General features: G+C 44.1%; 1 protein-coding gene across 2 annotated transcripts; it reads right to left on the bottom strand.

Moving 5' to 3' along the window:
* Positions 1-584: 584 nt before the first annotated feature.
* stimate (STIM activating enhance) lies at positions 585-110,612 on the bottom strand. Of its 2 annotated transcripts, XM_048547516.2 has the most exons (8): positions 110,346-110,612; positions 78,761-78,809; positions 62,675-62,770; positions 57,887-58,008; positions 37,121-37,233; positions 25,874-25,951; positions 7,547-7,696; positions 585-5,922 (listed from the first exon to the last, which is right to left on the bottom strand). In XM_048547516.2, exons 1-8 carry the CDS (start codon positions 110,548-110,550, stop codon positions 5,806-5,808), a joined length of 930 nt encoding a protein of 309 aa, XP_048403473.1. In that variant the 5' UTR covers positions 110,551-110,612; the 3' UTR covers positions 585-5,805. The 2 variants fall into 2 exon arrangements, with proteins under 2 accessions (XP_048403473.1, XP_048403474.1); XM_048547517.2 differs by lacking the exon at positions 62,675-62,770.
* Positions 110,613-121,896: the final 11,284 nt, after the last annotated feature.

The following is a 121,896-nucleotide window of genomic DNA, read 5'->3' as shown; positions in this document are numbered from 1 at the left end:
TTACCAGAACAAGCAGGAAAGACATAGCTAAACTGGAAAGTGTGCAAAGAAGATTTACGAGGATGTTGCCAGGTCCTGTAGGTTATAGGGAGAGGTTGGCCAGGATAGGGCTTTATTCCTTGGAATGTAGGAGAAAAAAGGGCGACCTTATTGAGGTGTATAAAATCATGAGGACATAGGTATGATGAATGTTTATAGTCTTTTTCCCCAGAGTTGGGGAATTGAAATCTAGAGGGCATAGGTTTAAGGTGAGGTGGAAAAGATTTAAGACTTGAGGGGCAACTTCTTCACACAGAGAGTGGTGTGCATATGGAATGGGCTGCCAGAGAAAGCGGTTTAGGTTGCTACAATAGCAACATTTAAAAAAACATTTGGATAGGTATGTGGATGAAAGTTTAGAGGGATATGGACTAAATGTGGGCAAATTGGAGCTATCTGAGTGGGCACCATAGAACATAGAATAATACAGCGCAGAACAGGCCCTTTGGCCCTCGATGTTGCGCCGACCTGTGAACAAATCTAAGCCCCTCCCCCTACACTATCCCATCATTATCCATATGCTTATCCAAGGACTGTTTAAATCCCCCTAATGTGGCTGAGTTAGCTACATTGACAGGCAGGGCGTTCCACACCCTTACTACTCTCTGAGTAGAAAACCTGCCTCTGACATCTGTCTTAAATCTATCACCCCTCAATTTGTAGCTATACCTCTTTGTACAAGCTGAAGTCATCATCCTCGGAAAAAGACTCTCACTGTCCACCCTATCTAATCTTCTGAACATCTTGTATGTCTCTATTAATTCTCCTCTTAGCCTCCTTCTCTCCAATGAGAACAGACCCAAGTCCCTCAGCCTTTCTTTATAGGGCCTGCGCTCCAGACCAGGCAACATCCTGGTAAATCTCCTCTGCACCTTTTCCAATGCTTCCACACCCTTCCTGTAATGGGGCGACCAGAATTGCACGCAATATTCCAACTGAGGCCGCACTAGTGTTTTGTTCAGTTGCAGCATGACATCACGGCTCCAGAACTCAATCCCTCTACCAATAAAACCTAACACACCGTAAGCCTTCTTAACAGCACTATCAACCTGGGTGGCAACTTTCAGGGATTTATGTATATGGACACCAAGATCCCTTTACACATCCACACTGCCAAGAATCTTTCCATTGCCACTGTACTCTGCCTTCCTATTATTCCTCCCAAAGTCAATCACCTCACATTTATCCGTATTAAACTCCATTTGCCACTTTTTAGCCCAATTCTGCAGTTTATCCCAGTCTCCCTGCAACATTCTTCCACACTGTCCACCACTCCACCAACTTTAGTGTCATCTGCAAACTTACTAACCCATCCACCTATGCCTGCGTCCAAGTCATTTATAAAAATGACAAACAGCAGTGGTCCCAAAACAGATCCTTGAGGCACACCACTGGTAACTGGACTCCAGGCTGAATATTTTCCATCAACCACCACTCATTGCCTTCTTATAGAAAGCCAGTTTCTAATCCAAACTGCTAAGTCTCCCTCAATCCCGTGCCTCTGTATTTTCTCCAATAGCCTACCATGTGGAACCTTATCAAGGTTCAACCTTATCAGCATGGACCAGTTTGGGCCGAAAGGCCTGTTTTTATGCTGTATTACTCAATGGCTTGATGTTCCAGATCATCATTTGGATTACTGGGAGTTAAACAGAAAACTTATTTCAGAAAAATAATTTGGGGACACCAGGCTAGAGTATATTGACACCACATAACACTAACTCATATCAACCCAGACCTTTCCAGCCAAACATTCTAGCTCCCGCATGTTGTAAGTGAAGACTCTGCAATATGTTCAGTAATTCTCACTTCACATGCTGGCAGTCACTCTCTCAGAAAAACACCATTAACAAGGAGACCCAGCACCAGCTTAGATGCATCAGATCAGCCTTCACTAAGCTTTGGCACGGAGTGTCTTGACAAACACATCTGTAAGTCAACTGATGCCCAAATATACAAAGCAAGTTCCTGTGCTGTATTGTTCTATAATTTGTTATCACTGCATTCTAGATCTAGACTGTACCAGGCTTAAAGAGACTCTAGAGCAATGTCTCTGCTGAATTCTCCAGATTCAATCTCCAAATTCATCAAACAAAACTGCATGTCATTTTTGAAGCCAGGTCCATGGCTATTTAGGCAAATTCCTGCAAAATCAACCATGGAGTATCAGACATGATCCATAAATTGAAAAACATCGTCCCTGCCAGGTCCTGTTTTGTCTAGACTCATCTGGTCAGAAAAGATGAATGACAAGGGTCTTTTCTCTAGGATGGGGGAGTTCAAAACTAAAGAGCATACTTTTAAAGTGAGAGAAGAATTTAAAAAGGCCAAGAGGGGCAACATTTTTTAAAAACACAGAGTGGTTCATGTGTGGAATGAACCGCCAGAGGATGCAGGTACAGTTAAAACATTTAAAAGACATTTGGATAAGATCATGAATAAGAAAGGTTTGGAGAGATATGGGCCAAGTGCAGGTAGGTGGGTCTAGTTCAGTTTAGAAACGTGGTCGGCATGGACTGGCTGGACTGAAGGATCTGTTTCCACGCTGTACGACTCTATGACAATGACTCTATAAGGTTAGGGATCAAGTAAAAGCTTCAAAAATACCCTGGGCATCCTTGAACCATGGCAGTATTAACATCAATGACCAAGAGGAGCTCATTATCAATCATTCAAGCTGACAATGGCTTGTATATCAAGTTGCATCAGACTTTGAATCCCAGTGCCCTAATGGTGAGGCACAGCAGCTGCAGAGAAGAAAGCAAATCTTGCATTCTAGGTTCCTTACTTTGTATGACATCTTGTCACATGAACACAAAGATTTGCAGATTCAGAATCTGCCTCTTCAGTCAAATGAAATATTGCAGAAACCTGTGACCCTGAATAGACCTCATCCTGAATCAAGAGACAGCCATGCCTACTGACAACAATACCAGATCTATCCCAGTGCGCTGGACACGAGATACTGTTGCTGCACCAGTTTTATCCCAATATCCAAGACATAAGACACTGCTCTATTCGAGCTTCGAGGGCAAAAGCACCATATCATTAACTATTTTCCCATGCCTCTACTTGTATGTTCCGGAACACGTTTCACCCATTATTTCAGACTGGTAGTTTGAGAGTTAAATATAGCCATAAATAATCAGAACACAAACGTGCCATGAATGACACAGATGTAAAACTTCTCCCATTTTGCATTTTGTTTGATTATAAAAAATTGTCTTATGCCTTAAATTCACTTTAAAAAGAGTTCTGATCACAACTTTACTTTTTCAGAACGAGGCACTTTATCCAAAGCAGTGACTTACATTCGAATCAGAAAAAACATTACTGCAAGCTAAAATTTCAGTTAAGTTAGTTGCATTAACATTCTCTATAAATGTAGGCAAATATGCTACAAATTTTATATAAACACTTACATGAATGAACTATGAATAAGCATCTAAAAACTAGTGTATCAAATGTCTAGTTTTCCAAATGATTAAGTTTAGCAATAAAATGTTAGAAGAAACACCAGCCGTGGATAGATGTAAACTGAGTCCCTAATAAATGTATTAGGTGAAATTGCTGCTTAATTTAAACATCAGCAGTTTTATGCTAGCAAATCCAGCAAATTCATGATTAAGAATTAGCCTGTGAGACATGTTTAGTGGTTGCAGGATAAAACCTGATCTTCAGCTCCTTAAGCCAATTTTATACAGGGTGAATAGAGAGAAAAAAAATGACAATTCAGACAAATCAACTAAAAATTACCAAGCAAATCAGTAGCACTCATATCTGAGTGCTCACACCAGTTGCATTTCGCCAAGACTAGAACCAGAAAAAGTGTTGAAATGCAGCTGATGAAATAATTTTAAAATCACATTTTAATAGTACTGACCTTCCATGGCAGCAGTCCCTGTCTTAAGCATTGCTTAGGTTTAAATTAGTTTCCAAACACTTGATTCCACTCCAAAAACATCCGACTCTTAGCATTCAGTCTCTGAACCTATATTGACTTTGAAATCTTTAAAGTTAATGTGTTATGGATTAATTTTTTCATTTTAAATGATTAAAAATAGCTTCAGCAAATGAAGCATTAAATATTTCAAGCTGGTAACTGGTTTCAGAACCAAATACTATTTTCAATAATGAACTTCAGGATTATTCAAACGCAGAGAACGTTGGAGAAACTCAGCAGGCCTGGCAGCATCTGTGGGAACAGAATTAGACCAACCATTTAAGTCTGGAATGATTTCTTCAGAACCAGTTCAAAAAACTAGATTCAGAAATTTAACCATTTCTCTCTCCACACATGCTGTTAAATCCACTGAGTTTCTTCAGCATTCTCTGTGTTTATTACAGATTTCCAGCATTCGAGGCATTTTGCCTTTGTTCACAATTATTGATTCTGACACAATTCCTTTCTAAGTTATTGATGTAAATACAACGGCACATGCTAATTTTTACAGAAACAGGAAGTTGAGCATTAAGTTTATAAACAGATTAGTATTGCACTTTAGGTGGAAGCTTTGTTTACACTGTCTGCCATCAAACTCACCCAGGACAGGTATAGTACAGGGTTACATACAGAGTAAAGATCCCTCTACCCTGTCTCCATTAAACACTCCCAAGGCAGGCTCCAGACTGGGTGAGGATAATGCACGTTCTGTTCTAACAATATGCCTCAAGTCCAAATTCGAAAGATTTGCAGCAGCCACGTAATGTGTTTATTTTGCAGACGAACCATGCCACTATTTATAATGTTACAGTTGCCAAAGTGTTTTTAAATATGACAGGTACAGTAAAAATACATTAAAAGTGAAACCTCAATAAACATTAATGTCATCAATTAATTAATATTTGTCTGTCAGAGCAGATATGGGTTAGGAACATTATTACAAAATAGCTTTAAATGGTTGAATGCTTTTGATCAGAACACACAGGCAACATATATCTCCAATGCTCTATTAGTGAGCTTCGCAAAGCAAAGTCCCAAAAGAGATGATCTGGATTCGAAATTGAATACTTTGTTGCAGTTAAGAATCATAGCCCGTTAAGAAACTGTGCTGCACAGTAGCTCTCATTTTGTCCCACAGAAATTCCGATCTTGAATCAGTTAATAAAACCCAACTGATTCAGGTAAATATATAATAAATAAAGCAACACTCTTTGACTGTTATCATGGTTCGACTAGAAATGATGGAGATCAGGGAGAGAGGGCCACAGGGAGTAGGTTGGACAAGTCACAAAAGAATGGAACAGGCTGACAGCTACCTCACCCTTTCTCAATATGGATTTTTTTTTAGCTGTCACATTATTTTCAATTTAGTAATTGCTGAGAACTTTCATTCTGACTGGACCTCTAAGCTGTGACCATGCTGTGTCACAATTACTGGTCATTAACTTTGAAAGTTGAGGATTCACAGTTCTTGGGCATTGTATGAAACATGTAAACAGATTCAGTGACAGATTTAATAACTTAAAACAAGGTAACAAAAACCTGACTGGTGCTAAAAGAAAAATACTTTGCAGCATCCAACAGTCCTTTACATTTTGCAGCTGCAAACAATAGACAACTTTCATTCGGGAATGTTTGCTATCAGTGCAAAGAGGAGAGTTGAGATCATAAACTCACAATCACTGCAATCTCGTCTTTTTGTTCATCTTTCAGATCTTTGTGCCACTCCAACATTTTATGCAGCCCATTTTCATACTGAAGTTTGGAACAGGAAAAGATTCCACATGGTCCACTAACTCTGAAAGACAGAGCACTACCCTGTGTCATACCGGGAGGCCCCCAAATCGCAGCTTCTTTTTAACAGGCTTTAAATTCATCAGTCTCCTCAGGTCCTCATCACCTTCAGATTCATCCACCTCATCATCAGCTGAAATGAGAATCTGTAAACCAATTTAATGGCGAGAACTGGAAGTTACAAGCAATATCTGCAGAATGAACATATTATTAAAAATCAGCTTTATACATTTTCTACTTGTATTTCACTGAGTTTAATACGTACTAAAAAGCTTAAGAACATAAACTAGGATCAGGATTAGGTGTATGGCCCCTCAACTCTGATCCGCCTTCAATAAATATACAACTGATTTGATGTTGCAACCATTTTTCAAATCATCCTCAATATCCTGATGTCCTTGGGTCCAGAAATCTTCCCATTCTTAACCCAAAATCTACTAAAAGCCTGAGTGCTGACAGACCCCGGGATAGAAAATTTCAAAGATTCACAAGTGTCAGAGATCAGCTGTCTCATTACAGTCCAAAATGGACATCCTCCTATCCTGAGACTGTGTTCCAGAGCTTTGGATGGTCCAGCCATAGAGTCATACAGTACTGAAGAGACTTTTCGGCCCATGAAATCAGCATTGACACAAAAAAATCTATCAGCTATCTATACTAGTCTCGCTTTCCAACACCTGGCCTGTAGCCCTGAATGTTAATTCATTTCAAGTGCTCATCCACTTTTTTTTTCAATTATGAGGTTTCCTGCCTCAACTACCCTTCCAGGTCATGCATTCCATATTCCCACATCCTCTGGGTTAAAAATAATTTCCTCAAATACCTTTACCTCAAAATTATGCCTCTCATTACTAACCCCTCACCTAAGGGGAACAACTGCTTCCTGTCCAGCTGTCCTCAATTGGGCAGGACAAACAAGGCAAGGGAATACATGATGAGTGGTAGGATCCTGGGAAGCATCAAGGATCAGAGGGATCTTGATGCATGTATACACCACTCCTTTAAGGTATCAGGATAAGTAGATAAAGTGGTTAAGAAGGTATATGGTATTCTTGTCTTTATTAGCCAATGCATATAGTTAAGAACTGGAGCTGTACAAAACACTGGTTAGGCTACAGCTAGAGTATTATGTGCAGGGAGGGTGGATAGGAAGGAGCTTTCCCCCTTGTTGGGGGATCAATGACTGGGGGACACAGATTGAAGGTAAGGGAGAGGAGGTTTAGGAGATGTAAGAAAAATAGTTTCACCCAGAAAGAGGTGGGAATCTGGAACTCACTGCCTGTCAGGGTGGCAGAGGCAGAAACCTTCATAATGTTTAAGCATTTAGATTGCACTTTCCATGTCAAAGGCATACAACAATAATGGCTAAGTGCTAGAAAAGGAGCTTAGAATAGTTACGTATTCCCCCTCACTGGTGGAGATTCAATGGGCCAAAGGGCCACTTTCTCTGCTGTAGCTCTTCCTGACTCTATGACATGGGGAAAGCATCACAAGTTGGAGAGTGACACGCTCTGATATCTATGTGTAAAATTAGGCAGCAAATTTTTTCAGAGATTTACAAATCAGTGGTATTGTACAAAAATAAGTTTCTGATTTTCCTGTTAGGACCCTTTCCCTGGCCAGATGCCAATGTCCAACATGGGAAGAACTCCAATAGAATGTCCAATGAGCATCAGCTGCTCTCGATCAACTCCGGGTCTATTTGAGCCATAGAGTCACCTGAATTTTTAACTCTCTGACAATCCAGTGAGATTGGAGACCAGCACTTACCTCGGACTCAGACTCCTCATGTGATGCTGCTCTTCTATATCTGACCTTGTTACTGCTTCTAGATTCGTCTTCTCCAACTTCTCCTTCCAGTTTAGCTTTAGTTTTACCTTTTCTCATTAGAAAATTATCTACTACCCAAAACATTAATGCCTGTGAGAAACAAAAAAGCAGAACATGAAGCAGAGTTAAGGAATAACATATGAACAAGCCGGGACGTTGGATGCCTTCAAGGCAGAGATCGACAAATTCTTGATCTCAGAAGGAATCAAGGGCTAAGCGGAGAGTGCAGGGAAGTGGAGTTGAAATGCCCATCAGCCATGATTTAAATGGCGGAGTGGACTTGATGGGCCGAATGGCCTTACTTCCACTCCTATGTCTTATGGTCTTCTCAAGGGCAACTAGGGATGGGCAAGAAATGTTGGCTCAGCCAGCGACATCCACACTCCACAAATGAATTAAAAAAAATAGAAAATGCAGGATAAGCTGCTCACTGAAGCGACAGGTATGGCAGATGTACTAAATGAATATTTTGCTTCTGAGTTTGTCAGATTAAAAGATGGTGACAGTAGCCCAATTGAAAACATAGGTGTTGAGCAACTGAGCAGTATATTGATAGATAAAGAAGAGATGCTAAAAAGGCTGGCAGAAGTCACCAGGTCCAGATGGGATGCATCCTAGATCCCTGAGAGTGTTATGGCATCAATTCGCAAACCCATTAACAGAAATTTTTCAGGCCTCTCTGAACAAAGGATTAGTTCTAGGGGACTGGAGGATTGCAGACGTAACACTGCGTTTTAAGAAAGGGACAAAGGATAGCTCAGGAAATTATAGATTGGTCAGCTTGATATCAATAGTGGGAAAACTGATGAAGGCCATAATACGGGATAAGGCAAATATTCCCTGAGAGAAAAATAAGTTAACACTAGACAATAAAATGTGAGGCTGGATGAACACAGCAGGCCAAGCAGCATCTCAGGAGCACAAAAGCTGACGTTTCGGGCCTAGACCCTTCATCAGAGAGGGGGATGGGGGGAGGGAACTGGAATAAATAGGGAGAGAGGGGGAGGCGGACCGAAGATGGAGAGTAAAGAAGATAGGTGGAGAGAGTGTAGGTGGGGAGGTAGGGAGGGGATAGGTCAGTCCAGGGAAGACGGACAGGTCAAGGAGGTGGGATGAGGTTAGTAGGTAGCTGGGGGTGTGGCTTGGGGTGGGAGGAAGGGATGGGTGAGAGGAAGAACCGGTTAGGGAGGCAGAGACAGGTTGGACTGGTTTTGGGATGCAGTGGGTGGGGGGGAAGAGCTGGGCTGGTTGTGTGGTGCAGTAGGGGGAGGGGATGAACTGGGCTGGTTTAGGGATGCAGTGGGGGAAGGGGAGATTTTGAAACTGGTGAAGTCCACATTGATACCATATGGCTGCAGGGTTCCCAGGCGGAATATGAGTTGCTGTTCCTGCAACCTTCGGGTGGCATCACTGTGGCAGTGCAGGAGGCCCATGATGGACATGTCATCAAGAGAATGGGAGGGGGAGTGGAAATGGTTTGCGACTGGGAGGTGCAGTTGTTTGTTGCGAACTGAGCGGAGGTGTTCTGCACCACACAACCAGCCCAGCTCTTCCCCCCCACCCACTGCATCCCAAAACCAGTCCAACCTGTCTCTGCCTCCCTAACCGGTTCTTCCTCTCACCCATCCCTTCCTCCCACCCCAAGCCGCACCCCCATCTACCTACTAACCTCATCCCACCTCCTTGACCTGTCCGTCTTCCCTGGACTGACCTATCCCCTCCCTACCTCCCCACCTACACTCTCTCCACCTATCTTCTTTACTCTCCATCTTCGGTCCACCTCCCCCTCTCTCCCTATTTATTCCAGTTCCCTCCCCCCATCCCCCTCTCTGATGAAGGGTCTAGGCCCGAAACGTCAGCTTTTGTGCTCCTGAGATGCTGCTTGGCCTGCTGTGTTCATCCAGCCTCACATTTTATTATCTTGGAATCTCCAGCATCTGCAGTTCCCATTATCTCTTTAACACTAGACAGTCGACATGGCATTGCCAAGGGGGGTTATGTCTCACAAATCTGATTGAGTTATTTGACGAGGTGACACAGGCAGTAGATGATGGTAGTACTGTGGATGTTGGATATTTCAGAATGCATTTGATATGGTGCAAAATGGCAGATTGGGTCCTTAGCAGCACGGATTAGAAGTTGACTAAAATATAGTAAACAAAGGGTCGGCAGAGATGTCTATTCCTCACATTGGCGACGAGTTGAAAATGGTGCTCCCAGGAATCACTGTTGGGACCCTAGGTTTTTCTGATTCATATAAATGATTTGTAAGGTAAAATCTCCAAATCTGTAGATGATACTAAGCTGGGGAAAATATTGAATTGTGAGGATGATATTGAGCGACTTCAGAGGGACACTGACAAGTTGGCCAAAAGAGCAGACACCTTGCAGATGAGTATCAAAGCTGAGAAATGTGAGATATTGCATTTTGTTAGAAAAAAACAGAGACACAATGCAGGCTTAATGGTACAACTTTGAGGAGAGTACAGCAGCCTCAGGGCTCATGTGCATCATTCTCTCAAGGTGGCAAGTTGAAATAGTTGTTAAAAAGGCTTATAGGATCCTGTAGTTTATTAATAGAGACATAGAGAATAACACCAAGGAAGTGATACCACACTTCTACAAATCATTGGTCAGACCACATTTGGAGTATTGTGTTCAGTTCTCGGCACTTTTTTTCAGGAAGCATGTTAAAGCCCTGGAGAGAGTTTAAAGGTGATTTACTAGAATGATAGAAGGAATGAGGGATTGTATATACAAGGATAGATTAGAGAGATTGGGTTCATTCTCTTTAGCAGAAATGATTAAGAGGTAACCTTACTGAAGTGTTCAAAATTATGCATAATTTTGACATAGTAAAGAAGGATATTCTGTTTCCACTAGTTGTATCTCAGGTAACTAGAAGTCACAACTTCAAGACTGACTGCGAGAGGTGAGAAAAAATTTCTTTACTCTGACAGTTAAGATTTGGAATGTGTTACGTAGGAGAGTGGTGGAGGTGGATACCATAATAAGTTACAAAACAGAGCAGGATATATATTTGAAAGTAGTGAAGTTAGAGGGCTATGGAGATGGGACTGGAGAGTGGGATTATCAGGGTAGCTCTTTCTGGTGATGGTTCAGACACAATGTGTCAAATAGTGTCTTTCTGTCCGATAAAATTCAATGAAATCGGTCAAGATAGAGGGGAATGTAAAAGAGGTGGGAAGTAGTGATAAAGGGGAATATCACAGCTGTACTGAAGGAAGGCAGCTTGGAGGGCTCACGCAGCAAAGTCATATGGGTACAGCTCGGGAATAGGAAAGGTGCAATCACTTTGATGGGGTTGGACTACAGGTCTCACAGCAGCCAGCAGGAGATACTGAATCAAATACATAGACAAATAATAAAAAAATGTAAAAATAATACAGTTGCTAGGTGGTGATTTTAACTTCCCCTACATTGACTAAGACTCCCTTAGTGCCAGGGGCTTCGATGGGGGTTTGGGGAGGTGTGGGAAGGCAGGGTCTTAGATGTGTCCAGGAGGGATTCTTGAAATGATATGTAAATGGCCCAAACACAAAGTTGCTGGAAAAGCTCAGCAGGTCTGGCAGCATCTGTGAAGGAGAAAACAGAGTTAACGTTTCAGGTCCAGTGACCCTACCTCAGAAATGGTCCAACTGGGGAAGGGTCCGTACTAGACCTGGTATAGGGGAATAAGTCCGGTCAAGTGGTCAAAGTTTCATTGTGAAAGCATTTTGGGAACAGTGACCATAATTCTGTAAGTTTTAAGTTAATTGTGGATAAAGATAAAAGTAGTCAGGTAAATAGTTTATTTTTTATTCTTTATTTTTCAACAGTCTCTTTGGGAATTTAGAATAATGGGAATGGAGATCAGGGCAGTTGAATGTTCCTCCTGCAGAATGTGGGAGGTAAGGGTTACCACTAGTGTCCCTGCTGACTACATCCGCGGGAAATGCACCCAACTCCAGCTCCTCGAAAACCACGTTAGGGAACTGGAGCTGGAGCTGGATGAACTTCAGATCATTCGGGAGGCAAAGGGGATTATTGAGAGGAGTTACAGGGAGGTAGTCACTCCTCAGGCACAAGAAAAAGGCTTATGGGTTATGGTCAGGGGACGGAAAGGGAACCGGCAGGCAGTGCAGGGATCCGCTGTGGCCATTCCCCGCAACAATAAGTATACCGTTTTGGATACTGTTGGGGGGGACGACTTACCAGGGGAAAGCAGTGGGGCACAGGTCTCTGGCACAGAATCTGTCCCTGCTGCTCAGAAGGGAAGGGGGAAGAGGAGCAGAGCAGTAGACATTGGGGACTCCATGGTTAGGGGGACAGATAGGAGTTTCTGTGGGGATGAGAGAGACTCATGGTTGGTGTGTTGCCTCCCAGGTGCCATGGTGTGTGATGTCTCTGATCGTGTTTTTGGGATCCTTAAGGGGAAGGGGGAGCAGCCCCAAGTTGTGGTCCACATAGGCACCAAAAACACAGGTAGGAAGAGAGATGGGGATTTAAGGCAGAAATTCAGGGAGCTAGGATGGAAGGTTAGAGCTAGGACAAGCAGAGTTGTTGTCTCTGGTTTGTTGCCCATGCCACGTGCTAGTGAGGCGAGGAATAGGGAGAGAGAGGAGTTGAACACGTGGTTACAGGGATGGTGCAGGAGGGAGGGTTTTGGATTCTTCGATAATTGGGGCTCTTTCTGGGGTAGGTGGGACCTCTACAAGCAGGATGGTCTTCACCTGAACTAGAGGGGTACCGATATCCTGGGGGGGAAATTCACTAAGGCTATTCGGGTGGGTTTAAACTAATTCAGCAGGGGGACGGGAACCAAAATTGTAGTTTGAGTATAGAGAAGGTTGAGAGTAGGGAGGGCTGAAATAAAGTTTCAGGAATGCAAGATGGCACCGGCAAGCGAGAAGTTGGTTTGAAGTGTGTCTACTTCAATGCCAGGAGCATCCAGAATAAGGTGGGTGAACTTGCAGCATGGGTTGGTACCTGGGACTTTGATGTTGTGGCCATTTCGGAGACATGGATAGAGCAGGGACAGGAATCGTTGTTCTATGTAGTCCTTGGGTGAAAATAGTAAAATGGGGGAAGACTAACGACAACAGTATTAGGCAGGATCTAGGGAAGGTAAATTGGCTGTTTGAGGGTAGATCGATAATAGGTCATGCAGGAATCTTTAATGGCCAGCTGATTAGAGTTCAGGACCAACATGTTCCTGTGAAAATGAAAGATAAGGATGGCAAGATTTGAGAACTTTAGATGACAAAAGAAATTGTGAGCTTTATCAGAAAGAAAAAGGAGACACACCAAGTTTAGGAAACTGAAAACAGATACAAATATCAAAGAATATAAATAAAGCAGGAAAGAGCTTAAAGGAATTAGGATGGCTAAAAATGGGTCATGAAATTTCTTTAGCCAACTGAAATAAGGATAATCCCCAAGGCATTTTATATGTACATAAGGAACAAGAAGATTTGTAGGGAAAGGTTGGTCCACTCACAGACAAAACAGAATTTATGTAAGGAGCCGGAGGAACGGGGTGATGTCCTCAATGATGCTATGCATAGGTATACACAAAGGAGAAGGACATAGTGGATGGTGAGTCCAGGGAGGGGTATGTAGATATTCTACAGCAAGTTAGTATTAAAAAAGAGGTGGTATTGGGTGTTTTGAAAATCATTAAGGTAGACAGATCTCTAGGACTTGATGAGACATATCCCAGAATACTGAGGGAGATGAGAGATGAAACTGCTGGGGCCATGTACTAAATCTTGGTATCCTTTTTTAGTCACGGTAAAGGTCACAGAATGGAAGAATAGGCAAAGTTGTTCCTTTGTTTAAAAAAGGGCACAGGCATTATCCAGGAAATTACAGATCCTTAGCCGCCAGTGATAAGGGAAATTATTGGAGAAGATTCTTGGAGACAGGATTTACTCACTTTTGGTAAAATATAGATTTATTAGCAATAGGCAGCATGAATTTGTGCAGGGGAAATTGTGTCTCACAAATTTGATTGTACTTTTTGAGGAGGTGACAAAGGTGATTATGAGGGCAGCACAGTGGACATTGTCTGTATGTCAATTACTAAGGACTCAGGTTTAGGGTAAAAGGGGAAAGTTTAAAGGAGACATGTGAGGCAACTTTTTTTTATATAGTGGGTGGTAAGTGCCTGGAATGCGCTGCCAGAGAAATTGGTAGAAGCTGATACAAAAGCAATGTTTAAAAGGCATCTTGACACATATGAATACATGAATAGGTGATACATGAATAGGTGGGAATAGAGGTACATAGACAATGCAAAGGCAAAAGTTTTCTCACTTAGAAAGGCATCACATGTTGGCAGAGGCTTAGTGGGCTGAAGGACTTGCTCCTGTGCTGTACTGTTGATTGTTCTTTGACAGGTGGTCATCACCAATGCTATCAAATGACACTTGCAAAGGAATAACCTGCTCAATGATAGTCAGGTTGGTTTCCACCAGGGCTACTCAGTTCCTGACCTCATTACAGCTAATGTCCAAGCTTGACACCATCCAGGACAAAAGATCACATTCGACTACAACATTCACTGCCTTCATCACTGATGCAGATTGACAGCAGTTTAGAGCAGATAAAAGGTGCACACAACAACTCACTTGACCTCCTGCAAATGCTCTTTCTAAACCCAGCACTACACCACATAGATGAACTAGTTCCCCATAAATCTATATTCCATCCTGACTTGGAACTAGACTGTCGTCCACTCAATGTCTCTGGTTCAAAATTTCAGATCTCCCTTCCGAAAAGGATTGAGGGTGTCCTTACACCTCAACAGCTGCAGCAGCTCAACAAAATAGATCACAATAACTCATGACCTGGCCAGCTGTGCCCACATCCCATGAATAAATATAAAATCCAAAGTGATGACAGGAGCCATGAACTGGGGAAGTGGAAACCAGGGATTGGGACCAAGGGCAGCCCTTTTTTTGGGTTAGGAAAGGGGATCGGGAGTCTCTTGCTTGATGAGGCAGCTTTCTAATTGCACGATGCTGAGGAATAGGGGGCCACAAGGAGATTATGGGGAGATGGAGAGGCCGAAAGATATTGAAGAGGTACAATGGAGACTGTGGGGGATGGAGCTGGGAATAGAGGGAAGCTCTGAGATAGGAAGAAAGGCTGCAGGGGAAGTGAGCAAAGAGAGCGGCAACCTCAAAAACCAAATAGCAACCAAAAGGAGCCATCAAAAAAGAAAATATTTTGTCCCCTGTTGAGGAAAAAGTGTAACTTGACAATAGTGTCAGCAAACTGGATCTACCATGTGCTTTACGGTGAGGGCATATCTTGGCAATATTGCACATTCACAGTTAATACCAATGTTGCAGCTATACTTGAACAGGTTGATTAGACTTCAGTCAATTCTAGACCACAGTCTTCAGTACTGCAGTCAGAATACTGTGAGAGCTGATAGCCTTTGCAAGAAGGATTTCCAGTGCCTTCAGCATTTCTTGATAATTGAATTTGACTGAAGACTGGTACCTATAATGCTGGGGGCCTCCGGAGGAGGTTGAAATTGATCTTCCTCTCAGTATTTCTGCCTGATTATGGTTGAAAGTGCTTCAGCCTGGTCTTTTGCATTGATATGGTCAGCTCCACCATCATTAAGAATGGGTATATTGGTGGTGCCTCCTCCTCCAGTTAATAATTTAATTGACCACCAACTGGATGTGGCAGAACTACAGATCTTAAAACTGATCCAATGGTTGAGAGATTCACTGCTCCGTCTGTTGCATGCAAGTGCATTTTAACAGCAAAAGGATGAAATCCATCAGGAACCAGGGACTTGTTGGCCCTTCCTTCCATTTCTGTTCCTTAACTGTTTTTGATGTGTTACTTCTAGAACATAGGACATAGAACATAGAAAAGTACAGCATAGTACAGGCCCTTTGGCCCATGATGTTGTGCTGTGGAATAATCCTAATTCAAAAATAAAATAACCCAACCCACATTCCCCTCAATTCACTGCTGTCCATGTGCATGTCCAGCAGTCGCTTAAATGTCACTAATGACTCCACTTCCACGACTACCACTGGTAAACTATTCCATGCGCTCACAACTCTCTGAGTGAACAGCCTCCCTCTGGCGTCTCCTCTATACCTTCCTCCTAACACCTTAAAACTATGACCCCTCGTGGCAGTCAATCCTGTCCTGGGGAAAAGTCTCTGGCTATCGACTCTATCAATGCCTCTCATTACCTTGTACACCTCGATCAGGTCACCTCTCTTCCGCCTTCTCTCCAGAGAGAAAAGTTCTTTCCTCCATATGGAAGATTAACACAAACAGCCTGTTCATATCGTCTGCCACTATTGACTATTATTAATTCCCCAGACTCATTTTGCAATAGGTCTAACATTTACTTTGCTATCTCTTTTAAATATGTATCAAAGCTCTTACTATCTATTTTTGTATGTTTAAGTAGTTTTCTCTCATATTCCAAATTTTCACTCAATTGAAGTTGGTTGGCTTGCCGAGCTGGTTTGTTGTTCCACAGACATTTTGTTACCATGCTTGGTAACATCCTCAGTCTGTGGAACAACAAACCAGCTCGGCGAGCCAGCCAACCTCAACACCCACAACCCGAGCCTCAAATCTACTCCAAAACCTTTCCACTCAATTCTTTTTAGATTCTTTGCTGCTTTTTATATTCGGTCCCATTTTCCTACCTGCACCCATCTTTGTGTAATTTAATGTTCTTTTAACATAGTTGTTTGGTCTTACAGAACATGAACACTGCTGAAAATCTCTGGTTGTATGATTTCTCAGGGCAAAACCTGGCCTAATCACAGTCAATCTGCCTGGCTTAAAAAATTGAACAAAGCTTGGCGGTCGGCTGGTCGTCATTAACTGGTGTATTCTCTACCGCACTGTTTCAATCAATATCCACTTGCTAACCACTAGTACTCACTTCTTATAAAGTAATAATATTGCTTTTCACCTTGCAGGTCATCCTGATAAATGTAAGTCAAAAAGCTTTTGACAAAATATGTCTTGTTCCGCAATATAAGCTTTCTCTTTAAATTTGATACTAATTTTTGTCTAACTTTTTTGGTGAACATAAGATGGTGGGTTTTCTCTTTGGAATCTTTTTCTCTCATTGAAATGTATATATTGTGAATTCTGAAATATCCCTTTAAATAACCACTACAAGATAATAAAATGTGAGGCTGGATGAACACAGCAGGCCAAGCAGCATCTCAGGAGCACAAGAGCTGACGTTTCGGGCCTAGACCCTTCATCAGAGAGGGGGATGGGGGGAGGGAACTGGAATAAATAGGGAGAGAGGGGGAGGCGGACCGAAGATGGAGAGTAAAGAAGATAGGTGGAGAGAGTGTAGGTGGGGAGGTAGGGAGGGGATAGGTCAGTCCAGGGAAGACGGACAGGTCAAGGAGGTGGGATGAGGTTAGTAGGTAGCGGGGGGTGCGGCTTGGGGTGGGAGGAAGGGATGGGTGAGAGGAAGAACCGGTTAGGGAGGCAGAGACCAGTTGGACTGGTTTTGGGATGCAGTGGGTGGGGGGGAAGAGCTGGGCTGGTTGTGTGGTGCAGTGGGGGGAGGGAACGAACTGGGCTGGTTGAGGGATGCAGTAGGGGAAGGGGAGATTTTGAAACTGGTGAAGTCCACATTGATACCATATGGCTGCAGGGTTCCCAGGCGGAATATGAGTTGCTGTTCCTGCAACCTTCGGGTGGCATCATTGTGGCAGTGCAGGAGGCCCATGATGGACATGTCATCAAGAGAATGGGAGGGGGAGTGGAAATGGTTTGCGACTGGGAGGTGCAGTTGTTTTTTGCGAACTGAGCGGAGGTGTTCTGCAAAGCGGTCCCCAAGCCTCCGCTTGGTTTCCCCAATGTAGAGGAAGCCGCACCGGGTACAGTGGATGCAGTATACCACATTGGCAGATGTGCAGGTGAACCTCTGCTTGATGTGGAATGTCATCTTGGGGCCTGGGATGGGGGTGAGGGAGGAGGTGTGGGGACAAGTGTAGCATTTCCTGCGGTTGCAGGGGAAGGTGCCGGGTGTGGTGGGGTTGGAGGGCAGTGTGGAGCGAACAAGGGAGTCGCGGAGAGAGTGGTCTCTCCGGAAAGCAGACAGGGGAGGGGATGGAAAAATGTCTTGGGTGGTGGGGTCGGATTGTAAATGGCGGAAGTGTCGGAGGATAATGCGTTGTATCCGGAGGTTGGTAGGGTGGTGTGTGAGAACGAGGGGGATCCTCTTGGGGCGGTTGTGGCGGGGGCGGGGTGTGAGGGATGTGTCGCGGGAAATGCGGGAGACGCGGTCAAGGGCGTTCTCGATCACCGTGGGGGGAAAGTTGCGGTCCTTAAAGAACTTGGACATCTGGGATGTGCGGGAGTGGAATGTCTGGTCGTGGGAGCAGATGCGGCGGAGGCGGAGGAATTGGGAATAGGGGATGGAATTCCATCCCCTATTCCCAATTCCTCCGCCTCCGCCGCATCTGCTCCCACGACCAGACATTCCACTCCCGCACATCCCAGATGTCCAAGTTCTTTAAGGACCGCAACTTTCCCCCCACGGTGATCGAGAACGCCCTTGACCGCGTCTCCCGCATTTCCCGCGACACATCCCTCACACCCCGCCCCCGCCACAACCGCCCCAAGAGGATCCCCCTCGTTCTCACACACCACCCTACCAACCTCCGGATACAACGCATTATCCTCCGACACTTCCGCCATTTACAATCCGACCCCACCACCCAAGACATTTTTCCATCCCCTCCCCTGTCTGCTTTCCGGAGAGACCACTCTCTCCGCGACTCCCTTGTTCGCTCCACACTGCCCTCCAACCCCACCACACCCGGCACCTTCCCCTGCAACCGCAGGAAATGCTACACTTGTCCCCACACCTCCTCCCTCACCCCCATCCCAGGCCCCAAGATGACATTCCACATCAAGCAGAGGTTCACCTGCACATCTGCCAATGTGGTATACTGCATCCACTGTACCCGGTGCGGCTTCCTCTACATTGGGGAAACCAAGCGGAGGCTTGGGGACCGCTTTGCAGAACACCTCCGCTCAGTTCGCAAAAAACAACTGCACCTCCCAGTCGCAAACCATTTCCACTCCCCCTCCCATTCTCTTGATGACATGTCCATCATGGGCCTCCTGCACTGCCACAATGATGCCACCCGAAGGTTGCAGGAACAGCAACTCATATTCCGCCTGGGAACCCTGCAGCCATATGGTATCAATGTGGACTTCACCAGTTTCAAAATCTCCCCTTCCCCTACTGCATCCCTCAACCAGCCCAGTTCGTCCCCTCCCCCCACTGCACCACACAACCAGCCCAGCTCTTCCCCCCCACCCACTGCATCCCAAAACCAGTCCAACCGGTCTCTGCCTCCCTAACCGGTTCTTCCTCTCACCCATCCCTTCCTCCCACCCCAAGCCGCACCCCCCGCTACCTACTAACCTCATCCCACCTCCTTGACCTGTCCGTCTTCCCTGGACTGACCTATCCCCTCCCTACCTCCCCACCTACACTCTCTCCACCTATCTTCTTTACTCTCCATCTTCGGTCCGCCTCCCCCTCTCTCCCTATTTATTCCAGTTCCCTCCCCCCATCCCCCTCTCTGATGAAGGATCTAGGCCCGAAACGTCAGCTCTTGTGCTCCTGAGATGCTGCTTGGCCTGCTGTGTTCATCCAGCCTCACATTTTATTATCTTGGAATCTCCAGCATCTGCAGTCCCCATTATCTCAAATAACCACTACATCTTTATTGACCTAATATAATTGTTCACAGCAGCTATCTCTGCTGTCAGGCTCACATTATGGCCTTCATTTAAATTTAAAATCTTGAGCCCACACTTTCTCTCTCAAATTTAATTGAAATGAGGTCACTAATTCATTCCAATGTATTGCACAGTACTAAGTCTAATACAGCTTGTTCACCCAGTGGCTGCAGAACATGTGTTCTAAGAAACTAACCTGAAAGCATGTCAATGTGTCAACTTTTGGTGGGTTTGTTCTACCAGTGGGGCAAGGCATACCTAGGGTTAGTGATGATGGCGTTTTGGACATTGTTACAGTGATGGGGAGGTGCAGGGATATGGGGGAAAGGGGAGATTTGTATTAGAGCCAGCACAGGTGCAATGGTCCAAATGGCCTCCTTCTGCACCATAAAAAGCCCATGAAAAAGCTTATGATTCTGTGAGAGTGGTGCATCTGTATGTCTGCTTAATTTTTCTTCTAAATGATAAATATCTCAAGTTGGAAAGTACTATCAACGGAGCGTAGCTGGACTTGCTGCTTCTAATCTTATAGACAGCACTGCTGCTAGTGAGTGTTGGTCGTGAGAGAGGTGAATTTTGAAAGTGGTGAACCGAGTATCAGTAAAGCAGGTTGCTTTGTCCTGGACAGTATCTAGCTTCTTGGGTGTTGTTGGAGCTGCACCCATCCAGGCAAAAGGAGAGTATTCCATCACACGCCTGACTTGTGCCTTGTAGATAGTAGACAGACACTGGGGAGACAGGAGGTGAGTTACTTCCTGCAGAACTCCAAGCATCTGGCCTGTTAGACATTAAATCAAAATTTAAAAATGGGCTGTGGGCATTGTTGGTTAGATCAACTTTTAATACCCATCCTTGGGGTGTCTTTGAGAAAGTGATAGTGAGCTACTTTCTTGAACTACTGCAGTCCATTTGGTTCAGGTAGGTCCAAAATTTTGAGAGCTTGAACACTTTGACCCAATGGTGTTGAAGAAACAGAAATATATTTCCAGGTCAGGGTGGTGTAGCTTGATGGAAAACTTGGTTGTGGTGATGTTTTCATGTTTCTGTTTCCCTTGTCCTTCTAAATGGTAATGGTCGTGGAATTGGAAGGTGCTACCAGCATTGGTGAATTTGTACAGCGCTCTTCTAGATGGTACACACTGCTGTTACAAGGCAGCCTTCGAGTTAAACAACAATGCAGAATTGCCAACCGAAAACTGACAGCTGAGTTCATAGAACATAGAACATAGAAAAGTACAGCACAGTACAGGCCCTTCGGCCCACAATATTGTGCCGTGGAATAATCCTAATCCAAAAATAAAATAACCTAACCTACATTCCCCTCAATTCACTGCTGTCCATGTGCATGTCCAGCAGTCGCTTAAATGTCACTAATGACTCCGCTTCCATGACTACCATTGGCAAACTACTCCATGCGCTCACAACTCTCTGGGTGAAGAACCTCCCTCTGACGTCTCCTCTATACCTTCCTCCTAACACCTTAAAACTATGACCCCTCGTGGCAGTCAATCCTGCCCTGGGGAAAGTCTCTGGCTATCAACTCTATCCATGCCTCTCATTACCTTGTACACCTCGATCAGGTCACCTCTCTTCTTCCCACTCTCCAGAGAGAAAAGTCCGAGCTCAGTCAACCTCTCCTCGTAAGACAAGTCCTCCAGTACAGACAACATCCTGGTAAACCTCCTTTGCACCCTCTCCAAAGCCTCCACGTCTTTCCTATAATAGGGCGACCAGAACTGGACACAATATTCCAAGTGCGGTCTCACCTGGGTTTTGTAGAGCTGCAGCATTACCGCACGGCTCTTAAACTCAATCTCCCTGTTAATGAAAGCCAAAACACCATATGTTTCTTAACAACCTTATCCACTTGGGTGGCAACTTTGAGAGGGCTATGCACTTGAACACCAAGATCCCGCTGTTCCTCCACACTGCTGAGAATCCTGCCTTTAATCCTATAGTCAGCATTTAAGTTCGACATTCCAAAATGCATCACTTCGCATTTATCCAGGTTGAACTCCATCTGCCATTTCTCAGCCCAGCTCTGCATACTGTCAATGTCTCACTGAAGCCTGCAATAGCCCTCGATACTATCAATGGCACCTCCAACCTTTGTGTCATCAGCAAACATACTAACCCACCCCTCAACCTCCTCATCCAAGTCATTTATAAAAACTACAAAGAGCAGAGGCCCAAGAACAGAGCCCTGCGGGACACCACTCAGCACTGGCCTCCAGGCAGAATACTTACCATCTATAACCACTCTCTGCCTCTTGTAAGCCAAGCAATTCTGAATCCAGACAGCCAAATCACCCTGTATCCCATACCTCCTGACTTTATGAATGAGCCTGCTGTGGGGAACCTTACCAAATGCCTTGCTGAAGTCCACGTACACATCATCCACTGCTCGACCCTCGTCAACCTGTCTTGTGACCTCTTCAAAGAACTCAATAAGATTTGTGAGGCATGACCTGCCCCTCACAAAGCGATGCTGACTCCCTTTATCAAACTATGCTTTTCCAAACAGTCATAAATCCTATCCCTCAGAATTCTTTCCAAAACCTTGCTGACCACCAAAGTAAGACTGACTGGTGTGTAATTTCCAGGGATTTCCCTATTCCCTTTCTTGAAAAGAGGAACCACATTTGCCTCCCTCCAATCTTCCAGTACGACTCCTCTGGAGAGTGAGGAAGCAAAGATCTTCGCCAGTGGCTCAGCAACCTCCTTTCTTGCTTCCCGGAGCAACCTAGGATAAATCTGGTCTGGCCCTGGCGACTTATCAATCTTAATGTTTGCTAAAATTTCCAGCACATCAACTTCCTCAATCTCGATCTGTTCAAGCCTGTTTTTCTGCTCCTCAAAGTTCTCATTCACAACAAGGTCCCTTTCCTTAGTGATAACCGAAGCAAAAAACTCATTTAGTGCTTCCCCTATCTGCTCAGACTCCACACTATCCCTGATCGGCCCTACCTTCTCCCTGATCATTCTCTTATTCCTCACTTATGAGTAAAATGCCTTCGGGTTCTCCCTAATCCTTCCTGTCAAGCCTTTTTCGTGCCCCCTCCTGGCCCTCCTAATCCACTTTTGAGCTCCTTCCGAGCAAGCCTGTAATCCTCTAAAGCTGTGCTATACCCTTGCTTCCTCCACCTTCTTTTTGACAAGAAGAATCTCTGTACCCGTCATCCAAGGCTCCTTAATCTTACCCCTTCTTACCTGTCTCAGAGGAGCAAATTTATATATCACTCGCAACAACTGCTCCTTAAACAGCCTCCACATGTCTGCTGTGCCCTTTCTGTGGAACAATTGCTCCCAATCTGTACTTCCCAACTCCTGTCTGATAGCGTCATCGTTTTCTTTACCCCAGTTAAATATCTTCCTCTGGTAAGTGGTCCTTTCCCTTTCTATGGTTGTGGTAAATGTGAGGCTGTTGTGGTCACTGTCGCCAAAGTGTTCTCCCACCACGAGATCTGACACCTGTCCTGGCTCATTGCCGAGCACCAAATCCAAAATGGCCTCCCCCCTCGTCGGCCTGTCCACATACTGAGTAAGGAAACCCTCCTGAACACACCTGACAAAAACGGCCCCATCCAAACCATTTGCACTAAGGAGGTTCCAATCTATATTGGGAAAGTTGAAGTCACCCATAACAGCCCTGCTAAGTTTGCACTTTTCAACAATCTGCCGGCCGATGAGCTCTTCGATCTCCCTACTGCTATTTGGGGGTCTGTAGAAAACTTCCAATGAGGTAACTGCTCCCTTGCTGTTCCTAACTTCCACCCATACTGACTCAGTCAACAAACCTTCCTTGGCAACCTCAGTAGACGAGTCCTCATCAAAAGTTCCTTCAGCCAACGTTATACTGTCCTTGACTAACAAAGCCACACCTCCCCCTCTTTAACCACTTTCCCTGATGTTAATGAAAGATCTAAACCCTGGAACCTGCAACATCCATTCCTGACCCTGCTCTATCCATGTCTCTGAGATGGCCACAACATCGAAGTCCCAGGTACCTATCCAAGCTGCAAGCTCACCTACATTATTCTGGATACTCCTTGCGTGAAAGTAGAGACACTTCAACCCAGCTTGCTGTCTGCCAGCACACTCCTGTGACAGTGAGGTCCTGTCCATGTCCTTTCTACGCTCATCCTCCTGTGTACTAGAACTATACCTCAGTTTCCCATCCCCCATCTGAGCTAGTTTAAATCCACCCGAATAGCACTAACAAATTTCCCACTCAGGATATTAGGATCCCTCTGGTTCAAGTGGAGACAGTCCTGTTCGTAGAGGTCCCACCTTCCCAAGAATGAGCCCCAATTGTCCACGTACCTGAAGCCCTCCCTCCTGCACCATCCCTGCAGCCATGTGTTCAGCTGAAATCTCTCCCTGTTCTTTGCCTCGCTATCATGCGGCACGGGTAACAAACCACAGATAACCACTCTGTTTGTTCTAGCTCTCAGCTTCCACCCTAGCTCCCTGAAATCCTGCCTGACATCCCTATCCCTCTTTCTACCTATGTCGTTGGTGCCTATGTGGACCAAGACTTGGGGCTCGTCACCCTCTCCCTTCAGAACCCCAGAGACACGATCCGAGACATCACGGACCCTGGCACCTGGGAGGCAACATACCAACCGTGAGTCTCTTTCGTTCCTGGCAAACCTTCCATCAGTCTTTCTAACTATTGAGTCCCCAATGACTATCACTTTCTTCCTATCCCCCCTTCCCTTCTGTGCAAGAGGGAAATACTCTGTGTCAGAGACTTGCACCCTACTGCATGCCCCTGGCAAGTCCCCCCATCCCCAAAAGTATCCAAAACGGTATCCTTGTTTTTCAGGGGAACGACCACAGGGGATCCCTGCACTGACTGCTTTCTCCCCCTTCTAACAGTTACCCAGCTTTCTTCACGCTTAGGAGTAACTACTTCCCTGAAACTCTTGTCTATCACTGACTCTGCCTCCCAAATGATCCCAAGTTCATCCAGCTCCCGCTCCAGTTCCCTACCCATGAAGACAGCCTCAACCGTGATCTTGGGTTCATGTTGCAAAAGGCCAGGTGATGGTCTAGTGATATTATCACTAGGCTATTAATCCAGAAACCCAGCTAATGTTCTGGGGACCCACCATGGCAGATGGTGGAATTTGATTTCAATTTTAAGAAATGTCTGGAATTAAGAATCTATTGATCACCATGAAATCATTTCCAATTGTCGGAAGCCTATTTGGTTCACTAATGTCCTTCAAGGAAGGGAATGTGCCATCCTCACCTGGTCTGGTCTACGACTCCAGACCCACAGCAATGTGGTTGACCCTCAACTGCCTTCTGAAATGGTCCAGCAAGCCATTCAAGTTGTACAAATCACTGCAAAGTCTCAAAGATATTAAACAGGACAGATCACCATCGATCTAGGCACCGGAAAAAACAACGGCAGAAACAATCCTGTCAACCCTGCAAGTCCTCCTCACTAACATCTGGGGGTTAGTGCCAAAATTGGGACAGCTGTCTCACAGTCTAGCCAAGACTGCCTGACATAGTTAAACTCACAGAATCATACCTTACAGACAATGTCCTAGACACCAGCATCATCATCCCTGGATATGCCCTGTCCCACCGGCAGGTCAGAGGCTCCAGAGGTGGTGGCTCAAGAGGGAGTTGCTCTGAGTGTTCTCAGCATTGACTCTGGACCCCATGAATTCTCATGGCTTCAGGTTAAACATGGGCAAGGAAACCTCCAGCTGATGACCAGATATTGTCCTCCCTCAGCTGATGAATCAGTACTCCTCCATGTTGAACAGCACTTGGAGAAAGCACTGAAGATGGTAAGGGCACAAAATGTACTCTGGGTGGGGCATTTCAAAATCTACTACCACCAACAGTGGATCAGTAGCAGTACTACAGATCGGGCTGATTGGTTCCTAAAGGACATAGCTGCTAGACTGGGTCTGTGGCAGGCAGTGAGGGAACCAACAAGAGGGAAAAACATACTTGACCTCATCCTTACCAATCTGCCAGCTACAGTTGCATCTGTCCATGACAATATTGGTAAGAGTGACTATTGCACAGGCCTTGTGGAGACGAAGTCCCACCTCAAACTGAGAATAACTTCCATTGTGTCATGTGGCATCATCACGGTGCTAAATGGGACAGACTTCGCACAGACTTAGCAACCCAAAACTGGGCATCCATGAAGCGCTGTGGGCCATCAACAGCAGCAGAACTGTACTCTAGCGCAATCTGTAACCTCATGGCCCTGCGTATCCCCTCACTCAACCATTACCATCAAGCTGGGGTCAACCCTGGTTCAATGGAGAGTGCAGGAGAGTGCCCAGGAGCAGCACCAGGCATATCAGGTCACCGGACCCAAAACGTTAACTCTGTTTTCTTCTTCATAGATGCTGCCAGACCTGCTGAGCTTTTCCAACAACTTTGTTTCTGAACTCATTTAAGTGGCTCAGTTCAGGTACCTTCAGTAAAGGTCAATCTGAATGGGCTACTTACATTGACAAAAAAAGGAACTATGAGCATCACAATCGCCAGCTCCAACTGTGGGTTCTGGATTGGATTCAGTAAAGCTATCTGCGAAGAAAATCAGAAAAGCAATGCATAAATGATGAAAGGTTATTTTACTAAGCAGGTTTAAACCCATAATCTCTTCCCATGGACCACATCACCAACCACCCCATCTATAATTCCCTTGCATACCAGAAAGATAATTGAATGCAATTGAAAAAACTGGCATACCCACCACAGAAAAACAGAAGTATTTACAGCACTGGAGATGACCATTTAGCCCACTGTGCCTGCATTGGTGCATAAAATATGCATCATAACCTAATGCCAATCTCCTGCTTCTTTCCCCCCTCTACCCTAGTATATAATTTTTATCTAAATAATTTACCAAATGCTTCTTGAATACTGTATTTGAACCTGCCTCCACCACCTTTCCAGGCAATGCATTCCACACTCAAACTACTTGCGTAGTGAAACTTTAATGGTCGGGAACAATTTCTCCCAGTAAACTCTATCCAGCCTGCTCATGATTTCGAAAAACTTTATCAGGTTTCCTCTAGCTTTTCTCTCTCCGAGGAGAACAGTCTCAACTTCTTCAATATGTCCTCATAATTGCAGTTCCTCATACTTAGAACCATTGTTATAAAACACTTCTGTATTAACTCCAATGAATTCACATCCTTGGCAGCTATAACTGTACACAATATTCCAGGTAGGTCAACAAGTGTCTTATACAAGTTCAGCATCACCTCCTTGCTTTTGTACTCTATGCTCCTATAATAAAACCAAGAACACTGTATCCTTTCTTAAAGCTCTCTTCACCTGTCCTGACTCTTTCAATAATCTGTGCACAGATACACCCAGGTCCCTGTGCTTTCGCACCCGCTGCTAGGAATTATACACCCTATTTTGTATTAACTTTCAATGTGAATTTTACCAAAATACATCTACTCACATGTCTCTGCATTGAAACTCATCTGCCACTGATCTGGCCACTCCAAGGAACAGGTGTAGGCCATTCAGTCTCTTGAGTCTGTCCTGCCAGTCAATGCTGTGAGGCAACAGTGCTAACCACTGAATAACCATGCTGATACATCTTAATGATGGATGGCAGGAACAGGATACTGATTGTGGATGATCAGCCATGATCATAATGAATGGTGGTGCTGGCTCGAAGGGCCGAATGGCCTACTCCAGCACCTACTGTCTATTGAGATTGTGGCTGCTCTGTGGCCTAACTCCATACATCTGCCTTTGGCCCATATCCCTTAATACATTTGCTCAATAAAAACTTCTCTCCTTCAAATTTAAAATGAACAACTGAAGCACCATCAACTGTCATCTGTGGAAATAATTTATCTTTACCTATCCGGTCTTTTCCTGTTTATACGCTGAAGACTTAGTTCAGGTGATCCTCAACCATCTAAATTCTAGTGAAAACAGGCCTAATTTGCGTAATCTCTCCTCATAACTTAACCCTGAAGTCCAAGTACCATTTTCGTAAACTAACATTGTACACCATCCAGGGTCAAAAATCCCTCCAAGAATGTGGTGGCCCATATCTGTCCACTGTATTCCAAGTGGAGTCTAACCCCAACCATAACTCCACCAACCTGTCTCTACCCTGTTGTACACTGTCCTCCTCACAATTTACAACTTTCCAAGTTGCATCCCCTACAAATTTTAAAATTGTCTGTTGCACACCAAACTCAAGATCATTAAGATGTATCAGAATGGTTATTCAGTGGTTAGCACTGTCGCCTCACAGTGCTAGGGACCCAAGTTAGATTCCAGCCTCGGACGACTGCCTGTGTGGAGTTTGCACATTCTCTCTGTATCTGTGTGGGTTTCCTCTGGATTCTTAGTTTCCTCCCACAGTCCAAAGATGCGCAAGTTAGATGGATTGGCCATTCTAAATTGCCCATAGTGTCTAGGGTTGTGCAGGTTGGGTGGGTTAGCCACGAAGAATGCAGGATTACAGAGATACGGCAGAGAGGTGGGTCTGGGTAGGAGGCTCTTTGGAGGGTTTGTGTGACTTGATGGGCCAAATTGCCTGCTTCCATGCTATAGGGATTCTATGATATCAAGAAAACCAAAGGTCCCAGTGGCCGCAGAACATTCTTAAGGTGGGGGTGGGGGGAGTGAGCAGCCATAAGTTATTGTGCACTTTGGAACAAATGACATAGGTAGAAATAGGGATGAGATCTTGTGGAGTGATTATAGAAAGCTAGGAAAAGTTAAAAACAAGGATCTTGACAGTGTTAATCGACTTCCCCACATACCAGTGACAGTAAGAACAGGAGGCCATGACAGATGAATGAGTGGCTAAAGAATTGGTACAGCAAGCAGGGATTCAGATTCTTTGATTATTGGGATCTTTTCTGGGGCAGAGGTGACCTGTTCAAGAGAGACAGGTTGCACCTGAACTGGAGGGGACCAATATTATGACGGCAGATTTGCTCGTGCTACAAGGGAGGGTTTAACCTAGATTGGCAGGTGGATGGGATCCTCAACAGCTGGGAGGCAAATGTGAAGCTGGAAGGAGATACAGTAATCAGAAATAACAAGTTGAAGAGACAGGTCGGAATATGACAGGGAGCGAGGAATGCCTATTGGATTAAATTGCATCTATTTCAATGCAAGAGGGCTGACAAAGTAAGGCTGGGTGTGGATAGGTACATTCGGTTAGGATATTAAAGTCATTATAGGAACATGGCTAAGGGAGGGACAGGACTGGAAGCTTAATGTGCTAGGCTGTAGGTGCTTTAGGTGGGACAGGGGTGGAGGTAAGAAGGGAGGGGGAAGTTGTATTTTTGATTAAGGGGGATATCACAACAGTATTCAGAGATGAAACAACTGAGGCATCATCCAGTGAGGCTTTGTGGGTGGAGATAAGAAATAAGAAGGGGATGATTTTGTTACTGGGTTGCACTATAGGCCCCCAAATAGTCAACGGCAATTAGAGGAACAAATTTGCAGGGGCAATAGAGTCGTCATAGTGGATGATTTTAATTTTCCTAACATTGACTGGGACTGCCATAGTGTGAAGGGCTTAGATGGAGTGGAATTTGTTAAATGTGTTCAAGAAAATTTCTTCAAACAGTATACAGAGGGTCCTACTTGGGAAGGGGCAAAACTCAACCTACTCTTCGGAAATAGGGCAGGCCTAGTGACTGAAGTGACAGTTGGGGAGCACTTTGGGGCCAGTGGCCATAGTTCTATTAATTTTAAAAAAGTTATGGAGAGGGAAAAAACTTGTCCACAGGTTCAATTCTAAACTGGGGCAAGGCAAATTTTGATGGAATTATGCAGGAGCTTGCAGGGATTGACTGGAGTAGTTTGTTTGCAGACAAAGGGTCCTCTGGCAAGTGGGAATCCTTTAGAAGTAATTTAGCTAGAGTTCAAGATCTATACTTTCCTGTGAGGGTGAAGGGTAAAGTTGGCCTGCATAGAGAACATGGATGGCAACAGATATTGAAGCTTTGATCAGAAAAAGGGAGGCATGGCTCAAGTACAGGCAGCTGGGATCATGGAAATCCTTGAAAGTATATAGGGTATACAGAAGTTTACTGAAGAAGGAAATCAGCAGCATCAAAAGGGGGCACGAGATAGGTTTGACTGAGAAGATTACAGGGAACCCAAAGAGGTTCTTTAAGTATATTGAAGGAAAAAGAATAACTAGACAGAGAATAGGACCCCTCAAAAGTGGACATGTATGTGTGGAACTGCAGGAGACGGGCAAGGTCCTCAATGAATATTTCTCCTTTGTGTTTACAGTGGAGAAACACATGAACACTTGGGAAACTAGTGGTGATAACTTGGGGACAGTCCACAGTAGAGGTGGTGTTGGTCGTATTAGAATGTATGAAGGTGGATAAATCTCCTGATCCTAACCAGATATATCCAAGAACACTACAACAGGCAAGGGAAAAAATTGCGGGGACCCTGGCTGATGTATTTGCATCATCGTTAGCCATGGGTGAGGTCCTGGAAGACTGGAGGGTAACAAATACTGTGCCCTTATTTAAGAAGGGCTGCAAAGCAAACCCTGGGAACTACAGACCAGTAAGCTTAACATCTGTGGTAGTAAGTTACTTGAGAAGATTCTGAGGGATAAGACACACATGCATTTGGAAAGACAGGGTTTGTTTAGGAGTAGAAGGATAACAGGAACTGCAGATGCCGAAGAATCTGAGATAACAAGGTGATGAAGGGTCTAGGCCCGAAACATCAGCCTTTCTGCTCCTATGATGCTGCTTGGCCTGCTGTGTTCATCCAGCTCTACGCCTTGTTATCTTTGATTAGGAGTAGTCAGCTTGGCTTCATGCGTGGGAGATCATGCCTCACAAATTGGTTAGAGTTCTTTGATGAAGTCATCAGGAAGGTTGATGAGGGCAAGGCAGCAAAAGTAGTCTGTATGGATTTCAGTAAGCCTTTGAAAAGGCTCCACACAGTAGGTTGCTCTGGAAGTTTAGATCACATGGAATCCAGGGAGAGTTGACCAGTTGGGTTAATGGTAGCAATTGGCTTAATGGTAGGAAGCAGAGGGTAATAATGGAAGGATGCTTGTCAGGCTGGAGGCTGTGACTAGTGGTTGCCTCAGGATTTGGTGCTGGGCCCATTGCTGTTTGTTATCCATATCAATGATGTGGATGATAATGTACAAGGCATGATTAGTAAGTTTGCAGATAACACTAAAACAGGCAGTATCATGGACAGTGAGGAAGGTTATCAGAAATTGCAGCAGGATCTTGGTCAGCTGGGGAAGTGGGCTAAGAAATGGCAAATGGAATTTAATGTAGTTAAGTGTGAGATGTTGCAGTTTGGAAAGTCAAATCAAGGTAGGGGGTTTTCCAGCGAGTGGTGGGGCCTTAAAGTGTGTAGTGAAACAGAGGAATTTGGAATTCAGGTGCACGGTTCTCTGAAAGTGGAGTCACGGATAGACAGGGCAGTGAAGAAGGCTTTTGGCCTTTATCAGACAGGGCATTGAGTACAGAAGTTGGGAAGTTATGTTGCAGTTGTACACGACCTTGGTGAGGCCACACTTGGAGTACTGTGTTCAGTTTTGGATACCTTGCTATAGGAAGGATGTTATTAAACTGGAAAGAGTGCAGAAGAAATTTACAAGGATGTTGCTAGGACTCAAAAGACTGAGTTATAGGAGGAGGGTTGACCATCCAGGAATTTGTTCTGTACAGTGTAGGGGAATGAGGGAGGATCTTATCGAAGTGTGTACGATCATGAGAGGCATGCGTAGGATGAATGCACTCAGTCTTTTTCCAAGTGATGGGCAACCAAGGTCTACAGGGCATCAGTTTAAGCTAAGAGGGGAAAGAATAAATGGGAGCCTGGGGGACAACTTTTTTTACACAGAAGGTGGTATGCATATGGAATGAGCTGCCAGCAGAAATGGTTGAGATAGGTACATTAACAACACTTAAAAGGTATCTGGACAAATAATTGGTTTGGAAAGATTTAAAAGGATATACGCCAAATGCAGGGAAATGGGGTTTAGCATGGATGGACTTTTTGGTCCGTATGGACCAGATGGGGCCAAAGGGCCTGTCTCTGTGCCGTACGGCTCTATTGACCTTTGGGGAACTCCACTAGAAACTTTTCTACAGCCTGAAAAATTTACATTGACTGTTACTCCCTGATTTCTATGACTCAGTCAATTTAGTGTCTGTGTTGCTCTTGTCCCTTTTTCCACCATGACCTATAGCTTTCGTCAGAGCTCTGTTTATGGTACTACATCAAACATCCTCTGAAAGCACATGTATATCATATCAACAGTATGATGATCATCGGCCCTTTGTACCTTTCAAAAACTTCCAGCAATTACAGATGATTTTCTTTTTAGAAATCTGTGCTGTCTCCTAATCAATCCACCTTTCTCCATGCAACTCCTAATTCCATTCTGAATAATTGTCTCTAGAAGCTGTCCTACCACTGAAGTTAAAATGACTGGTTTGTGTCAATTGGCTTATCCTTACAGCCTTTAGTTATAGAGGTCTACAGCATGGAAAAAGACCCTTTGGTCCATCAAATCTGCACTAGTCAAAAAACAATCACCTGACTATTCAAATCCCATTTTCAGAGCACTTGGCCCACATCCTTGCATGCCTCGGCATCGCAAGTGTACATCAAAATACTTAAATGTTTTGAGAGTTAATGCTCTACCACCCCTTACAGGAAATGAGTTCCAGATTCCCACTACATTCTGGGTGAAAAGAATATTCCTCATTTCCTCTCAGCCTCCAGCCCCTTACCTTAAATTTATGAATCCTTGGTCATTGATCCCGCTACCAAGTGGAGTGTTCCTTTCTGTCCACTCTATCTATGCCCCTCAATTTCAAGGAGGCTCCAGGAAAGTGTGGATGTCACGCATGGCTCAAAGATTTACATCATAATTACCCAGTTGCCATCCAGTAGGCTAGCAAAATAGAGTCAGCTTTTCCTGTCAGATTAATGTCACTAATGAGACATATTGCAGCAGTGTTCGGATGCATTTATCTCTTTACTGACTACGGTCCTCACCCAAACACAACACAAAATAGGCCCGAAACGTCAGCCTTCCTGCTCCTCTGATGCTGCTTGGCCTGCTGTGTTCATCCAGCTCTACACCTTGTTATCTCAGATTCTCCAGCATCTGCAGTTCCTACTATCTCTGAAACAAAAGTCAATGTTATTTGTTGCCGCGAAGCCATATGTTGGTGGGTAATGTTGGCAAAATTCACTGGACTCTAAACTATAAAACTGGAATTTCTAAATCCTAGATTCAAATGAATGCTTGTACTTTTCTATAAATACATATGTGAAAGTTTGTGGCCAGTAGGAAGATGACTTAAGTTGATGTGCAAAGATCCACATGCCTCTGCCAGTCTTCTTAACCTCAGCAAAAATCCCAACAAGGATTCCCCTGGGTCTCATACGCTATCGGTTTTACTTGGCAGTTTGAGAATTAGAGAGGCTTAGGGTTGTAATATTCCTTAGCCAACTCTGTCAACTCTTGAAAGGTTTTAGTATCTGGTGTCTCTGGGAAAGTCAGACTTCTGATAACCGAAAATGCTTGTGGACCCACAGGGGTCATAAGAATTACTTGTTGCTTTTCATCTGCCCCAAAGTCATTTACCTGGAAAAAATATGTATTCTTTCCACATACTAGGCCCAGTCTTTGACGGCAAGATCAAGCGAATCAAGCTTCCCAAATAGTGGCAAGATGCCAGAAACGCTTACCCCAAGTCAAAGACCACTCTCGCAAGTTAATCTCTTTAGGGGTGTGTTTTTCTCTCATCATCACTGAAATAATACTTCAAAGGCTAGTACCCTCTTACCAAGTCACCATTTATTTACATGTGCATTAAACCTGACACTCAACCAGCTAGCTCCGTGTCAGCTCCTAGACCGTGAAGAAAAATCAGAGTAACTTTGATTTTTTTTCTTCACAGATGCTGCCAGACCTGCTGAGCTTTTCCAGCAACTTCTGTTTTTGTTCGGACTATTTCTTCCTTGATTGTAGATTTAAGCATTTTACCCACTACAGAAGTGAAGCCAATGGGCCTATAGTTACCAGAACAGCCTTTGAGCCCAGCAAATTTTGGTAAATTACCACAAGTGCATTTGTTTTTTACCTACTGCCCTCTCTTTTAGTACCCTGGGATGCATTCCAACAGCATCAGGAGACTGGTCCAATTTTAACAGCATTAACTTGTCCAACAATACCTCTTTAGTGATAATGATTTTTTTCTGTTGATTCTCACCTGCCATTGCCTCCTTGCAATCAATTATTGGCATGTTACTTGTGTCTTCCACTGTGAAGACTGACACAAAATACCTGTTCAACACCTTGGCTATTTCCTCATTTTGCATTATTAAATCCTTCTCATCCTCCAGAAGATTATAAAGTCATGGGGGGCATAGACAGGGTGAATAACCAAGGCCTTTTCCCCAGGTTAGGGGAGTCCAAAACTGAAGGAGATAGGTTTAAGGTGAGAGGGGCAAGATTCAACAGGAACTTGGGGAGCAACCTTTGCACGCAGATGCTGGTGCGTGTATGGAACGAGCTGCCAGATGAAGTGGTGGATGCGGGTAGAATTATAACATTTAAAAGGCATCTAGATAGGAATATGAATAGGAAGGGTTTCGATGGATATGGGCCAAATGCTGGCAAGTGGAACTGGATGAGTTTAGGATACCTCATCGGCATGGACAAGTTGGACCGAAGAATCTGAGTCTGACTCTATCTCTGTTTTAAGTAATTGCCCCTGATTTTCAAACAGCTGAGTTGTAGATCATCTCAGCAGATACAACATCTGTTCCGTCTCTACCTGTTCAGGTCTCATTAGGATATTATATAACCTCTTGCTCTTTTAAACTCCAGCAGATACAAGACTAGCTTGTTCAACCTTTCCTGAAAAGACAAATCATCCACTCTAGGTACTAGTCCAATACATTTTCTCTCAACTATCTCCAATGTATTTACTTAAATGAAGTGATCAAAAACTGTGCACAGTACTTCAGGTGTTATCTCACTAATGTCCTGGATAACTGAACTATAACTTCTTTTCTGTATTCTAGTCATCTTGTAATAAGTGATATCATTTCATTAGCTTTCCTACTTACTTGCTGTACCTGCAAACCAACCTTTTACAATTCTTGGATAAGGACACTCAGATCCCTCTGGGATTAGAATAGATAGGTGCTTGTTTTTGACTGTGCAAACTTAATGGACCAAAGCATCTTTTTCTGTGCTATAGACATTATTACTCTATCTCAGAGCTCCTCATTTTCTCACCAATTCGATCAAATGCTTTTTGCTCTTCCTGCCAAAATGGACACTTTCACATTTTTCCACATGATATTGCATTTGCTACATTTTCACCACTTACTTAAACTATCTGTATCCTTTTGTATGTTCTGACGAAGAGTCACCTGACTCTTTTCAGGTTGGCAATTTGCACCCAATGGCATTCCACAGGACTTGGAAGAAGGAATTGAATGTACTGTAGCCAAATTTACAGACAACACAAAAAGAGATGGAAAGGCAAATTGTGAAAGGGATACAAACAATTTACAGAGACGTGCAGATACTGATGTTGAGCTGAAGTGGACAAAGTCAGATATCAGATGACAAAGGTTTATTTGAAATCAATAGCTTTCAGAATGTAGCCCTCTCGTCAGGTGTTAAGTGGTTAAAACGTTGGCAAATGGAGTATAATATAGGAAAATGTGAATTATTCTCTTTGAAAGGAAGAACAAAAGAATGATCTTATTTGAATGGAGAAAACTGCAGAATACTGCAACACAAAGGGACCTGGGAGTATTCCAGGAAGAAATACAGAAAGCTAGCACACAAGTGCAGAAGATAATCAGGAAGGTTGTTGGAATGATGACCCTTATTTCAAGGGGATTGAAGTATAAGAATAGGAAAGTCTTACTGCAGCTGTACAAGGTGTTAGTGAGACCACATCTGGAGTACTGTGAGCAGTTTTTATCCCCTTATCTAAGAAAAGGTATTATTTCACCGGAGGCAGTTCAGTAAAGGTTCACTAGGAGGGACTGTCTTATGAGCAAAGGTTAAACAAGTTGAGACTCTGCTCATTGGAATTTAAAAGAATGAGAGGTGATTGCATTGAAACACGTACAATTTTTATGGGACTTGACAGAATAAATACTGAGGATGTTTCCCTCATGGGAGAGTCTAGGACTAGATGGCACTGGCTCAGAATAAAGGTGCACCAGCATGACACTATCTGTAAGGTATGATTCGGTTGCTCAAACACCATCGTGGTCAGTGTTCCCTTGAAGCTGTGTGGCACTCAGCGGGTCCGTGCACGCTGATCAACTTGTGAACACATTAACTTTGAGTTCTGTAAACCATTGCTGCGGAAAGGACCTTTAAAATTGCAGGGAATGTAGATCATGATCCCCTGTCCTAACGAGGGAGTTACTCAAGGGATCCTCAATACTGATTCCAGACCCCGTGAAGTCACACAGCATCAAATCAAACATAGCCAAGGAAAGCTCCTGCTGATAAGGGGAGGTGATGGCTTAGTGATATTATCAGCAGATCTATTAACACAGAGATCTGGGTCATGTTCTGAGGACCTCGGTTTGAATCCCACATGGGGTTTTTAAAAGTTTGGAATTAATATCTAACAGCGGCCGTGACACCATTGCGAATTGTCGGAAAAACTTGCCTGGTTCACTAATGTCCTTTAGGGAAGGAAATCTGCTGTCTTTATCTGATCTAGCCCAGATGTGACTACAGACCCACAGCAATGTGGTTGATTCTTATCTCTGGGCAATTAGGGATGAACAATTAATGGTGGCTTAACCAATGCCCACATTCCCTGGATGAATTAAAAGAACATACCCACCACCCTCTCTCAACTCAGGGATCAGTACTGCTCCAGGCTGAAAGCCACATACAGGAAATATTGAGGGTGGCTAAGGGCAAAAAATGTACTCTAACTGAGGTTCTTCAACATTAAATATGATACCTGATAATTTGGCTGAGTTCTAAACAACACAGCTACTCATTTGGGACTGCAGCTGGTGCTGCGGGAACCAAGAAGGGGGAAAATGAACTTGATCTCATCCTCATTGTACTGTAGCTGATACATCTGTTCATGGCTAGGACAGGCCAGCACTCAATCCTTGTGAACTGGGCTAAATAGAATGGATTTCAAATAGATCTTGCAATTTAATACTGGACATCCATGACGCGCTGTGGGAAATCAGAAGCAGCAGAATTGTATTCAGACACAATCTATAACCACATGGCGTGGTTTATGCCAGACTACCGTTACCACTATATCAGGGGATCAATACTGGTTCAATGAGGGTGGAGGAGGGCATACCAGGAGCAGTACCAAGCATATCTAAAAATGAGATAGCAAACTAATGGAGCCAAAACACAGGACTACCTGCATGCTAAGCAGCATACGTGGCATGCACTAGATACAACTACTGATCCCACAAGCCAATGGATTAGATCTGAACTCTGTAATCCCTTCCTAACAGCACTACTGGTGTACTTTCACCAAATGGGACTGTAACAGTTCAAGATGGGAGTACGCTTGCACTTTTCTAAGGGCAATTACAGATAGGTAATGAACAGCCTAGTCATGAATGTCCACATCCCAAAGGAGTCAAAAGTGTAAGAAGTTTCAGTAACACAGATAAGTTCAATTTGAGTTGGGATGGAAGAGGAAGTGGACAATGAATACAAACCTTCTTCCACTGAGGTAAGAGCAGCACCACAATCACCACAGTCTTCTCCAACATCATAATTAACAGGTAAAGTGCACACTGTCCAACCCAGGCACTGCACTCCAGTGGGTCCCCTGCAAATTAAAGTTTAATACATGGAGTGAGTGCTGCATGCAACCAGTTAACAGTTGGATTATTAGATTTCAATTTAATTTAAATGCAGGAAAAACCAAACCAAACCGCATTCAGGCTTGCGGTAATAAGTGATGGTATAGACTCAATAGGCTGAAGAGCATTTTCTGCAACTTTACGATTCTATGAATATACAAGTCACAAGTGGCAAAAAAAGACCAACTCCACTAAGTGAGATTTTAAGCACCACCCTCACCCCAAAGCTCCTTGACATTCAATGGCATTATCAGTGCTGGATCCTTCACTATCAACAATCTGGAGATTATCAAAGACCAGGACACTCAACTGGACCAGGGCAGTATTTTCATCCTGATTCCCAGTAACATCAGCCTTGCTAAGGCTCTGTGATGTCACCTCTGTCAAAAGTGGCCTTGACATTAAGGGCTGTCACTCTCACCACACCTCTGGAATTCAGCTCTTTTGTCATGTTTGAACCAAGGCTGTAACGAGGTCAGGCGCCAAATTGCCCTGGTGGAACCCAAACTGGGCGTCACTCAGCAGGTTATTGCTGAGCAGGTGCTGCTTGATAGCACTGTTGATGACACCTTCCATCACTTTACTGATGATCGAGAGCAGACTGATGGGGTGGTAAATGGCTGGATTGGATTTATCCTGCTTTTTCTGTACAGGACATACCTGGGCAATTTTTCACATTGTCCGGTAGATACCAGTGTTGTAACTGTACTGGAACAGCTTGGCTAGGGGAATGGCAAGTTCTGGAGCACAAGTCTTCATACCATATGTTATCAGTGTCCACGGCCTTTGCAGTATCCAGTGCCTCCAACTATTTCTTGACATCGCATGGAGTGAATCAGGATGGCTGAAGGCCGGCATCTGTGGCGCTGGTGAACACTGGATCAGGCTGAGATGAATCATGCATTTGGCACTTCTGGCTGAAGATTGTTGCGAATGCTTCAGCCTTATCTTTTGCACTGATGTATTGGTTCATCCATCATTGAGGATGGGGTTCCTCCCCTCTCAGAGAGTTGTTTCATTATCCACCACCACTTACAGATGGGTGTGGCAGGACTGCAGAGCTTATATCTGTTCCATTGGGTGAGAGACTGCTGAGCTATTCCATCACTTGCTGCTTATACTGTTTGGCTGGCAAAGAGTCCTGTTTGGTAGCTTTACCAGTTTAACATCTCATTTTTAGGTATGCCTGGTGCTGCTCATGGCAATGCCTTTCTGCACTCATTGTTGAACCAGGCTGATACTCTGACTTGACGGCAATGGTTGAGTGGGAGATATACCGGGCCACAGGGTTTCAGATTGTGATGCAGTACAATTCTGCTGCTGGTGATGGCTCACAGCATCTCATGGATATGCAGTCTTGAGTTGCTAGATCTGTTTGAGGTCTGTCCCATTTAACATGGTGATAGTGCCACACAACACGTTGGAGGGTATTCTCAATGTGGAGGCAGGACTTCATCTCCACAAAGGCTGTACGGTGGTCACTCTTACTGATACTGTCATAGACAAACGCATCTGCACCAGGCAGATTTTTCCACTTGTTGGTTCCCTCACCGCTCGCTGCAGACTCAGTCTAACAGCAACGTCCTTTAGGACCTGACCAGCTTGGTCAGTAGTGCTGCTGCTGAGTCATTCTTGGTGGTAGACACTGAAATCGTCTCATCCAGAGTACGATTCGCACTCTTGTAACCCTCATTGTTCCTCTAAGTGCCTTTCAACAGATTCATTAGTACAGGTTCATCAAACAAGGGATGATAGTACATGACAATTAGCAGGAGGTTTCCTTGCCTAAGTTTAACCTAAAGCCATGAGACTTCATGGCATCAGCAGTCAATGTTAAGAACTTCTAAGCAACACCAGCCTGACTGTATACAAGTGTACTGCTACTTTATTTGGGGTCTGTCCTGCTGGTGGGACAGGATGTATCCAGGGATAGCAGGTGGCGGTGGTGTCTGGGACACTGTCTGCAAGATATGATTCTGTGAGTATAATTATGTCAGGCTGTTGCTTGACTAGTCTAAGATAGTTCACCAATATTTGACACTAGCCCCCAAGTGTTAGTAAGGAGGATACCGCAGGGTCAAAAGGGCCTTTTCTGTTGTTGGCTTTTCCAGTGCCTAGGTCAATGCAAGTTGGTCCACCCATTTTCACTTCTTTGAGAGTCAACCACAGTGCTGTGGGTCTGGGGTCACAAATAGGCCAGACCAGGTGAGGATGACAGATTTTCTTCCCTAAAGGATATTAGAGAGACAGATAGGTTTTCTCAACAATCAACAATGGTTTCATGATCATCAGTAGATTCTTAATTCAAGATTTTTCCTACTGAATTCAAATTCTGCCGTGGTGAGGTCTGAATCTGGGTCCCTAGAACACGAGCCTAGTTTCTGGACTAATACTCTCACGATAACACCTCTAGGCAATCACCATTTTATAACAACAGGGGGAGGCGATAATATCTTTACATAAGGAGACCAGAACTGGACACAATACTCCAGGTGTGGTTTCACCAAGGCTCTGTACAGCTGCATTAAGATATCTTTGATCCTGCGTTCAAATACCCTTGCAATGAGGGCCAACATAACCACTGCCTTTCAAAATAGTTGGTGCGCCTGCATGTTTACTTTCAGTAACTGGTGTATATGGACAGTTTGGTTTCCTTTGCAAATCAACACATCACAGTCTATCACCATCAAACTACTCCTCTGCGAATCTGTTTTCACACACTGAAATGAATAATTTTATCAAAACAGAGATCAGGATCAGGAATAGGTCACCAGGCCCTTTAAGTCTGTTCTGCCATTCAATATGATCATGGTATTTCCACTTTAACACGTGTCCCTGATACCTTTAGAATCAAAAAGAAAATCTGTTTCTTCAATAGAACATTACAGCACAGTATAGGCCCTTCGGACCATGATGCTGTGCAACCTATTTTCCTATCCCAAGGTCAAACTATCCTGCATACCCTACATTTTAAAATCATCCATGTGCCTATCCAACAGTCGCTTAAATGTCCCTAATGTATCTGACTCCACGACCACTGCCAGCAGCGCATTCCACACCCACCACTCTCTGTGTAAATACTTGATGAGTTGGGCCAATAGGCCAAGGAATGGCAGGTGGAGTTTAATTTAGATAAATGTGAGGTGCTATATTTTGGAAAGACAAATCAGGGCAGGAATTATACATTTAATGGAAAGGTCCTCGGGAGTGTTGCTGAACAAAGAGACCTTAGAGTGCAGGTTCATAGTTCCTTGAAAGTGGAGTCCCACGTAGACAGGATAGTGAAAAAGGCGTTTGGTATGCTTACCTTTATTGGTCAGTGCACTGAGTGTAGGAGTTGGGTGGTCATGTTGCAGCTACACAGGAAATTGGTTAGGCCACTTTTAGAATACTGCATGCATTTCTGTTCTCCTCACTACAGGAAGGATGCTGTGAAAATTGAAGCGGTTCAAAAATGATTTACAATATGTTGCCAGGATTAGAGGATTTGAGATAAAAGGAAGCTGAGTAGGCTGGGGCTATTTTTCCTGGCATGTCGGAGGCTGAGGGGTGGCCTTATAGAGGTTTATAAAATCATGAAGGGCGTGTATAGATTGAAGAGGCAAGGTGCTTTCTGAGAGTGCGGGAGTCCAATACTAGAGAGCATAGGTTTAAAGTGAGAGGGGAAAGATTTAAAAGAACCTAAGGGGCAACATTTTCACACAGAGGGTGGTACATGTATGGAATGAAGTGCCAGAGGAAGTGGTGGAGGCTGGTACAACTACTATGTTTATAAGGCATCTGGATGGGTAATTGGAATAGGAAATGTTTAGAGGGATATGGGCCAAAAGCTGGTAAATGGGATGAGATTAATTTAGGAATCTGGCCAGTATGGATGAGTTGGACCGAATGGTCTGTTTCTGTGCTTTACAGGTCTATGACTCTACATATTCAGTGACTTCACTTTCTGTGGTAGAAAATGGCACATGTTTAATACACTTTGAATGAAAAAAATCTTTCCTCATCTTAGGTGTAAATGGCCTACTCTGCATCCTGAGACTGCAATTCCATGGTTCTAGATTCTCCAACAGGGAAAACACACTCCATGCTTCTGTTCTGTCCACCTTTCTTAGAACAGTATATGATTCAATCAGATCCCCTCTTAGCCTTCTGAATTCTAACGTAAGCAGACCCAAATAAACAAATCTGTCCTCATAGCACAGTCCTAACATCCCCAGTATCAGTCTAATGGCCCTCTGCTGCACAATCTCTATTGTCAGTTTACTTTTTCTTCAGTAGGGAGACCAAAACTGCATGCACTATTCCAGCTGTGCTCTCATCAAAGATCTGTATAACTCCAGTAATAATCACCACTTCTGGACTCAAATCCTCTTGCACGAAAGCCAACAAACCATTTGTCATTTAATTGTTTGCTGTAGCTGCACCATCCTTGGATTGGTGTACAAGGATACAGGTCCCTTTATATATCTATACTGTCCAATCTATCACCATCTACATAATGCTCATCCTTTTTGTTTTTCACACTGAAGTATACAACTTTGTATTTGGCAACATTGTACTGCATCTGCTATGTGTTTGCTCAATCACTCAACTTGTCTAAATTACCACACAACTCACATCCCACCGAGTTTTACATCATCAGCAAACTTAGAAATATTGTATATGGTTCCTCAAACTAGTTACTCATAACTTTCGTGAATAGCTGGGGCCCAAGCATTGATCCTTGCGGTATATCACTAGACACTGCCTGGCCCTCAGAAGAACACCCAAACACTTTTATAATCCAGCATTTTCTCTACTACTGATGTTAGGTTATCTGGTGCGTAATTCTATTTTTTCCTTATCTCTCTCCCTTTTTAAATAGTGGAGATACATTTTCCATTCTCCAATCTGCAGGAACAGTCTATAGAATTTTGGAAGACGACCACCAATGCATCATCTATTTCCAGGGGCACTTTCTTTAATATGCTGGGATGTAGAATATCAGATGCAAGTGATTTGTCAGCCTTTAACCTCATTAATTTCCCCAGCACCATTTTCATTCTAATACTGATTTCCTTCAATTCCTCCCTCACAGTCAATCCTTGGCTCTGCAGCATTTCACAGAGAAGGACATGACTGAAGCTGAGGTCAGGGATGAGTGTGTGAATACTGTAAAGAATGTCAATATATTGAAGGAGGAAGTTTTGGTTATCCTAAATTGCATTAAGGTAGACAAGTCTCTAGGGCCAAATGGGATCTATCCCAGGTTACTGCAAGAGGCAAGGGAAGAAATAGCTGGGGCATTAGCAGATGTCTTCACACCCTCTTTGACCACAGGCAAGGTTCTAGAGGACTGCAGATTAACCAATGCGGTTGCCTTGTTTAAATTAAGGAAGCAGGGAGGGACAAGATACATGCACATTTGAAACAAAATGGACTAGTTAGTGACAGACAGCACGGTTTTGTATGGCGAAGGTCATGCCTCAAGAATCTGACTGAATCCTTTGAAGAAGTGACAAAGATAATTGATGAGGGAAGGGCTGTGGATGTAGTTCATATGGACTTCAGTAAGGCATTTGATAAAATCCCACACAGCAGGTTGGTAGAAAAACTAAAATTACATGGGATTTGGGGTGGGCTGCCTAGATGGATACAAAACTGGCTTGGTCATAGAAGACAGAGGGTAGCGCTGGGTGTTTTACAGAATGGAGACCAGTAATCAGTGGCATTCCACAAGGATCAGTCTTAGGTTCTCTGTTGTTTGTACATATAATATATTTATATATCGTATATATAAATCATCAGAAGGAAAATGGGCATGGTCTGATTAGCAAGTTTGCAGATGACATGAAGATTGGTGTAGTTACTGATAGTGCTGATAATTATAAAACGATAAAACATGATATAGATAGATTGAAGACTTGGGCACAGAAATGGCAGATGGAGTTTAATTCAGGCAAATGTGAGGTGATGCATTTTGGAGGTTCAAATTTAGGCGTGAATTAAACTGTTAATGGCAGAACTCTTAGGAATACTAACATTCAGGCGGATCTAGGCGTGCAGGTCCACAATCCCCTAGACAGGTAGCCAAAGTGATTAAGAAGGCATATGACATGCTTGCCTTCATCAGCCGGGGCATGGAGTTCAAGAGTTGGCAAACCATGTTGCAGTTATATAAAACTCTTGTTTGGCCGCATTTGGAGCATTATGTGCGGTTTTTGTCACCACATTACCAGAAGGACGTGGAAGATTAGGACAGAGTGCGGAGAAGGTTCGCCAGGATGTTTCCCAGATTATTTCAGTGGAAACATGGCGGCTGAGAGGAGACCTGATACAGGTCTACAAAATCATGACAGGCATAAATAGGGCGAATAGTCAGAAGCTTTTTCCCAGGGTTGAAGTTTCAGTTACAACAGGCATAGGCTCAAGGTGAGAGGGAAAAGTTTAAGGGAGATGTGCGAGAGAAGTTTTTTGCAGAGGGTGGTAGGAGCCTGGAACGCGATGCCAGAAGTGGTGGTGGAAGCAGGCACATTGGTGACATTTAAGAGTCATCTGGATGGTTACATGAATAGGGAGGGAATAGAAGGATACGGACAGAAGGTTTGTTTTTTAGTTTAGTCACGGCATGATGATTGGCACAGGCTTGGAGGGCCAAAGGCCTTGTTTCTATGCCATGCTCCTCTTTTATTCTTCGTTCTTTTGTGAAGACAGAATCAAAATGTGTGTTTAATTCTTCTGCCATTTCTTTGGCCCTTATTATAATTTCTCAGCTTCTGACTGCAAAGCATCCATGTTTGTTTTTTCTTTTTCATTTTTTTTCTTTGCATATTTATAGAAGACTTTATGGTCAACTTCTACATTTCCTGCAATTTTAATCTCATATTCTGTTAATCCAACCCTTTGATCGAATTTTTAGGCCTATTTTGCTGAATTTTAAAATACTTCTAATTCTCAGGCTTGCTGCTTTTTCTGGCAATTTTATACATCCCTTCTTTGAACATATGAACATAACATAAGACACAGGAGGAGGAGTAGGCCATCTGGTCCTTCAAGCCCATTCTACCATTCAATATGATCATTGCTGTTCTTTTTGTGGCCTCAGTTCCATTTACCCACCCTCCTACTATAACTCTTAATTCCTTTACTGTTCAAAAAATTATCTGAGCTTTAAAAACATTCAATAAAGAAGCCTCAACTGCTTCACTGGGCAAGGAATTCCACAGATTCACAATCCTTTGGGTGAAGAAGTTCCTCCTCAATTCAGTCTTAAATCTGGTCCCTCTAATTTTGAGGCTATACTCTCTTGTTCTAGTTTCACCCACCAGTGGAAACAACCTCCTTGCTTCTATCCTGTCTATCCCCTTCATAATTTTATACATTTCAATAAGATCCCTCTTATTCTTCTAAATTCCAATGGATATAATCCCAGCCTACTCAGCTTCTCCTCATAAGTCAACCCTCTCAACTCCAGACTCAACCTAGTGAACCTCCTCTGCACTCCCTCGAGTGCCTGTACATCCTTTCTCAAGTAAGGAGACCAAAGCTGTAAACAGTATTCCAGCTGAGGCCTCATCAGCACCCTCTACAGCTGCAGCATAACCTCCCTGTTTTTAAACTCCATCCCTCGAGTAATGAAGGACAATATTCCATTTGTCGTCTTACTTACCTGGTGCAACTGCAAACCAACATTTTGTGATTCATGCACAAGGACACCCAGGTCCCTCTGTGCAGTAGCACGCTGCATTTTTTTACCATTCAAGTAATAGTCCTTTTTACTGTTATTCCTACCAAAATGGATGACTTCACATTTATCAATATCATATGCCATATGCCAGATCCATGTCCACTCAGTTAAACTATCTCTACCTCTCTACAAACTTTCAGAACTTTTTGCACACTTTGCTCTACCACTCATTTTAGCATCAACTGTAAATTTTGACACAGTACACGTGGTCCCCAACTCTAAATCATCTATGCAAATTGTAAACAATTGTAGTTCCAACACTGATCCCTCAGGCACTGCACTAGTCACTGATTTCCAACCAGAAAAGCACTCATTTATTCCCACTCTTTGCTTCCTGTTAGTTAACCAATCTTCTATCCATAAGACCATAAGACACAGGAGTGGAAGTAAGGCCATTCGGCCCATCAAGTCCACTCCGCAATTTAAATCATGGCTAATGGGCATTTCAACTCCACTTCCCTGCACTCTCCCCGTAGCCCTTGATTCCTTCTGAGATCAAGAATTTGTCGATCTCTGCCTTGAAGGCATCCAACGTCTTGGCCTCTACTGCACTCTGTGGCAATGAATTCCACAAGCCCACCGTTCTCTGGCTGAAGAAACGTCGTCTCATTTCTGTTTTAAATTTACCCCCTCTAATTTTAAGGCTGCGCCCACGGGGCCTAGTCTGCCCGCCTAACGGAAACAACTTCCTAGCGTCCACCCCTTCTAAACCATACATTATCTTGTAAGTTTCTATTAGATCTCCCCTCAACCTTCTAAACTCTAATGAGTACAATCCCAGGATCCTTAGTCGTTCATCATACGTTAAACCTACCATTCCAGGGATCATTCATGTGAATCTTCGCTGGACACGCTCCAGGGCTAGTATGTCCTTCCTGAGGTGTGGGGCCCAAAATTGGACACAGTATTCTAAATGGGGCCTAACTAGAGCCTTATAAAGCCTCAGAAGCACATCGCTGCTTTTACATTCCAACCCTCTTGAGATAAACAACAACATTACATTCGTTTTCTTAATTATGGACTCTACCTGCAAGTTAACCTTTACAGAATCCTGGACCAACACTTCCAGGTCCCTTTGTACTTCTGCTTTACAAATTTTCTCACTATTTAGAAAATAGTCCATGCCTGTATTCTTTTTTCCAAAGTGCAAAGCCTCACATTTACTCACATTGAATTTCATCAGCCATTTCCTGGACCACTCTCCTAAACTGTTTAAATCTTTCTGCAGCTTCCCCACCTCCTCAGTACTACCTGCCTGTCCACCTATCTTTGTATCATCGGCAAACTTCGCCAGAATGCACCCAGTCCCTTCATCCAGATCATTAATATATAAGGTGAACAGCTGCAGCCCCAACACTGAACCCTGCAGGACACCACTCATCACCGGTTGCCATTCCGAAAAAGAGCCCTTTATCCCAACTCTCTGCCTTCTGTCAGACAGCCAATCCTCAATCTAAGCCAGTAGCTCACCTCGAACACCATGGGCCCTCACCTTGCTCAGCAGCCTCCAGTGAGGCACCGTATCAAAGGCCTTTTGGAAGTCTAGATAGATGACACCTACTGGGTTTCCCTGGTCTAACATACTTGTTACCTCTTCAAAGAATTCTAACAGGTTTGTCAGGCACGACCTCCCCTATCCAATCTAATAATATTCCTAATTACTTCTGTAAGAAAAAGTTGAACTACTTATCCCTTTTTTTTCAGACAGGAACTAATAATTGGTATAAAACAAACAGCTGTGGATGCTGGCGATCTGAAACAAAAACAGAAATTGCTGGCAAAACTTAGCAAGTCTGGCATCTGTAGGGCAGAGAGCACAGTTAATGTTTCGAGTCTGATGACTATTCATCAGAATGAATAATTGTCGAAATTCATGCACATATTCTTTGACTATCCACCATCAGTGCAATTCTGTCATTTTATGATTAATCTTTTCCAAGGGACACCGCACAACAGGACTGTAATGTTATGACAAAGGGATAGCAAGCTATGTTTTGTAATATGTTTAAGTCCTGGCACCGGAAACAGCAAAGGGTTTCCTACAGACAGTAGGATTATCCCTGGCGGTCTTAAGGAAAATTTCTCTCTGACAATGAATCATAAATTTTGTGTATTTTACCCGTCAAGTTATTCTTTGACTGATATGGCAAATAAACTGCTAATAGCATTGCATAGCACAGCTAGATAGGTGGAGATAAATGAAATATTGACGTGGCACTTGGCTTTAGAGGAACTACAATAGATGCTGGGTACTCCAGAGAGTTAAACTTTGGAATCAGGAGATATTTAGTTACAGTCAAAGCAGCTTGATCGCAAGAGGAAAATGAAGAATCTAAAAATGAAAAAAAGAAAACTGGAATTAAATGGGCAACAGAGACAGAAGGAGAGAGGACATCAATATAAGCCTGGAATGATGTAGTTGAACGAACAGACATCAGATTCTGATAATGTTCTGAGGAAGGGTCACTAGACCTGAAATATTAACTCTGATTTCTCTTCACAGATGCTGCCAGACCTGCTGAGCTGAGCTGCATTGAATAATTTATTGTCACGTATATTCAATGTAAAAATACAGTGAAAAGTGTGTACCTTTGCCGTGCATATATGGCGACATTCACATTAACTTTGAATAAGATACAAAAAAACTTAACAGAATCCAACATTCCTACTACCTCTAATAGAGTCCAACATTCCTTTCCACTGCCGCAGTCCGACTCCGGGCTTTCCAGCCCTCGCCGTGCCTCTGCCAGAGTCACACTCCGAGCTTTCTAGCCCTCGCCGTGCCTCTGCCAGAGTCCCGCTCCAAGCTTTCCAGCCCTCGCCATGCTGCTGCTGGCATCCCACTCTAGGCTGCCTCACTGGCCCACTCTCATTGCCGCTGCCTGACTGGTCCGCTCTTGGTCTGCTGCTGTCACTTCGACCCACACTCGATCCACCATGGCTGCAGGACACAACCCGCACATTCAGGTCTCACCACATGGTTCCCGATCGCGACCCAGCTCCTTAGGTAGTTAAAAGGGGTGGAGAGTGATACAACTACACAGAGGAAGAGAGAAGGAAGAGAAAAAAAGAGAAAGAGAATTGGCGAGCAGAGAGGAGCCACTTACACTGCTGCCATCTTTTCTAGCAACTTCTGTTTTTGTTTCTGATTTACAGCTTCCGCATTCTTTTGGTTTTTAGAAACTGATACAGGCCCTGGGGGAAAAATCTTAGTCACAATTTATGTCTGGTAAGGAAGTTTAAGTTTGCACAGGCCCTACAAGAATTGGAGGAAAAGCATATCGAGGCATTTTTCATGTCATCTAAGAAAATTGCTAGACAAATGAATTGGGCAAAAGAGGACTGAGCATTGCTCACAAAGAATAACTTGACGGGTAAAATACACAAAATTTATGATTCATTGTCAGAGAGAATTATGATGCTGAAAAGAAAATTATATTTTCTGTATATGAATTTAGTGCCTCAGATATATAGCCAAAGCTCCCAGAATCTAAGAAATAGCCTGGTGAAACCAATACTAAATCTGAAAGGATTAAGCAAAGTAATTTTGATAACTGGTTACAAGTATAATGAGAAACTGAAAACATGTATGATGTGCTTAGAGAGATTATTCTCTTAGACAAATGCACTTCCTTGCATAAAAACTCATGTTTAGGACCAAAAGGTTGTAATCACCAGACAGGCAGCATTATTGGCTGACAATTATGCACTAATCCATAAAGTGAAACATTTTTTCCAATCATCCTCATAAATTTGAAAGCAATAGAAAATGACTGAATGAAAAGAGGACAAAGATCCAAGGAAAGGAATAGGTAGCCAGAAATCCCAAAGGTCTCCTTCTCAAATCAGAAGAGAAAATAACGAGAGTGGAAATCAGTTTCCATTCTAACAAAGCAGAACACATTCAGAATGCTGGAGGTTAAGAAGCAAACATATGGGACTTATTGGAATTCATAACAATGAGTCCAAAAAGGAAACAGAGAAGGAAAAAGGCACAGATCGTGTTGCAGTCTTAATTATAATTAGGAGACTGTAGACAGACACTACTATGAGTGCAGAAAAAGGTACACGTGAAGGGTTTTTGTTGAAAAGGAAGATAACTCCAAAGGAAGTATTCAAGTCCATAACTTTAAAAAGAGTTACAGAGCTACTCAAATTCTCTTGCAGGAGAAGGTTTTAGTTTTCCCTCGACTGAGTTCATTTGATGCCAAAATCTTGGTACTCGTTAAGACCATAAGATAGTGGAGCAGAATCAGATAATTTCGCTCATTAAGTCTGCTCCACCATTCAATCATGGTTTCCTCCTGTAACCCTTGATCCCTTATTAATCAATAGTTTATCTATCTATCTGTGTCTTAAATGGGATCTGTGGAGGGTATATCCCTGTTCCAATGTACATAGAACATAGAACATTACAGGTCCTTCGGTCCTTGATGTTGCATCGAGCTGTGAAACCACTCTGAAGCTCATCTAACCTAAACTATTCCATTATCATCCATATGTTTATCCAATAACCATTTAAATGCCCTTAAAGTTGGCAAGTCTACTACTGTGATCAGAAATAATGGGAACTGCAGTTGCTGGAGAATCAATATAACATCCGATATGACATCACCCCTTGATGAAGGGTCTAGGCCCGAAACATCAGCTTTTGTGCTCCTAAGATGCTTCTTGGCTTGCTGTGTTCATCCAGCTCCACACTTTGTTATGTAAGTCTACTACTGTTGAAGGCAGGGCATTCCATGGCCTTACTACTCTCTGAGTAAAGAACCTACCTCGGACATCTATCTTATACCTATCACCCCTCAATTTAAAGCTATGTCCTCTCGTGCGAGCCATCACCATTTGAGGAAAAAGGCTCTCACTGCCCACCCTATCTAATCGTCTGATCATCTTGTACGTCTCATTTAAGTCGCCTCTTAACCTTCTTCTCTCTAAGAAAAACAGCTTCAAGACCCTCAGCCTTTCCTCATAAGACCTTCCCTCCACACCAGGCAACATCCTGGTCCTAAGATGCTGCTTGGCCTGCTGTGTTCTATACTTTGTTATCTCGGATTCTCTAGCATCTGCAGTTCCTATTATCCTGGTAAATCTCCTCTGCACCCTTTCCAATGCTTCCACATCTTTCCTATAATGTGGCGACCACAACTGTATGCAATACTCCAAGCACGGCCGCATCAGAGTTTTGTACAGCTGCAGCATGACCTCATGGCTCTGAAACTCACTCCCTCCACCAATAAAACCTAACACATGGTACGCCTTCTTAACAATCCTATCAATCTGGGTGGCAACTTTCAGGGATCTATGCATATGGATACAGAGATCTCTCTGCTCATCCAAACTACCAAGAATCTTACCATTAGTCCAGCACTCTGTATTCCTGTTACTCCTTCTAAAGTGAATCACCTCACACTTTTCTGCATTAAACTCCATTTGCCAGCTCTCAGCCCAGCTCTGAAGTTTATCTATGTCCCTCTGTAACCTACAACATCCTTGCGCACCATCCACAATTCCACCAACATTAGTGTCATCTGCAAATTCACTAACCCATCCGCCTACACCCTCATCCAGGTCATTTATAAAAATGACAAACAGCAGTGGCCCCAAAACAGATCCTTGTGGTACATCACTAGTAACTGAACTCCAGGATGAACATTTCCCATCAACCACCACCCTCTGTCTTCTTACAGCTAGCCAATTTCTGATCCAAACCACTAAATCACCCTCAATCCCATGCCTCTGTATTTTCTGCAATAGCCTAGCATGGGGAATCTTATCAAATGCTTTACTGAAATCCATATACACCACATCAACCGCTTTACCCTGATCCACCTGTTTGGTCACCTTCTCAAAGAACTCAACAGGGTTTGTGAGACACGACCCACCCTTCACAAAACCATGTTGACTATCCCTAATCAAATTATTCCTTTCTAGATGATTACAAATCCTATCTCTTATAACCTTTCCAACACTTGACCCACAACCGAAGTAAGGCTCACTGGTCTATGGAACCAATGACACTGTAACTTGTCTGAATGCATGACAGTCGATTAGTTAAGATATTACTTGTGGGTGGAGTTGATTTACTCTTGGGAAAATGATATGGTAGGAATGAAAATTACAGCTTCATTGATAACCACGGAAAATCCAGTTGAAGCTAAGGAGACAACAGTTGCAGGAAAAAGTTTCAGGTATTTTTCCATCAAGGGTAGTGATCAGGGCAGAGGCTAAACAAATTCCATCAGAGGTCACAAAAATACAGCAAACAGATTTTTGGTTGGCTGAAACTATTTAAGAATAAAGATAATTCATAAGAAATGTTTCGCATATCTTTGTTAACGGAGGCTGAGGAAGCAGATTTATAGTTACATAAATTAAAATGGCAGCTCATGCTAAAGCTGAAGCTGAAAGTAAGAATGAAGGGTTATTATAGTAAAAACAGAGTTCCGATGAGCAAGTGGAGATATCATCACAGACCTGCAGGTGAAGAATAGACAGATGTTCATCAAATAGTGGTACCACCCACGTATTGTCAGAAAACAGTGCCAGTACCACATGAAGTTCCTATGGCATGGCATGCAAGAATAGAAAAAACACAGCAAGTATTTCACATGGCCTGGACTTCATAAAGATGTACAGCAGTTCGGTAAAACGTCATACATCAGGTGGTAAGAAAATCTCAACATGAAACTGAAACAGTTTTTGGAGAACCATCTAATCTCTAGATTAGAGTCACAGAATCATGGAGATGTACAGCACAGAAACAGACACTTCAGACCAACTCGTCCTTGCCAAGCAGATATCCTAAATTAATCTCGTCCCATTTGCCAGCATTTAACAAAGAACAAAGACCAAAGAAAATTACAGCACAGGAACAGGCCCTTCGGCCCTCCAAGCCTGCACCAATCGAGATCCTCTGTCTAAACCTGTCATCTATTTTCTAACGGTCTGTGTCCATTTGCTCCCTGCCCATCCATGTACCTGTCCAGATACATCTTAAAAGACACTATCGTGTCTGCGTCTACCACCTCCGCTGGCAACGTGTTCCAGGCACCCACCACCCTCTGCGTAAAGAACTTTCCACGCATATCTCCCTTAACTTTTCCTCCTCTCACTTTGAACTCATGACCCCTAGTAACTGAGTCCCCCACTCTGGGAAAAAGTTTCTTGCTATCCACCCTGTCTGTACCCCTCATGATTTTGTAGACCTCAATGAGGTCCCCCCTCAATCTCTGTCTTTCTAATGATAATAATCCTAATCTACTCAACATTTCTTCATAGCTAGCACCCCCCCACACCAGGCAACACCCTGGTGAAGCTCCTCTGCCATATTTGGCCCATATCCCTCTAAACCCTTCCTACTCATATGCCAATCCAAATGCCTTTTAGATATTGTTATTGTACCAGCCTCCACCACTTCCTCTGGCAGCTTGTTCCATACACGCGCCACCCTCTGCATGAAAAAGCTGCCCCCTAGGTCCTTTTTAAATCTTTCCCGTCTCACCTTAAACCTATGACCTATAGCTTTGGACTCCCCCAGCCCAGGGAAAAGACCTTGTGCCAAACCATTATCAAAATTGAAAGCCGGTCATCAATATAATCTTACAATTATGGATATGACAAGCTAATACCCAGAAGCTATTTCTTCCAGGATGATTACAGCCAAAGTATTAATAGAGAGGTTTTTTTTTAAAGTCATTATTAACTACCAGTTTAGACACAGTCTGATCAGGGTTCTAACTGTACCTAGAACATAGAACAATACAGCGCAGAACAGGCCCTTCGGCCCTCGATGTTGTGCCGATCTGTGAACTAACCTAAGCCACTCCCCTTACACTATCCCATCATTATCCATAGAAGATAGAACATAGAACATTACAGCACAGTACAGGGCCTTCGGCCCTCGATGTTGTGCCGACTTGTCATACCGATCTCAAGCCCATCTAACCTACACTATTCCATGTACGTCCTTATGCTTATGCAGAAAGGTATGTCTAAAGTTTTCAGGAAATATTAGCTAATGAGCGACATAGTGGCTCTGTGATTTGCACTCATCGCTTAGGAACTTAGGTTCGATTCTAGCCTTGGGTGACTCTGTGAAGTTTGCACATTCTCCTGGTGCCTGTGTGGATTTCCACTCAGTACACTGGTTTCCTCCCACAGTCCAAAGATGTTCAGGTTAGGTGAACTAGTCATGGTAAATATGGAGTTATGGGGATAGGGTTGGGTAGTGGGTCTGGATGGGATATTTTTCGGAGGATTGGAGCTGACTCAATAATCTGCACTGTGAGGATCCTGAGATGGGATACAACATAATTGAAGTCAAATGCTTACAGTCCACAAAAACAGGGAGCCTTGGAAAGGTACAATTAGATTCTTAAAACTATGCTTAAGCCACAATACCCATGGAATGGGACAAAAGATTATATTTCTTAATATTTGTTACCAGGAATTCCCAAATGAATCCACTAGATTTATTTTGTTCATTTGAACTAGTTTATGGTCATGAGATTAGAGGTCGTTAAAACTGATTAGGGAGACGTTCTTGAACCAAAAATATGAATCCTCAATGTTGGATTACATGTCCATGTTTCTAGAAAGACTCACAGAAGCATGTCATGCGACAAAAGACATTTGAAATGTTCACAACCTGACAAAAGCGCTGGAGCTGAATTGGGAAATCACATTAAAAGACATGATAGTCCATAAGGAATGGACAGCCTTAAAAGCACTATTATATGGCTTGCATCAACCATTTGAGGGTGCAAAAATTCAAAAAAAAGTTCAGTCAACTGCAATTTACAGAAAGGCTCAGGAAGTGCCCAGAAATAGTAATATATGAGGGGTTTGGGATGTTTTATAAGAATGCAGCAAAGGAAGACTAAACGACTGATAATAAAAGGAAGAACAGAATATGAATGCAATCTAGCAAACATTGAAAAAATAGACAATAAAAGCTTCTTCAGGCATGCAAACACAAAATGAGTAGCTAGGATGAATGTAGTCAATTAACATGTCTGGAGAATTTATATTGGGGAATTAAGAAATGGCAAAGAAACTAAATGATTCCATTGTGTCTGTTATCACTGAGGAAAATACAAGTAGTGTGCCGGAATTAGAGATCCAAATGGCTTGTGAGAATGAGGAACTGAAGGAAATTAGTAGGAGTAAAGAAATTCCTCTTCATTTGAGTCCTAAATGACTTCTCTCTTTCTTGCAAATACATGGTCAAGCCCTGTAAGAATTTTATAAGCTTCTTAACTGGAGGGAATTTCAGCTTAGTATCCACCATTGTGGCTCGTTCAACAATGCTACCATTCTAGAGGTCAGCTCGGTGAACTTTCATTGCATTCCCTCTTTGGTAAGTATGTCCTTTTTTAGGTAAGATACACAGTACTCAAAGGGTCTCGACAGATGCATCAAGCCGTCTTTGTTGCTGTGCTCAAATCCTCTTGTGATAAAGGAGAACATACAATGTGCCTTCCAAGTTGAGTCCTGCTCCTGAATATAAACAGTACTGAAGTGGTTGAGGCTTCATAAAGTGCAAGAATGATGCGTGGCACATTGGCTCACTGGATAACATTGTTATCTCACAGCCCCAGAGACCTGGGTTCAATTCCACCCTTGAGTGATTGTCTGTGTGGAATTTGCACATCTTCTCTGTTTCTGCATGGGTTTCCTCCGGGTACTCCGGTTTTCTTCCACAATCCAAAGATGTGCAGGTTAGATGGATTGGCCATGCTAAATTGCCCACAGTATTCAGGAATCTGCAAGCTAACTAGATTAGCCATGGGAAATGCAGGGTTATTAGGTTAGGGATGGACTGGGTGGGATGGTTTTTGGAGGGTCTGTGTGGACTTGATAGGCCGAATGGCCTGCTCCTGCACTGTAGGGATTCAACGATCTGGAAATGAAAACCAGTCTCGATATGATTTCTCAAAACAACTATTAGGAAAAACCCATCTAGTTTACCACATCCATAGGAAACCCAGGGTTATAGGGTAGGGGGATGGTGGGTCTGGACGGGATGCTCTTTGGTAGGCCGGCATGGACTTGAAGGGCCAAATGGTCTGCTTCCACATTGTAGGGATTCTGTGAGTCTACGATGCTGGCTTCTCAAGAGTTAGCTGGAGTTGGAGCCCCCAAGGCTAGAATTGGGGCTGATGGCCAGGGCCAGGGTTTGATGTTTCGGGTCTGGGGTCTGGGGTCTGGAACCTGGAAGCATAGGAGCGAGAGGCCTGGACTGGGGTCTGGAGATGGAGGGGGATGGGTGAACTGGAGCCTGGGGTTGGAGGGGGGTGGTGAACTGGGGCCTGGAGATGGAGGCCTGGGCCTGGGGCCTGCAAATGGTTGGTGGGAGAGTGAGCTGGGGTATGGAAATTTTTGATTTATTCATTCACAGGATGAGGGCATCGCTGACCAGGCAGCATTTATTGCCCATCCCTAATTGCCTAGAGGGCTGTTAAGAGTCAATCACATTGCTCTGGGTCTGGAGTCACATGTAGGCCAGAATCGGTAAGGATGGCAGTTTCCTTCCATAAAGGACAATAGTGACCTAGATGGATTTTTCCTGATGATTGACAATGGATTCATGGTCATCATTAGATTCTTAATTCCAAATATTAACTGAATTGAAATTCCACCGTCTGCTGTGGCGGGTTCAAACCCAGATCCCCAGAACAATGAGATAACAAGGTGTAGAGCTGGATGAACATAGCAGGCCAAGCGGCATCAGAGGAGCAGGAAAGCTGATGTTTCGGGCCTAGGCCCTTCTTCAGAAATCTGTAGAAACCTGCAGTTCCTACTATCTCTCCCCAGAACATTATCTGGGTCTTTGGATTAATAGTCCAGCGATAATACCATCAGGCTACCATCTTCCTCAGTGTGATGTAGGGAGGGGCTATTTTCTGCTGTACTAAAATACGCTGTCTCTAGTAGGGTTATTAGCTATAAAGTGAGTTAAGCAATAAATTAATAAATACACAAAACAGTTGGCAGGGTAGGCGATGTGGTCCTGCAGGATGTAGATGCTTATGGTTCTGATGGGATCCAAGACATTCACCCGCAAAAAATGTTTGCAGCTGCTGTAACAGGGGTTCAGAGTCAGCAAGCTGCAGACACTGCAACACATCGGGGAGGAGGAAAGTGCTGATTATTGGGCTCCATTCCTATTCCCTAATCAAAACAGACTCCAAAAACACATCACAAGAATCTTCTTCATCTTAAATGATATTGTAAACTTTCCTGTGAAAATAATATCTTAGTATGGTTTAAACACTAACTACTAGCTAAACATTCATGCAGTCAAAGATTTAAAAAGGCAACGTACTGGAGGATGATTAGAAATTTGATTATTTCATAACTTTTCATTAAACAAAAATTGCTTTCAGACATCTCAAACATAAAATGCTATGTAAATACAAACTTTGCTTTCAAACAAAGCTTCAAGAATATAAAGATAACACGGTATGAAGCTGGGTGAACACAGCAAGCCAAGTAGCATCAGAGGAGCAGGAAAGCTTGACGTTTCAGGTTGGGACCCTTCTTCAGAAAGTGCCACAATGACGCCACCTAAAAGATGCAGAAACAGCATCTCATATTTCGCTTGGGAACTCTGCAGCCCAAGGGTATCAATGTGGACTTTCATAAGCTTCAAAATCTCCCCTCCCCCAAACTCATGCCAGAACCAGCCCAGCTAGTCGCCGCCTCCCTATCCATTCCTCCCACCTCAAGCCCCTCCCCCATCCCCTACCCACTAACCTCTTCCCGCGCCCCCAACCTGTCTGTCCTCCCTGGACTGACCTATCCCTTCCCTAACTTCCCACCTACATTTATCTTCACTGGCTCTAACCCCGCTTGTTTGACCTGTCTGTCTCCTCTCACCCTGTCTTCTCCTTTATCCATCTTCTATCCGCCTCGCCCTGTCTTCCTATTTATTTCAGAATCCCCTTACCCTCCCCCATTTCTGAAGAAGGGTCCCGACCCGAAACGTCAAGCTTTCCTACTCCTTTAATGCAGCTTGGCCTGCTGGGTTCATCCAGCTCCACACCGTGTTATCTCAGATTCTCCAGCATCGGCAATTCCTACTATCTCTTCAAGAATATAAAACTGCCTGAACACCCTGTTTCATCTGCTGTTTTGATTGTTCTGCTATTAATTATGTTATACAGAAATTCCCCTCCAAGAATGACTGTTATTTTCCAGCTACGTCAACTTCTTTAAGTAGATCTGCCTTTTGTCGCTATATATGGATACGCCAGAATCCACAGCACATCAATTTCAAGCTCTGTCTTCGACACAACTGGCTACGAATGATTCCATTCAATGCATCATGTAATAGTTGATATTCATCTACCACAGCAGACTGCAGGCCGCAATACTAACTGACCCAGCAATGCATAATATTCACCAGGAATGTGTATGATGTAATATTTGCCTGTCCTGGCCATATATTGGACAGAGTAGATGCTTACTACAGCTGATGGACTGCTATTGCTTTATCCTAGATGTCAGTGAACTCCAAATTTTGTTTCATTTGCACTTTCCATTCACGAATTCCACATAATTGATGGCTTGTTGATCTGTTTTGTATTGTAGCATTTGGCTGTTCTTTGACTTCACTCCAAGATGCATGATAAACTCGTCAACATAATTACCTGTCACACTTAGACCAATGTTTCAAGGTGCGTCATGCTTCTATCACACACCTACTGGGCTACTATACTCTGCACCAAGTAGCCCAATTTAACCAAGAGGCAAAATAGCCACTGCTTCCAATTCTATTTCCCCTCACACAGCAAGGGTGCAAAAATCCCAACACTCTATGCCTTCCATATGGGTAATAAAGAGGTTAGGAGACAAAAATTTAAAAGTAATTAATAATTTCTGTTTACCATACTCGCCAAAACGAAGAGACTCCCAGTGTCGCCATTCCACAAGGACACCCACTATTCGTACTCCAGCATAGATCAGAAGCATTCCCAGAGTAGCATCCAACAGGAAATTAATCAAATACCTGAATAAGGGACAGAAGTATGTTAGTCACCAAATACAAGCCTAAGTACCAAAACAGTGGCAGCCGTGTGTACATTGCAAAAATTTAAAAAAGCTCCTTCAACATTTTCAAACACACGATTTCTACCATCAAGAGTAACAAATGCAGCAATATGAAATGATGAACCAAGCCACCTTCAGGCTAAACATCATCCTGACTTGAAACCACAGAATTGTAGAGAATTGTATAGAAAGAGGCAGCCAGCTGAAAAATAACCCACGAAGCCTAATCCCACTTTAGCTAAATAGGACACATTTCAATCAGATTGAACAGCTCAAGACTGGGCATACATGAAATGCCATGGGCCATCAACAACGGCAGAACAGTACTCCAACCTCTTGGCCTGGCATATCCACATATCCCACTCAGCCATTACCATCAAGTCAGGGATCAACCCTGCTTCAACGGAGCATGTAGGAGGGCATGCTTGGAGCAGCATGAGGGAGACCTTAAAAATGAGATATCAACCTGATAAGGCTAGAAAAATGTACTGTTTGCTTGTCAAACAGTATAAGTAGCAAATTATGGACAGAACTAAGCTATCTCTCAACCGACTGATCAAACTGACGGGTCAACAGTCCTAACATCCAGACACGGTGGCAGTCAACCGAACAACATACTAGGGAAGGAAGCTCCAAAAATATTCCGATTCTCAATGATGGAACAGCCCAGTGCATCAGCACAAAAGGTCAGACTGAAGCACTTTCAATGATCTTCAACAAGGAGTGTCAAGTGGATGATCCAACCGGGCCTTCGCCAGAGGTCCCTAGAATCATGGATGCCTGTTTAGAGGCGATTCGATTCACCAAATGTGATGTCAAAAAATGGTAGGAGGAGATGGCCTAGTGGTATTATCGCTGGGCTATTAATCCAGAGACCCAGATAATGTTCTGGGGACCAGGGTTCAAATCCTGCCATGGCAGATAGTGAAATCTGAATTCAATAAATATCTGGAATTAAGGGTCAAGTGATGCTCATAAGTCCATTGCCAATTGTTGGGGAAAAACCCAGCTGGTTCACTCATGTTATAGGGTGGCATGGTGGCTCAGTGGTTAGCACTACTGCCTTACACCGCCAGGGTCCTGGGTTCAATTCCGCCCTTGGGTGACTGTCTGTGTGGAATTTGCTCATTCTCCCTGTGTCAGTGTGGGTTTCCTCCCACAGTCCAAAGATGTGAAGCTATGTGGATTGGCCATGCTAAATTGCCTGTAGTGTTCAGGGATGCGTAGATTAGCGGAATGGGTCTGGGTGGACTGCTTTGAGTCAGTGTGGACTTGTTGGATTGAAGGCCCTGTTTTCACATGGGGATTCAATGATTCACTGCACCCTGCAAAGGCTATGGGTCTTGACAATGTTCCAGCAACAGAACTGAAGACTCACTCCCCAGAACTTGCCTCTCCTCTAGCTAGAGATAATGGGAACTGGGAATGGTGAAGAATCTGAGATAACAAAGTGTGGAGCTGGATTAACACAGCAGGCCAAGCAGCATCTTAGGAGCACAAAAGCTGACATTTTGGGCCTAGACCCTTCATCAGAAAAGGGGGAGGGGGAGATGGTTCCGAAATAAATAGGGAGAGAAAGGGAGGTGGATCGAAGATGGATAGAGAAGATGATAGGCGGAGATGAGACAGACAAGTTAAAGGGGCGGGGATGGAGCCAGGAGAGGTAAGTGTAGGTGAGGAGGTAGGGAGGGGATAGGTCAGTCCGGGGAGGATGGACAGGTCAAGGGGGCGGGATGAGGTTAGTAGTTAGGAAATGGAGGTGCGGCTTGAGGTGGGAGGACGGGATAGGTGAGCGGACGAACAGGTTAGGGAGGCGGGGATGAGCTGGGCCGGTTTTGGGGTGCAGTGGGAGGAGGGGAGATTTTGAGGCTTGCAAAGTCCACATTGATACCATTGGACAGATGGGTTCCCAAGAGGAATAGGAGTTGCTGCTCCTTCAACCTTCGGGTGGCATTGTTGTGGCACTGCAGGAGGCCCATGATGGGCATGTCGTCTCAGGAATGGGAGGGGTAGTTGAAATGGTTTGTGACTGCGAAGAGCAGTTGTTTGTTGCGAACCGAGTGTAGATGTTCTGCAAAGTGGTCCCCAAGCCTCCGCTTGGTTTCCCCGATGTAAAGGAGGCCACAACGGGTACAACGGATGCAGTATACCACATTGGCAAATGTGCAGGTGAACATCTGCTTGATGAGGAAAGTCTTCTTGGGGCCTGGGATGGGGGTGAGGGAGGAAGTATGGGGGAAAATGTAGCACTTCCTGCAGTTGCAGGGGAAAGTGCCGGGTGTGGTGGGGTTGGAGGGGTGTGTAGCAGACAAGGGAGTCACAGAGAGAGTGGTCCCTCCGGAAAGCAGATAAGGGTGGGGATGGAAAAACGTCTTTGGTAGTGGTGTCGAATTGCAGATGGTGGAAGTGTCGGAGGATGATGCGTTGGATCCGGAGGTTGGTGAGGTGGCATGTGAGCACGAGAGGGATTCTCTTTTGGCGGTTATTGCGGGGATGGGGTGTGAGGGATGAGCTGCAGGAAATGCGGGAGACACAGTCAAGGGCGTTCTCGACCACTGTTGGGGGTGGGGGCGGTGGGTGGGTGGGTGTGTGTATGTGGCATGATTGCGGTCCTTGAAGAACGAGGACATTCGAGATGTACGGGAGTGGAAGGCCTCATCTTAGGAGCAGGAAGGTGAGTTAGGGCTCTAGCCAAGTTTGTCCAGTACAGCTACAACATTGGCATCTCCCAATAACGTGGAAAATTGCCCAGGTATAGCCAGTATATAAAAAGCAGAAAACTCCAAGCCAGCCAGTCACCGCTCCTTCAGTCTATTCTCAATCATCAGTATAATGCTCAGCAATAACCTGCTCAGAGATGCCCAGTTTGGGTTCTCAGCTCCTCAGCTCATTACAGCCCTGGTTCAAACATGGACAAAAGAGCTGAATTCCAGGAGGGAAAGTGAGAGCAACAGCCTTTCACATCAATGCCATATTTGACAGAGTATGGCATCAAGGAGCCCTAGCAAAACTGGGATCAATGAAAATCTGGGGAAAATACTCTGCTGTTTAGAGTCACAGCTGGCACATGGGAAGATGGTTGTGGTTGTTGGAGTTGAGTCTTGTATCAAAACCATCAGTTACATCTATTAATGTCAACGTTCCAGTAGTTGTCCTAGGCCCAACCATCCTCAGCTGCTTTGTCAATGACCGTCCCTCCATCACAAGGTCAGAACTGGAGATGTTCGCTGATGACTGCACAATGTTCAGCACTTTTCATGACTCCTCAGATATTGAAGCAGTCCATGTTCAAATATAACAGGATCTGGACAAATATACCACACTTAGGCTGACAAGTAAAATTCATGCCACACAAATAACAGGCTATGACTATCTCCAATAAAAGACAATTTTACATTCAATGGTTGTGCCATCACTGATCTAAGGGGATAGATTCACCAGAGGCTCCACTGGACTCACCATATAAAGACAGTGGCACCAACAGCAAGTCAGAGGCTAGGAGTATCACCACAAGTAACTCACCTTCTGACTCCTAAGTCTGTCCATTGTTGATGAGGCAGAAGACAAAAGCATGATGGAATACTCCCCACTTGCATGGATGGATGCAGCTCCAACAACTTTCATGAGATAGACACCATCCAGGACAGTTGACTGGTACCACTTCGGCAAACATCTACTTCCTCCAGCATTGATCAGTAGTGAATACTATCTACAAGCTGCGCTGCAGAAATTCACCAAAGTTTCTTAGACAGCACCTTCCAAACCCATGACTGCTTCAATCTAGAAGGGCAAGGACAGTAGATATGTTGGAAGACCATCACCTGTAAATTCCCCTTCAAGGCTCTTGCCATCCTGATTGGAAATATATCACTGTTCCCTCAGTGTTGCTGGGTCAAAATCCTGGAATTCCCTCCCTAAAGGCACTGTGGGTCTTCTTACAAGCCATAGGCATCAGCTGTTCAAAAGGCAGCTCACCACCACCTTCTCAAGGGCATCAAGGAAAAGACAATTAACGCTGTCCCAGGCAGCGACACTCATGCTCCCATGAACGTTTGAGAAAAATATGGCAGTGGTCGTTGGAAATTAGTCATCACAGCTCTAGGACAACTCTTCAGGAGTTCCTTTTCACTCAAAGGGACCCAATCATCTTCAGCTGATTCACTAACATTCCCTCCATCATAAGGTCAGAAATGAAGATGTTCACCAGTGATTGCACAATGCTCAGTACCAATCGTGTCTCCTCAGGTACCAAAACTGACCACGTTCAAATGCAGCAAGACCTGGACAATATCCAGATTCAAGCAGACAACTGCCAAGTAACATGTGCACCGCACAAGAACCTGGCAATGATTATTTCCAACAAGAGTGGGGAAATTGATCAAATTGCTCTACAGGTGCTTGGGCTCCATTGGTTCAATGACCTCCTTCCCTAAGTAATGTTTTTATGAGTTAGCTTTTGGCCACATGACAATGGGCTGCAAGTAAACAGCGCTGTTCCGACCTTAAATCAATATCACCACTAATCTCTTGGAAATGTTAAGAGTCATAGTGTTTATTCCAGTGAGCAGGGCCTGTAAGTACACTTGAATCTAACAGTTAAGTGGCATATAAATACCATTACTCACAATGAACATGGGTCCTCTTCAGTCAGGTCAGACAAATAGACATTGGCAAAATGGATAAAGAGCATCCCAATAGCCTGCTTTGAGGTATCCAAGAACCTGCAATAGCACCAAACTCAAATATTATTTGAGATATATTAATTAGTGCTTAGAAAATGGAATATAAGGATTTCTAGAATTATTTTAAAAATTGCTGCACAACCACTAATTTACTCAGAATCAGAAGCCTGTATGCATCGTGACCCCAAGGTCGCCAATATCTCCAGTCAGTGATTCTCACTAAAATGTCTAGCAATTCTGTTTATTTCATTCATACAACAAAGAAGAACAAACAACAAAGAAATTTACAGCACAGAAACAGGCCTTTTAGCCCTCCAAGCCTGCGTCGATCCAGATCCTCTATCTAAACCTGCCGCCTATTTTCCAAGGATCTGTATCCCTCTGCTCCCTGCCCATTCACGTATCTATCTAGATACATCTTAAATGACGCTATCCTGCCTGCCTCTACCAACTCCGCTGGCAACACGTCCAGGTACCCACCACCCTCTGCGAAAAAACCTTTCCACGCATTTTTCCCCTATACTTTTTCCCCGCTCACCTTCAAATCGTGACCCCTAGCAATGGAGTCCCCCACTCTGGGAAAAAGCTTCTTGCTATCCAATCTGTCTATACTTCTCATGATTTTGTAGGCCTCAATGAGGTTCCCCCTCAACCTCTGTCTTTCTAATGCAAATAATCCTAATCTACTCAACTTCACTTCAAAGCTAGCGCCCTCCATACCAGGCAACATCCTGGTGAACCTCCTCTGCACCCTCTCCAAAGCATCCACACCCTTTTGGTAATGTGGCAACCAGAACTGTACGCAGTATTGCAAATGTGGTCGAACCAAAGTCCTATACAACTGTAACATGACCTGCCAACTCTTGTACTCAATACCCTGTCTGATGAATGAAAGCGTGCCGTATGCCTTCTTGACCACTCTATCCACCTGCATTGCTACCTTCAGGGTGCAAAGGACCTGAACACCCAGACCATTCTGTATGTCAATTTTCTCCAGGACAGTTCCACTTACGGCATATTTCGCTCTTGAATTGGATCTTCCAAAATGCATCACCTTGCATTCGCCTGGATTGAACTCCATCTGCCATTTCTCCACCCAACGCTCCAATCTATCTGTATTCTGCTGCATTCTCCGACAGTCCCCTTCACTATCTGCTACTCCACCAATCTTCGTGTCATCTGCAAACTTGTTAATCAGACCATCTATACCCTCCTCCAAATCATTTATGTATATCACAAACAACAGTGATCCCAACATGGATCCCTGTGGAACACCACTGGTCACAGTTCTCCATTTTGTGAAACTCCCTTCCACCACAACTCTCTGTCTCCTGTTGCCCAGCCAGTTCTCTATCCATCTAGCTAGCACACCCTGGGCCCCATGCACCTTTACTTTCTCCATCAGCCCACCATGGGGAACCTTATCAAATGCCTTACTGAAGTCCATGTATATGACATCTACAGCCCTTCCCTCATCAATCAATTTTGTCACTTCCTCAAAGAATTCTATCAAGTCAGTAAGACATGACCTTGCCTGCACAAAACTATGCTGCCTATCACTAATAAGCCCATTTTCTTCCAAATATAAATAGATCCTATCCCTCAGTATCTTCTCTAGCAGCTTCCCTACCACTGACATCAGGCTCACGGGTCTATAATTTCCTGGATTATCTTTGCTGTCCTTCTTAAACAAGGGGACAACATCAGTAATTCTCCAGTCCTCTGGGACCTCACCCGTGCTCAAGGATGCTGCAAAGTCATCGGTTAAGGCCCCAGCTATTTCTTCTCTTGCTTCCTTCAGTAACTTGGGAGAGATCCCATCCGGACCTGGGGACTTGGCCACACTAATGCCTTTCAGAATGCCCAACACTTCGCCCCTACTTATGCTGACTTGACCTAGAGTAATTCCTCACCTCAACAGCCGTCATGTCCCTCTCCTCAGTGAATACTGACGCAAAATACTCATTAAGAATCTCATTCATTTTCTCTGTCTCCTCGCACAACTTTCCTCCTTTGTCCTTGAGTCGGCCAACTCTTTCTCTAGTTACCCTCTTGCTCTTTTTGTATGAATAAAAGGCCTTGGGATTTTCCTTAACCCTGTTTGCTAAATATATTTTGTGACCCCTTTTTGTGCTCTTAATTCCTCGTTTCAAATTGGTCCTACTTTCCAGATAGTCTTCCACAGCTTCGTTTGTTTTCAGTTGCCTAGACCTTATGTATGCTTTTCTTTTCCTCTTTTCTAGTCTCACAATTTCACCTGTCATCCAGGGTTCCCTAATCTTGCCCTTTCTATCCCTCATTTTCACAGGGACATGTCTGTGGGATGTGGGATAAGGTCTGAGATACAAAAGTGGACGATGTATTGAAGAAACAGAGCAACTCTTGAACGTGGGGTTGCAACTTACTGCTTGGATGGAGGCGGTCAAGTGGATGTTAAAGACTGCAGGTGTATGAACTGCAACAGAAGACACCAGGAAGACAAAATGTTTAAATTTGAGAAGGTGTTAAGTGAGGGAATTCAGTTTAATGAGGAACAGATGTCATTTGACGGGTTCAAGAGTGGGAACCAAGAATATCGAGACTCAAGAGCTGAAACCCAGAGACATTAATTAGGTGATCAGGTACTTAACTGGGGAGTTAGCTTCTTAAAAAATTCTTCTAAATTGTTTCAGTTGTGTAATCCAGGAAGATAAGAACCATATTTATGATGTAGCAAGTTAAACTTCATAACATAGCTACAGCTAATTATTGAAGGATACTCTAAACATGAAACTTAATTAGTTTAACGAAAACAATATCAAGATGGCAAGACAGATGATGTGCTGTTGCTGTTGTATTGGAAGGGGGAAAAATTACTTTTATTCATTCACAGGATGAGGGCGTCACTGGCTAGGCCAGCATTTATTGCCCATCCCTAATGCCTAGGGGACCATAAGGCATAGGAACACTAAGTAGGCCATTCAGCCCATCGAGTCTGCTCCACCATTCAATCATGGCTGCTAAGTTCCTCAACCCCATTCTCCTGCTTTCTCCCCGTAACCCTTGATCCCTTTGATAATCAAGAACCTATCTATCTCACTCTTAAATGTATACAATGACCTGGCCTCCACAGCCTTCTGTGGCACTGAATTCCATGATTCACCACTCTATGGCTGAAGAAGTTTCCCCTTATCTCCATTCTAAAAGGTCTTCCCTTCACTCTAAGGCTGTCTCCTAGACTCTCCTACCAATGGAAGCATTTTCTGAACATCCATTTTGTCCAGGCTATTCAGTATTCTTAAAGTTTCAATTAGGTCCTCCCCTCATCCTTTTAAACTCCAATGAGTATAGTCCCAGAGTCCTCAAATGTTCCTTATATGTTAAGCTTTACATTCCTGGGACCATTCTCATGAACCTCCTCTGATCCTGCTCCACGGCCAGTACATCCTTCCTGAGATATGGGGCCAAAACTGCACGTAATACTCCAAATGTGGCCTGACCAGAGCCTTATAAAGCCTTGGTAGTACATCACTGCATTTATATTCAAGTCCTCTCAAAATTAATGCCAACAGTGCATTTGCCTTCCTGACTACTGACTCAACCTGCAAGTTTACCTTTGGAGAATCCTGGACTAGAACTCCCAAGTCTCTTTGCACTTCGGACTTCTGAATTTTCTCTCCATTTAGAAAATAGTGCATGTTTTTGTCCTTCTGACCAAAGTGCATGACCTCATACTTTCCCACATTGTAATCCATCTGTCACTTCTTTGCCCACGGTCCTAACCTGTCCAACTCCTCCAGCAGCCTCCCTGCATCCTCAATACTACCTATCCCTCCACCTATCTTTGTACTGTCTGCAAACTTAGGCAGAATGCCCTCAGTTCTTCCATCTAGATCATTAATAAATAAAGTGAAAAGTTGTGGTCACAGCACTGACCCTTGTGGGACACCACTTGTGACCAGCTGCCATCCTGAGCAAGACTCCTTTATCCCCACTCTGCTTTCAGCCAGACAGCCTACCTTCTATCCACGCTAGCACCTTGCCTCTAACACCATGGGCCCTTGTCTTACTCAGCAGCCTCCTGTGCGGCACCTTATCAAAGGCCTCCTTGAGGTCCACGTAGATAACATCCATTGGGTCTCCTTGGTCCACCCTGCTCATTACTTAGAACATAGAATAATACAGTGCAGAACAGGCCCTTCGGCCCTCGATGTTGCACCAACCTGTGAACTAATCTAAGTCCCTCTCCCTACACTATCCCATCATCATCCATATGCTTATCCAAGAACTGTTTAAATTCCCCCTAATGTGGCTGAGTTAACTACATTGGCAGGCAGGGCGTTCCACGCCGTTACCACTCTCTGAGTAGAGAACCTGCCTCTGACATCTGTCTTAAATCTATCACCCCTCAATTTGTAGCCAAGCCCCCTTGTACAAGCTGACGTCATCATTCTTGGAAAAAGACTCTCACTGTCCACCCTATCTAATCCTCTGATCATCTTGTATCTCTCTATTAAATCCTCTCTTAGCCTTCTTCTCTCCAATGAGAACAGACCCAAGTCCTTCAGCCTTTCTTCATAAGGCCTTCGCTCCAGACCAGGCAACATCCTGGTAAATCTCCTCTGCACCTTTTCCAATGCTTCCACATCCTTCCTGTAATGGGGCGGCCAGAACTGCATGCAATATTCCAAATGAGGCCACACTAGCATTTTGTACAGTTGCAGCAATGACATCACGGCTCCGGAACTCAATCCCTTTACCAATAAAACCTAACACACCGTAAGCCTTCTTAACAGCACTATCAACCTGGGTGGCACCTTTCAGGGATCTATGTACATGGACACCAAGATCCCTCTGTACATCTATACTACCAAGAATCTTTCCATTGACCCAGTATACTTCCTCAAAGAATTCTAACAGATTTGTTAAGCATGACCTCCCCTCAGTGAAAGCATGCTGACTTTGCCCTATTTTCCTATACACTTCCAAATATTCAACAATGTCATCCTTCACAATGGACTCTAAAATCTTACCCACGACGGAGGTTAGGCTAATCAGCCTGTAATTTTCCATCTTTTGCCTTATGCCCTTCTTAAACAAGGGTGTCACGTTAGTGATTTTCCAGTCCTCTGGGACCCTCATTGGCTCTAGTGATTCCTGAAAGGTCACCACTAACGCTTCCACTAACTCTTCAGCTATCTCCTTTAGAATTCTGGGTTGTAGTCCATCTGGTCCAGGTAATATGTCCACCTTCAGGCCAATCAGTTTTACTCATACCTTTTCCTTGGTGATGGCCATCATACTCAGCTCTGCCCCCCGACTCTTGAATTTTTGGGATTTTACTTGTGTCTTCTACCATGAAGACTGCCACAATGTAATTATTCAGTTCCTCAGCCATTTCCTTGTTCCCCACTACTATCTCTCTGCCGTCATTTCCCAGCAGCCCAATGTCCATTTTTTGCTTCGCTTTTGCCCTTTATATACCTAAAGAAACTCTTCCAGTCTTCATTTATATTACTGACTAGCTTATGAGTTATGAGTCAACCACATTGCTGTGGTTCTGGAGTCACATGTAGACCAGACCAGATAAGAATAGCAGTTTCCTTCCCTCAAGGACAGTCACCCAGATGGGCTTATCAATTGATAACAGATTAAAACATAGAACATAGAAAAGTACAGCACAGTACAGGCCCTTCGGCCCATGATGTTGTGCCGTGGAATAATCCTAATCCAAAAGTAAAATAACCTAACCTACATTCCCCTCAATTCACTGCTGTCCATGTGCACGTCCAGCAGTCGCTTAAATGTCACCAATGACTCTGCTTCCACGACTTCTACTGGCAAAGTATTCCGTGCGCTCACAACTCTCTGGGTGAAGAACCTCCCTCTGACATCTCCTCCAAACCTTCCTCCTAACACCTTAAAACTATGACCCCTCGTGGCAGTCAATCCTGTCCTAGGGAAAAGTCTCTGGCTATCGACTCTATCCATGCCTCTCATTACCTTGTACACCAGATTCATATTCATCGTTAGACTCTTAATTCCGGATATTTATTGAATTCAAATTTGCTGTGACAGGATATGAACCCAGGGCACATTAACACTCATTAGTTCCAGAATTCAATCACACCTTCGAAACTAAGTGCTTCAGATTTGGTTTGGACATTACTTAAAGCATGGTGCATTCTTGGGCCGTGGGACTGAGTCTAAGATAAAAGACACCTATTCAAAAGGAAAGGGTTGCATCTCAATCGGACAGAAATCAATGTCAACATGGGGAAATTCATGAAGATTGTTGGAAAAGGTTTGAATGAAAAAGAGAGGGAGAAGTGTTGCAGTGTGGAGGCAGACAGCCAAATCAACTCAACTTCTCTACCTCCATATGCACAACAAAGTAGAATTAAAACTTTCAAAGACCCTCAAAATGATCCCAATTGTTCATAATCAGAATTTTTGAATGACTAAGCCTAGACTTTGTGAATAATCAATTCCAGACACTGGGTTTGTAGCTGAAACAAAAGACTTTGCAATTTATTAACAATATACTACTTTTAGCAGAGCAAAATTAAGCAAATTCATTAATGTCAATGATTTGAATTTATTAACCTTCGTTTATAGCCCCGTTCACACAAAAGATAGGCAGCCACACAAACAATTAAGAGATCAGAGATAATGAGAATTGCAGATGCTGGAGAATCCAAGATAACAAAATTCCTCTGATGAAGGGTCTAGGCCCGAAACATCAGCTTTTGTGCTCCTGAGATGCTGCTTGGCCTGCTGTGTTCATCCAGCTCCACACTTTATATCTATAACAAAATGTGTGGCTGGATGAACACAGCAGGCCAAGCAGCATCTTAGGAGAAAAACTGGCAGATAACTGAAGTGGTTTCCATGATGCATTGGTCTACATACAAAAATAATTGTTTCATAGTTGATTTTCTAGAGATAATCTTGCCACCCTTTCAGCTCACTGAACAAAATTCAGCAATACTTATAACTTAGTTTCTATTCTCTAAATTTCCAACAATTGATAATGGGATGTGAGGTATGAAGATTTGACCTGGACCTTTCACATTTTTATGCTGTATGATCAATAGTCAAATTCTTTTCGAAGAAATGAAATGAATAGAACTTCTCTAACCCCTCCATCTGTTTGACCATTCTGTTTCCATCCCCCTGAAATCAACTACAGGAGAATTCCAATTACTCTGGCTTGGGCTAATCAATTGATTCTTGAATATATATTGAACTTCCTTTGTTACTTTGGTCTGTGTATCTAGGTTTAACCAATATGGGTTTTTTTTGATTGGGTCTGAATTATCTTCATCTCTATCGTGTTCGTTAATGTAGTATGCCCAAGTGTATCTTTGCAAACTTCTTTGTACTTTCTGTGCGATCACATTATATTTCTCTGTTGATCTTCCCCAGGTGTGAAAATTTAGTGTCTAAATTCTCTAAGCTTTTTCTTCCATTAGTAGGAAGTTAACTTTGGGAATGATCTATTTCCCCATGGCTCTCATCCTTTACTTGATACACTTGATACTACACCTACTTGATATGGAGATGCCGGTGTTGGACTGGGGTGGACAAAGTCAGAAGTCACACGGGACCATTTTTAAACTAGTTTGACAGCGGGGGATGGGTCTCTGAGTAAGAGAGGGGCCATCGAGAAGTCCAGGGAAAATATGATAGCCATAGAGAGCAAGTTTACTATTCAGGATAGCTGGGGGCACAGTAAAGTGAAGGAAAAGATTTCTGGTTTAAGGCGCATTTAGTTCATTGTACGACGCCTGACTGGTAAGACAGATGAACTCAGAGCATGGATTGGCTGTGGGGACTGGCATATTACAGCCATAACAAACGCAGGACTGAGAGAAGGGCAGAGCTGGCCTCTCAATGTTCCAAGATACAGAAGCAACAAGTGTGACAGAAGTACAAGTAAGTGAGGAGGGGCAGCTGCCTTTTGATAAGTGAGCACATAACAATAGCACTTAAAGATGATGTTCTTAAGAAGTCATCAAATGGGGCCAAATGCTTAGAACATAAAAACAAGAGGGTTTGGTCACTCTATGCGGACTGTATTACAGATCCCCAAACAGCCAGTGAGTACTAAAGGAGCAGACATGTAGGTAAGATTGTAGATACCTGTCAGAATAATTGAGTAGTATTGGTTGGAGATTTTAATTTTCCCCTGTATTGACTGGGCCACCCAGAATGTAAAAGGCACAGATAGGGTGGAATTTGTCAAATGTGTTCAAGGAAGTTTCCGAAACCAATATATAGACAGTCCTACTCAGGCAGGTGTAACACTGGACCCCCTCTTGGGAAACAAGGGCAGGCAACTTACTGAGGTGTCAGCTGGAGAGCACTTTGGATCCAGTAATCATAACTTTCTTAGCTTTAACATAGTTATGGAAAAAGATCAGACAGGTCTCAGGTTAGCATGCTAAACTGCAGCAGGGCCAATTTTGGGACCATCAGGCAGGATTTAGCAGAGGTTGACTGGGCGAGTCTGTTTGAAGGAAAAGGAATGACTGGCAAATGGGATGCTTTTAAAAGTGTGATATCAAGAGTCCAGGGGCAGTATGTCCCTGTTAGGGTGAAGGGAAAAGCTGGCAGGTTTAGGGATCCCTGGCTGATGAGAGATATTGAGGCTTCGCTCAGGAAAAAGAAGGTTGCACACACTGGGTTTAAGCTATCGTGCTGAATAGTGACTAGCTAAATCACTGTAAAAAATGTAGGAGCACACAAAAGAGGGAAATCATAAGAGCAAAGAGAGGGCATGACATGAATCTTGCTGACGAAGTTAGAGATAATCCCAAGAGGTTCTAAAGCTATGTTAGGAGTAAAGAGATGGCTAGGGAGAGAATAAGGCCCTTTAAAGATCAACGTGGCCATCTATGTGTGGAGCCACAGGAGATGAATATTTCTCCTCGGTGTTTACTGAGCACAGAATCATAGCAGCCAAGGAAATAAGGGAAACAAGTGGGGATGTTCTGGACCACACACATATTACCAGAGAGGAGGTACTTGCAGCCTTAGATTGCATTAAGGTGGATAAATCCCCTGGGCCTGATGAAGACCATCCTTGAACATTGTGGGAGGCTAGGGAAGAAACTGCAGCGGCCATTGCAGGATTTTTGCTTCATCTTTAGCCACTGGGGAAGTTCCAGAAGTCTGGAGGGTGGCTAATGTTATTCCATTATTTAAGGAAGTTAGCAAAGACAAGTCAGGAAACTACAGGCCAGTGAGCTTGATATCAGTGGTAAGCAAGTTATTGAAGAGGATGCTGAGGGACAGGATCAACCAACATTTGGATAGTCAAGGTCTGATTAAGGATATTCAGCATGGATTTGTGCACAAGAAGTCATGTTTGACAAATCTTTTTTGAAGAAATAACCAACAGGATGGATGAGGGTAGGGCAGTGGATTTTATTTATATGGGCTTTTAATAAAGCCTTTGACAAGGTCCAGCATGGCAGGCTAATCATGAAAGTTAGGTTGCATGGCATCCAGGGAAAGCTAGCTAATTAGATTCAAAATCCGTTCGATGGTAGGAAGCAGAGTGTGATGGTTGAATGTTGTTTCTCAGACTGGAAACCTTTGACGAGTGGTGCGCCACAAGGGTCGGTTTGTTATTTGTTATTTACATAAATGATTTGGGTAAGATTGTACAAGGCATGATTAGTAAGTTTGCGGGTGATACAAAATTAGGAGATATCATTAATACCAAGGCAGGTTATCAAAAATTACAGAGGGATCTTGATCAAATGGGGAAGTGGGCTGAGGATTGGCAAATGCTATTCAATACAGGTAAGTGTGAAGTGTTTGCATTTTGGAAAGTCAAACCAAGATAAGACTTATACAGTAAATGGTATGGTCCTAAAGAGCGTTGTGGAACAGAGGAACTTAGGAGTACAAGTACATGGTTCATTGAAAGGGGCATCACAAGTGGACAGGGTGGTGAAGAAGGCTTTGAGCATGCTGGCCTTCATTGGTTGAGGCATTAAGTATAGGAGTTGGTATGTTATGTTACAGTTGTATAAGTCGTTGGTGAGGCCGCACAGTATTGTATACAGTTTTGGTCACTCCAGTGTAGGAAAGACATAGTTAAACTGGAAAGTCTGTGAAGAAGATTTACGAGGATGTTACCAGGTCTAGTAGGCCTGAGTTATAGGGACAGGTCAGCCAGGATAGGATTTTATTCCTTTGAACATAGGAGAATGAGCAGTGACCTTATTGCGGTGTATAAAATCATGAGGAGCATAGATAGGATGAATGCATACAGTCTTTTTCCCAGAGATGGGGAATTGAAAACTAGAGGGCATAGGTTTAAGCTGAGAGGGGATACTTCTTCACATACAAAATATGGAATGCGCTGCCAGAGAAAGTGGTTGAGGCAAGTACAATAGCAACTCCGAAACACCTTGGGTCTACAGATGGCACACAGTCTATTTCAATTGATTAATCTCCAAACTACTGATATCCTGAAAAGGTTTTGACAAAATATTGACATAATCCACCAATCCCACTTCGTAATACCTTGGCTTTCATTGAACTATCTGGAGGGGAAATCAAGTCTTTCTCCAGTAAAAGTTATTATGTTGCCTCTATATCTCTTAATATTGTTATGTGTTTAGCTACCTCACCTCATCTACAGGTAGAGCCACATCTGTGGTATTATCTTTGTGTTCTCTTCTCTGACTCATTTTTACCAACTCCTACAAGTTCCATAGGTTTTCCTTGCAATTCCCAATATTCTGAATGTAAATCAGCTATGGAAAGGCTGGATAAATTCGGGTTGATTTCTTTGGAACAGAGAAGTTTGAATGGAGATCTGATAAAGGTACATAAGATTATGAGGGGCATGGACACATGAATTGCAAGGAGCTGTTCCCTTAGTCAAAAGGTCTGTAAGGGGGAATAATTTTAAAATGAAAGGTGGTAAGTTTAGAGGGGAATTGAGAAACAATTTTCACCCAGAGGGTGGAGGAGGTCTGGAACACACTGGGAAAGCAGCTGAGGCAGAAAACCTCACAACCTTTAAAAAATACTTGGATGAGCAATTACTGCGTCATAGCATCCATGGCTAAGGGTCCAGTGCAGTTAAGTGGTACTAGTATAGTTTGTAGCACAATTTTGGTAGTTCAGACTCAATGGGCTGAAGGTCCTCCTCTGTACTGTCTAATTCAAAGTCCAATATATTACAATAGAAACATTTAAGATTCCAAACATCAGCTCCACCCTCTGTAATTCCCTTCTTAATCGGAGGAGGAATTCCTGCATCATTCCCTGCTGCCCACTCTCTACCTTGAATAGCTGCCTTCATTTGGGGGGATTTCGGAAAAAAAAAAGGTTTGTGCATCTGTTCATACTTATTGGCCATTATAGCTGCTTGTCCTGTCATTGCTACCCTTGGGTCTTCTACATTTGAGTCCTATTATGGAGGCTTAAATTCATCTAAAAGGATAATTTACCTGACAGCACTGTACGTATTCTCAGCCTTTAGTGCTCCTATTCACCAATCCAAATTATTTTGCTTAATTCTCTCAAGCTCGAAACAAGTTTGCCCAAGTTGTTTCCATCGGTTCCAAACCTTGCTTGTATACTTCTGAGATCAACTCATGTGCATTTAGAATAGCCATTTTCACGTTATTATGTTGTCTAGAGCATTCCTTCAACAGGAACGATTAAATCTTGTGGCCACAGATGTGAATCCAGAATGTTACTTCCCCGGTGCCAAGGTTAGGGATGTCATGGAGTAGCTCCAGGACATCCAGAAGATGGGAGGGTGAACAGCCAATGGTTGTGGTACACTTGGTAACCTATGTTGTTTGTACCTAACGGACTAGGATCTGCAAGCTGAAGAGAGGAAGTTTGGAGATAAATTAAAATGAGGATCTCAAATGTAGTAATCTCAGAATTACTCGTTGTGCCATGTGCTGGTGACAGCAGGAATAAGAGGAAAATCAGTTGAATGCACGGCTAGAGAAATAGTGTAGCTGGGAGGGGTTTAAATTCTTGAGGCATTTGTACTGCTCTGGGGAATCTCTGATGAAGGGTCTGGGACTGAAACGTCAGTTTTTGTGCTCCTAAGATGCTGCTTGGCCTGCTGTGTTCACCCAGCTTCACACTTTGTTATCTTGGTTTCTCCAGCATCTGCAGTTTCCATCATCTCTGGCCTATACAAGCCTGGTGGATTGCACCAGGGCCAAGCTGGGAAAAATATCCTGGCGGGGCTTTTGCTAGTTCTACTGATAAGATTTTAAACTAGTATGGCAGGAGGATGAGAACCAAAATGTTGATGGGTCAGATTCAGATCAGGAAATGCAAGGCAGAACATTAGTTAGTGATGTAGTTAGCGACTCAAAGACCAAAAGAAATGAGGATTAAAATTTCCAAACGAAATTGATGGGTTTGAGCTGTTATAACAAAGATTATTACAAACAAGGCAAATGAACTAAGGGCACAGATAGATTAATGACCGAATAGTATCTTTGCTACAATGGAGGCCTATCTAAAGGAGAGGCAAAATTGGTAGAACAAAATTCCTAGATATAGAGTTTTCAGATAGAGTCGGTGACAAATGGGGTGGATAACAGCATTCATTAAAGAATCAATTACAGTTGTGAGAAGGGATGACTCTAAGTGGGTTAAAAATGTGGCTTTACGGTTTGAGCTTAGGGGCTAAAGAAAAAGGGACAGTCACACTATAAGATGCATACTTCAGATCCCCACATAATGAGATGGAGGAAGAAGACGACAAATGTAGACACATTTCTGCTTGTAGGAATGACACTGCAATCATAACTATCCCAATATCACCTAGGCTTCTAACAAGGAATACTAAGGGTGAAAAATTCATTTACTGGGTCCTGGAAAAATTTTTAAACGAGTCCAAAGACAGGAGATGCAGTTCTGGATTTAGTTTTGGGTAAAAAAGATGGGCTAATGGGTGAAGTGACAGTGAGTAATGATTTCAGGGTTAGTGACCACAATTCACTTAGATTTAGTATTATTATGGAAAAGGGCAGAGATAAATCAGGAGTTTGAAAGAAGTTTTAAACTGGGGGAAGACAAATTTTACAAAACTGCTAAGTGATTTGGCTGAGCTGGACAGAACAGGGCAGGTCTACTAAAGGATAAATCAGTGGGAAACTAGTTGGAGGTGCTAAAAAGTGAGATCCTTGGGGCATAAAGCAGACATGTCCCTCCAAAAATAAGAATGGCATTGCCACATCTAGACCCCCATGGTTGTTTTGAAAAATACAGGGTAAGATTAAACAGAAAAGGAAAGCTTATGATAGTCACCAAAAACTCAACACTGCAGATAGCCTAGAGGAGTGTGGAAAGTAAAAAAACGAAGTAAGGAAATCAAACTGAGGTCATAAAAATTATTAGCAAGCAAGGTAAAGAAATATCCAAAGATGTTTTATAAATAGCAAAAGGATACTTAAGTAAAATGGAACCGCTGAGATGAAGAAGTGAACCTGTTTGAAGATGCAGAGGATGTCGAAAGAATTTTAAATAAAGGATTGGGAGGGGTGGTTGCTGGAGAATCTGACTGAAGCAGGCAGAATCCGAAGAGGCCTGGATAGAGTGGACTAGTAGGAGACAATAGCACCTCAGGGCACAGCCTCAAAGTGAAGAGGTGATCCTTTGGACTGAGATGAGGAAAAATGTTTTCAGCCGGATGGTGATGAGTCTGTGGAATTCACTGCTGCACATAGTTGTGTGGGCCAAGTCATTGAGTGTATTTAAGACAGAGATAGATAGGCTCCTGATTAGTAAAGGGATCAAGGGTTACAAGGACAAGGCAGAAGAATCAGGTTGAGAAACATATCAGCCACGATCAAATGGCAGAGCAGACCTGCTGGGCTGAATGGCCTAATTCTGTTCTCATATCATCAGGTCTTGTATGATCACCACATCTGGATCTGTTGCTGGGGAATGAGACAGACAAAGTGGGCAACATTTGGGTAAGATAATTACTGTATCATAAAGTTTACATTTGCAATGGAAATTAGTAAGGTAAATTCTAATTTAGAATTTAAGAGGTCCAGCCAGAATACAATGGAACCAGAAACAGACAGGAAAATCTGTCATGGAACAATGGATTATTCGCTAGGAACAGATTCTTCAGGTACAAATTTAATGAAATCCAAAAAGGCAAAAGCTAAGAAAGCCAAAAACAGGGCTCCGAGGATGATGAGTGTGACAGAGATATGAAACAAAAAAAGACATGGTGCATGTCCAGTGAATTCTTGTGAAACCAGGTCAAATACAATTGGTTGAGAAGAGAGATGGAGAGGAAAATAAAACAGGCAAAGGGAAAATATGGGAACAGAATGACACCTGGTATTAATTGAAACAAAAATCTCCCACCAACAGAGGTGTTTTAGCTCCTATTAGGGACCGTTGGGACATATGCTTAGAGGCTCTGGGCAAGGCAAGAATACATAATAACTACTTTGTCAAATATCGTTTCCTAAACACCACTACAAAGTATCAGCAATGGTACAGCCAATGGAAAGTTCAAAAATTGAACAGGATACTGGACAGGCTTGACAGGGTGGACACTGAGGTTCTTGAATTCTGATGAAGGGTCAACTGACTCAAATCATTAACTCTACTTTCTTTCCACAGATGCTGCCAGGCCTGCTGCGTTTCACCAGCAATTTCTGTTTTTGTTATTGACACTGAGGGTGTTCCTCCTGGCTAGAGTTAACAACCTCAATGTGAAGGATCAATCATTTAGGACTAGGGCAACAAGTGTCTTCATTATGGATGTAAGTTTGCTTGCTGAGCTGGAAGGTTCGTTTTCAGACGTTTTGTCACCGTTCTAGGTAACGTCATCAGTGAGCCTCCGGTGAAGCGCTGGTGTTATGTTCCGCTTTCTTTTTATCTGTTTAGGCTTCCTTGGGTTGGTGATGTCATTTCCTGCGTTGGTGATGTCATTTCCTGTTCTTTTTCTCAGACGGTGGTAGACGGGCTCCAAATCAATCTGTTTGTTGATGGAGTTCCGTTGGAATGCCATGCTTCTAGGAATTCTCGTGCGTGTCTCTGTTTGGCCTGTCCTAGGATGGATGTGTTGTCCCAATCAAAGTGGTGTCCTTCCTCAGCTGCATGTAAGGATACTAGTGATAGTGGGTCATGTCTTTTTGTGGCTAGTTGATGTTCATGTATCCTGGTGGCTAGCTTTCTGCCTGTTTGTCCAATGTAGTGCTTGTCACAGTTCTTGCAAGGTATTTCGGAAATGATGTTCATTTTGCTTGTTGTCTGTATAGGGTCTTTTAAGTTCCTTAGCTGCTATTTTAGTGTGTTGGTGGGTTCGTGGACTCCCATGATGTCAAGAGGTCCGAGTAGTCTGGCAGTCATTTCCGAAATACCTTGTAAGAACTGTGACAAACACTACATTGGACAAACAGGCAGAAAGCTAGCCACCAGGATTCCTAGAAGCATGGCATTCCAACCCGAACTCCATCAACAAACACATTGATTTGGAGCCCATCTACCACCCTCTGTGAAAAAGAACAGGAAATGGCATCACCAACACAGGAAATGACATCACTAACCCAAGGAAACCTAAACAGATAAATAGAAAGCGGGACATAACACCAGTGCTTGACCGGAGGCTCAATGATGATGTTACCTAGAATGGTGACGAAATGTCTGAAAACAAACCTTCCAGCTCAGCGAGCAAACTTATATCCAGAACCTCAACCTGAGCTACAAATCTTCTCAAAACTCGCTGATTTCTTCATTAGATTATTAGGTATTAAAAGGGAATGAAGTCCTCGGTTAGTCACAATTGTATTAAATGTTGGGGGAGGCTTAATGGGCTTAATTGACTACTCCTGTTCTTATGTTCTTAAGTGACCATTCCACACCACAACTAATGAATAAGAATCAGAGATAATGGAAAGGGTCTAGGCCCAAAACGTCAGCTTTCGTGCTCCTGAGATGCTGTTTGGCCTGCTGTGTTCACCCAGCCTCACACTTTGTTATAATGAATAAGAATGGTTATTTGAGTAACATTTCAATACTCGCCATATCTTCCATGGTCGCCTCTCGTACTTTGGTTCTCGGAAACGTTTCACTGCAAGAAACAAAGCAATATATAAATTTAAAACTTGATTCACTCTAAATTTCTCCATCAATTCAATAAATTCTGATCATTTTGGTCCAACCAGTCCATATCAGTGTGAATATTCCATTTACAGCTCTTCCAATGTTTCTTGTTTAAATTTACCATGATAACCATCAATTCCCTTCTCCTGTGTATGCTTAAATAACTTCTTAACTGCATCTGTACTGTTCATTTTTTCTGGTACCAAGTTACACAATTTTGGGCGAGCAAGTTTATTATGAACTTCCTGTTGGATTTCTTGCGACCATCTTGTATTGACGGCCTCTCAGTTATGTTGTTCCCAAGCTGAAACATTTCTGCATTGACTATCTTATGTAATTCAAAAACCAGTACTTAAAAATGACCAAGTTAAGTGGGAAGATTCAACATGATTTTGTTGAAAGGAAATCATGCTTAACAAATTTAACAGAATTCTTTGAGAAATCATGTGGTTGCACAGTATTCAGATTTCTTGAAGGCACTTGATCAGAAGCCTCAAAGATTAATGTGCAGAGCTAATGGTGTCGAGTGTAATCCTAGAGGGGAGAGGGTGGGTTGTAGTAATATCACTGGATTAATAACCCAGAGCCCTCGACTAATGTTCTGGGGACACAGGTTCAATTGCCACCATTGCAGATGGTGAAATTTGATTTCAACAAAATTCTGGAAATAAATGCTCGTCTAATGGTGACCATCGGGCTCATACATAATGGTATTATCACTGGTTTGTTAAACCAGAGACCCAGTAATATTCTGGGATCCCGAGTTCAAATCCCGCCGCGGTAGATGGTCTACTTTGAATTAAATAGATATCCAGAATTAATAATCTAATGATGACCATGAATCCATAGTCAATTGTTGCAAAAACCCATTTGGTTCACTAATGTCCTTTAGGGAAGGAAACTGTCATCCTTACGTGGTCTGGCCTACATGTGACTCCAGACCCACAACAATGTAGCTCACTCTTAACAGCCCTCTGGGCAATTAGGGATGGGTGATAAATGCTGCCCAGCCAGTAATGCCCTCATCCCATGAATGAACAAAGAAAAAAAATGCAGCAACACAAAGATAGATATGAAAATATGATTAGAAAACAACAAAAGAGGTTAGCAGATGAATACAGACAGATTGCGTGAGGAGAATAAAATCTGGAATACTGTGAGAAAATGTGATATTTTTGGCAGAAAGCATAAAACAGTAGTGTAATACTTAAATGGAAAACAGCTGCAGATATCTGAGGCACACAGGTATGTAGGTGTTCCCATTCATGAGTTATTAAAAGTCAGTATGCAGGTATACCATGTAATCAAGAAGGCCAAACAGATACTAACTTTTATTCAAGAAAAATTGAATGTAAGTGTTATGCTTATATACAGGGCATCAATGTAACTATATTTAAATAGAGTACGTTTCAATCCCCTTATTTGACAAAGGATATAAGTACATTGGAGACAGCTCGGTGAAGTTTACTAGATAGATATCTGAAATGATTATCTTATGATGATGAGGTAGGCTCAAGTATTTCTCACTTGCTTGTTAGACTGACTGCAACTGAATCCATCCCTCATACTCTTAATCTTCTCCTTCTCACTTCCCAACATTTGGAATGACCAATAGTTGGAACTACAAAGACAGTGATCAGGAATCTTCATCACCCAGGTCTCAGATGTGCGTACAGTCTACACCATCAGGGAAATCTGTTATCCCAGAATATAAGAGGGAGTCAGGACCCAGTTGGCATTCACAGTTATACCCAGCTACAGTGATACTACTTGTAGTAAACCATATTCGGTTGGATTTTTAAGTCTGTTCCATATATAGTAGTAGCTAGGAGCCAAATGATCATTTGTTTTGCCATTCTTTGCTGCAAGCATGTCATGTTATTTCCAAGTTGGAGAAGCAAAAGATCTGGTTAACATCATTGTTTTAATAAACTCTCTAAAAGTACATGATGTTTTCCACCACGTAAAACATGTGCAGCAAAGCTTGAGGCAGATGCCTAGTCAATGTTTTTAACTGATCTTAGCCAGAGCACTGTCGACAAGGAAATCTCAAACCTCACCCTCCTGATCATCACTGAACTACTCTTGGTTGAAGCATGTGTGAGTGCAGTACTGAATTCTCAAAAACAAATGGTGTTCACAGGTAAAGATCCAATCTACGTGCTAGTGAGGCAAGGAATACGGAGAGAGAGGAGTTGAACACGTGGCTACAGGGATGGTGCAGGAGGGAGGATTTTGGATTCTTCGATAATTGGGGCTCTTTCTGGGGTAGGTGGGACCTCTACAAGCAGGATGGTCTTCACCTGAACCAGAGGGGTATCGATATCCTGGGGGGGAAATTTGCTAAGGCTATTCAGGTGGGTTTAAACTAATTCAGCAGGGGGATGGGCACCAAAATTGTAGTTCGACTATAGAAAAGGTTGAGAATAGGGTGGTCCGAAATAAAGTTTCAGGGAAGCAAGATGGCACCGGCAAGCAAAAAGTTGGTTTGAAGTGTGTTTACTTCAATGCCAGGAGCGTCCGGAATAAGGTGGGTGAACTTGCAGCATGGGTTACTACCTGGGACTTCAATGTTGTGGCCATTTCGGAGACATGGATAGAGCAGGGACAGGAATGGTTGTCGCAGGTTCCGGGATTTAGATGTTTCAGTAAGAACAGAGAAGATGGTAAAAGGGGTGGAGGTGTGGCATTGTTGGTCAAGGACAGTATTACAGTTGCAGAAAGGATGTTTGGGGACTTGTCAACTGAGGTAGTATGGACTGAGGTTAGAAACAGGAAAGGAGAGGTCACCCTGTTGGGAGTTTTCTATAGGCCTCCGAATAGTTCCAGAGATGTAGAGGAAAGGATAGCAAAGATGGTTCTCGATAGGAGTGAGAGAGTCGGGGTAGTTGTCATGGGGGACTTCAACTTTCTAAATATTGACTGGGAACATGATAGTTCGAGTACTATAGATGAGTCAGTTTTTGTCCAGTGTGTGCAGGAGGGCTTCCTGACACAGCATGTAGATAGGCCAACAAGGGGCGAAGCAACATTAGATTTGGTACTCGGTAATGAGCCTGGCCAGGTGTTAGATTTGGAAGTAGGTGAGCACTTTGGTGATAGCGATCACAATTCTGTTATGTTTACTTTAGTGATGGAAAGGGATAGGTGTATACCACTGGGCAAGAGTTATAGCTGGGGGAAAGGCAATTACGATGAGATTAGGCAAGATTTAGGGAGCATAGGATGGGGAAGGAAACTGCAGGGGATGGGCATATTAGAAATGTGGAGCTTATTCAAGGAAAAGCTCCTGTGTGTCCTAGATAAGTATGTACCTGTCAGGCAGGGAGGAAGCTGTAGAGTGCAGGAGCCATGGTTTACGAAGGAGGTGGAATCTCTGGTCAAGAGGAAGAAGAAGGCTTATGTCAGGATGAGATGTGAAGGCTCAGTTAGGGCACTTGAGGGCTACAAGGTAGCCAGGAAAGACCGAAAGAGAGAGCTCAGAAGAGCCAGGAGGGGACATGAGAAGTTGTTGGCTGATAGGATCAGGGTAAACCCTAAGGCTTTCTATAGGTGTTTAAGGAATAAAAGAATGACGAAAGTAAGATTAGGCCCAATCAAGGATAGTAGTGGTAAGTTGTGTGTGGAGTCAAATGAGATAGGGGAAGCACTAAATGAATATTTTTCAACAGTATTCACTCTAGAAAACGACAATGTTGTTGAGGAGAATACTGAGATACAGGTTACTAGACTAGGTGGGATTGAGGTTCACAAGGAAGAGGTATTAGAAATCCTTCAGAGGGTGAAGATAGATAGGTCCCCTGGGCCGGATGGGATTTATCCTCGGATCCTCTGGGAAGCCAGGGAGGAGATTGCTGAGCCTTTGGCATTGATCTTTAACTCGTCATTGTCTACAGGAATAGTGCCAGACGACTGAAGGATAGCAAATGTGGTTCCCCTGTTCAAGAAGGGGAGTACAGACAACCCTGGTAATTATAGACCAGTGAGCCTTACATCAGTTGTTGGTAAAGTGTTGGAAAAGGTTATAAGGGAAAGGATTTATAATCATCTAGAAAAGAATAAATTGATTAGGGATAGTCAGCACGGTTTTGTGAAGGGAAGGTCGTGCCTCACAAACCTTATTGAGTTCTTTGAGAAGGTGGCCAAACAGGTAGATGAGAGTAAACCAGTTGATGTGGTGTATATGGATTTCAGCAAGGCGTTTGATAAGGTTCCCCACAATAGGCTATTGTACAAAATCCGGAGGAATGGAATTGTGGGAGATATAGCAGTTTGGATCGGAAATTGGCTTGCTGAAAGAAGACAGAGGGTGGTAGTTGATGGGAAATGTTCATCCTGGAGACCAGTTACTCGTGGTGTACCGCAAGGGTCAGCGTTGGGTCCACTGCTGTTTGTCATTTTTATAAATGACCTGGATGAGGGCGTAGAAGGATGGGTTAGTAAATTTGCAGACGACACTAAGGTCAGTGGAGTTGTGGATAGTGACGAAGGATGCTGTAGGTTGCAGAGAGACATAGATAAGCTGCAGAGCTAGGCTGAGAGGTGGCAAATGGAGTTTAATGCAGATAAGTGTGAGGTGATGCATTTTGGTAGGAGTAACCAGAAGGCAAAATACTGGGCTAATGGTAAGATTCTTAGTAGTGTAGATGAGCAGAGAGATCTCGGTGTCCATGGACACAGATCCTTGAAAGTTGCCACCCAGGTTGACAGGGTTGTTAAGAAGGCATACAGTGTTTTAGCTTTTAGTAATAGAGGGATCGAGTTCCAGAACCAAGAGGTTATGGTGAAGCTGTACAAAACTGGTGCACCCGCACTTGGAGTATTGTGTACAGTTCTGGTCACCACATTATAAGAAGGATGTGGAAGCTTTGGAAAGGGTGCAGAGGAGATTTACTAGGATGTTGCCTGGTATGGAGGGAAGGTCTTACAAGGAAAGGCTGAGGGACTTGAGGCTGTTTTCATTAGAGAGAAGAAGGTTGAGAGGTGACTTAATTGAAATATATAAAATAATCAGAGGGTTAGATAGGGTGAATAGGGAGAGCCTTTTTCCTAGGATGGTGACGGCGAGCACGAGGGGGCATAGCTTTAAATTGAGGGGTGAAAGATATAGGACAGATGTCAGAGGTAGTTTCTTTACTCAGAGTAGTAAGGGAATGGAACGCTTTGCCTGCAACGGTAGTAGATTCGCCAACTTTAGGTACATTTAAGTCGTCATTGGACAAGCATATGGACGTACATGGAATAGTGTAGGTTAGATGGGCTTTATATCGGTATGACAGGTTGGCACAACATCGAGGGCCGAAGGGCCTGTACTGTGCTGTAATGTTCTATGTTCTATGTACATGTGACTTGCCCAGTTTCTACAGGTCCCACCTCCCCCATGATAACAAAGTGTGGAGCTGGATGAACATAGCAGTCCAAGAAGCATCTTCGGAGCACAAAAGCTGATGTTTCGGGCCTGATGGTCCCAATGGTCCATGAATTTGGAACCCTCCCCCAGGGTCCCAGAGGACTCAAGAATGGCCAATTTTGTTCCGACATTTAAGATGAGAGATAATCCAGGAAATTACAAGGTGAGCATGATGTCACTGGAATGGAAATTATTGGAGAAGATTATCAGGGTGAGTATTTACTCACATTTGGAAAAATAAGATTTATTAGAAATAGGCGGCATGGTTTTGTGTGGGGAGGTTGTATCTCATAATTTGAGTTTTAAGAGCAAGAGTAAAAGATAATTGATGAGGGCAAGTCAGGGCAGTGGATGTTCTCTACATAGACTTTAGTACGGCCTTGCACAAGGTCCCTCATGACATTCTGATACAGAGGTGAATTCACATAGGATCTGCAGTAAGCTGGCTACAGCTGGATACCTCACTTAGTCATAGAGTCCTACAGCATGGAGACAGGTCCTTCAGCCCAAACTGGTCTATGATTACCAAAATGTCATCCATGCTAACCCTATTTCCCTGCACTTTGCCCATATTCTTCTGAACCTTTCCTAGCCATGTATTTGTCCAAATGCCTTTTAAGTGTTATTAATGTATCCACCTCAACCACTCCCACTGGCAGCTCATTTCATATGCATACCACCCTCTGTGTAAAAATGTTACCCCTCAGGTTCCCATGTATTCTTTCCCCTCTCAGACTCCTACACTCTAAAGAAAAAAGACCCAGGCTGTCCAACCCCCTCCCTATAACTCAGTCCCTTGAGTCCTGGCAACATCCTTAGAAATCTCCTCTGCACTCTTTCTAGTTTAATGACATCCCTTCTACAGCAAGGTGACCAAAACTGAACACAGTACTGCAAGTGAGGCTTCACCAATGTCCTGCATAATTGCAACATGGCTTCCTAACAATCTATACTCGATCCTCTGACTGAAAGTGTGTGCCAAAAGCCTTCTTCACTGCCCTGTTTACCTGTGACTCCACTTTCAGAGAAACATTCACCTGAGCTCCAAGGTCCCTCTGTTCCACTAAACTTCTTGAGGCCATACCATTCACCACGAAACTCCTACCTTGATTTGGGTAACTTTAACTGGTTTAGTCATAAAATACAGCGTAGAAGTGGAAGGGTGTTTTTCTGACTGGACAGCTATGGTCAATGGTGTCCCACAGGGATTGGTGCTTGTTTGTTTCATACAGATATAAATATGTTTGTGGACAACATAAAGATATGGGGAGCTGTAGTTAGTGAGGAGGATTGCCAAAGGATACAGCAAGATATGGATAGGTTGAAGGCTTGGGCGGAGAAATGGCAGATGGAATTTAATCTGGACAAAGGTGAGGTCATGCATTTTGGAAGGTCTAATGCAAGAGGGAAGTATACAGTAATTGGTAGAACCCCTAGTAGCATCAACATACATAAGGATCTAGGCAGTCAAGTCCATAGCTCCCTAAAAGTGACAACATAAATGGATAACACGGTCAAGATGATGTGACATGCTCGCCCTCATCGGTCGGAGCATAAAGTATAAAAATTGGCACTTCATACTGCAGTTGCACAGAACTTTAGTTAGACCATTATTGGAATACAGTTCTGGTCACCACACTACCAGAAGGATATGGAGGCTTTGAAGAAGGTACAGAAAAGGTCTACCAGGATGTTGTTTAGTCTAGAAAATATTCACGTAAGAAGTGAAACAGAAACAGAAGTTGCTCAAGTCTGATAGCGTCTATGGGGAGAAGTCAGTGGATCTGAAACATTCACTTTGAGTTCTCTCCACAGATGCTGCACGACTTGCTGAGATATTCCAGCAATTTTTGTCTTTGTTTCAGATTTCCAGCATCTGCAGTTCTTTCGAGTTATTTTTAAGCTTTGAGCAGAGTTTGGACAAACTTGTTTTTCCCATGAACGTCAGAGGCTCAGGGATGATGTAATAAAACTTTACAAGATTATGAGAGGCATGGATAGTCAGTCTTTTCTCCAGGGTAGAAATGTCAGTTGCTAGGGGATACAGGTTTTAGGTAAAAAAGGAAAACTTAAAAGGAGATGTGAAAGGCAAGATTTTTATTTTAAATATAGAGAGTGGTAAGTGCCTAGAATGTGCTGCCAGAGGAGATGGTAGTAAACTTTAAGAAGCATCTTGACAGGTAGATGAATAAGTAGGGAATCGAGGGATATGAACCACATAGAGGTAAAAGGTTTAAGGTTCTTGAAGATTTGTAGCTTGGGTTCTGGGTGAGGTTGTTGGCTTGCTCACTGAGCTGGCTGGTTATAGTTCAGATGTTTTTCACCATGCTATGTAACACCATCAGCGCAGCTTTCTACTCTAAGCAGTTCTACTCTGCTCAGTACTTTTATGATCCAGTCTGTTGAGGTGTTTTGCATCATTTCCAGTTCTTTCTTGCAAGCATTTGTATATGGGGTCTAATTCCATGTTTATTCATTGCATTATGGGTTGGGAAACAGGCCTCTAGAAATTCCCGTGCATGTCTACGGTTGGCTTGTGCCAGGATGGTCATGTTGTTCCAATTAAAATGATGGCCTTCGTTAGCCAAGTGTACTGAAGTGAGGGAAAGTTTGTTGTGCCGTTTTGCTGCTAGCTGATGTTCGTGTATCCAGGTGGCTTGTTTCCTTCCGGTCTGGTTAATGTGATATTTTTGCCAGTCCTGGTGAGAATCTGAAATTTGGATACAGGATGTAAGTTTGCTCGCTGAGCTGGAAGGTTCGTTTTCAGACGTTTCGTCACCATTCTAGGTAACATCATCAGTGAGCCTCTGGTAAAGCGCTGGTGTTACGTTCCGCTTTCTATTTATGGGTTTAGGTTTCCTCGGGTTGGTGATGTAATTTCCCGTGTCAATGTCATTTCCTGTGTTGGTGATATCATTTCCTGTTCTTTTTCTCAGAGGGTGGTAGATGGACTCCAAATCAATTTGCTTGTTGATGGATGTAGTGTAGAATGGTGACGAAACGTCTGAAAACGAACCCTCCAGCTCAGCGAGCAAACTTACATCCAGAACCTCAACCGGAGTTACAAATCTTCTCAAAATTTGGATACAGACTAGGCTAGAATAAGGAAGCTCATGACCTGTGCCTATGTGACTAGTTGCAGCTAGGAGCAACTGCCTTAGTAACTTAGGTGGTAACAAGATGGCTTCTCAATGCAAGTTAACACAACAAAATGGCTTCTAGGCTACGAACTGTTAATTCTGCTAGAGCTGCATAAATAACTAACCCTCAGACTGTCGCAAAGAAAGATTAGCAGACAATGCGCCTTTCAGAATACAGCAGTAACTTGATAAGATAGAGAAGTACTAACTGCTTTAACTGACCTTCAAGTGCAGGTGCAGCAGCATTATATAGTGAGATAAAAGTAACCCAAGCGTTGTGACATAAGTTGTTTACCAGTTAACATCACTGGACCTAGTAACTGTCAATGAAGCAATATCATATGTTGACTGGTAATTGTTTGAATGTACTGTGCGATCACGCCCTGTACCCTGCTTTAAGAAAAGTATAAAAATGTCTTTGTATTAAGCTGTTGTGTGCAGCTCCTCTGAGGATTACAGAAGTGCTCAACTTCTGCGTTTCCGATTTTCTGTACCTGGCTGTATGAAGAAATAAAGAGTAATGCCTTAAACAGCCAGACCAACTGTGAGTGCTCATTAATCGATCGCGGAACCGAGAGACCTCGCCGGGGGTCTGTGGAATGGTATTTTGTACATTACATTGGTCCTGCATGGGGGCCTTTAGTCCTTGTGTGAGTGTCTGTCGTAGTGTAACTGTGGGCTAGTGCACTATCCTAATTTGTAGTGGTTGTAAGAGTCTCGTTGTCAGTTCTGATATGCTCTTGACATACAGTATTGTGGCCAGTGTATTCGGCCGTATTGTGTCCTCTTGGTGTTGTCTGTCTAATAGGTATCTGTGGATGAAGTTGTTGGGATACCATTCATTACGCATTCTGAAGTATATGGCATGAGCTACCAGAGGAAGTAGTAGATGCAGGTAAAATTACAACATTTAAGACTTTTGGACAGGTACATGGACAGGAAAGGTTTAGGGAGAATAGCGGCCAAATGCAAGCAAATGGTACTGACTCGGTTTAGGAAAACTAATCAACATGAGTGAGTCGGGCTGAAGGCCCATTCTTGTGTTGTGTGACCCTATGATGGATTTCCATATCTGTAATAGCAATTAAGCCACCGCATTGTCAAATTTGATCTCAATCAGATTAAAAGAATATGCACACCAGATTCATTCATTAACAAGGAAGTACTATTTATTATAATCAAACTGATTGTAACATGAACCCTAACTCATCCTCTATGATGAGAGCCCAGTAAATCATTACAAAAGATAAGGCTGAAATATTCGTAATAATTTTCAGCCAGAAACGCTGAGTGGAAAATACATCTCAGCCTCCTCCAGTGGTCCCCAGCATCACAGGTTCAAGTCTTCTGCCAAAAAGTCACATGGAGTGAATTATAAAAGAAACAGATGTAGGCATTGGATACTGCAAAGACTATGGACCCTGACATAATTCCAGCAATAGAACTGAAGACTCTGGCTCCAGAAATTAACACATCCTAATCAACTGTTCTAGTACAGTTACAACACTGGCATCTATCCATCAATGTGGAAAATTGTCCATTTACATCTGTACACAAAAATCCAGACTAATCTATCCTGGCTGATTTCTGCCCCAGTCATGGAAATTCACAGCGCAGAGAAAGGCTCTTCAGCCCATGTCCACACTAGTCAAAAGCAATCACTTAACTACTCTAAGTGATAATGGGAACTGCAGGTGCTGGAGAATCCAAGATAATAAAATGTGAGGCTGGATGAACACAGCAGGCCCAGCAGCATCTCAGGAGGCATAGGCAGGAAGAACACCCCCTCCCCCCCCAAAAGCTGACATTTCGGGCCTAGACCTCTCTGATGAAGGGTCTAGGCCCGAAACGTCAGCTTTTGTGCTCCTGAGATGCTGCTGGGCCTGCTGTGTTCATCCAGCCTCACATTTTATTAACTTAGCTACTCTAATCCTACTTTCCAGCACTTGGTCCATAATCTTGTATGCCTTGGCATCACAAGTGCACATCTAAGCATTTCCTAAATGTCATGACGGTCTCTGCCTCTACAAATTTTACATGCAGTGAGTTCCAGAATGCCACTATTCTCTGGATGTAAAAGCTTTTCCTCACATCTCCTTTAGACCTGCCCCTTACCTTAAATCTATTCTGCCTGGTCCAGGATTCCTCCATCAAGCCTGAGATGGGGGGGAGGGGGTGTTCTTCCTGCCTATGCCTCAATTTTAAACACCTTAAAATCACGCCCCCCCTCTCAATCTAAGGAAAACGGCCCAGGTCTGTCCAATCTCTTTCTGTGCCTGTGCTGGAAAGTTTCAGTTAACATCATTGTAATCTCCTATGCACCCTCTCCAATGCTATTGCATCCCTCCTATAACGCGGACTCCAGAACTGATAATACTCAAGCTGCAGCCTCACCAACATTTTATCTGGTTCCAGCATAATGTTTCTGCTCTGTACCTTGGTTAATAAAGGCAAATAATGTATGCCCAAGTGCATCACCTCATACTTATCCAGACTGAATTCCATTTGCCATTATCAGGCCAGCTCATCTGACAAGTCCATCTAAGACTATCCCCTGCCTTCCTCACTTGATCAAGAGTACATGTGACTCGACACCCACAGAAATGCAGTTGACTCAACTGCCCTCTGAAATGGCCCAAAGCATTCAGTTGTATCAATCTCAACGAAATGAAACTGGACAGACCACTTGGCATAGGCCTAGGTACCAGAAGGTAGGTGACTAAAACATCCCTGTCAATCTTGCAAAGTCCTCCTGACTAACATCTGGAAGCTACTGTGAAAACTGGGAGAGGTACCTTATAGAATAAGCAAAAGCCCGACAGTCAAACTTACAGAATCATACCTTACAGACAATGTCCTCGACACTGCCATCACAATCCCGAGATATGTTCTGTCCAACTGGCAGGACAGACTCAACACAGATGGCAGCACAGTAGTAAACAAACAGTCAGGAGGGAAGTTCTCAACATTGGCAGCGGACCCCAACTCTCATTGCTTCAGGTTAAACTTGGCCAAGGAAAACTCCTGCTAATTACAATTGACCGTCCTCCCTTGGCTGATGAATCAGTTCTCCTCCATGTTGAGCAACACTTGGAGGAAGCACTGAGGTTGGTAAGATTGCAAAAGATACATTTAGTAAGTGACCCCAATGTCCACCATCAAGAGTGGCTTGGCAACAGCACAACTAATTGAGCTGGTTGAGTCCTGGTTGGAGGATGAGGGAGGCAATGGCCAAGTATTATCGTTGGGCTGTTAATCCAGAGATGCAGATAACGTTGTGGGGATCCAGGTTTGAATCTCGCCACGGCAGATGGTAGAATTTGAATTCAACAAATATCTGGAATTAAAAGTATAAGATGACCATGAAGTCATTATCAACTGAAGGAAAAGCCCATCTGGTTCACTAATGCACTTTAGGAAAGGAAACTGCAATTCTTATCTGGTCTAGCCTACATTTGACTCCAGATCCACAGCGTATGTGGTTGACTCTTCACTGCTCTCTAGGCTTTTAGGGACGGGCAATAAAAGTTGCCTAGCCAGCGATGCCCTCATCTCATGTATGAATAAAGAACAAAGATCTCTACCAAACTTCTAATTCCTCCGGCCACAGGGGAAGCACCAGAGTAGATTAGAATGGAGTAGCAATTTATCCTCACTTGCATTTCTACAAAAGGAAGTGAAACGTCTTATAAGGCACCAGGCCACAGCACCTGTATTAATGACAGAAGTCATAGATAAGAAGAATAAAGTAAAAAATTAAGATAGAGTTCATCTCGGATCAATTTCAGACCACAGTTAAGACGATAAATGCTGCAATACCCAGAAGCAACCACTAAATTAGACCTCCACACCGATGAGATCTTAATGCTGGGACAAGACTGCCAAACCTGGAGACCGCCATGTCAAGCTGAGATTCCCATGCTAATCCAAGACTGCCCCTCCAGGATGAGGCCAACACAACAGGAGACTGCTGCGCCAAGCAGAGACCACCACACTGGGCTGGAAGCCTCCTCTTTGCTGGACCTGGGCCGGGAGAAGATGCCTTCCGAAGTTAAAATAAGATAATAAACAGAGGCATCAAGAGAAAGCGGAGAAATAAAAAGTAGTAAAAAGAAAGGAGCCTGCAAGCTGTGCTGCTACATCACCACCATATATCTAATGTGGTTCCACTTTTCAAGAAGGGTGACAGAGACAAATCAGGATATTAGACTCACAGTGAGTCTCATGTCAGTGGTAGGGAAACTCGGAGAAAATTCTGAAGGACCAAATTAATACGCACTTGGAAAGGCCTGGGTTAATTACAGATAGTCAGCATGTCTTTGTCAGAGAGATAGCATACCTAACAAATTTGTTTGAAGTCTTGAACATGTATGGATGAGGGATGTTCAGTTGATGTAGTTTATACGGATTTTTTGCAAAGCTTTTGACGAGGTCCCACATGGGAAACGGATTGAAAAGGTTAATGCACATGGAACTGAGGGAGACTTGGCAAGATAGATCAGGAACTGGCTTAGCAATAACACACAAAGGATAGTGATAGAAAGGTGTTCGAGTGCCCAGAGGCTGGTGTCTGTTGGTGCAACACAATGATTGGTACTGGGCATATAGTGTCATACGTGCACACACCTTCTCTCTCTCTCTCTCTCTCACACACACACACACACACACACACACACACACACAGCACACACACACACACAGCACACACACACACACAGCACACACACACACACAGCACACACACACACACAGTTCTCACAGTTCTCACAGTGGACTCCATTCGAGCAAGGTCCTGAATTTTGCAATGTGCATCCAAGCCAGTTTCAGGAAACAGCTTGCGGATAGTCCAGCTACAGGAGAGGGCATATTGGATCTAGTATTGGCTAATGAGCCTGGCCAGGTGACTGACCTTTCAGTGAGACAGCATTTCAGAAACAGTGATCACAACTCCTGTTAAGTTTTAAGATAGCTAAGAACAAGGATAAGTTAGGACCCTGTGGGAAAGTACGAAATTGGGAGAAGGTAAATTGTCTCAGCATTTGGCAAGAACAAGGGAGTATTAATTGGGAGGAGCTGTTGTCAGCCAAGTCCACATTTGACATGTGGACACTGTTTAAAGACCTGCTTGGGAGAGTCCCAGTAAGGAGGAAGGATGACAATGACAAGGTAAAGGACTCTTGGATAGTAAGGCGAGGTTGTGAATTTAGTCAAAAGGAAAAAAAAGACGCAAATGCAGGGTTTAGGAAGCTAAAATTGGACAGGGCCCATGAGGAACATAAAGAACTCAAGCAGGAATTAGTAAAGCAAGAAGGGGCCATGAAATGACTTTGGCAACTATGCATTCTATACATATATTAAAAACAAGAGGATAACTAGGGATAAGGTAGGACCACTCAAGGATAAAGAAGAGAACTTGTGCTTGGAGACACAGGATTTTGGTGCAATCCTAAAGCAGTACTTTGCATTGGTATTCACCCAGGAGAAGGCTACACAGGCTAGTGAGATTTGGAGCAGGTTAATGTGTTAGGGCAGTGATAATGGGAACTGCAGATGCTGGAGAATCCAAGATAATGAAATGTGAGGCTGGATGAACACAGCAGGCCCAGCAGCATCTCAGGAGCACAAAAGCTGACGTTTCGGGCCTAGACCCTTCATCAGAGAAGGGGATGGGGTGAGGGTTCTCGAATAAATAGGGAGAGAGGGGGAGGCGGACCGAAGATGGAGAGAAAAGAAGATAGGTGGAGAGGAGAGTGTAGGTGGGGAGGTAGGGAGGGGATAGGTCAGTCCAGGGAAGACGGACAGGTCAAGGAGGTGGGATGAGGTTGGTAGGTAGGAGATGGAGGTGCGGCTTGGGGTGGGAAGAAGGGATGGGTGAGAGGAAGAACAGGTTAGGGAGGCAGAGACAGGTTGGACTGGTTTTGGGATACAGTGGGTGGAGGGGAAGAGCTGGGCTGGTTGTGTGGTGCAGTGGGGGGATGGGACGAACTGGGCTGGTTTTGGGATGCAGTGGGGGAAGGGGAGATTTTGAAGCTGGTGAAGTCCACATTGATACCATTGGGCTGCAGGGTTCCCAAGCGGAATATGAGTTGCTGTTCCTGCAACCTTCGGGTGGCATCATTGTGGCACTGCAGGAGGCCCATGATGGACATGTCATCTAAAGAATGGGAGGGGGAGTGGAAATGGTTTGCGAGTTAAAAGGAAGAAAGATGCTTATGTGAGGTTCAGAAAACAAGATACAGAAAAGAGGGAAACAAGTTGTCCAGGAACTTGGATGAGGAGGTTGAGGGTTGGGTTAGTATGTTTGCTGATGACGCAAAGATTGTAGGTGCCGTTGATAGTATTGAGGGCTATTGCAGGCTTCAGCAAGACATTGGCAATATGCAGAGCCGGGCTGAGAAATGGCAGACGGAGTTCAACCTGGATAAATGCAAAGTGATGCATTTTGGAAGGTCGAACTTAAATGCTGACTATAGGATTAAAGGCAGGATTCTCGGCAGTGTGGAGGAACAGCGGGATCTTGGTGTTCAAGTGCATAGCTCTCTCAAAATTGCCACCCGGTTGGATAAGGTTGTTAAGAAAGCATATGGTGTTTTGGCTTTCATTAACAGGGGGATTGAGTTTAAGAGCCGTGAGGTTTTGCTGCAGCTCTACAAAACCCTGGTGAGACCACACTTGGAATATTGTGTCCAGTTCTGGTCGCCCTATTATAGGAAAGATGTGGAGGCTTTGGAGAGGGTGCAAAGGAGGTTTACCAGGATGCTGCCTGGACTGGAGGGCTTGTCTTACGAGGAGAGGTTGACTGAGCTCGGACTTTTCTCTCTGGGGAGAAGGAGGATGAGAGGTGACCTGATCGAGGTGTACAACGTAATGAGAGGCATGGATAGAGTCGATAGCCAGAGACTTTTCCCCAGGGCAGGATTGACTGCCACGAGGGGTCATAGTTTTAAGGTGTTCGGAGGAAGGTATAGAGGAGACGTCAGAGGGAGGTTCTTCACCCAGAGAGTTGTGAGCGCATGGAATAGTTTACCAGTGGTAGTCAAGGAAGCGGAGACATTAGTGACATTTAAGCGACTGCTGGACATGCACACGGACAGCAGTGAATTGAGTGGAATGTAGGTTAGGTTATTTTATTTTTGAATTAGGATTATTCCAGGGCACAACATTGTGGGCCGAAGGGCTTGTACAGTGCTGTACTTTTCTATGTTCTATGTTCTGGATCACAGGACTTTTGGTGATGATCTTTTCATCCTCATTGTCCACAGGTATAGTGTCAGAAGACTGGAGAGAGGCAAACATCATTCTCTTGTTCAAAAAAGGGAATAGGGATAACCCCAGAAATTACAAGCCAGTTAGTCTTACATCAGTGGTGGGCAAATTATTGGAAAGGGCTTCGACAGACAGGATTTAAGATCACTTAGAAAGGCACAGTTTGATTTGTGACAGTCAGCATGGATTTGTGAAGGGTAGATCATGCCTCAAGCCTTTTTGAATTCTTTGAAGAGGTGACCAAACACGTGGATGAAGGCAGAGCAGTGGATGTGGTATACCTCGATTTAAGTAAGGCATTTGATAAGATTCCCCATGGTGGGCTCACACAGAAGGTAAGGAGGCATGGGATAAGGGGAAATGTGGCAGATTGGATTCAGAATTTGCTGACCCTTAGAAGACAAAAGGGTGGTAGTCGACAGAAAATATTGAGCATGGTGCTTAGTTACGAGTGGTGTACCACAAGGATCTGTTCTGGGTCCTCTTCTATTTGTGATTTTTGTAAATGGTTTGGATGAAGGAGTGGAAGGGTGGATTAGTATGTTCGCAAACGATACGAAGGTGGGCTGCGTTGTGGACAGTGCAGAGGGCTGTTCTATGTTATAAAGGAACATTGATAGGATGCAGAGCTGGGCTGAGAAGTGGCAGATGGAGTTTAACCCTGAAAAGTGTGAGGTGATTAATTTTGGGGGGGCAAAATTGAAAACAGAATCCAGGGTTAATGGAAAGATTCTTAGCAGTGTGGAGGAGCAGAGATTCATATGCACAGTTCCCTGAAAGCTGCCACCCTGGTGGATAGAGTTGTCAAAAGGCATATGGTGGGTTAGCTTTCATTAATAGAGGGATTGAGTTCAAGAGCCATGAAGTTATGCTCCAGCTATACAAAAGCCTGGTTCAGCCACATCTGGAGTATTGTGTCCAGTTCTGGTCACCTCATTACAGTAAAGATGTGGAAGCATTGGAAAAGGTGCAGAGGAGATTTACCAGAATGTTGCCTGGAATGGAGGGAAGGTCTTACGAGGAAAGGTTGACTGAGCTAGAGCTTTTCTCATTAGAATGATAAAGGATGAGAGATGACTTGATTGAGGTGTATAAAACGATCAGAAGTATAGATAGAGTAGACAGCCAGAGATGCTTTCCTCAGGTGGAGGTAGCTATTACAAGGGGGCATAGTTTTAAAGCGAGTGGAAGTAGATATCAGGGAGACGTCAGAGGTAGATTCTTTACTCAGAGAGTGGTCGGGACGTGGAACGCATTGCCGGAGATGGTAGTGGAGTCGGCCTCATTAGGGGCATTTAAGCAGCTATTAGATAGGCATATGGATAACAGTATAAGGCAGGGGTGGAAGTTAGATAGACCTTAGGATTAGGGTAAAAGTTCGGCACAACATCGTGGACCGAAGGGACTGTACTGTGCTGTACTGTTGTGTTCTGTTTGAGGTCAAGAAAGATGTGGTTTGGGTCTTCTGAACAGCGTCAAGATAGATAAGTCCCCTGAGCCCGATGGTATCTACCCCAGGTTCCTGATAGAGACAAAAGTGGAGATTGCTGGGGCATTGATCAAAATCTTAAATCCTCACTAGCCACGGGAGAGGTGCTAACGTTGTTCCTTCATTCAAAAAGGGAAATAGGCATAGTCCAGGAAACTACAAACTAGTGAGTGTCACATCAGTGATGTAAAGGTGTAGAGCTGGATGAACACTGTAGGCCAAGCAGCAGACGTTTCAGGCCTAGACCCAGAACCCTGTGCTCATCCAGCTCTACAACTTGTTATCTCAGATTCTCCAGCATCTGCAGTTCCTACAGTCTCACATCAGTGGTTGAAAAGCAATTGGAGAGAATTCTTAGGGTTGCGTTTATGTGCATCTGGAAAAACATATCTTAATTAGGAACAAGGTCAAAAAAAATCACACAATACCAGATTATAGTCCCAACAGGTGTATTTGAATACACAACCTTTCGGAGTCTCACTCTTCCTTCAGCTGTCAGAGAGAGAAAGGTGGCATCAGACGCAGAAATGATAAGTAAAAGTGACATAGAACTGATGCGGTGTTGAACAAGTCTAAGATGGCTGTTAAATCTTTAATCAGTTAAAAAGGATGAATGTGCAAATTCCCGAATTTCTTTCAAGTCACTGTCCCACAATAACCAGAAGTTTTATCAGTTCCCTCAGTATCCCAGAGGTGACATCCCAAGTCAGACAATGCATTTTAGGTATGAGGCCTTGTTTAGAAACTGGTGTGTACCAACTAGGAGTCAGACCGGTTTTACTTCCAAAGAAGGAATTTATAAAATGCCACATAACTGTCAATAATTTGTGTGGTTTCTGAATTTTATAAATTCCTACTTTGGAAATAAAACATGTTTATATATTCCAAGCAACATCCTCAGACATGTTATTTCACAGCTCTGGAGCAGGTGGGACTTGAACCCTGATCTCCTGGCCAGAGGTAAGAACACTACCACCATGCCACTAAAGCCCTTTCAGTTCCTCAGGGTGGTATCCTCAGCTGAATTTATTGTCAGCTGCTTCAATAACCTACCCTTCCTCAGAAGTGGGGGCATTCGCCGATGATTGCACAACGTTCAGCTATATTCATCATTCCTCAGCTATTGAAGAAATCCATGTTTAAATGCGACAATATCCAGGCTCAAGCCGACCTGTAGCAAGTAACACGTGCGTCACAAAAGCCAGGCAACAATTATCTTCAATAACAGACAATCACACAACTGCTGCATGATAATCAATGGTGCTACCATCACTGAATCCCATGGGGGGGGGGGGGGTATGCGTGTGTGTGTGTGTGTGTGTGTGCGGGGGGGTGGTTACATTGAAAGGAAACTTGACGAGAGTTTTCATACAAATTCAATGGCTAAGAGTATGTCACAGTTTGAGAACGCTACAGTGAGTAATTCACCTCCTAACTCCCCAAAGCATGTCCACAAGGCACAAATCAGGGCGTGTGTTGGAATGCTCCCCACTTGCCTGAAGGGGTACAGCTCCAACATTCAAGCAACTGATATCATCCAGGGCAAAGCCATTCACTTGATTGCCACCACATCCACAAACATCCACTCCCTCCACCACCAATGCTCAGTAGCAGCGGTGCGTATTGTCTACAGTGTGCACGACAGAAAATTGTCAACGCTCTTCAAATAGCAGCTTCTAACCCTCGGCCACTTCCATCTGGAAGGACAAAGGCAACAGATACATGAGATCATCACTACCTGTAAGTTTTCCTCCAAGCCATTCACCGTCCTGACTTGGAAATATATTGCTATTCCTTCACTGTCAAGGGTTCAAAAACCTGGAACTCCCTCCCTGCTAAGATTCTGGGTCTACCCATAGCACATGGACTGTAGTGGTTCAAGGTGGCAGCTCACCACCACCATCTCAAGGAGAACTAGAGATAGGCAATAAATGCTGGCCCAGCCAGCGACATCCACATCCCAAGTCAGAATGAAAAAACGTCCCTCTAGACTGGAGTTTTATTATTGCTTTCCACTTAACTAATATGCTGTTTTTACGGTCCATCCTGCCAAAAGTTCACATTTTCTCCATACTCTCCAAACTCCATTGCCAAAGTTTTGCTACTCACTTAACCTACTTCTGTACCTTTAAAAACTGACATCCTCTTCGCACCTAATTCTCCTACTAGCCATGTTATTGAAATAAGTTGTATATAACTGAGGCTGTAACAGTGATCCTCGTGGCTCACCACACCACAAAATCTTACCAATGTGAATATGATCCAATTGTGCCAACCTTGATTCCTGCAAACCAAACAACCCTCAATCTATTCAAATGTGCAACCTCCTATATAATTAGCTCTTGAAGACCCTGCAGTAATGTTCATCAGGGCCAGGGGCTCGACAAATTTCAGCCCCAGTTAATATTCTCAGTATCTTTCCCCAGGCTTGGTTTAAGTTCCTTCATCCCTTTCATTTTGTCATTCACAATGACTTCTGGGTTTTATTTGTTTCATCTACAGCAAAGACAGGTGCAAATTATCCATTCAATTCCTTCACCATAACCTATGTTTCATTACGTTTCCTGGCTCTCTATTTATCCTTTCATTACTAAAAATATCTGCAGAAACTCAAAATGACTGATGTATATTTCAAGCTAGCCTTCTCTTGTACTCCAATTTTCTCTTCCTTTTAACATAGAACTTAGAATGGTACAGCACAGAACAGGCCCTTCAGCCCACGATGTTGTGCCGACCATTCATCCTCATGTATGCACCCTCAAATTTCTGTGACCATATGCATGTCCAGCAGTCTCTTAAATGTCCTAAATGATCTTGCTTCCACAACTGCTGCTGGCAATGCATTCCATGCTCTCACAACACTGTGTAAAGAACCCGCCTCTGACATCCCCTCTATACTTTCCTCCAACCAGCTTAAAACTATGACTCCTCATGTTAGCCTTTTCTGCCCTGGGAAATAGCCTCTGGCTATCAACTCTATCTATGCCTCTCATTATCTCGTATACCTCAATTAGGTCCCCTCTCCTCCTCCTTTTCTGCACTGAAAAGAGTCCGAGCTCAGTCAACCTCTCTTCATAAGATAAGCCCTCCAGTCCGGGCAGCATCCTGGTAAACCTCCTCTGAACCCTCTCCAAAGCATCCACATCTTTCCTTTAATAGGGCGACCAGAACTGGATGCAGTATTCCAAGTGCGGTCTAACCAAAGTTTTATAGAGCTGCAACGAGATCTCATGACTCTTAAACTCAACCCCCCCGGCTAATGAAAGCCAAAACACCATATGCTTTCTTAACAACCCTGTCCACTTGGGTGGCCATTTTAAGGGATCTACGTATCTGCACACCAAGATCCCTCTGTTCCTCCACACTGCCAAGAATCCTATCCTTAATCCTGTACTCAGCTTTCAAATTCGACCTTCCAAAATGCATCACCTCGCATTTATCCAGGTTGAACTCCATCTGCCACCTCTCAGCCCATCTCTGCATCCTGTCAATGTCCCGCTGCAGCCTACAACAGCCCTCTATACTGTCAACGACACCTCCAACCTTCGTGTCATCTGCAAACGTGCTGACCCATCCTTCAATCCCCTCATCCCAGTCATTAATAAAAATTACAAACAGTAGAGGCCCAAGGACAGAGCCCTGTGGAACACCACTCGCCACTGACTTCCAGGCAGTATATTTTCCTTCTACTACCACTCGCTGTCTTCTGTTGGCCAGCCAATTCTGTATCCAGACAGCTAAATTCCCCTGTATCCCATTCCTCCTGACCTTCTGAATGAGCCTACCATGGGGAACCTTATCAAATGCCTTGCTGAGGTCCATATACACCACATCCACAGCTCGACCCTCATCAACTTTTCTAGTCACATCCTCAAAGAACTCGATAAGGTTTGTGAGGCATGACCTGCCCCTCACAAAGCCGTGTTGACTGCATTTAATCAAGCCATGCTCTTCCAGATGGTCATAAATCCTATCCCTCAGAACCCTTTCTAACACCTTGCAGACGACAGACGTGAGACTTACTGGTCTGTAATTGCCGGGGATTTCCCTATTTCCTTTCTTGAAGAGAGGAATTACATTTGCCTCTCTCCAGTCCTCAGGTACGACTCCAGTGGAGAGCGAGGATGCAAAGATCTTCGCAAGTGGCGAAGCAATTGCATTTCTTGTTTCCCAAAGCAGCCGAGGACATATCTGGTCCAGGGCCTGGCGACTTGTCAATCTTAATGTTTGACAACATTTTCAGCTCATCAGCTTCCTCTATCTCTATCCATTCCAGCATGCACACCTGCTCTTCAACGGTTTCATTCACTACAAAGTTCGTTTCTTTCGTAAAGACAGCAGCAAAAAAACTCATTTAGGGCTTCCCCTACCTCCTCAGACTCCACACACAAGTTACCTATGCTATCCCGGATTGGCCTTACTCTTTCTTTGGCCATTCTCTTATTCCTCACATAAGTGTAAAATGCCTTTGTGTTCTCCCTAATCCTTTCTGCCAAGCCTTTCTCGTGACCCCCCCAGCTCTCCTCAGACCATTTTTGAGCTCTTTCCTTGCCTGCCTGTAATCCTCTGGAGCTGAGCTTGACCCTAGCTTCCTCCACCTTATGTAAGCTACCTTCTTCCTTTTGACGAGAAGCTCCACCACTCTCGTCATCCAAGGTTCCTTTATCTTACCCCTTCTTGCCTGTCTCAGAGGGACATATTTATTCATCACTCGCAATAATTGTTCCTTAAACAGTCTCCACATGTCTATAGTGCCTTCACCATAGAACAATTGCTCCCAGTCCATGCTTCCTAACTCATGGCTAATCACATCATAGTTTCCTTTTCCCCAATTAAATATCCTCCCATTTTGCCTAATCCTCTCCTTTAGTCATTTTTTGCTATTGTTTACTGAAGGCGTTCATATAGTCCCACTACATATTACCAAACCTAGGTCCACAATGGTTGGCTATAGAATATGCCACTGTCCTGAAAACACTATGAACTGGTCATCCATTGGACTCCATTTGTCCAATATACAGTGATGAATGTCTAAAGAACGCGCCAATTAATTATTGGAAAATGGTCCTTTGAAATGGCCAAGCGAGCTGTTCAAATATATTAAATTGCTACAAACTCTAAAGGAATGAAAAACGACAGACCTTCTGGCATTGACCCACAGCACTGTAAATGACAACAGCAGCCCTAACAACCTTGCATAGTCCTTCATATTATCATCACCTGGAGGCTAGTGCCAAAATTGGATGAGGTGCCCTACACAGTATCGAAGAAACTGCCACACGTAGTCACTTTCCTTCATTATACCTGATAAAAAGTATCCCAGATAGCACCATCACCTTCCTGGTTTTGTCCCGTCTCAACGGCAGAACAGAACCAGAAGTGGCAGCACAGCAGGACACAATCAGGAGAGAGTTTCCTTGGGAATCCTCAACACTTGCTCTAGACATCATGATGTTTTATGGCATCAGATTAAACACAGGCAGTGAAACATCTTACCGATTACTATCTACTTACCCCGCCAGCTCATGGAACATCACTCTGCTATGTTGAACATTAATTGGAAGAAGCACTGAAGCTGGCAAGAACACAATGCATTCTGGACAGGGGAATCTGATGTCCATCACAAAGAGTGACTAGTGACTCAGTTGTACCACTACTGAGCCAGACAAGTGGCAAGTATTCCATCCTACTCCTGACCTGACTTGTCCCTCGGTTGTTGGGACAGATTTTTGGCAGTCAAGAACAGAATGACTCATTGCATTATTCCCAGCCTCTGACCTACTCGTGTAATCACTGTGATTTAAACGGCAAGTCCAATTCAGTTTCTGATCAATGGCAATGCCCAGGATGTTATTGTTGAGGAGGTACTGCCTGACACTGTTGATGGTACCTTCCATCACTTCATTCGTGGTCGAGAGGACACTGATGGGGCAGTGACTGGCTGGGTTGGATTTGTGATCAGAGATAATGGGAACTGCAGATGCTGGAGAATCCACGATAACAAAGTGTGAAGCTGGAAGAACACAGCAGGCCAAGCAGCATCTCAGGAGCACAAAAGCCGATGTTTCGGGCCTAGACCCTTTCATCCTCTCTGATTTTGTGCTCCTGAGATGCTGCTTGGCCTGCTGTGTGTCTCCAGCTTCACACTTTGTTATCTTGGGTTGGATTTGTCCTGTTTTTCTGCACAGGACATACCTGGGCAATGTCTATACTGGCAGACGCTAGTACTGCAGTCGAGGTCATGATGCAGTCAGCCAGGAACGTATTAAAACAGTAGATACAGTCAAGCGGCTGAATTGCCTACTCCAGCCCCTAGTTCATATGCTCTTATGAGACACTGTGGGCCATCAGCAACATCAGAATCATTCTCCAATACAATCTGCAAGCTCATGGTTTGGCACAGTCCCCGTTACAAACAAGCCAGGGGATCAACGCTAGTTCAATGAAGAGTGTAGGAGAGTATGCCTGGAACAGCGCTAGGTGCACCTTCAAAAATGTCAACCTGGTGAAGCTACCAAATGGAACTACCTGTGCATCTGATAGCTGAAGCAGCAAGTCAAAGAGTTAAGTAATCCGGCAACTGTTCAGGTCTAAGCTCTGCAATTCTGCAACATTTACTCACAAATGGTGGTAGACAATTAAACAACTCCCTGTAGAAAGACGCTACACAATTATTCCTTCCATCAAATAATGTCAGACGTCACATGGCACCAGGTTATAGCCCAACAGTTTTAGTTGAAATCACAAGCTTTCAAAGTGCTGCTCCTTCATCAAGTTCACCTGAAAGCTCCAAAAGCTTGCGATTTCAAATCAGCCTGCTCAGCTGTAACCTGGTATCATGTAACTTCTGACACTGTCCACCCCAGTCCAACACTGGCGCCTCCACATCATCCTCAAATGATGAAAGAGCCAAGCACAACAGTACAAAAGAGGAGTCTGAAGCATTCGCAATAATCTTCAGCCAGAAGTGCCAAGCAAATGATCCAACTCACCGTCATTTGGAGGTCCCCAGCATTGCAGATGCCAGTCTTCAGCCAATTTGATTCATGACACAATGGGTCAAAATCCAGGAATTTCCTCCCTAACAATATTGCCAATCAACTTACAGCAGTCACATAGACTGCAGAGGCACCAGCTCATTGCTGAATGGTCCATTTCGGACGGCAGTTGAGAGTCAACCACATTTCTGTTACACGTAGGCCAGACCAGGGTCAACAGCACATTCTTAATTCCAGATATCTATTTGTATTCAATTTCCACCATCGGCCATGGCAGGGTTCAAACCCAGGTTGCCAGAACATTAACTGAATGTGTGGATTAGTAGCCCAGCAACAATATGACTAGATCATCAAGGGTCATGATGAAATGTTCCTGGGTTGTTTTCAGGAGTTTCCTACAGTAGCACATGACCGGTCCAACAAGGAAGTATGCATTGTTGGATCTAGTCCTTGACCCACTGAGCCCACCTCATTTCCAAAGTGTCAGTGAAGGAAGATGTAGGAGATGGTGATCATGGCATCATAAGGTTCAGGTTGGTGCCAGGGAATGACATTCACAAATCCTGAGCCAGAAAATTCAACTCACAATGGAGCTAAAGCAGGACTGGTTGAAGTAAGAGGTTGATGGAAAGATCAGCAACCGAAGAGCTGGGCGAGCTGAAAGGATCCAGTCTTGGTGCTCTGTTAATTGTCAATCTAAGGCTACTTCCTTAATTTTGATGCCTTCTAATGACAATTTCTTCCTGTCACCATGGCCTGGGCAGCAGCATCCTCTTTTGTAAAGATAGATGCAAAGTATTCATTTAACGTCTCAGCTGTGGCTTGTGCCTGTAAATCCCTTATTTGGTCTCTGATCAGTCCTACTCCTCATTTAACCACTCTTACTGCTCATATGCCTTTGGAAGACTTTGGGATTTCACTTTATTAACTGCTAGTCTTTTCGCTGTTTCTCTTTGCTTTTCTTATTTGATTTTTTGTTTCCCCCCCAAAACCTTTGGTAGACAAATCAAATGACTGGAATAACATAATAGGTCTTAAGAGCTTCATGCCAAGGTTTTAACCCAAGTAATAAGTAATCCAGTCATTTGGTTTGTCTCCAACAGCACCTTATTTCTAATTTTTTGTAAGTAATTTGATTACAGGTCATCCCTCCACTTGCTATTCAGCTGTTGACATGTTACTCACACTATCTGACATTCTTAATCAACTGCAAAGACTTATTATGCACCTTGTCAACACTCCACTCACACCATTTGTACGGTCTTTTGATCTCTCTGCCTATAAATTCTGTGTCTATGTGCCTCTCTGCACTTCACCTGAAGAAGGGGCGATGCTCTGAAAGCTTGAGATTTCAGATAAACCTGTTGGACGATAACCTGATGTCATCTGGCCTTGTCCACTCTGACACTGGTACCTCCACTTCATGAATAAATTGATAGCGACATAAAGGTTGAGTGACAAGTACAATGAATTAATCTAACGCATCAGTATAGATAGGATTAAAATGTGTACTAGTGTTAATTGATCTAATGACCATGTTAATATATGGGATCTTGCGGCGCAGTGGTAAAGTCTAGGCCAGATGGTCTGGGTTCAAGTCCCACCTGCTATAGAAACGTGTCATAACATAAAACAAAACTGACTGACTGAAAATTAATTCATTAAAAGAGGCAAGCAGCATAGAGGACATGAAGTGACCTGTGTGGTTGTTTGTTCAACTTTGATCTCCCTGGTATAGGAAAGATGTCATTAAAATTTGAGGGGGCAGTAAAGGGTTTCTGACTCAAAATGAAGATAGGCCGACTGGGGGAGGCCATATTGGATTTGGTGCTTGGCAAGGAATCAGGCCAGGTGTCAGATCTCTCAGTGGGAGAGCATTTCAGTGATAGTGATCACAACTTCCTGGCCTTTACTATTGTCACGGAGAGGGATAGGAGCAGCCAGTATGGGAAAGTATTTAACTGGGGGAGGGGGAATTCAATGCGATTAGGCAAGGACTGCACAGCACAAATTGGGAACAGTTGCTCTCAGGGAAATGCACAACAACAGTGTGGAGGTTGTTGAGGGAGCAGTTGCCATGAGTACTGGATAGGTTTGTCCCACTGAGGCAAGGAAAGGATGGTAACGCGAAGGAACCTTGGATGACAAGACATGTGGAACATCCAGTCAGGAGGAAAATAGCTTACTTAAGGTTGAGGAAGCAATGATCGGACTCCAGAGAGCTACAAGGTAGCCAGGAAGGAACTTAAGAATGGACGTCGGGGACCAAGAAGAGGGTATGAAAAAGCCTTGGTGGGTAGGATTAAGGAAAACCCCAAGGCGTTCTATACTTATGTGAAGAACAAACCATAGTGAAGGTAGGGCCAATCAGGGATAGTGGAGGGAGCTTGTGTGTGGAGTCGGAGGAGGCTGGGAAGGTCCTTAATGAATACTTTGCTTGTGTATTCAGCAGTGATGGGGATCTTGTCGTTTGTGAGGACAACGTGAAACGGGCTGATATGCTCGCACAGGTTGATGTTAGGAAGGAAAATGTGCTACAAATGTTAAAACATGGAACAGTACAGCACAGCACTGGCCTTTTGGCTCATGACGTTGTGCTGAACTTTTACCCTAAAATGTTGAAAAACATGAGGATAGATAAGTCCCCTGGGTCAGATAGGATTTACTCAAGGTTGCTACCATAAGCGAAGGAAAGACTGCTGCGCCTTTAGTGATGATCTTTGTGTCCTTACTGCCCACTGGGTAGTAGCAGATGATTAGAGAGTGGCAAATGTCATTCCCTTGTTCAAGAAAGGAAGTAGGGATAATCCTGAGAATTACAGACTAGTCAGTCTTACCTCTATGGTGGGCAAATTATTGGAGAAGATTCTGAGAGATAGTATTTATGACAATTTGGAAAAACACAGTTTAATTAGAAATAGTCAGCATGGCTTTGAGGGGGGCAGGTCATGCCTCACAAGCCTTATTGAATTCTTTGAGGATGTGACAAAACACATTGATGAAGGCAGAGCAGTGGATGTGGTGTATGTGGATTTTAGCAGGCATTTGATAAGGTTCCCCATGGTAGGTTCATTCAGAAAGTAAGGAAACATGGGATTCAGGGAAATTTGGCTGTCTGGATACAGAATTGGCTATCCATTAGAAGACAGAGGATGGTAATAATGGAAAGTATTCAGCCTGGAACTCGGTGACCTGTGGTGTTCAGCAGGGATCTGTTCTAGGACCCCAGCTCTTTGTGACCTTTATGAATAACTTGGATGATAAATGGAAGAGTGGGTTAGTAAGTCTGCTGATGACACGAAGGTTGGTGGAGTTGTGGTTAGTGTGGAGGGCTGTTGCAAGTTGCAACAGGGCATTGACAGGATGCAGAGCTAGGCAAAGAAGTGGCTGATGGAATTCAACCCAGAAAAGTGTAAAGTTATTCATTTTGGAAGACTGAATTTGAATGCAGAATACAGGCTTAATGGCAGGATTCTTGGCAGTCTGGAGGAACAGAGGGATCTTGGGGTCCACGTCCACAGATCCCTCAAAGTTGCTACCCAAGTTGATGGCATTGTTGCAAGGGCGTATGGTGTGTTGGCTTTCATTGGCTAGGGGCTTGAGTTTAAGAGCCGTGAGGTTATGCTGCAGCTCTATAAAACCCTGGTTAGACCACACTTGGAATATTGTGTTCGGCTGTGGTCGCCTCATTACAGGAAGTAAGCTTTACAGAAGGTGCAGAGGAGATTTACCAGAATCCTGCCTGGACTGGAGGGCAAGTCTTAGGAGGAAATGTTGAAGGAGGTACGACTTTTCTTATTGGAGCAAAGAAGGATGAGTGCTGATTTTATAGAGGTGTACAAGATGACGAGAGGCATAGATAGAGTGGATAGCCAGAGACTTTTTCCCAGGTGGAAATGACTATTATGAGGGGCATAATTTTCAGGTGATTGGAGGAATGTATAGGGGAGATGTCAGAGATAGGTTCTCTATACAGAGAGTGGTGGGTCCACGGAATGCACTGTCAGCAATGATAGTGGAGTCAGATACATTAGGGAAACTTAAGCGACTCTTGGATAGGCTCATGGATGACAGTAAAGTATAGGGTATGCAGGGTAGTTCGATGTTAGAGTCGGATAGTAGGTCGGCACATCATCATGGGAGGAAGCTGTAGAGCGCGGGAGCTGTGGTTTACGAAGGAGGTGGAATCTCTGGTCAAGAGGAAGAAGAAGGCTTATGTTAGGATGAGATGCGAAGGCTCAGTTAGGGCACTTGAGGGCTACGAGGTAGCCAGGAAATACTAAACAGAGAGCTCAGAAGAGCCAGGAGGAGACATGAGAAGTTGTTCGCCGATAGGATCAGTGTAAACCCTAAGGCTTTCTATAGGTATTTAAGGAATAAAAGAAGGATGAAAGTAAGATTAGGCCCAATCAAGGATAGTAGTGGTAAGTTGTGTGTGGAGTCAGAGGAGATGGGGAAGCACTAAATGAATATTTTTCAATAGTATTCACTCTAGAAAATGTCAATGTTGTCGAGAAGAATACTGAGATACAGGCTACTAGACTAGGTGGGATTGAGATTCACAAGGAAGAGGTATTAGAAATCCTACAGAGTGTGAAGATAGATAAGTCACCTGGGCCGGATGAGATTTATCCTAGGATCCTCTGGGAAGCCAGGGAGGATATTGCCGAGCTTTTGGCATTGATCTTTAACTCGTCATTGTCTACAGGAATAGTGCCAGATGACTGGAGGTTAGCAAATGTGGTTTCCCTGTTCAAGAAGGGGAGTAGCGACAACCCTGGTAATTATAGACCAGTGAGCCTTACCTCAGTTGTTGGTAAAGTGTTGGAAAAGGTTATAAGGGATAGGATTTATAATCATCTAGAAAAGAATAAATTGATTAGGGATAGTCAGCACGGTTTTGTGAAGGGAAGGTCGTGCCTCACAAACCTTATTGAGTTCTTTGAGAAGGTGGCCAAACAGGTAGATGAGAGTAAACCGGTTGATGTGGTGTATATGGATTTCAGCAAGGCATTCGATAAGGTTCCCCACAGTAGGCTATTGTACAAAATCCGGAGGAATGGAATTGTGGGAGATATAGCAGTTTGGATCGGAAATTGGCTTGCTGAAAGAAGACAGAGGGTGGTAGTTGATGGGAAATGTTCATCCTGGAGACCAGTTACTAGTGGTGTACCGCAAGGGTCGGTGTTGGGTCCACTGCTGTTTGTCATTTTTATAAATGACCTGGATGAGGGCGCAGAATGATGGGTTAGTAAATTTGAAGATGACACTAAGGTCGGTGGAGTTGTGGATAGTGACGAAGGATGCTGTAGGTTGCAGAGAGACATAGATAAGCTGCAGAGCTGGGCTGAGAGGTGGCAAATGGAGTTTAATGCAGACAAGTGTGAGGTGATGCACTTTGGTAGGAGTAACCGGAAGGCAAAATACTGGGCTAATATTAAGATTCTTGGTAGTGTAGATGAGCAGAGAGATCTCAGTGTCCATGTACACAGATCCTTGAAAGTTGCCACCCAGGTTGACAGGGCTGTTCAGAAGGCATACAGTGTTATGGCTTTTATTAATAGAGGGATCGAGTTCCGGAACCAAGAGGTTATGGTGAAGCTGTACAAAACTCTGGTGCAGCCACACTTGGAGTATTGCGTACAGTTCTGGTCACCGCATTATAAGAAGGATGTGGAAGCTTTGGAAAGGGTGCAGAGGAGATTTACTAGGATGTTGCCTGGTATAGAGGGAAGGTCTTATGAGGAAAGGCTGAGGGACTTGAGGCTGTTTTCGTTAGAGAGAAGAAGGTTGAGAGGTGACTTAATTGAAACATATAAAATAATCAGTGGGTTAAATAGGGTGGATAGGGAGAGCCTTTTTCCTAGGATGGTGACGGCGAGCACGAGGGGGCAGAGCTTTAAATTGAGGGGTGAAAGATATAGGACAGATGTCAGAGGTAGTTTCTTTACTCAGAGAGTAGTAAGGGAATGGAACGCTTTGCCTGCAACAGTTGTAGATTCGCCAAACTTTAAGTACATTTAAGTCGTCATTGGATAAGCATATAGACGTACATGGAATAGTGTAGGTTAGATGGGCTCGAAATCGGTATGACAGGTCGGCACAACATCGAGGACCTAAGGGCCTGTACTGTGCTGTAATGTTCTATGTTCTATCATGGGCCGAATGGCTTGTACTGTGCTGTTTGCAGGCTATACAACTGCTCGAAAATCTATCTGGAGTTCAAATTCACCAGTAATCTAAGTTCCGATTGAACAACCCATCACCTGGAATTCATGGCAATTCTGGTCACTCCAGTAAAAACACTAACTGCACTGATAAGGGAATGGTAAAGTGATTAATCCTTGTGTCCAGGAGACAAACTGACACTATTTAAACTGAATCTGACAGGATCACAGAATACATTACAGCAGGAAAGTCGACTTTCAGAGTAGTGACACAAAATGCCGGCTTTCCTGCCCCTCTGATGCTGCCTGCTGTGTTCATCCAGCTGCACACTGTGTTGGCTCTGAGATCAGGATCTCCAGTTCTTGCAATCTCAGTCTGCAAGAAAACTTCATCCAGAATCACAAATTATGATATGTTGCAGAAAAATTACTGAAGAGTCAAACATAAGCTGAAACTATGTCAACTTCAACTCTACCTTCTGCACATAAACATGCTGATTCATTCCAGAGAACACTGTTTTACACTGCCTCCTGGTCACTTCAGTTCTGGGTCAGTAATTTGCATTGATTGAATTGAAACTTTTGTACCCAGAAAACCACTACACAATTCAGATACATGCTCCTGAAAACACAGCAACTCTCGTTACCCCAATCTGAAAGGTTTGGGCATCAACTTCACTAAAACTGCTATCCTCGCACTATCAATTCAGTTCAGTGAGAACCACGATGGCCATTCAGAGCACAGAGAAGTGCCCGCAGATAAACCAGCAGTTGCTGTAGGCTCACGGGACGAGGGTCGACAACTACCAGGAGGAACTGGACTCAAAGGGCAAACAGTATCCCGGGGTGGAGACAAGGGATCGGGGTGTGGAGGGATCGGACTTGGGGGTGGATCCAGGGGAAGGGATGAGAGGCTCTGAGGTGGGGAGAGATCCTTAGAGGAGATGAAGGATCATTAGGGTGGTGGTGGGTGAGAGAGGAAAGGAGTCTCATTCAGCTTCTCTAACATCAGCCCGTCCACTCTCCGTACTCACGCATCAAGAGGCTGAAAGCCACTACCCCGAGCAGACCCTGGATGAACATCCCGAAGTTTCCCATCAAGGCGCCATTCTCGCAGCCTCGTGACCCGGGGGCTGGGACTCCGGCCGTAGCAAGCGGGATGCTGATGTTGGAAACGGAGAGGGAACGGCGGAGCAGCCGCTTCACGGGATCCGAGCTCCGGAGTCCGCTGCCAGCCATTGGTCTGGGATCCCACCCAAGACTTCAGATTGTCACAGCCTCAAAGCCGCCAGGCCGACCGCACTGCATTCTGGGAGCGGCACTTCCGGCCGCCGTGCATTGTCAAACGTCTGCAACCGGTCCAGGACTGGGTCTTCCGGCAACCTCTGCAACAGGACCCTCAGTCTGGTCAGTGAAAAATTGTCAAATATTTACATATCACTGTGTTCAAAGGGACCTGGGGGTCAGTGTTCATCAGTTACTAAACCATCCAGTATCCCGAAACGTCAGCTTTTGTGCTCCTGAGATGCTGCTTGGCCTGCTGTGTTCATCCAGCCTCACACTTTATTATCTTGGATTCTCCAGCATCTGCAGTTCCCATTATCTCTATCCAGTAATTATAATGCCTATGAATTGACGGCACACGAGAATTTGGTCGAAATGAACATAGAACATTACAGCACAGTACAGGCCCTTCGGCCCTCGATGTTGTGCCGACCTGTCATACCGATCTCAAGCCCATCTAACCTACACTATTCCATGTACGTCCATATGCTTGTCCAATGACGACTTAAGTGTACCTAAAGTTGGCGAATCTACTGCCGTTGCAGGCAAAAATGAAGACTTCACCAAGACAATTTCTCAACACTCCCCCAAACCCACACCCTGCAATCCACCAATATTACCCCAACCCCCTCCCATTAATCTACCAACATCCCCTCCCTATAATCCACCAGCATTCCCCCAAATCCCGACCCTGTAGTCCACCATCATCCCTTCCCCAAATCCCCTCCTTCTAATCCACCATCATTCCCCCAAATCCCACCCTGTAATCCACCAGCATTCCACCAAATCCCCACCCTGTAATCCACCAACATCCCACCCTAAATCCCCACCATGTAATCCACCAACATTCCACCAAACCCCCACCCTCAGTCCACCAACATTCCCCCAAATCCCCACATTGTAATCCTCCAACAATCCACCAAATCCTAATCCTGTAATCCATCAACACTCCCCCAAATTGTCTCACTGTAATCCACCAACATGTACCCCACACCCTACACCCTGTCATTCACCAACATTCCCCCAAATCCCCACCCTGACGTCCACCAACATTTCCCCCAAATCCCCACCCTGACGCCCACCAACATCCCTCCCAAATCCCCACCCTGTAATCCACCATCATCCCTTCCCCAAATCCCCTCCTTGTAATCCACCAGTATTCCCCCAAATCCCCATCCTGTACTCCACCAACAACCCCCCGAAACCCCCCCGCCATGATCCACCAGCATGCCCCCCAAACCCCCTCCCTGTAATCCACCAACATTCCTGCAAATCCCAACCCTGTAATCCAGCAACACTCCCCAAATCCCCTCCCTGTAATCCACCACTGTTCGCCCAAATCCTTCCCCTGTAAGGCACCAATATCCACTGCAAACCACCCACCCTGTAATCTGCTAATATCCCCCCCAAATCCCCACCCTGTAATCCACCACGTCACCCCAAATCCCCACCCTGTAATCCAAAAACATTCCCCCAAATCCCCATCCTGTAATCCACCACCACTCCCCCAAGTCCCCATCCTGTACTCCAGAAACCCACTGTGTAATCCAGAAACACCTTCTCAAACTCCCACCCTGTAATCCACAAACAAACCCCAAGCCACTGTCCTGTTATCAACCAACATCCCTCCCAAAAACGCCACCGTGTTGTTCGGATCGTTTTTCAGAGACCCTCACGGACTTGATGCAAGAGCAAGACACTGACCTGGTTTTAAAAACATAATCCTTTATTATTAAGCAAGTACAAGCTGCGGAGGATCGCTGTTCGCAACCCCACATAGTGTGCTGAGTATCATGAGCGATTCTCCCCGAACAGTGGACAGTCCCCGCTTTTATACCCTTGGAATTGGCAGATACATAAAACACTTACTACATCTGAGAACAGGATACAGCTTTGATCGTCACGAAGTGTATGATAATGACAGAATGCGATTTCAAGTGGTGACAACTCCGTGGCTTGATCAAAGGTCACTATCCTGGCCATCTCAGCAGGTACAGGGGTAGCCAGCAGTGTGGGTAGAGCCATAAAGATTACAGAGCTTAATGCCATTTGTTTTCACAATTTTTTCACACACCTACAGATGTTTCACACACAATCAAATTCAGGCAGGACGTTGAGACAGTGTTCACATATCCCTGTATGAGGAGCATAAAAATTCATGGGATGTTAACCCATTAACATCTCATTCCCTCCTTTCATCATTCCATGATAACCTATATCGGGGCCGAGAAGGGAGCTACTAGTCTGTTGGTAATAATTCTGCAACAAGAGTTCAGGCATACCAGGGAACTCGCAGCAAACATTTACCACAATCAAGAAAACAACCATAAGACCATAAGACATAGGAGTGGAAGTAAGACCATTCGGGTCATCGAGTCCCCTCCACCATTTAATCAGGGCTGATGGGCATTTTAACTCCACTCACCCGCACTTTCCCCATAGCCCTTAATTCCTTGTGAGATCAAGAATTTATCAATCTCTGCCTTGAAGACATTTAACATCCCGGCCTCCACTGCGCTCCGTGGCAATGAATTCCACAAGCCCACCACTCTCTACAACCAACCCATACAGTAGGTATTAGCCCCAAGAACCATCCAGAAGCCATCACAACCATCCTTCCCCAGGTTGGGGTCCTTCTCTGTACTGGCCTAACTGTCCCCGTATGGCTTGGATAGCCTGAGTAATATAGTAGGATTCATCGGTAACATGGGTAATGCATTTATCCCCTATAATCCTACATACTTGTCCTTGTTAAGCCAGCTGATGGTCCACTGTATACCTAGTTTGCTGAGCATAGAGCCGAAGCTCGGCTAATTCTCGATTCACTGCTTCCAATGCCAACATCGTGCTATTTCCCAGGATGGCGAGTCCACACATAAGGTAGTTTCAGTTTTCAGTGGCCACCATCCCTGAGGTGCTTCCCAAAGTGACAGTTCCTAGGAAGCCATATCCCAAGGGAGAGCCCAGGGTTTTTGGATCCTGCCACTCAGCGCAAAACTTGCTGATGGAGCATGAGACAATTGGTCGTCGACTATGTGCTCGTTAGGGACAAGGGACCGTGAGAAGCCCAATGGTCCCAACAGCAAACAGTACCGTTAATGTTGGAGTAGCAGTAGAAAAGGTCCCGTTGAGAAGGAAAACAAATCCCTTCTTAGCACGGTAGCAGGTAACAGACTGGCGTACTGTCTTGTAACTATTCCAGGATGATTGACCCTTAAATGGTTGGAAGTCCGAGGAGTTAAAAGGAAACATCCCATACCCCGTTTCTATATGGGTGCCATTACAACTCCCAAAAGTCCACTGTATGCCTGAAGCCACACTTACCGGTTCTGATTCCAAACGGGGCCAGTTCAATAGTCCTTCTTTAGTTGTACGAGTTTGTTTTACACACTGACAGGGCCAGGGACCATCATGGGGATGAGTGGTGATGTTTACTAAGGCAAAAAAACCATAATGGGAGTTATGTACAGATCTCCTAACAGTGGTCAGGACCAGGGGCACAAGACACACTGGGAAATAGATAGGGCATGTCAGAAAAGCAAGGTCACAGTGATCATGGGAGACTTCAGTATGCAGGTGGACAGGGTGAATAATGTTGCCGGTGGATCCAAAGAAAGGGAATTCATGGAATGCTGACAGGATGGCTTTTTGGAACAGCTTGTGATGGAGCCCACAAGGGAGCAGGCTATTCTGGACATAGTGCTATGTAATGAGCCAGACCTTATAAAAGATCTTAAAGTAAGGGAACACTTAGGAGGCAGTGATTATCCGGGGTGGGATTAGACAGCCATGGCTGACAAAGAAAGTCAGGAAATATATCAAAGAAAAAGAGACAGCCTATAAAGTGGCCAAGAGCACTGGCAAATCAGAAGATTGGGAAGGCTACAAAAACAAACAGAGAATAACAAAGAGAGCAATAAGGAAGGAGAGGATCAAATATGAAAGTAGGCTAGCCTACCAGAAATGATAGTAAAAGTTTCTTTCAATACATAAGAAACAACAAGGGGCAAAAGTAGACATTGGGCCACTCCAAACTGATGCTGGAAGGCGAGTGATGGGAGATAAGGAAATAGCCGAAGAACTTAATAAGTACTTTGCGTCAGTCTTCACAGTGGGAGACATGAGTAATATCCCAACAATTAAGGAGAGTCGGGGGCAGAGTTGAGTATGGTAGGCATTACAAAAGAGGAAGTGCTAGAAAAGCTAAAATGTCTAAAAATTAGGGGCATGAAAACAGTCCTTGGATAAGCAGATAGATGATGATGGGATAGTGTAAGGGGATAGGCTTAGATTAGTTCACAGGTCGGCACAACATCGAGGGCCGAAGAGCCTGTTGTGCGTTGTATTCTTCTATGTTCTATGTTCTAAAATTCATGAATCTCCTGGCCCTGATGGGCTATATCCTAGAGTTCTGAGGGAGGTGGCTGAGGAAATAGCGGAGGTGTTGGTTGTGATCTTTCAAAAGTCACTGGAGTCAGGGAAAGTCACAGATGATCGGAAAATCGATGTTGTAACCCCCTTGTTCAAGAAAGGGTCAAGACAAAAGATGGAAAATTATAGGCCGATTAGCCTAACCTCGGTTGTTCGTAAAATTCTAGAATCCATCGTTAAGGATGAGATTTCTAAATTCTTGGAAATGTAGGGTTGGATTAGAACAAGTCAGCATGGATTTAGTAAGGGGGGGTCATGCCTGAAAAAACTGTTAGAATTCATTGAAGAGGTAACAAGTCGGTTAGACCAGGGAAGCCCAGTGTATGTTATCGATCCAGACTTCCAAAAGGCCTTTGATAAGGTGCCTCACGGGAGGCTGCTGAGCAAGGTGAGGGCCCATGGTGTTCGAGGTGAGCTACTGGCTTGGATTGAGGATTGGCTGTCTGACAGAAGGCAGAGAGTTGGGATAAAAGGCTCTTCTTCGGAATGGCAGCCGGTGACAAGTGGTGTCCCGCAGGGTTCAGTGTTGGGGCCGCAGCTGTTCACTTTATATATTAATGATCTGTATGAAGGGGCTGGGGGCATTCTGGTGAAGTTTGCCGATGATACGAAGTTAGGTGGACAGGCAGGTAGTACTGAGGAGGTGGGGAAGCTGCAGGAAGATTTAGACAGTTTGGGAGAGTGGTCCAGGAAATGGCTGATGAAATTCAATGTGAGCAAATGTGAGGTCTTGCACTTTGGAAAATCGAATACAGGCATGGACTATTTTCTAAATGGTGAGAAAATCCATAATGCAGAAGTACAAAGGGATCTGGAAGTGTTAGTCCAGGATTCTCTAAAGGTTAACTTGCAGGTTGAGTCCATGATTAAGAAAGCAAATGTAATGTTGTCGTTTATCTCAAGAGGGTTGGAATATAAAAGCAGTGATGTGCTTCTGAGACTTTATAAAGCTCTAGTTAGGCCCGATTTAGAATACTGTGTCCAATTTTGGGCCCCACTCCTCAGGAAGGACATACTGGCAATGGAGTGTGTCCAGCGGAGATTCACACGGATGATCCCTGGAATGGTAGGCTTAACATACGATGAACGGCTGAGGATCCTGGGATTGTATCTTTACTCAGAGAGTACTAAGGGAATGGAATGCTTCGCCTGCAACGGTAGTAGATTCACCAACTTTAAGTACATTTAAGTCGTCATTGGACAAGCATATGTATGTACATGGAATAGTGTAGGTTAGATGGGCTTCAGATTGGTATGACAGGTCGGCACAACATCGAAGGCCGAAGGGCCTGTACTGTGCTGTAATGTTCTATGTTCTATGTATTCATTAGAGTTTAGAAGGTTGAGGAGAGATTTAATAGAAACTTACAAGATAGTGTATGGCTTAGAAAGGGTCGATGCTGGGAAGTTGTTTCCATTGGGCAGGGAGACTAGGACCCGTGGGCACAGCCTTAGAATTAGATGGGGTCAATTTACAATGGAAATGAGGAGACATTTCTTCAGCCAGAGAGTGTGAATTCATTGCCATGGAGCGCAGTGGAGGCTGGGATGTTAAATGTCTTCCTATCCCTATTGCAAACCCTATCGCATTTTATTGAATTATCGCACGTAAACTCCAAATCAATGTGTTTGTTGTACAGATGAGGAAGGACACCACTTTGATTGGACAACACATCCATCCTAGGACAAGCCAAACAGAGACACGCACGAGAATTCCTAGAAGCATGGCATTCCAACCGGAACTCCATCAACAAACACATTGATTGGGAGCCAATCTACCATCCCCTGAGAAAAAGACCAGGAAATGACATCACCAACCCAAGGAAATCTAACCAGATAAATAGAAAGCGGGACATAACACCAGCGCTTCATCGGAGGCTCACTGATGATGTTACCTAGAATGGTGATGAAACGTCTGAAAACTAACCTTCCAGCTCAGCGAGCAAACTCACATCCAGAACCTCAACCTGAGCTACAAATCTTCTCAAAACTCGCTAGGAATTAAGGTCTACGGGGAGAGTGTGGGTGAGTGGAGTTGAAATGCCCATCAGCCATGATTAAATGGTGGAGTGGACTTGATGGGCTGAATGGCCTTACTTTCACTCCTGTGTCTTATGGTCTTATATACTCAACAGCTTGCAGTACCGTTAAAACAAAGCGGATAGCTGGTAGGATCCGTACAGTTGGACCCTTCCTTCCCAAACTTTTTTGTTTAAACAAGAGGGTTTAGTACCTGTACAACTGGAGGCGCCATTAACTATTAATTCCACACATCAGCCCTGCACACCCTCCTCCAAGTTCCTCCCTCCCCTTGGGAAGGCTCACCAGAATAATCTACTTCATAGGGTTGGTGAGGGTTCCATCCTGGGGTTGCTACAAATAAAGCCTCTACAGATTGTGCTAGAGGATAACACACTGTTCAATTACCATGCAGTTGGATGTGTGTCTTATAAAACAAGTTGTCCTCCAACACACGCACGGTCAGAACAATACGTAGTCCAATGATTATTTTAATAAAGAAGAGGGAACCCATCGTTTACAGTCACTCGGATTGATCCAGCGACTCTGTCCTCAGACTTTAACTTCCATTGGCGTCTGAAGGAGTATTTGGGGGTCCTTTCCAACCTGGGTTCGAGCTTGGAGCGATCCCAGTCTTTGATCAGCACAAGGTCTCCTGTTTGCAGCCTGGGGAGTTCATTCTGGTTGTCTGAGCTCTGATCTGTCACTTGTGATGGTGGTCCAAAGGCGTGCTTTACCTGTGAATGGAGAAACTTTGGAGACGATGTTAGCTGCTGAAAGATCTTTGCATTTCCTCACCCATAACATTCAAGTCTATTTGGGTGGGTGGGCTGGTATTGGCATCCCAGGGTGTCCTGCTTGGTCGGCCGTAGACACTCTTTGCTGCCAAGAGAGCAGTAGTGGAGTGGGGTGTTATTCTCATGTGGTACAGAGCTAGGGGCAAAACCTTTAACCAGTTAAGGCCGGTTTTGGATGTTAGCTTAGTCAATTTAGCTTTGAGAGTTCCGTTAGCTCTTTCCACTGTCCCTGCCGCCTGGAGGTGATAGGCACAGTGGAATTGTTGGATATGTAACGCATCACACAATTCCTTATTAATCTTTCCTACAAAGTGGGGGCCATTATCCAAACTAATCTGTTGAGGCACTCTGAACCTTGGTATTACTTCAGTTAATAACACTTTAACCACTGTCGAGGCTTTGTTATTTGTCCTGGGAAAGCCTCTATCTGTCTACTGAACACATCAACCATCACAAGACAATACTTAAAGCAATGTACACGCGGTAATTCAATAAAATCTAGCTGAATACGTTCAAATGGTCCACCTGGCAAGGGTGTTTTTCCTGGTGAGCATCTCACCCCCGACCAACATTGTTTTGGGGGCATGTGAGACATGATGCTATACGAGACTGGGCTGCCTCAGTCAGCCTGGGGTGCCACCAGGTACGGAGCATGATACCCCTCATTCCCTTCTTGTCCAGGTGGGTATCAGAATGAAGATAATCAATGAGCAAAGGCATCAAAGCATCAGGTATACACACTTGGTTGATTGGAGTAACCCGAAGGCCTGACAATGCAGAATGCAAACATCCATGCGCTTTCCAAATGTCCTTTTCAGAAGCAGGGGCATCCCCCTGCCAGCGCTGAAGTGACAATATTTGGCATGCCTGTCGTGTTTGAAGAAGGCGAGCGATTTATTGCCTGCTTGTGCATAGAGGGCACAATAAAAGTGTGATCTGCAGCAGCCCGTTTGGCAGCTCGATCAGCCCGAGCGTTGCCCTGAGTAACCACAGAGTCATTGAAGGCATTTGACAATAGCCACTTGTTTAAGGAGAAGGATTACCTGGAGAAGTTTGCGGACATACAAAGAATTCTGGATGAGCGTGCCCGGGGATGTTAAAAACCCACGCTGAGACCATAGCCGAAGTCGTGGGAGACGCCAAAGGCATACCAAGAGTCAGTGTAAATATTCGCTGACTTCCCTGAGGCTAGAATGCAAGCACAGGTGAGGGCAAAAAGTATACTGTATCCATTGTACCCGCTTTGGCCTCCTCCACATTGGGGAAACCAAGCGGAAGCTTGGGGACCGCTTTGCAGAGCACCTCTGCTCGGTTCGCAAGAAACAACTGCACCTCCCAGTCGCAAACCATTTCAACTCCCCCTCCCATTCTTTAGATGACATGTCCATCATGGGCCTCCTGCAGTGCCACAATGATTCCACCCGAAGGTTGCAGGAACAGCAACTCATATTCCGCTTGGGAACCCTGCAGCCCAATGGTATCAATGTGGACTTCACCAGCTTCAAAATCTCCCCTTCCCCCATCGCATCCCAAAACCAGCCCAGTTCGTCCCTTCCTCCCACTGCATCACAACCAGCCCAGCTCATCCCCTCCCCCCAACTGCATCCCAAAACCAGCCCAGCCTGTTTCTGCCTCCCTAACCTGTTCTTCCTCTCACCCATCCCTTCCTCCTTGTTTATTGATGGCAGTTCCTTCATGTCCCCCTTGGGAGCCCCCCTCTCTGGAAATGGTGGTCCAAAGGCGTGCTTTACCTGTGAATGGAGAAACTTTGGAGACGATGTTAGCTGCTGAAAGATCTTTGCATTTCCTCACCCATAACATTCAAGTCTATTTGGGTGGGTGGGCTGGTATTGGCATCCCAGGGGGTCCTGCTTGGTCGGCCGTAGACACTCTTTGCTGCCAAGAGAGCAGTAGTGGAGTGGGGTGTTATTCTCATGTGGTACAGAGCTAGGGGCAAAACCTACCTACCCCATTTCCTACCTACTAACCTCATCCCACCTCCTTGACCTGTCCATCTTCCCTGGACTGACCTATCCCCTCCCTACCTCCCCACCTATACTCTCCTAGAACATAGAACAGCACAGCACAGAACAGGCCCTTCAGCCCACAATGTTGTGCCGACCATTGATCCTCATGTATGCACCCTCAAATTTCTGTGACCATATGCATGTCCAGCAGTCTCTTAAATGACCCCAATGACCTTGCTTCCACAACTGCTGCTGGCAACGCATTCCATGCTCTCACAACTCTCTGTGTAAAGAACCCGCCTCTGACATCCCCTCTATACTTTCCACCAACCAGCTTAAAACTATGACCCCTCGTGCTAGCCATTTCTGCCCTGGGAAATAGTCTCTGGCTATCAACTCTATCTATGCCTCTCATCTTGTATACCTCAATTAGGTCCCCTCTCCTCCTCCTTTTCTCCAATGAAAAGAGACCAAGCTCAGTCAACCTCTCTTCATAAGATAAGCCCTCCAGTCCAGGCAGCATCCTGGTAAACCTCCTCTGAACCCTCTTCAAAGCAATCACGTCTTTCCTATAATACGGCGACCAGAACTGGACGCAGTATTCCAAGTGCGGTCTAACCAAAGCTTTATAGAGCTGCAACAAGATCTCACGACTCTTAAACTCAATCCCCCTGTTAATGAAAGCCAAAACACCATATGCTTTCTTAACAACCCTGTCCACTTGGGTGGCCATTTTAAGGGATCTATGTATCTGCACACCAAGATCCCTCTGTTCCTCCACACTGCCAAGAATCCTATCCTTAATGCTGTACTCAGCTTTCAAATTCGACCTTCCAAAATGCATCACCTCGCATTTATCCAGGTTGAACTCCATCCTCTCCACCTGTCTTCTTTTCTCTCCATCTTTGGTCTGCCTCCCCCTCTCTCCCTATTTATTCCAGAACCCTCACCCCATCCCCCATTCTGCTGAAGGGTATAGGCCCGAAACGTCAGCTTTTGTGCTTCTGAGATGCTGCTTGGCCTGCTGTGTTTATCCAGCTTCACACTTTATTATCAGGGCAAAAGGTTCTGCCTTTTGAGCAGACACCTGGGGGGGGCGGGGGGTCAAACGCTGCCAATTCTAATCTGGAGGCGGTGTCGACAATCGCATTTCCGGAGAGGGGGGCTCCCAAGGGGGACATGAAGGAACTGCCATCAATAAACAAGATAAGATCCGGAGCAGGGAGGGGGATGTCAGTAAGGTCTGGGCGGGGAGAGGTTAGAAATTGGTTCCTTAGTAAGCAGTCATGTGGGGGTTCTAAGACCTAATCGGGGTGGTGGGGGGGCGGGGGGGGGGGTGCTCAAAAACATGGCTGCGTAAATTGTGGAGCAGAAAGAGTATGCCAACAGGGAATTGTGAAGGAGTTGCTACTTCGTAGTGGCTTAAACATACCTGGGTAAGGTGCTGAGTCTGGTGGGAGGTGAGGAGGGCTACAACACCGTGTAAGGTATAGACAGTAAGAATCATATTACAGGCCGCAGTGACTAAAGAATAAGTTGCAGGAAGAATCTGAGAACAAGGAGGTAATCCCAGAGCTGGAGTCCAGGTGGGTAGAGAAAACATTAACATATAGCTGGAAAGGACTGTCATATAAAGGTCTTCCCGCAGCAAGGGCTGCTTTTTAGTCTGTAAAAGTTGATTTTTGTTCGTCAGAGAGGGTGAAGGTTTTTCGGGCTTTACAAGAAGCCAAAGGGGCCAGTAGTTTAGTGAGTAACGTTACATTAGGGAGCCATGGTTGACAATAATTAACCAATCCTAAAAAGGCCCTCATTGCTTAGGGCTGGAGGGCAAAGGGGTCATAAGAATAGGTGCAATATGTTCAGGAGTGTGCGTACGCTCTGAGGCACTGAGTAGAATTACGAGAAAACTACCTGTCGTTGGGTATGCTTAACGTTTGCGGTGGGCACATCATATCCCCAAGACTGGAGAGCATGCAAAAGTTGGCTAGTATCTGCAATATTAGCGGATTCTGATGATCTGCTTTTAGCAAGTCCATCAACGTATCGGATAACTGTGGAGCCGTCCAAGAGTTGGAGATCTTGGACCT

The sequence above is a fragment of the Stegostoma tigrinum genome, chromosome 11 (genome assembly GCF_030684315.1).
Source record: "Stegostoma tigrinum isolate sSteTig4 chromosome 11, sSteTig4.hap1, whole genome shotgun sequence".
NCBI classification, from domain to species: Eukaryota; Metazoa; Chordata; class Chondrichthyes; order Orectolobiformes; family Stegostomatidae; genus Stegostoma; species Stegostoma tigrinum.
The sequence above is the reverse complement of the archived record's forward strand: the minus strand, read 5'-3'. Positions and strand labels throughout refer to the sequence as shown.

What these genes read in the sequence shown, in the direction of transcription:
- stimate (XM_048547516.2), bottom strand. Translation starts at nt 110,550, where the DNA reads ATGGCTGGCAGCGGACTCCGGAGCTCGGATCCCGTGAAGCGGCTGCTC. An exon ending in GAAGAGGACCCATGTTCATT is followed by an intron (nt 58,009 to 62,674) that starts GTGAGTAATGGT and finishes TCCCTTATTCAG; the next exon opens with GTATTTGATTAATTTCCTGT. An exon ending in ATGAGGAGTCTGAGTCCGAG is followed by an intron (nt 5,923 to 7,546) that starts GTAAGTGCTGGT and finishes ATTGGTTTACAG; the next exon opens with ATTCTCATTTCAGCTGATGA.